This window comes from Podarcis liolepis (genome assembly GCF_965112155.1).
Source record: "Podarcis liolepis genome assembly, chromosome: 11".
Taxonomy (NCBI): Eukaryota; Metazoa; Chordata; class Lepidosauria; order Squamata; family Lacertidae; genus Podarcis; species Podarcis liolepis.
Genome location: NC_139565.1, coordinates 5,572,644 through 5,716,822, shown reverse-complemented (window position 1 = coordinate 5,716,822; position 144,179 = coordinate 5,572,644). Strand labels below are relative to the sequence as shown.

General features: G+C 43.2%; 1 protein-coding gene across 2 annotated transcripts; it reads left to right on the top strand.

Annotated features, from left to right (window-relative positions):
• Nucleotides 1-46,538: 46,538 nt before the first annotated feature.
• LOC310688418 (transducin-like enhancer protein 1) lies at nt 46,539-122,019 on the top strand. Of its 2 annotated transcripts, none has more exons than XM_083464888.1 (20): nt 46,539-47,634; nt 48,593-48,693; nt 50,657-50,720; nt 51,111-51,155; nt 69,935-69,997; nt 71,409-71,483; nt 80,713-80,917; nt 81,685-81,701; nt 95,992-96,108; nt 98,504-98,557; nt 99,050-99,202; nt 100,177-100,321; nt 101,347-101,537; nt 104,543-104,619; nt 109,227-109,476; nt 111,723-111,970; nt 118,578-118,725; nt 119,376-119,526; nt 121,023-121,099; nt 121,382-122,019. In XM_083464888.1, exons 1-20 carry the CDS (start codon nt 47,611-47,613, stop codon nt 121,487-121,489), a joined length of 2,313 nt encoding a protein of 770 aa, XP_083321014.1. In that variant the 5' UTR covers nt 46,539-47,610; the 3' UTR covers nt 121,490-122,019. The 2 variants fall into 2 exon arrangements, with proteins under 2 accessions (XP_083321014.1, XP_083321013.1); XM_083464887.1 differs by having other exon boundaries at nt 71,409-71,513.
• Nucleotides 122,020-144,179: the final 22,160 nt, after the last annotated feature.

Genomic DNA, 144,179 nt, shown 5'->3' with positions numbered 1-144,179 from the left:
CGAACCCGGTTCACCAGATTACGAGACTACCGCTCTTAACCACTACACCACAAGAGGAGGCTGAGGGAACACTCCACAAGGGAGGGTGTTTGAAAAGGGGTGAGGGGCTGCCAGCTCTGCAGATAAGGGGGGACGGGACATAACCCGGCTTCTGAGGCTCCAAGTGCATTTCCCCACAGGAGAGCCACAGAAAGAATGTAGTTGGTCAAGGGAGCCATGGGCTCAAAAAGGTTGGAAACTTCTGCCCTAAGGCAAGTGTTACAAGGTAAGCATGCACTGAGACCACAAAGGTTTGAGTGTGTGACTTCAACAAGTGGAACAGAAAAGTGGGACGTTTTGCTCCTGAGGAAAGAGATTTGCTGAAACAAGTTGAGCAACTATATTTTTCAATGAACTTCTCCACTGCCGGCATCTGTTGAGGTTTTGCCTCTGTTTTCTTTGGCTTCAACTTTCATTGGTGTCCCATTTTTGATTTCTTATTTCCTGTTCACAGATTAAGGAAAGGACACATGCAGGGCAATTAGGGACTTAATGGCCAATCTGATCATCACAGTTAGTTGCTAGATCAAAAAAAGCAACATGTTTAGAGTTCCTAGTAAATCACAATCAAAGGAAAGAGATGGGGGAGAATTTGGCTGAAAGATAAACCAGGCAGGATGAGGAGAGCAATGGGTGAGAATCAATGGTTTGTCGGGGGAAGATCTAAGTCTTGGGGAAAATATGGAAGTATGCCCAAGGAGGACATCACTAACAGATAAAAATTCCTTCCTGGTAACTTTTTATATCTGGGTTCCAATAAAAGCAAGACCAATGTGGATAGGATGTCATAAATCTTCTGGTTTCAGATAAGAGTCTGGGAATTCTAAATGAGAGAAGATCCTGTTGTTTTTCTCCGCAGTGTCATAAAAGTGGCAGATTCTAAACAGCAGAGGCCCCTTGGACATGTGAATTTTAGGGAGTCATAATGTGATTTTCATGCAGTACTCTAGGATATATCTTAAACTGAGGTCCCAACTTTTTTATTTACATCTTATCACAGCTAACAAAAAAGAATGGAAATGATGTAGTAGAGAATATACATGGCAGGTTATGTTCATGACATAATTAGATGTAAAGGTTAACAATTTGTTTAATCTTGCTTCTGGAGTAACCTCATAAAACTGACCTAACACTTAATATTTAAATTTGCCCTATATGGGTTCTAAAGAAATGCTGTCCCAAAATGTATGGGGACTTTGGGAGAATGTTGGAGGGAATTATGAGATCAGCACAAATCATAAGCTTGTATTCAGTATTTATTAGTCATCCTCAAAACAGACTCATTGAAAAAATTGGAAATGACTAACTTAAGTCCATTAATTTCAGTGCTTCTACTATGAGTGTGATTAACATTGGATACAACTCTTAGATTCTTGTACTTTCATGTTTGTTATTTATAGCCTTAAACTGGTAGGACATTGTTTTTAATATTCAGGATCTTGTAAGCATTCCACTGTGTTATTGGAAGGAAAGTCCATGATTTGATTAGTCTTCTGCCAAATGGCAAGGTGCCTGGTGAGAATATGGCACTGCAAAAGGATTCTGATTCAGTGTGCAGTGCTAGGGTTCAATTTTGGTCGATTTTTAAAAGATTAATTGCCTAAAGGATGGGAGTCTTATATAATGATCATCATTAGCTACAACTCTAAAAATGATATAATTCCAAGATTAAGATATGTTAGGCCTTTCTCTTTAATTTCTATGCAAATCATACTATTGAACAATTTCTAAATACAAATTGTTTTTTTACCTTCTTTTTAGAATTGTAAAATTCTAGCTTACATGAGCACTCCTCTGTGTTATACAAGATAGACTGTGAAGGCTTTTGAGAAAATTTAAAGACCAACAGAAACATTTTGTGATTAATTATGCTAAAATTAAAGGAGGTCCATTTTGGAAAAAATCCAAAATGCATGTAGTCTTTGAATATTTTGAAGCTGAATACGTAGAAAACTTTGATTAGCTTAAAGTGCAGTTTAATCAGACACACCTTTGAAATTGGCGATATATAGATAAATTATATAGATTGATAGCCTCTACTTCTACTCAAGAGATCTTAAACTTTATCTGCAGTGAAAAATATGAATTTGGCAGTGCCATTTCTAAAAGTATTTAATGCTAAATCCATGGTGGCCCCAATGCTATATTGAACTGAACTGGAGCCATCCATTTTAGAGACCATTCAAAGTCTGTATTTAAGAAACATACATACATCATTTTATTTGTATGTCATATCCCCCTAGTTAAAACCATGCTCAAGTCAGCTTACAACATAAAAAAATGTACATGGTTACAATACATAAAAACATAATAAAATGTCAAACATTAAATACTTTCCTATACAGGGTTGCCTTCAGATGTATTTTAAAAGTTGTGTAGTTGTTTATTTCCTTGACATCTGATGGGAAGGCATTCCACAGAGAGGGCACCACTATCGAGAAGGCCCTCTGCTTGGTTCCCTGTAACTTCACTTCTCTCAGGGAGGGAACCGCCAGAAGGCCCTTGGAGCTGGACCTCAGTGTCCAGGCTGAACGATGGGGGTGGAGATGCTCCTTCAGGTATACTGGACTGAGGCCATTTAGGGCTTTAAAGGTCAGCACCAACACTTTAGATTGTGTTTGGAAATGTACTGGGCTTCCAGATCAGGCCTGGCTCATTTTGTCTGGGTCAAGAGAAATTCTAGCTTTGGTTGTGTGACTCCACAGTTTTTCTCTTTAGGTGCTGGTCAGCTTGCCCATCTGTCTTTGTTCTTCCTCACAACATGTCTGCCTGCTTTCCTCCTAATCTTCCAGCTTTCATTTCCTTGCTCAACATTCTGCTTGCTGCCACCTTACATTACTGTTCCAGCATCTTCTGACTCCTCATCCTGACTCTGACCCTGTAATTGACTTCCCTTTCCTCGGTGTATACAGCCTGCTTCTCAAGTTTCACCTGTACACTCCTATAGGATCTGACCTAGTTCTCCATTCTGACTCCAGTCCCAGTCCTGCTGGGATTTGTCATTTTAGTCCCCACCCTGCTCCCAGTATCCAGTTGCCTAACAGTAGGGCCTGGTGCAAAATTAGTTAACAGACTGGCTGAAAGAGAAGAGAATGCCTGTGCTCAGTGTAATCCTCTTCAAAAGGCTGTTTGTTGCTGCTGTAATCAATGTCAGAATGTCAGTTCAGATTTTTGATTATCCATGGCTTTATGTTTCATCTCATGCCTAATAATAACTTGATGGATTATAAATCAAGATTACTGCTGTATCAAATGAGCTGGCATTCACATATAAAGCACACTATTGCTGCTTTGCCTGGAAATTGTCATATACACTTGATACAAATGGGGTGGGGTTGGGGAAGGAACCAGAGGACACAATCCCATCAAGCTTAAATACTCGAAGCTCCGATTGATTTTGTGTTTAAACCTCTGTCATTTAAGTCAATGGGACTTAATTAAAAGTGCTCCACTTTTCTCTGGATCATTCAGAATAGCTTCTGCAGAACAGTATGGATATTATGATACAATTCTTTATCATTTTGATAAGTCCAGGGTCTGATTCATTTGTTCCTACCACTTCTACAACTGAACAGCTGCCTTTCTTGTGATTTATGGTGCATTGCAACAGTACAGTCGTACCTTGGATCCCAAATGCCGTGGAACTCGGACATGTTGGCTCCCAGACGCCGCAATCCCTGAAGTGATTGTTCTGGTTTACGAATGCTCCTTTGGAACCCAAACATCTGACGGGGCTTCCACAGCTTCTGATTGGCTGCAGGAGCTTCCTGCAGCCAATCAGAAGCTGCAATTTGGTTTTTGAATGTTTTGGAAGTCGAATGGACTTCCGGAACGGATTCCGTTCAACTTCCAAGGTACGACTGTAATGCATTGACATAAGATTACATGGCTCACTGGAAGGACAGATCGTGAAGCTGAAGTTCCAATACTTTGGCCACCTCATGAGAAGAAAAGACTCCCTGGAAAAGACCCTGATGTTGGGAAAGATGGAGGGCACAAGGAGAAGGGGACAACAGAGGACGAGATGGTTGGACAGTGTTCTCAAAGCTACGAACATGAGTTTGACCAAACTGCGGGAGGCAGTGGAAGACAGGAGTGCCTGGTGTGCTCTGATCCATGGGGTCACGAAGAGTCGGACACGACTAAACGACTAAACAACAACAAGAAGATGATTACATGGGTTGCACCATTACTACTCACACTAGTGGTGCATTTTTGCTGGTGATCATGTTGGTATAGGAAGTAACTGTGAGATCTAGGTGATTTGTGTACGGGGAACTAGGAGAATTGCTTTGTCAGTGGTAATATAGTGTTATGGGCCACCCCAGTTTCTGCTAGGTTGTATAAGATTCTAGGGCTCTTTGCACTTAACCAGGGTTTGTGTTACCTTTGGGGGGGGGGGGAATGAAGCACAACAGAGAGCAGAATCCAGCCATGTTCTCTGGTCTTTGGATGCAGCTTCCCCCAGTCAGCCTACATGGAACCCCCCTTCCTTCTCTCTTTATTCATAAACTTTATTTAAAAGGACACTTTTTCCTGTGGTGACATCGCACACCCTCTCCCTCCTAATCCTTCTGTCTCTGCCCACTACTCAGAGCAGGGCAGGGCAAAGGACATCACCAACTGCTCTTAATGGACTGGTCCTCTGCTCTCTTTGTGTCTTAATGGTGCCTCTATCAGCCAATCTCCTGAATAGGAAAATCAACATAGCCTGTATTTTTACACTGCACCTGGCATTTTCCCTTAATTCTCCAAATATTAGTTGAGTTATAACATTTACTAAATTTAAAAATTTAGAGAGATCTGCTCCCTGCAAACGCATAGCAATATGAGTTTACTTTGTTGGTAAGTATAAGATACAGATGAATGAAATTAACTACACACACAAGCATGTAAACTCCAGTACAGTAATACTGATAATATTCTCAGAGGTCCCATACTGTGCACCGAAGGCACCCCATTTAAAACAGGGGTTGGGAACCATTGGCCCTCCAGTTGCTCCAAGATTGCAACTCCCATCATTCTAAACCAGTGCTGGGCCAATTACAAGAGTTGCTAGTCTCATGTGTATTAAAGCTTCTTTCAGTGACTTGTTCCAATTCTACATTCAGAACCATCAAATATGATGTTTTTCTTTGTTTCAGAACAATTCCGCGTACTAGAAAATTAATACTACTGACTTGAGGATGTCTCTTATTTTTGAAATGATGATTTGGCAACTGTTGATAACATATGGCAGTTTGCCTAGGGCACGATGAACAAGAAAGGACTTTTGACGGGACAGCTCCCTATAAATTTAACTTCCTTCTACAGGGCTTGTAAGACAGAGCTATTCTACCTGGCTTTCAATTTGAACTCAGCCTGATCTTTTATTCCCCTTCCTTACCTCCCCCTCCCCTTTTTATGACGATTACCCGCTCTGGGATCCCACAGCTAATTCTCCCCTGGTCTCCTCACTGGCCCAAATAGGACTAATTTAGCCAGCTAGCCCTGGTGATCATCTAATGATTATTGGATGGATTTCCCCCCCAAATTGATTTTTGAATTCTGAATTTATTGTTTTTCACGTTTTATACTGTATTTTATGCTGTTTTTTGTTGCATCAATTAAGCGTTTTAAATTTGTTGTTAGCCACCCTGAGCCCGGTTTTCTGAACCAGGAAGGGTGGGGTATAAATAAATTATTAATATTATTATTATTATTATTATTATTATTATGGAGCAACAATAAATAACCATGTTAGGAGAAGCCCACAAACCGGATGCCAAAGTTTCTGCCACTGCAGTTTTCTATTGAGTGGTATTCAGAAACATTCTACCTGTGATCCTGGAAGCAAGTACTGTATATAGCAATCATGACTAATAGCCAATGAAAGCCTTATTCTACTTCCCCTTTCAAGTCAGATGACTTAGATGATGCCCATCACTGTATCTTACAGTAGCAAATCTCTGGGGCTTTTTAGAAGTCGAAGTACGCATCTGGATCAGCCCTATCAACATTCTTAGAATTTTGTAAACATCAAGCATGCCTCCCACTTTAATCAACTTTTTCACTCTAAAAAGGTTTTAACTCTAAAAGGTAAGAAAGAGCCAGTGTGGTGTAGTGGTTAAGAGCGGTAGACTCGTAATCTGGTGAACCGGGTTCACTTCCCCGCTCCTCCACATGCAGCTGCTGGGTGACCTTGGGCTGGTCACATTCTCTGAAGTCTCTCAGCCCCACTCACCTCACAGAGTGTTTGTTGTGGGGGAGGAAGGGAAAGGAGAATGGTAGCCGCTTTGAGACTCCTTAGGGTAGTGATAAAGCGGGATATCAAATCCAAACTTTTTCTTCTTCACTTTTATATCCTTTTGTGACCCCACACTGTGTAGCCTGTTCTAACCCATTCTACCTTACCCAGGATACCATGTTGCCATACTTCAATGCTCCAGCAGCATCATTGGTACCTCCATTCTAAGCCCCAGTGGTTTCTACCATGCTCTACTGCAACATGCTTGTGTTATTAGTCTTGGAGGGAGAAGAACTAAAAATGTTCATGCTTCCAGTACACTATTACAAGGGGAAGAAATGCAAGAGGAAGAGATTATGTTTCCCTATCACCCACTTAGCCTTATCCAAAAGAGAAAAGGTGTCTTATGGGAAGTGAGTATGGCAACAACTACATGCTGAGCAGAGTGATGGCCTTGAAACAGTGAAATATCTGAAGATGGAAAAGATAAAACAAGCCTCCCTCATAGGGGATTCAGTTAAAATGATGTAGGATTATGGTAAAAGTATCTGAACTATATTATGTGCAATTATTTATGGTGAAATTGGAAAGTATCTGTATCCATAGTATCTGTATCAGACCAGGAAATCTCTCTCTCTCTCTCTCTCTCTCTCTCTCTCTCTCTCTCTCACACACACACACACACACACACACACACACACACACCTAGAAGCTTGTGTTACTTTTCAGGATGTGTCATTAACTTTTGGTTACATAGCACCCTGTACATCTATTGGGAGTGGAAATGTTGTGCCCTCCAGTTGTCATTGGACTACAACTCCCCTTCAGTCATGCTGGCTGGAGCTGGTGGAGTCCAACAACATATGGAGCTTCTCCAGCCCCAATCTATGTTATAATTCCCACAAAATCACCTGTTTTAGAGACATAAACCTGTCTCACTGAAAATACTGTACAGATTACTTGCTTAAGATTAGATTTGTGCTTGTCTACCTAGCTTTACTAGGGATCTTATGGATGGATACCGTAACTGTTCCCAACAATTGCAATATTTAAATGCTAATTGTCATTTCATTATCCCAATGTGATAACTTTCTGCTTGAAATCCCACTGTTATACTTAAGCACTGCAAATAATTTCAGTTCCACAATGGTAATTGAAAATGCATGTTTTCTAATTAACATTGCATGAATAAATATAGCCTAATTGAAATTACAACATAATAAGATGGGCAACTACTATCCTTGTAGAAGCAAAATGTATGATAAGTTACCATTGCATTAAATCATGAAGGTGTAAGCAAGAAAAGCGTGTGTGTATCATTCTTACGTATATACACACACAGCACCATCAATTTACACTAATAGTCCTTCACAAAATAACTTAGGGTGGAGGCAGTGTCCCTGTCCCGAGGAATTCACAATACAATTTTGACAGCTTTGCTGCAGGTCCTTCAGATCATCAAACTGGACACCGTGTGTTTTTTGCACATCACATGGATTCTAGAAATGAAGTTCTTGTCCATGAATTTATAGATTTACAATGTTCAGCAGCATCATAAAACACCAGACTGTCCCTTCCAGAGTCCCTGCTAGGTATTCACTATTCCTTTGTATTTAAAAGCAGTGCATTGTGCAATTAATCTTATACCAATTCTATACCTTAAACTAGAAAATGTTCAGTAATCAGAAATCTCTAGAATGTGATCATAGCACAACATTGCTATACACAGTGTTTTTCTTCTAGAAAAAAAGGATGCTGGTACTGCATACCTCTGAGTACCCCCAGGAAAAAAGCACTGGTAGAGGTTCTTTAATTCCTCCTTACTTTCTGCCATCAAAATTATGCAGATGACACAACTTTGATGGCAGAAAGTGAGGAGGAATTAAAGAACCTCTTAATGAGGGTGAAAGAGAAGAACGCAAAATATGGTCTGAAGCTCAACATCAAAAAAAACTAAGATCATGGCCACTGGTCCCATCACCTCCTGGCAAATAGAAGGGGAAGAAATGGAGGCAGTGAGAGGTTTTACTTTCTTGGGCTCCATGATCACTGCAGATGGTGACAGCAGTCACGAAATTAAAAGACGCCTCCTTCTTGGGAGAAAAGCAGTGACAAACCTAGACAGCATCTTTAAAAAGCAGAGACATCACCTTGCCAACAAAGGTCCATATAGTTAAAGCCATGGTTTTCCCAGTAGTGATGTATGGAAGTGAGAGCTGGACCATCAAGAAGGCTGATCGCCGAAGAATTGATGCTTTTGCATTATGGTGCTGGAGGAGACTTTTGAGGGTCCCATGGACTGCAAGAAGATCAAACCTCTCCATTCTTAAGGAAATCAGCCCTGAGTGCTCACTGGAAGGACAGATCCTGAAGCTGGCCACCGCATGAGAAGAGAAGACTCCCTAGAAAAAACCCTGATGTTGGGAAAGATCAGCACAAGGAGAAGGGGACGACAGAGGACGAGATGGCTGGACAGTGTTCTTGAAGCTACCAGCATGAGTTTGACCAAACTGCGGGAGGTAGTGGAAGACAGGAGTGCCTGGTGTAATCTGATCCATGGGGTCATGAAGAGTCGGACACGACTAAACGACTAAACAATAACAAGAAGAAGATTACATGGGTTGCACCATTTCTACTCACACTAGTGGTGCATTTTTGCTGGTGATCATGTTGGTATAGGAAGTAACTGTGAGATCTAGGTGATTTGTGTACGGGGAACTAGGAGAATTGCTTTGTCAGTGGTAATATAGTGTTATGGGCCACCCCAGTTTCTGCTAGGTGGTATAAGATTTAAGTTTCTGCTAGGTGGTATAAGATTAACCTTGCCCCCTCAGTGAAGACTTTTCGCTGTGCAGTGAGGACCATCTATTTTCGGAAGGCTTTTCTGCCTTAAGTGCTTTGATCTAAAATGGAAAAATCTTGTCACTATTCCAGAAATTACTTTTAGTAGGTGCTTTTATTTTTATTTCTGCTTTGTTCTTGTTTTCTCTATTTTCTCTTGTGCCATTAATGAAGTTCACTGAATTAGTTAAAAAATCTCTGAACCACACCTGAAAGTAGTTCCCATAATTGCTGGGTGAACTAATGTGAATTAAGTGAAGCTGAGGCTCCAATACTTTGGCCACCTCATGGGAAGAGAAGACTCCCTGGAAAAGACCCTGATGTTGGGAAAGATTGGGGCACAAGAAGAAGGGGATGGCAGAGGACGAGATGGTGGGACTGTGTTCTCGAAGCTAAAAACATGAGTCTGACCAAACTGCGGGAGGCAGTGGAAGACAGGAGTGCCTGGTGTGCTCTGGTCCAGGGGGTCACGAAGAGTCGGACACGACTAAACGACTAAACAAACAAAAAACCCCCATACAAATTAAAAGTGATGATGATGATGAAGAAGCAGCACCCCATAGCATAATTGCCAGAGGGCCAAAAAACACTCTTGCAGTGCTACTCTCTGGACTCAGTCCCACCATAGCACAGTCCCCTCATTTCCATTCCACAGAGCCCCCTAAAAGAGGAACCCTTCTCCAAACAGTCCATTGTAGCTCTGGAATGCTGAGTGCCACTTTGAATCGAAAGCTAGAAAACCAGGATGGGGTGAGGTGGAATGGAATATCCTGGGGGAAGGCTTGGTTGACTGGCTGACACCCCGACCAGAAGCACTCCTCTTAGGAAGTGAGGAAGCATTGCAACATTTGTCGCTGATCTCATTTGCTCCTTTTAGCTCTGAATTAGCAGAGTTTATGTTGCATAATTTTTTCTAAGCATCAGCTTTAAAATATTCCATTTTAAAGTCAACAACCTTTCAAGTTGTTTGTACATTAGATACAAGAACAAGAAAAGAACTCTTACTGGGTCAAACCTTCCATTTATCTCTGCATTTTTATCACCAACTGTGGTCGGTCAAATTGTATTCTTCCTTGCCAGCACCTCCTACACTCCAGTTCAAAGTACAGGGGATGCGCAGAGCATGAAGATCCGCTGCCTAAATCTGACTGAATGCCAATTGCATTCATATCTTCTATGAGCCTGTCTAGTCCCTTCCCCTCAGCTCATTTATAGTGTTGGCTTTTGATGCTGTTAGTGAGGAAGAAAACCTTCAGCCAAGCATGCGCTGTGTTAACCATTAGTCTCATTGTTGTACATTCCTTCTGTAGTTTGTTCATCACACAACAGCACAAAGGTGCAGATCACAGCCACCTGGACTCTATTCTGTCTGCATGGTAGTAAGATACCATTGGACGTGAAATGAAAAGCTCTGTGAAAAAAAGCATTTAAAAGCACACATTTGAGGACTGACTGTGGCTTTTGTTCTCCCAATGAGTCACAGAAGCACATTCTTGTGGCTGGGACTGCTGGTCCATCCAGCCCTGTAATGCTTGCTCTGGCTGACAGCAGCTCTCCAAGATCTCAGGCAAAGGTCTGACCCAGACCTTTGTTTTACCCAGAGCTGCTTGAGGTGTTGAAATGTGTGCAAGGATGCCCCAGGGAAATTTATGCTTTGCATATTTTTTGCATGTCCCTTCAGGATTCCTGCAGAGTCCTGCTGGCTCAGTCCAGAACAGCAGTTAAATTGGTTGAAAGTAAGCTAAACAAAGCCACCTTTTGTTAAGAAAACAGTTGCAGCATTCCTCTATTCACAATATTACAAATGGCAATGAGGAAGAACAAAATTCACATGATTATCCACTGAACCTGAGCATGTAATCTACCACTGATATTAGTGGGGCCATGTATTCTACTTTACAGGCGACAGTCCTCTCTTTGAAGGGCAGCCTGTTCTGATTCCTGTTTAAGATTTTCATAGTTACACCTTGACAGCAGACTGAGGGAAAACACAGGGCACCTGGCTAATAATAATATATAAAAATAAATTTTTATTTATACCCCGCCCTCCCCAGCCAAGACCGGGCTCAGGGCGGCTAACAACCAATAATAAAAACAAGTTGATTAAAATACAATTTAAAAGATTAAGATACAACATTAAAACAATTAGGGAACAATCTCTTCATAGGAAGAAAAAGGAAAAAGAAAGAGGGGGAGGGAATCAAACTGATTCTGAGCCAAAGGCCAGGTGGAACAACTCTGTCTTACAGGCCCTGCGGAAAGAGATCAGATCCCGCAGGGCCCTGGTCTCAAGAGACAGCATTCCACCAGGCCGGGGCCAGTGCTGAGAAGGCCCTGGCTCTGGTTGAGGCTAATCTAACTTCCTTAGGGCCCGGGACCACTAGGGTGTTGCCATATGTGGACGTTAAGGTCCTCCGTGGGGCATACCAGGAGAGGTGGTCCCGTAGGTACGAGGGTCCTAGGCCGTGAAGGGCTTTAAAAGTCAAAACCAGCACCTTAAATCTTAAGGCTACAGTCTTCCTTGCAAGGAAATGTACCCCTTTTTAGTGATACGTTTCCTCTTTTTTGGCGGTGAGTATATGCTCCTGCCAACCTAGCCCTAGCAGTTCGAAAGCACGTCCAAGTGCAAGTAGATAAATAGGTACCGCTCTGGCGGGAAGGTAAACGGCGTTTCCGTGCGCTACTCTGGTTTCGCCAGAATCGGCTTAGTCATGCTGGCCACATGACCCGGAAGCTGTCTGTGAACAAACGCTGGCTCCCTCGGGCTATAGAGCGAGATGAGACCGCAACCCCAGAGTCGTTCGTGACCAGAATTAATGGTCAGGGGTCCCTTTACCTTTTTATATGGTCACTTTTGTTGACTTCTGGCGCATTTGTTATAGCATGCGTACAACCTTTGGGGCTTTTTTAGTTCAGAAAAAAGGCAAGTAAGGGAGAACATGATTTATTTATTTTACTCATTTAGTAAATTTGTATGCCACCCTTCATCTGTAGTTCTCAGGACAGTTCACAAGATAAAATTACAAGGGGGGGGGGGCACAAAATGCATAATAATAAAAAAGAACAAACCAATAACCTCTCCCCACACAGGCAGAGGCAGTTTTCCATGGTGTGGAGGGTTAAGTGAGGTATGTTTTTTCACCTTCTCTTATAATCTTAGAAATCAGGGCCAAATGTGGAGCTAAGCATAGCACAGTGCAGCTTCAGTCACCAGCCAGTGTGGTGTAGTGGTTAAGAGCGGTGGACTCGTAATCTGGTGAACCGGGTTTGATTCCCCGCTCCTCCACATGCAGCTGCTGGGTGACCTTGGGCTAGTCACACTTCTCTGAAGTCTCTCAGCCCCACTCACCTCACAGAGTGTTTGTTGTGGGGGAGGAAGGGAAAGGAGAATGTGAGCCGCTTTGAGACTCCTTAAAGGGAGTGAAAGGCGGGATATCAAATCCAAACTCTTCTTCTTATCCAATGAAGCTGCACGTTGAGAGAATCAAGATGAAGGGAAGCATTTCTTCATACATCACATACTTAAATGATCAGATTTGCTTTCCCGAGCTGCTATGATGGCTACCAAATTAGGCAGCTTCAAAAGGAGGATGAGGCTCTCAGTGGCTTCTGGTCATGATGGCTGTGTACTTTCTCCAGTATCAGAGCCAGTATGTCTCTGAAGATGAGTTGGCGGGGACCACCAGTGGAGAGAGCCCCTGTGAGAACAGGATGCTGGACTCAGTTGATCTTTGGTGTGATCCAGCAGGGCTCCTCTTCTCCTGAGCTTCTTCTGTCCATCAGGGGTTTTTGTCCCTTCACTGCTCAGCTATGAAGCTAACTGGGTGGCCTTCAGTAAGCTACTGTATCTCCAGGTAACTTTCTTCTCAGATATTTTGAGGGTGGTGAATAGGACAAGACTTGTAAAACATGTTATATTCTGGAAGAATGCTAAGGAAGTTCTACAAAATACACTTCTGTAAAGTTACTGTCTTTTTGGCAATAGTTTACCAGATTGCCATATGTTGCCAGTAAATAAAACTTCAGTGGATAACCACTGTCCCATACAATGCATACAAACACTTATTAATTGCATCCTAATTAAGTCCCTAACACACATATTGGGAAACATACTGGCCAATTAGTTAAACAAAGTTGCCTTGGCCAAGTTGTCAGTATTTGGCAGGTTGTTGACATTTCAATCAACACATACATCAAAAAAGGAGCAGGATAATAAAAATATCTCTTGCTTTTCATAGAATAACTCTGATTCACTCAGGCCTGAGGGTGCGCAGAGCCAGGCCCCAATTTTAGATTTCCCCTTTCCTCCAACACGGAGTTCGCTACTTCTAACTTGCTAATTCAAAACGTGTACAATAGGAGGGATGTGAAGGTAGATTTGGAAGTTGCAACTCCTATTTGGCTATTTTCCCCCTTTTAATGTCATGCATAGAGTATGTAGGAGTATGAGTGGAAACTACCCAGCATGGATACATTAAGAAAAAACATACATCATAAATTATCCCTGATACATATGCCCCTTTACCCCATTTCCACTATGGCTCAAAGGAAGAGATCAAGCAAGGGACCTTTTTCAGGTAGTCAATACATGAGCAACATTTTTCTTGGGCAGGGTGTATTTTCTGTATCATTTGATTGTTGATTGTATTGAATTATGCTTTTATTATGGGCTAATCCCACAGTGCTAACCATGTCCATGCTGAACTAATTGCTATTAGGTTCAGTGGACTTTAGTCCCAGTTAAGTGAGGGTTAGGATTTTATTTATTTACAGTATTTTAAAAATATTATATACTGTACCACAATCCCCTCCCTCTTTAACTATCTGCATAAACCTGGTGGCATAAAAAGGTTTTCTGCAAATGTTTAAGAATTAATACTGAAGACACCTGCTGAATCTCTATTAAAAGAACATTCCACAAGACCAGACTGATAACAGAGAAGGGTCGGTTTTGTGTTGACATCAGATTAGCCTTACCAACTTGGGGGACAACCTAAGATGCTTCTACAGAAGCCTTTCTCAACTGTGGGTACTCAGAGGCTGTTGGACTACAACTCCCATCATCCCAGCTAGCAGGACCAGTTGTCAGGGATGATGGGATTTGTAGTCCAACAATATCCAGGAACCCAAGATTGAAAAAGGCTTTTCTACAGAATATCTCAGTGATTAAGCAGCTGGGGAGGGTGGGATATAAATAAAATTTTATTATTATTATAAGAGAAGGGCCCAGATTCTCCATAAGGTTTTTGATGCAATAACTTTGAAATTGGTTTGGTAACAGAGGGGCAGCCAGTACAGATTGCAGCCAAAGTGTAGTTTCTAATTACTTCAAATTTTTGAAGTTGATTGTAGTAGAGTTTTTTAAAAAAATAAATAAAATAAAATCTGTTTTTACGCCTTACACTGTTAAATTTTTACTCTGCACGCCACCTTGAAATGGTTATTAACCAGAAAGCCAGGCGTCATTGCTGAATTGCTGCTTTCAACACCTGCCCACTTGAGTGGGTGGATGAGTAAATGTAGCAACAATGTGAGAAGCAGCATAAACAAGTCAGGAGTTAGGAGTGAGCCTTCTGGGGCTTTTTCAGCTGGTTGAGAATGTGACCCTCTAATGCTGGCCCTGACTGGGCAGGGAGCCACATAGTGAAGACATCTGCACCATATATTTCAATGACTCTTATACCATTTTAACAGTCATGACTCCCCCCACCCCTAAGTATCCTGCGAACTGTAGTTTGTTCAGGGTGCCAGCCCCACACAGCTACAATTTTCAACAGCCACCATTGTTGCAAATACAGGACTTTTTTGGGGGGGGATGGTCCAGTAGGAAAATGCCATAGGAATTGTCAACCTCCTTTTCCTGTATATGCCAGTTCCAATCTGGATTGGTGGGTAGGCACCGCTGCTGCTTCTAAACAAGCATGGGAAAGTAACTGTATATCAGGGATGAGGTGCTTCAGGTCTGGGGGCTCCATGCAGCCCTTTGAGCATCTCTGTGTGGCCCCCGAGACTCTGCATGGGGCCTTGTACCCTCCTTGCTTGGGTGGACTGTCTCCTTGAGCCCTGATAATGCTCCTGAATTTCTCAGGTGAAGCACAGAGATGGCCATGGGAGTATGAAGAAACTATCCTACTGTACAAAAGTAAAATTTGCATTTACTTCTCTGCCCATTTTTGCTCCTGGTCCTGCCTGCCATTTGCCCACAAGGCTGGAAGAGAATCCTGCGCCCCGTTGTAATAAATTCCGCAATCGAGCCACATCTAAAAGTGAAAATGTGATCACTTCTTCAACGTTAGCCGTCGACACAATATTTTGGACGATTGATTCTTGTTCTATTCACAAGGGCAGTGCAATGTGTCAACCTGCAAGCCTTATTATGGCAACGCGATATCAGTGGCAACCAAGAAATACACACCACCCATTTAAACATTCACATTTAAATGCCCTCGGAACCACCATTCTCCATGTGTTACAATTCACCATGCGGGGTCACTGAAATTTTGAAATAGAATGATGAATGACAAGCGGATAATAATGAATATCAGGCTGCTGGTCTGCGTGTGTGTGAATAATCCGTTAACAGCATCTTCAGGATATGTCAACCTTTTCATAAATAAATCAGCAGTCACACAAGTGGTCGCAAATGATTAAACATATGTTGCTACAATGACAAAGAACATCTTAATGAGGGCATTTGTGGCCTGGTCTTCAAGTAATACGGGTAATATAATGAGGTGACTGCGAGCCAGAAAAGAAAGGAGTAGAGGACCTTTTCACTGACTCAGAAATGTGTCATGTTAAACTGGAAGTTGCTATAGTACAAATATATGATTCATAATTTAGAACCAGTGTGCTCTGACACTAGGCATGTCACACTCTGCTAAAGATCTATTCAAATATCCTTTCCAACAGCTGGCAAAAATCCTCTTTCCCCTTAAGATATTGGCACTGTTTTGAGAGCATGATAAGCCATGGTGGGGCTTCAGGTTTGTGTACTGCCCCTACCATCCCATAAGGAAGTGTTTTGGATAGTTTTGCTTCTGCTTTTGATTAAGTAAGCTTGTTGTGTTATCAAAACCTGGCAAACTGTGGTTTCCAAACACAATTCAAAGTGTTGGTGCTGTCCTTTAAAGCCCTAAACAGCCTCGGTCCAGTATATCTGAAGGAGCGTCTCCACCTCCATCGTTCTGCCTGGACACTGAGATCCAGTGCCAAGGGCCTTCTGGTGGTTCCCTCACTGCAAGAAGTGAGGTGACAGGGAACCAGACAGAGGGCCTTCTCTGTAGTGGCGCCCGCCCAGCAGATGTCAAGGAAATAAACAACTACCTGACTTTTAGAAAACATCTGAAGGCAGCCCTGTTTGGGGAAGTTTTAAATGTTTGATGTTTTATTGCTTTTTATTATTATTAATATTCTGTTAGGAGCCAATAAGAGTGGCTGGGAAAATATGGTAGTAGTAGTAATAATAATAATAATAATAATAATAATAATAATAATAATAATAATAATAATAATTAGATGTTGCAGTTCAGATCACAGTGTACAATGCCGTGGAACTTTCCTAGAAACAGCAAGCAGTGCAGAATGCGGCCCTGCCAGCATATTACAGCCCTGCTCCAAGATCTGTGCCGGCTGCTACTTTTACTATTTCACTGTTGGTATCCCTTGACATCTTAGGACCACTTTACTTGAGGGATTGTGTTGCCCCATAAATGGCTGCTTGACCACTTCAATCTGTGGACCTTGCATTTCAGCAAGTGTCATACAATGTTCATTCCATATCTGTGAAGAGTTTCTATTGTAGTGTAGCAGCGTTTTTGCTTTGGAATTCCCAGCACGTGGACATTCAGCAGACACCTTCATTATACAGTCATACCTTGGGTTACAGGTGCTTCAGGTTGCGTGTTTTCGGGTTGCGCACCACACCGAACCCGGAAGTACCGGAATGGGTTACTTCCAGGTTTCGGCACTCACGCATGTGCAGAAGCACTGAATCGTGACCCACGCGTGTGCAGACGCAGCGCTGCGGGATGCGAACATGCCTCCAACACAGATCACATTTGCAACCCGAGCATCCACTGTACTGTTTTAGATCCCCACCAAAACCTTTTTTTAATTACAAGAAGTTCATCCAGATATAAAGTTTCATTGTGTATACTCATCAGGAAACTCTGCTAATTTTATTGGTATATTATTATACCATTTTATGTACCTTAAGAGGGTTTTTTTTAATCAAATAGTGTATAAAAATTATTAAATAGATGAGGCATTTCCATTTACATGTTTCAAAAAGTAAAGGCATTGAATGTACATGCCTCACAGTGAAGGGGGGGGGGAGAATCAGCTTGTCAGAGCTCACACCTGGCTCTCATTATGACTGATAAATATACATGGTTTGATGGGGCAGGGTGGATGGCACAAGTCAGAAATTTGTGGATCTGACCTGATTCTGAGAAGTTTTCTTAGTGTTGTGGAGACTCTTTTGTCTACTCTCAGTATTTCACATATATTTTGCTTGGTGGGGAGCCTCAACTTTTGCATGTGGCAAACTAGCAACAGATGAGTACAGTGGTACCTCGGGTTATATACGCTTCAGGTTACATACGCTTCAGGTTACAGACTCCGCTAACCCAGAAATAGTACCTCGTGTTAACAACTTTGCTTCAGGATGAGAATAGAAATCGTGCTCCGGCGGCACGGCAGCAGCAGGAGGCCCCATTAGCTAAAGTGGTGCTTCAGGTTAAGAACAGTTTCAGGTTAAGAACGGACCTCCGGAATGAATTAAGTACTTAACCCGAGGTACTACTGAAATTCCTCCTCTGATAAATAACGCCAGTTTTACTGGGACTCCTTTTTTGGAGAAGTTAAATGGCTGAAAATATGCCCACAAAAAGTTCCACAAAAGTTCCACTGGACTACAGACAAAAACATTTGCTTCACGTTTTGCTTTTAAGCGAAATTTCAGCGGCAACTCCTGTGTAGCAAACGGTTTAGCCAGACACTGCAAGTGAAAAAGATTATCACTGTCTAGGATGGTTGGTATTGGTCTGTAACAGATTGGCTAGGTCCTTCAGTGCTTCTGTACTTGAAGTGAATCCACAGGTGCAGACACACCAATTTAAAGTGCATTTTCAGCACATTTCCCCGTGAAAGAAAACCGAGAACTGTAGTTTGTCAAGGGTACTGGGATTTCTAGCTCTGTGAGGACTTTACTACAGTTCCCAGGGTTCTTGGGGTGTGCTTGCAATATATTGTATGTAGTATGTAGGCAGCCCATATCTCTATATACCGTATTTTTCGCTCTATAGGACGCACTTTTTCCCCTCCAAAAATTAAGGGGAAATGTGTGTGCGTCCTATGGAGCGAATGCAGGCTCCTTGGCTTCAGCGATAGCAATGTGAAGCCTCCGAAGCGCAGAGGGAGCGCTCCCTCCACGCTCCGGAGGCTACGCGTTGCTTTCGCTGAAGCCTGGAGAACGAGAGGGGTCGGTGCGCACCGATCCCTCTCACTCTCCAGGCTTCACGGATAGCTGCCTGAAGCCTTTGAAGCGCAGTGCGAGTTCCTGCTGCGCTCCAAAGGCTTCAGCTGGCTATCCCTGAAGCCTTTGAAGCGCAGCGGGACCTCGTGCTGCGCTCCAAAGGCTTTGGGTTCCTTTTGCTGAAGCCAGGAGAGCAAGACTCTCCCGGCTTCAGCAGAGAGGGAGAGCTGCACAGCGCCCCTTCAGCGAAGCGGGAGGAGAAATGGAAGGGGCTCCGTTTCTCCTGCCGCTTCACTGAAGGGGCGCTGCGCAGAGAGTGGGAGTATTTCCCCCCCCCCATGTTCTCCCCCTCTAAAACAAGTTGCGTCCTATGGTCGGGTGCGTCCTATAGAGTGGGAAATACGGTAAGCACAGTTTTGCTTTGATGATCAGGCTGCCTTTTAAAATGCAAAGGCCAGGGCTCACATTCATGGCAGCCTTTTTTCAAGGACCTCTTCCCCTCTGCCTCCCTACATATTGTTTTCTTCCTCATTTTTTGCTTTAGAAAGGAATGAAATATTTGAAAATACAATCACACACATGGAAGGAAGAAACAACAACACCTGAAGGTCAGGGCAAATAGCTGCCATCTGGCAATCTCGGTGCAGCATAGCAGTGCAAGACGTTTTAAAAGAAAACAGCTCATTTCACTTACTAATGATTTCCCTCATGTGTATAATTATGGCATTTAAAATGTCCTTAATATTTGCCAGTTTTCAGTGACTTACTGGTAATTTTACTCAAGGAAGCTATCAAAAGACCCAGTAAAGGGCAGGGAGCCATGAATAAACTATGAAAATTCCTTTGAGCATTCCTTTAAATTTTTTTTTAAAAAACCCCCACACACATGAATCTGTCAGCCTATATAATTTTGTTTAAAGAAAAGCATAAAGCTATGAGCAGTTCAGTGCAGATGTCAGCATGTTGTCTCAGAGCTGCTCATTGTATAGAAGAAATGGATGTGTGCATATTAAATATATATTAAAAAATTAAAAAATTGTCCAGTAGCACCTTAGAGACCAACTAAGTTTGTTCTTGGTATGAGTTTTCACGTGCATGCACACTTCTTCAGATGCATATGACACTGATGCCCTCACAAATACATAATAGAACAGTAATTGGGGGCCTTAAAGGGTAAAGGTAAAGGGACCCCGACCATTAGATCCAGTCGTGACCAACTCTGGGGTTGCGGCGCTCATCTCGCTTTATTGGCCGAGGGAGCCGGCGTACAGCTTCCGGGTCATGTGGCCAGCATGACTAAGCCACTTCTGGCGAACCAGAGCAGCGCATGGAAACGCCGTTTACCTTCCCGCTGGAGTGGTACCTATTTATCTACTTGCACTTTGATGTGCTTTCGAACTGCTAGGTTGGCAGGAGCAAGGACTGAGCAACGCGCGCTCACCCCGTCGCGGGAATTCGAACCGCCAACCTTCTGATCAGCAAGCCCTAGGCTCTGTGGTTTAACCCACAGCGCCACCCGCGTCCCAATTGGGGGCCTTAACTTCATTGAAATTGGGCTGAAAGCTTATGGCCCTGGGCTAAAGGATACACTGGATCTCCCCCTCCAAGGTCAGAGAGGGAGATCTGAACTGGGATTTCCCTCCCTGCTGCCGTGGCAACTTCCAGACCTGTGCAACTCTCATGTTGATAGGGCTGAAGAGAGAGCATGTCAGGGGCAGTTTGGGGGGGGGGGCGTGTTTCTCAGAGGAGGATCCTTCAGATCAGAATCTTCCTGGTTCCCTGACACGCCTCAGTCCCATGGGAAATTTATGCTGCCAGGCTTGGAGCCAGCATCCAGCCCTTATATTTCCCTCCCATTGTTCCCAATGCGAGGGAAAGAACAACAACAACCAAAGATTACAAACTTAGAAAAAAGGGCCCCACCCCTCACTTCCGTGCTTTGGCAAGTGAGCAGCACAACTTTGGATCAGGTTGTTAAGCTGCCTGCAGATTTCTCACTCCCCACTTTTTAGGATTGCACTGTTAAGAGTGAAATTTTCAGTATGCTTATTCAGAAGGAAGTGCCCAATGGACACAAGAAGACTTCCCTCCAGGGACAAGAAGTGGGAAGGGCACCTGATTTCGGGCAGCAGCCCAGCAGTTTGCTGAGAACAGATTTAGGAAACTTACTTGAAATATATTCGGAGTCAAGTGTGGATTTCATGCTCTTTATTCAGCTCATAGTAGTGAGGAATGGAAGTTCCCCCGAAATGTCTGCTTTATATACATTATTTACACAACGGACCCCACGTGATTGGCTAGTTCCAGGATTCTCCTGTAGGCCAATCAGGTTGCGGATTCACTTCCACCTGGAGTTGGATTGGGTGGCTCCTGCGGACCAATCAGACTGCTGCATTCTGAATCCTATTGTTCTAGGACCAATCAGACTGCTGCAATTTGGATCCTATTCAACACAGTACATAACATTACTCATACATGTATCAGCCAGGCAGGATGGACTATGTTATAGGTACACTGAGCCAAACAATGTTGTGTGTCATCATAGTTACACATTGGGTCAGATCCAGACCAAGTTAGCTGCAATTAGTTCCCATTAAAATCAACGATGCTTAAGGCATGAAAATGTATTTCAGTGTGCGCCAAGCTCAGCTAAGGTCCCATCTGCAATATAGAGTAACTTTAAAGTAGTAAGTATCACACCACTTTAAACAATCATTGCTTCCCTGGGAACTCTACTTTACAGTCATACCTCGGGTTGAAGTAGCTTCGGGATGAATATGTTCAGGTTGTGCTCCGTGGCGACCCGGAATGCGTTACTTCCGGGTTTCGCCACTCGTGCATGCGCAGATGCTCAAAATGGTGCCACGCACATGCGCGGAAGCAGTGAAACAAAGCACGCACAGACACGCAGTCGCATCTTACGTTAGCTTCAGGATGCGAATGGGGCTCCGGAATGGATCCCGTTCACATCCAGAGGTACCACTGTATTATGCATTGAAGATTTGCCAGGAGACGCTTATTCTCCTTACAGAGCTACAATTACCATTGTGGTTTAATAGTCAACCCCTCTTCCCAGGGAACTCTGGGAATTGAAGCTCTGTGAGGGGAATAGGGAATCTATTACAAACTACAGCTCCCAGGATGCTTTGGGGAAAGCTGTGCCTCTTTAAAGGTGTACTGCCTTAAATTTATGGTGCAGATATAGCCTAACTTACAGCATGAGCCACCTAACCATGACTACTCAAAAGTAAGTCTTACTGAATTCAGTAGGACTTACTCCCAGCCAAGAATTGCATCCTTAGTCTGGATCGAATTCATTTCAGAAATATATTCAATTAATTAATTTAGTAGATTTATAAACTGCTTCACAGCCAGAAACCACTGGTGGTTTATTATTAATTAGATTTGTTAGCTGCTTTATTTTGCATAGGGCAACCCAAAGCTATTTACAAAGAGACAGACAATAAACTCGACATAAATACATTAAAACCAAGAGAAGAGAGAAATACATTTAAAAAAACAACCAATCCACTTTTAAAAGGCCACAGATAGTTAAAGACCAAAGGCCTGGTAATAGCAGAAAGTTTTTCCTGGCACCTAAATATACCTAGTGATGGCAGCAGGCAAGCCTCTCTGGGGAGAGCATTCCACAAATGGGGAGGGAAAGGCCCATTCTTGTGTTGCCACCCTCCAGATCTCTCAAGTGAATAGTGCAAGGTCTGGGTCAGTTCAAATGGAGAAAGGTGGTCTTTGAAGTATTGCGGTCCTGAGCCATCTAAGGCTTTATAGGTCAAAACCGGCACTTGGAATTGGTCCCAGGAACTAAATGACAGCCCCACATATAATGTGTTGCAGAGAAAACAGGCAACTGAAGAACCGAGGTACTAAATGTGCTTAGCAAGAAGCTGCAATTCTCCATCAATGCCACTGACAGGCTGGAGCCAGAATTCATATTAACAGCAGGTTGATTGACCAGGAGCCAATCAAAAAGAAAAGAGCCATCACCAAGGGCGGGGGACAACCTGTGGATTCTCCCCACCTTCTTCCGTGGGCAGGAAAATAATATCTATATTTCAGGAGCTAATGCACTATACACAGTCCAGTATACCTGAAGGAGCGTCTCCACCCCCATCGTTCTACCCGGACACTGAGGTGCAGCGCTGAGGGCCTTCTGGTGGTTCCCTTGCTGCTAGAAGCAAAGCTACAGGAAACCAGGCAGAGGGCCTTCTCGGTAGTGGCGCCCGCCTTGTGGAACACCCTTCCAGCAGCTGTCAAAGAGCTAAACCTGATAGTTAGAAGACATCTGAAGGCAGCCCTGTTCAGGGAAGTTTTTAATGTGTGACATTTTAATGTATTTTTAATCTTTGTTGGAAGCTGCCCAGAATGGCTGGGGAAGCCCAGCCAGATGGGCGGGGTACAAATAATAAATTATTATTATTATTATTATTACAACAGATGTGATGGTTTCATTGTTTATTTTTAAAAGTTGACTTATAACATGCTGCAGTAATCTAACCTAGAGGTTACCAGAGCATAGGCAACAGAAATTAGGCTACCTAAACAACAAGACAATATATATGTTTGTGTGTATATATTGGATCAGTGGAAATAGCTTGGGGGGGGTGCAGCGAAATACAGTAAATATGTGAAATCTGGAAGGCCAAGAAACCTTCTTTTCCCCTAACTCACCCTATTTTCTTTCGCTTCTAAATTGGTTCTCTAAATGGCTGAGAGGACGGAGAAGACCAATTCCAATGGGAACAGCAGGAACCATGATAGTGGAAATAAGAATTCACCAGCATAGCATTTCTTTCTTTCTCATGGAACAATTCCTTTTGTAGTTATTGTACCAAAGAGAGAGAGAAACTTTCTATGTTATACTGCAGACTAAGCAGGTATGCTTGTGTTGAGTCAACATAATTTTGTTTGGGCAACACTGGTTTATAGCCCCAACAGCCAGACCTTAGGAAAGCATTGCCAGGTCTCGCACTGCATCCTTAGAGGTCAAATATACCTTTGTAGAACCAAAACATATCAAAAGAAATACAATTCAGAATTCCCCTGACGGGGACAGGATTTGGGGCGTTTCCTTGCATCAGACATGTTTTTATACAATAATGTTTGCCCATAAAATGGGTTGCTGAAAAGTTACAGATGAGCAATTGTTTTCAGGGCGGGTAGGCATGAATTACCACTCTGTTGCCAAATGAGTGTACATTTCACACAAACTGTAAAAACCGAATGACATGTAGGGTGAAGTCCAAGGCTGAAAGATAAAGAGCATCACACTGTTGGTTTTACAGCTTGTGACAAAAGAACTGTGTGTTGGTTTAAGACCAATAAAGCACAATAATATTCATCATCTATAAAAAGAAAATAAGGAAGAGTTATGCCAGGACTGTCATCACAGGATTCTAGAAATAAAATGCGGTTGTTGTTTTTAAAAAAGCTGTAGCTGAGCCAAAAAGAAAGGGGGAGGGGAAAGATTCCAAACGTATACAGAAGATAACTCTATCGAAGAATACAACACGGGTACATCCATACCAAACATTTAAATCACTATTAACAGTCACAGAGAATCCTGGGAACTGAAGTTTATCGAGGGTGCTGGCCTCACAGGATTCTCCGTGACTATTAAAGTGGTATGATAGTGCTTTGAATGTAGGTATGGATGGGACCAGGCATGATCGCAACATGTACCTATGGGACCGCCTCTCCTGGCATGCCCCGCGGAGGACCTCAAGGTCCACAAATGACAACATTTTGGAGGTCCCAAGTCCAAGGTGGTTAGATTGGTCTCAACTAGGGCCAGAGCCTTTTCAGTACTGGCCCCAACTTGGTGGAAAGCTCTGTCACAAGAGACTAGGGCCCTGTGGGACTTGACATCTTTCCGCAGGGCCTGCAAGACAGAGCTGTTCCGCCTGGCCTTTGGTTTGGACTCAATCTGACCCTTATGTTTCCCTCCTCTTATGGTTTTGATCTATGGGCTACTTTTAAAATGAGACTTTATCAGGGGCAAGACAGCCACTGGCTGGAATTAAAGATGTTACTTTCCCCCTCTTCCCTCCCATTCATTTTTCCTCGTGTGTTATGTCTTTTTAGATTGTGGGCTGAAGGCAGTGATCACCACTGAACATCTTTTTTTGTAATCCACTCTGAGAGCTTTTTTGGCTAATGGGTGAGGTATAAATATTGTAAAAAGAATGAATAATAGCAGATGGGGGAGGAATCTGAACCCCCCCTGCCTGCTACTCCACCTCTTTAAATGATCCCAGCCACACATTAGGATTATGAAGGAAACACAGTTTCCACCATTATGTCTATTTCCTCAGATGAAGGGTGTTAGTAGTATTAAAGCACAAATGGATGACCACTTGAAAGAGTAATTTTATTTTATTGGTTTTTTATTGTCTGTAAGCTACCTTCAGTTTTTTCCCCATACGAAAAGGTGCATATAGCATCTAATATAAATAAATATGCATGCATAAATTTGGTTTGTTTCATTCGAGGCACAATTAAATCAGTGAGCATGCAGTGGGGTTGACTAGTATCATGCTGGGAAAATAGAAGGCAGGAATTAACAGTGCCCCAATACTTTTTCTAGCGCCGGTCCCACCAGGGCTGGGGATGTATTTGGGTTCTCCTTCATGCAGAAAAATGTCATGGGCCGGCACTGATTAAATCACTAAAAAATGGAAGTCAATGAGTCAGGAGGTATTAAAAACGCCTAGACTGCCAAGACTTTACATCAGCCGTGCAGATGCCAAGCGGGCTCCACACTGAGGAACTTAGGAAAGGGCTGTTTTTGAAGCTGCTGCTTTCCCTCCCTCCCTCACAACTTGGGGTATGTGGAGAAAGGTTGTTTCCAGCACCTCACCCCTCCAAATTTCTGAAATTCTTGCCCATCGCTATTTCTTGGTACAATTGGGCATTATTTCTTTGTGTCCGTTAGCCTGCTTGAATATATGCAATAATGATTGGTTTTGCTTCTTAGAATTAAGGTCTGGGTCTAGTCGCCAAGTTAATTTTGCCCAGTACAGTCATACCTCGGGTTACAGCCACTTCAGGTTGTGTCTTTTCGGGTTGCGGACTGCCGAAACCCGGAACTACCGGAACGGGTTACTTCCAGGTTTCGGCGGTCGTGCTTGTGCAGAAGCGCCAAATTGCAAGCCACGTGTGCGCAGATGCGCAGACACGGGTTGCAAATGCTGCGGGTTGCAAATGTGCATCCTGCACGGATCACGTTCACAACCCGAGTGTCCACTGTATAGCATTGCTCCAGGGCACTGTACGAAATTAAAATGGTGCTGACACCTGCTCAGCACCATTGGAAGCATTCAGGATGAGAAGGAAACTGCTGACCTGGGCACCAGCTCCTGGAAGCCCAACCCTTTCAGGCCACCACAGTATTTGGGGGGGTGGACCCCTCAATTTTCCCCCAAAATCAGGGCCAAACGTGGAGCTAAGCATAGCACAGTGCAACTTCAGTGGCCAGCCAGTGTGGTGTAGTGGTTAAGAGCGGTGGACTCGTAATCTGGTGAACCGGGTTCGCCTCCCCGCTCCTCCACATGCAGCTGCTGGGTGACCCTGGGCCAGTCACACTTCTCTGAAGTCTCTCAGCCCCACTCACCTCACAGAGTGTTTGTTGTGGGGGAGGAAGGGAAAGGAGAATGTTAGCCGCTTTGAGACTCCTTAGGGTATGATAAAGCGGGATATCAAATCCAAACTCCTCCTCCTCCTCCTCTTCTTTCCTTCTTCTCCCGCCATGGAGGAAAAGGAGGAGATAGCCCCTGGGGGGTGGCGGCAGCAGCAGAAGCAGCAGCAGGAGGAGGAGGAGGACGACAACGACGACCTGCTGGCCATTGAAGCCATGCTGCCACCATGTTCCTAGCCCTGTTCAGGGAAGTTTTTAATATTTAATGCTGTACTGTTTTTAACACTTGATTGGGAGCCGCCCAGAGTGGCTGGGGAAACCCAGCCAGATGGGCGGGGTATACATAATAAATTGTTGTTGTTGTTGTTGTTGTTGTTGTTGTTGTTGTTGTTGTTGTTGTTGTTATCTTCTGAAATCCTGATGTGACCCCCCCCCATCTCCCTCACAAGCTGGGGCCTCTGGTGCTGACCTTCTGGGCACTAGCCTGTTGATCCCTTCAAACCTGGCCATCCTTGGTCATGCACCTGAAAAATGGTTAGCTTGGGGAAAACTGACCAAACACTTGTAGTGTTGCCTAGAAGCCCAGGCAGTGTCATTGTCACATGTTTTCCCCACCAAATCCCCAGTGCGGATTGTAAACACCCCCCCCCCAGTGATTATACACAGCAGTATAGCTTGCCCCACTAGGGACTGGGGGGGACACACACACATGTTGCATCATGGGGGCAGGACAAGCCATGGGGGCAGGGGGTGCCACCAGAGCAACTGCATTCTTCTCAGCTAGTGGGGGGCTGAGGGGGCGCAGAAGGTGTGTGGTGGCCTGCGTTGCTTTTTCGGGCAGGGCTGGGCATGCAGGGTGACCAAGCCCCCGTTCCTCCTGGGCCCCCTCCAGCTGGGAGGGACTCAGTCACTCGGGCACCCTGTGAGCCCAGCACCACTTGCGGGGCTGGTGCATGCCTTTTGCATCCTTCTCAGCCGCCAGAGGATGGCTGTAGGGGGGTGCAGCAGCTAGGGTGTGCCGCAAGCCCAGTCCCATGCTGCTTTTGTCAGCAGCGCGCTGCGCTCTTGGGGTGTCTGTGTTTGTGTGCCACCTTGAGCACCGTGCCCAGCAGGCTGCCCCCAAATGTAAGTGCCGTCTGTGGCAATCTACCCGGTCCACACACCCTGAGCTACGCCACTGGTTGTACAATGACAAGTGTCATTATAATGGCATAGGAAGAGGCTACAAGGAAGTAATTCTTCTACTTGGAGGCTCTGGCGGTTCCCTCACTGCGAGAAGCCAAGTTACAGGGAACCAGGCAGAGGGCCTTCTCGGTAGTGGCGCCCTCCCTGTGGAACGCCCTCCCACCAGATGTCAAAGAGAACAACAACTATCAGACTTTTAGAAGACATCTGAAGGCAGCCCTGTTTAGGGAAGCTTTTAATGTTTGATGTATCATAGTATTTTAATATTCTTTTGGAAGCCGCCCAGAGTGGCTGGGGAAACCCAGCCAGATGGGCGGGGTATAAATAATAAATTATTATTATTATTATTATTATTTAAGCAGAGGTTGGGTGGCCATCTGTCATGGATGCTTTAGCTGAGATTCCTTCTAACTCGATGATTCTATGCTATGTCACAACAGAGGACATCTGGTTTATCTAAGTCAGGGGTGAACTTGTGACCTCCAGATGCTGTGAGAGAGCCAGTGTGGTGTAGTGGTTAAGAGCTGTAGTCTCGTAATCTGGGGAACTGGGTTCGCATCTCCGCTCCTCCACCTGCAGCTGCTGGGTGACCTTGGGCCAGTCACACTTCTTTGAAGTCTCTCAGCCCCACTCACCTCACAGAGTGTTTGTTGTGGGGGAGGAAGGGAAAGGAGAATGTTAGCCGCTTTGAGACTCCTGAAGGGGAGTGAAAGGCGGGATATCAAATCCAAACTCTTCTTCTGTTGGACTCCAGCTCCCATCTGCCCCAACAATCATGTCCATTGTGTGCAGTCCAGCAACAACTGGAGCGCCAGCAGCCAGTGGCATCACAACAGGGGGTGGGGCGCTCCCGGTTCCACGTCTGCGGGGGTGACAAGAAGGCCCCCCACTGTGGCGGTGCGAGCAGCCATCACGTCGCTGCAGCCGCATGTGGAGGATCCTCTGTTCGCTGCTGTAGCCGCGAGCAGAGGATCCCGGGACCGTCTGTACAGCACTGGAGCGGCGCCACCGGCAAACCGCTATGTTCAGAGCATGTGTGGCATCGCTACATATGGCGCATGCATCATACATAGCAATGCCGCACATGCGCACTACGTAGCGACGCCCCACCCCGGCTGTCGCCCCTGCCAGCAGCTCCCCATTCTGGCTCAAGCTGGTGCTTCGAAAGATGTGGCCCTTGTCCACACTACTCCATGTTTCTCATGTACCAGTGACTTTGTGCTGCCATTCCTACCTATCCTGCAACAGGGGGAGCCAACTTGGCACACGCCAGATATGGTGGACTATAGCTTCATCCCCCCCCCCAATTTTTAATTGAATTTATATGCTGCCCTATACGGCACTGTGGGTTAAACCACAGAGCCTAGGACTTGCCGATCAAAAGGTCGGTGGTTCGAATCCCCACCACGGGGTAAGCTCCCGTTGCTCGGTCCCTGCTCCTGCCAACCTAGCAGTTCGAAAGCACGTCAAAGTGCAAGTAGATAAATAGGTACCACTCCGGCGGGAAGGTAAACAGTGTTTCCGTGCGCTGCTCTGGTTTGCCAGAAGTGGCTTAGTCATGCTGGCCACATGACCTGGAAGCTGTACACTGGCTCCCTCGGCCAATAAAGCGAGATGAGCGCCGCAACCCCAGAGTCAGCCACGACTGGACCTAATGGTCAGGGTTCCCTTTCCCTTTACCTATACCCTTCAGCCCCAGCCTTGAATGGGAATGGGATTCCAGCAACATCCGGAGGGCACCCTGTTGGTTAACCTTGGTCGTCTACAACATAGGCTGTGGGAATCAGTGATGGTTGGGCCTTTCACATAGCTGGTGTAGCTCTGGAATAGTGGGGTGGGGTGGGTTTTTTAGTTTTTTACAAGATACTTGAATTTCACACATTGATGGCTTTCTACGCTTCTGGTTTACCACTAAGCTGCTGAACTGAGAGGACAGGAAGTTGTCTGGACGTGCCTTAACTTTGTGGTAAAGGCTCAGCGTGCAAGACCTGGGAGAAGCGGGGAGGGGGCGAGCTGCAGAAAAAATGAGCCTGACAGCATGAATTCATTCTGTGCAGTTTGTGGTCTAAAGCCAGACGTACTTGTTTCAACCCCATTTGTTTCACAGAAACCACAAACAGTCCATTTATGGCCACTGCAAATCATATGCATTTTCTCTCCGCACAAAGCACGTTTTTGTGCTTTTCCGCATATGTGAAATTCTACACGCAGTTTGCAGATTCCCCCCCCCCCCAGGAATGTGTTTTGCCAGTAGAAAATGCATCACACTTTAAGTGTCACTTACACACACACAGTGCTTACTCTCATTTTCCTACTCATATTGAAATAGTGCCCTTCAATGAGGCCAAACTTAGATTCGCAAAATATTTAGGGTATGTGTCCCCCTGCGTCCCCCCATAAAAAGCACTGTATACATACACCGTATCATTATTGCAGTATGCATATTTCTATATGCGTTCCATTAAAAAACAATCTGTACCTCCCTTCATCATTGGTTCTAGAGTGGTGTACAGCATATTAAAATATATATAAGACAATCAGCAATAACAACAAATCAAACAGCATAAAAACAAAGGTAGCAACAGCAGGAGGCAAACATCACAAAGGACTTTAAATATTTTAAAGGCCTGGGAGCAAAAAAGAGTCTTTGCCAGATGCCTAAAAGTTAAGATAGATGCCAGGCACACTTCCCTGAGGAGGAAGTTCCACAGATGGCAAGCCACAGCCCTCTCCCTGGTCTCCACCTGCCTTGCCTCTGATGGTGCCAACAGAACGCATCAGCAGTATGCACAGCCAGGTTGATGTGGGAGCAGGTGATCCCCTAAAGGCAAGGGAGGGCAAGAGGTAGATCAGGATCTACTGGCAGATCTCCAGGTGATTTGCAGTAGATCAGTCAGGATTCAGACAACAAAAAGGCACCGTCTCACCTCCCAGGTGTGTTGTTTCTTGTCTGATTATTCTTAATTGCTGTAGAGCACGATCTCCCAGAGAACAGAGCATATTTGGCAATCCAATGGACCAAGATGTACTTATTCCACATAAATATTTGCTTGGTGAGTGTGGTTGTTTGGCCTCTTCTTATGTATAATTTAATTAACATTCTTCAATGGCAGCATAATAGAGGATGATTCAGCTGGTTGGTAGTTAATAGATGGTGTTTGGATTACTGGAATAAAACTAGAAAACCTCCCAATGTAATTTTCTGCAGTTGCTTTTCTTTAGTGTGTTTGAATGGAATGAAAATAAGTAGCATAGCACTTGACTAAACCTCATGAAATTCCATAGCTACTACCCCTAAGGGGGTCAGTTATCGGTACCTATATTATCACCATATAAATTTGGTCTCAAGGGCTGACCGTGTCAGCAGCAATAGGTTGAAGTGACCTGCTTCAGGCAACACAAGGGGACACAGAGGACAAACAAAAGCAGACATTGGTGTCTGAACAGTGCAGCAAGGCTTTTATGGTGTTGTTGGCCTTGACTTGCTTTGTATTACATTTTTTGAGCAAAATACAGTGGTACCTCTGGTTAAGAACTTAATTCATTCTGGAGGTCCGTTCTTAACCTGAAACTGTTCTTAACCTGAGGTACCCCTTTAGCTAATGGGGCCTTCCGCTACCACCGCACCGTCACAATGCAATTTCTGTTCTCATCCTGAAGCAAAGTTCTTAACCCGAGGTACTAATTCTGAGTTAGCGGAGTCTGTAACCTGAAGCGTCTTAACCTGAAGTGTCTGTAACCCAAGGTACCACTTTACATAAATTAAGGTTGCAATCCTAACCATATCTACTCAGAAGTCCTATTGAATTCAGTGGGGTTTATAAGAGGGGTTGCAGCCTAAATGCTTTGCAAATTAAGGCTCTCTGCCACGCACCCACCAAAGCATTTCTTTCAAGCCAAAGCTTTTAAAAAGAGCTAAAGGCAAGCAGCTAACAAGACATCTGCTTGAGACTGGGAGAGTTTATGCTGGTCAGAGTAAGCAATAAAGGCCTAAATGGATAATGAATCTGAACTGCTATAAGACAGTTTCTTATGTCCCAAAATTGAAACAACACTGAGAAAGATAATCTTGTAATTCTTAAATATATAACTGCACAGCCTCCCCCCTCCAATTTATGCAATTTGACCTTTAATATCAGTTTAGCCCCTTTGATCTATGACCTACCTGGTGGTTCAGCTGGTGTATTTGAAACATGTACATGATTCACTTCCCAAATTTGCTTCATAAAAGATGTGTATTGACATTTGCAAAGGGAGGCAGTAAATGCAAATGTAATTTCATCTTCCTTTGATCTCCCTGCTATTCAGACTCCTGCACTCCACCCACGATAATTATACCAGGAGCGCTCGCCAGCAATGCCTTAAAACAAGATATCTCTTTCCCCACATAGTGAAAACAATATGCAGGTATTTAAAAACATTGTTGTTTGGGTTTGTGTACAAGACCAATAAACCAACAGAGAAAACACCAAAGAGTTCTCCTACTTGTGCTCCAGTGCTGTGTCCATGGATTGGTGAGGGAGTGGGTTGCTGCTAAATTCTTGGGGGTCTTAGAGGCCCTTTTCTTTAGAAAAAAAAAATTAAAAATAAAACCCTATGGTTAAAAAACTAAATTTTGATGCAAAGCGGCAGCAGAGTGGAGAAATAGGGGAGCTGTTGATTCTCTTAGGCAGGTGTAGGCCAACTCGGCCCTCCAGATGTTTTGGGACTACAACTCCCATGATCCCTAGTTAACAGGACCAGTGGTCAGGAATGATGGGAATTGTAGTCCCAAAACATCTGTAGGACTGAGTTTGCCTATGCCTGCTCTTAGGCCACAGTGTTCTCCTAAGCCGCAGGGCCATTGATCTCACCTTTGTGGGTTTGTTCGAACCCAATACAGAAAGCTGGAATTCTCTGGAGATTTTGTAGTACTCATGATGTCTTCCATACCATGGATAGCTATAATACAGCTGCATCTTAATCCCAGAATTGTGTCCTTGGTTTATACAACTGAGGGAGAGAAAAAATGAGAACGACACAGAGAACTTAACACTTTTGGACAATCTCATTTTGCCCCAAATGTTGCATGTTCTATATACATAGGCTCTTGAAAACAGGAAAAATAAAAGCAGATGTTTTCTTGGATTGAGACCTTGTAGTTGTCTAATATCTGCAATTAGATAGTGACAAATATGGGAAACATTGTGGGTTCCCCCCCTGAAAAACTCAGACGTGAGCTGTGATGGAAAAGTTTATTACTAAGTATTATTGTCACCAGTTAGGAAGTTCTGGCTTTCACATGTGATGAAGTGGTTCTGCTGGAAGAAACTAGAGAAAAGGAGCATTTGCAAAAAAGGAGCATTTGCAAAAGTTTCTTCTGCCAAACTAAACAGCTAGACTATTTAAAAGAATCCTAAAGTCAATTGTGGTGGAATGCCAGATTTTTTAAGAATAGATGCTTTCCTCATTATCATACGCAGCTGCTACTTATATATCCATAACTTAAAAGTCTGTGTATGATAATGTAGCCAGCCCCCCACCCCCCGCAAGGACAGACCAGCAAAACATCTTTATACAGGGTATAAAATAAATGTGTGATCTCATTTTTATGTTAATAAAATTTTATGTTAATGTCTGCACCTGTTGAGAATATTAAGATCCTAATGACTAATATCAGTAATATACGCACCCACACGGCCATTGCTGAACTAACCATACACTTTCAGGGGTCAGTAAACTTTTCAACAGGGGGCCGGTCCACTGTCCCTCAGACTTTGTGGGGGGCGGGACTATATATATTTTTTGGGGGGGGAATGAACGAATTCCTGTGCACCACAACCCAGAGATGCATTTTAAATAAAAGTACACATTCTACTCATGTAAAAATACTCTGATTCCTGGACTGTCCGCAGGCCGGAATGAGAAGGCGTTTGGGCTGGATCCGGCCCCCGGGCCTTAGTTTGCTTACCCATGCTTTAAACATTAAAACTTGTATGCATAACACAACACAATGTGTATCACACAACAACTTTATTGTATTCGCACAGTGTTCACTTATGAAACTGCACAAGTGTGACTGTGCGTAATAAGACAAGGCTCCGTCATACTGTCAGATGCTCATATAAAGTCAGCAATTCTCAGTTCACAGGACAAGTTCGCAAGCTGATATTCAGAAGGGTGCATGCCTTGAACATAAAATATATACGTGGTTAAGAATTACATTAAATGTATGCAAGATGGTTGGAACTGATATCATGAATCTGAACCCCCAGAAAACATTTGTGACTATAATTGGTAGGAATTGTATATGTACATACAGTTCCTCAGTGAACTGTAATACTCCATTCACCAATGAAGGGAAGAATGGGACCAGTGCTAGCTTCAAGTTCCTTTTTTGTGGGAAGGGCTTGAGCAAGATGATTTCAGTGGTCCCACCTCCTTACCAGCATCCCATTTGTTTGTCCCCACTGTCCCATCTCTGGGCCAGTCTGCACAACCATCTGGAAAGATTGTGCAAGGCCAGTGGAAGAGAACTGCTGCTCAGCCACTTACGTACATGGTCATGCTCTGAAGCTTCTCGGTAATGGAGTCAACTAGATACCATCCCATGCCCTGCCCCTCCTCACCTGTAACAAAGTCCTCCATTCCCATCCAAGGCAGTGAGTGGCAACAAATGGTGCAAGTGGGCAATCTTTGTCATCCTGATACCTTCAGGGTGCTTGAAGGGGGGTGTTCGCCTTTGCTACCCCCCCCCATTCCTCCACCCAAGACTTCTTTGAGCTCAGAGAAACTGCTTCCATGTTTGTGACATGACCTGGAAGTCCTCTTATACATGCATTCCATGATGATACAGAAAACAATCCAGGCATCTCAGGGCTTCCATTAATTGAGGAGGGCAGGGAAGAAGTGGGCTCCTGTTTTACAGCCATTGCTCTAAGGCAAGGTTTCCCAAAGTTGGATCTCCAGCTGTTTTTGGACTACAGTTCCCATTATCCCTGACCACTGGTCCTGCCAGCTAGGGATGATGAGAGTTGTAGACTGGAGACCCAAGTTTGGGAAACCCTGCTCTAAGGTAAATTCACACAATTATTGTCGCCTCTACAAAAGTTTTAGTATCAACTTCTGCGAACAGACTGCTTCAGACTTTTGTTATCAGACTTGTTCAGATATATCCTGGCCAACAATGGAATCCATTTATGCCAAGCACCATAATGTGTAAGTACAAATTTCTATTATTCTATTTTCAGTCCAATTATTAAGCCAACCAAATTTGTGTGTACAATACTTCTTTTATTTTCTATAGTGTGGAAGGTTGTGATTCTACAGCTTTAGGTATAGATTTATAAAAAATGAATGTATAAACTGATACCATTTTAGGTTCAATCCTAATCCCAGTTGCCTGGAAGTAAGCCCCATTGAATTAAATGGAGCCTACTCCTAAACAGACATGGTTAGGAGTCCTGCCGTAGTTGTTAGGTAAAGGATACTGGGATGTCATTTAGTTTCATGGCCTCCTTACTCATTTGATACTATACATATTTGCTGTCATATTTTGAGACCAAGCCTTTGTTATATTTGTATATTAAATATGCAATTATATTAAAATTATGATGCACTTTATTTTTGGTAGTGAATTAGGGTGTGTGATACAGCTCATCTAGTGTCCATGGCCTCTATACATATATATAAATGGCAAGTAGCACTGTTAGTCCATTGCAGGGGACTCAAAAGTAACAGTAATAATGTCTTTATTAATCCCTTTATTAAAGGTAAAGGACCCCTGACAGTCGCAAACGACTCTGGGGTTGCGGCGCTCATCTCGCATTACAGGCCGAGGGAGCTGGAGTACAGCTTCTGGGTCATGTGGCCAGCATGACTAAGCTGCTTCTGGTGAACCAGAGCAGTGCACGGAAACACTGTTTACTTTCCCACCAGAGTGGTACCTATTTATCTACTTGCACTTTGACATGCTTTTGAACTGCTAGGTTGGCAGGAGCTGGGACCGAACAACAGGAGCTTACACCGTCACGGGGATTCAAACTGCTGACCTTCTGATTGGCAAGCCCAAGAGGATCAGTGGTTTAGACCACAGTGCCACCTGCATCCCTAATCCCTTTATTAGGACCACTTAAAATATCCACATATATCTGTAAGAGGTCATTTGAGCTCCCATGTGTAGTTTTTCAGACCAGATGCAAAACAAAACAAACTGGTAAGTGAAGAGAAAGGTGGCAAGGGTGGAAATAAGTAAATGTTGCAAGATGTTACTAAAAATTGCTTTACTAGAGGCAGAAGTTGCACATTTCACCACCGGCATGCGCCAGCAAGAGAAAGTGATGGACTGGCAGGTGGTCTTCATTATGCAGCTCATTCACAATGTCAAGAATCTTAGAAAGGTGATACTGCACCTAAAAGGTTATCAGGTTGGAGCCAAGGAGTCTAAAACAATTTCTTTGACAATACTGTAATGGGTAATATCTCTGACACCTTTCCAAGATCTTACCTGGCATAATACATTAAAAATGGGAAAGCACAGTACTTTCCAGAGCCTTTCTCTGTTCCCTTATCTTTTTTTACCCCTTCTATCTATAAAGTCTCTTTCAAAAAGCTTTTTCATTCTTTCTTTGCTTCTAAGCACCCTGCAAAGGTATTGAAGTTGTAAGGGAGCTATTTTAATTATAAGCATTACAGTAATGAATTCAAGTACACTAATTTATCATAAATGACTTCCCCATCTGTCTCTAAAGTATGCTCCAAAAATTATGTGAATGTGATAATATTATGGTTCAAAGTTTACCACATTTTCCTTGTCAATAATACAGCACATGTTAACTTTTAACGTTACATTACAGAAGTGTGTGTGTATGTATGTATGTGTGTGTGGTCTCTTCCCTAATTTATTTGCACTTCAACCTATTGGGATCAAACATCAATCCCTGTAGGCAAAGGGAGATTGGGGAAAGAGACAAGACATATGCCCCCAGACACAGAGAGCAAAGCAACATCTGAAGTGCTGCAACTATTCCCCCCCCCCCATCCAGCCCACTGTACAAATTGTTCACGAGCATGGAGTGCTTCCAAAAGACCTAATTAGCAACTCACTGCAAACATTTTTTGCATTAGCTAATGATCCAGCTACACTTGTAAGTAAACAGCACCAACATATCTAATCAGTGCAAAAAAGACAGAGAGAAGGAGAAGGCAACAGAATGCCTATTAAACATCTGGATGCAATTTTCCAGTTTGGCTTAGAACAAAATGAAAACACATGACGGTTCTTTTGATCTATGCCTCAACAAAGAAATTGTTGGTCTAAAAAAAACCTATAGCATACTGGCCCAGTCAATGTGTCATTTTCATAAAACCTGGTCATTTTTCTTCCAGCGTTCCCAAATTAATTCTGTTGGTTTCCTGCAATCTCTAATTTTACCATATTGCATGAAACCAGAAGAGATTCTTGGGGGCTGATCTTATTTTTGTTTTAAGCGCTCGTGATCTCTGCTACTGCTCCCCCCTCCCTTTGCACGTGAAGATTCCCCCTCCCTCCCTTTTTGAGATCAAACACAAGGGCTTCATTGAGACAGCAGTGACTGTCTTAACTCTGTAACGTTGCTAAAATGGAAAGATGAAGGAATCTGCTTGAATGAATTGTTACCAAGTAGCATGTGGCTTCCCACAACCCTTACTCTGTGTCACATGCTCGAATCCTGCTAGGCCTTGGGCTGCCATATGGCCTGACTGAAATCATTGTAGAACCTGGCAGTTTGATGCGATCGGTGCAAATACAACAGCACCAAACAAGAAGGCAAGGAAGAAATACATGAAGCAAATGTACAGCAAAGGATAGGTGTACCACTTCTGCGAAGAGGGCCACAACAAGTCATGAGCCAGTGAGGAATAGCAGTTAGTGTCCAAACTAGGGAAAATTGATTCAAATCCCCATCATTCCACCATGAAGCTCACTGGGTGATATCAGGCTAGTCTAGGGGTCGGCAAGGTTTATCTTGCCTGGGCCGGATCGGTCCCGCGAAGATCCCTCCCTGGGCTGAATCGCATGCCTGCCCATGATTTTCGGTGTTTGCGTCTGTGCAGGCGCGATTTCCGGTGCCACAGAGGCAAGTCCCAGTGTCACGCTGCGCTGGTTTAGCACAGCACACAGGTGGGTAGCTTGGTTTGGGGGCAGCTCAAGAGCCAGTCAAACGACCTCCGTGGGCTGCTTCTGGCCCATGGGCCTTCCGTTGCTGACCCCTGGGCTAGTCGCTGTATCACAATAAGCTTAATAATTGCTGCCGTCACAAGGATGTTACTGTCAGCACCAGGCGGGCCTTGCTGGAGAGAGCATTCCATAAATATGGGGGGGGGGGCACCACTGAAAATATCTTCTCCCTTGTCACCACCCTCCAAACCTCACTTGGAGGTGGCGTCCTGAGAAGAGATTATGCGTTCATCCCTTTGCTTCCAAAATTGCCTGAGTACTCTCACTATGTACTTTACTGTGCAATTAATCTATTAGGTTTCCACACCCCTCCCCTGTAAATTAGATGGCAGTAACATTCTTAGGATAGAAAAGTAGGCATGAAAGGAGAAAACAGAAGTAATGGGAAGCCACTCAGTGCTGGACGTTGTTTCCACATGCTGTTCATTTATTGCCCAGAGAAGACTGAAGCTGCTGGTGTCTCTGTGCCTTTTGAAGTTTTGCGTGAGGAAGTGTACTATAATTATCATAGTATGGGAATCAAGGGGAAGCTATGACCTTAAACCCTATTAAGTTTCAAATTATGTTCTTCATTAGTGTTCTCCATTAGGCACCACAGAATCAGTCCAGGCAAGGCATGATCTTGCTACTTCAGGAGGTATTTGTATCCTTATAAAAATGGAGTAACCTTTTTATTTGGGCTTAAGCAGTCCCTTTGCTAGAATGCAGAACAATTGACCATGGCTATTTAATGTGGCCTGGTGGAAACATGTTTTTCTGTTACTTGAATGGATAATGTACTAAGAGAATCTGAAAGGGATTCAGAGCTGGGATCAGCAATATATTATCCTGTAACAATGATTTATTTACACATACACTATTTGAAAGCAAAAGAATATTAATTCTTATAACTTCTCAACCATATTTTATCATTGGTCTTCATCAGTAACTTTTATGTAATAATGCATATCCTGTTATGAATTACATTGAGGAGTCTTGCCTGGCACAATATTAAGTAAAAGTGTTTTTAAAAAGCAGAATAAATCTTCTATTCTTAACATAGCCTCTTTCACCAGTAATGTAGTTGTTAAAATGGATAGGGGAGCATTATGTCATCACCTGGGAGTGATATTTGAGTGTCATATAGAATTGTTTTTGTAAGTTGTAGTCTACTGAGAGTAAGGTGTTGTTGTTTTTTAAACTTTTTGAATAATAGTTACAACATGGTAAAATGTGTCTTTAGCAAGAATATAGGAGAAGTGTCTAAAGAAAAAGACAATAGTTAATTATACTGCTTGAAACTAGTATCTATAAAAAGGCTGAGAATGTTAGGATATATCTGGGAGTAAGAATTGGCTGCAATTGTTAGGCTTTTTCAAACAGGTTCTTAGACAGACTATTGCAAAACAGATTGTAAAGGGTTGCACCAAGCAATTTGAATGGAGTAGGTAAAGATCACATGACAGTGCTCCTTCCCATACAGCAGCTCAGTTATTTTCCCCCTGAAGGTAATGAGAAGTCATTAGTCTGGTATGACAGAGGGTGTATGCATGTATTCATGTATTCCACTTTGTGGGTGCAAGTTACTCTATTTGCAGTATGAACTTCTGATGGTGCTTTTAATTTGCAAGGCAAAGTTTAGTGACTATAATTAGTTTATAGGCTGAATTGGCAATTGCCTCTAGTGACTGTAAGATTTCAACTTACGGAAACTAGAAAGAAATAGGATTGTTATGTAATGATTTGGTTAACATAATATTTTAGCATAGGCTGATTATTAGAATTAATGGCACTATTAAGTTTCTTTGGGCACACACTCTTTGAGTTAGGCTGCAATTGGAGCCCCATTTACCAGGGAGTCTTCTTCTTCTTCTTTGACAATCACTCGTAGCCGAGTAAGATTGTCTTCCATGTCCTTCCACAGTGGTGACATAGGTTTCCGGGTGGAAGTTGATCACGGTGTGGATTTGCCAAGTGTGCCTTCCTCCTAGCGTGTTTCTCCCTTGCGTCCTGAGTTCGAGTGTCTTCAAAGCCCATGACACCTTTGGTAAAGGCTGTTCTCCAACTGGAGCGCTCGCAGGCCAGTGTTTATACTACATTTTTTTAGATTTGCCTTGAGACAGTCTTTAAACCTCTTTTGTTGACCACCAGCATTACGCTTTCCATTTTTAAGTTTGGAAGCCCCATTTACCAGGGAGTAACCCTCACTGAATTCAATTGGACTTACTTCTGAGTAGGCATGGTTAGCATTGCATTTTTAGGTAATGATAATGCTACTGTACCTTTCTTTATTGTGGAGGAAAAGGCTGACCTTCCAGGGCACAGAGTCTTTTTCACAAGATCACAAAATGGTGTTAATAATGTGAATTGGGGCCACATTATTGGGCATGTGCATGGTATTTATTTAGAAAAGTATTTATACACTGCCCACAACATAAAATAATTTCAAGAGTGACGGCCTCATTTAAAAAAAAGGAAACCAAAGATCTGAATAGACCTGTGTGCATTAATTTCAACAAGAGATGTCTGAAGGTTAACACTGAGGATAGCTGCTAAATATCTGCTAGGAGAATATTTCCACATGAAATGTTCAACTCCCAGTTGAGGACAGTTGAGCCTCTGCAACACAGGGGAATCACTAAAAATGTTCCTTCAGATGATATCAGTGATCAAGCTGGGATACGAAGGTTCAACTTGGACCCAAATTGTCAGGGCTTTGTATATTAATAACAGATACTTGAAATGGTCCGGTAAAATGCAGGTAGATGTTTTAGTATAGGTATCACATCTTGAGCACCATAAACTACGCGCTGCAGTCTACCTGCTGCATTCTGCACCATATATTTATTTATTTTAGTTACATCCCACCTTCGCTCCAAGGAACTCTCAAGGTGGCTGACATGGTTCTTTCCCCTTTCTCCATGTTATCCTCACAACAACCCTCTGATGTACGTTAGGCAGCCACTGGGCCAAAGTCACCCAATGAACTCTGTGGCTCCTAGTACAACACTCCAAACTGCTATTCCATGGGACTGGGATATATGGAAATCATGGCTGGCCAGTCTAGTACATGCTGAATTATATGCATGAACTAGCTCCACAGGAAATATCCATGCGTAGGAACTGAACATATTTCTCAGCAATGGTAAATATATACAGTGGTGCCCCGCAAGACGAATGCCTCGCAAGACGGAAAACTCGCTAGACGAAAGAGTTTTCCGTTTTGGAGGTGCTTCGCAAAACGAATTTCCTATGGGCTTGCTTCGCAAGACGACAATGTCTTGCGAGTTCCTGCTGGTTTTTTTTCCTTTCCCCCTCTTTTTCTAAGCCGCTAAGCCGCTTATCAGCTGATCTGATCAGCAGATAAGCCGCTAAAAGCCGCTAATAGTGCTAATAGTGCTAATCCGCTAATCCTTCAATGGGCTTGCTTCGCAAGACGAAAAAACCGCTAGACGAAGAGAATCACAGAACGGATTCTTTTCGTCTTGCGAGGCACCACTGTACATATTGTCTGAATTCATTAATAGATAGCTTCAAATGCCCCTGACGGGTGTGTGTGTGTGTGTGTGTGTGTGCCTTAAGCAACTCAATAGGCCACGGTGCAGCTCTCTACAATTTAATTTGTGAATCAGCATAATAAAGAGCAGATTTTTATGAGCCCACCCTCAAATGAATAAGAAAAATAGTTAAATATGCAAATGAACCAGCATTTATTGCATTAAATATCCCACTGATCTCCCGCTGTCATTTCAATAGCAGAGACTGAAGAAATGTTCTCTGGTATCAAAGTCAAAATCTCAGGTGGCTGAAAAACACTTGTTCAGAGCAACATGAACAACGTGTACTTTCAGTATGTGTTAAAACATGCCCTGCAAAAATTAACTTCGATCAATAAGATTACATAAAGCTATTCAGCATCTTTGCCGCAAGTCTGAGAAGGGGAAAGACTCTTGTTCGTATTGCAAAATACATTATTTGAATTATCTCTTTAGGTCATATCATATTAACAAACTTGTACCAGCAGGTTAAACATAAAGCCAGTCTTAAACTTAGCTATCATAACTCCACACTAACTTTGTTTCTTGGTGTGTGGCTCCTACATACAAATATCACAGTGCAAACCTATACAGATCTACCTGGAAGTGGACACCATTAATCTCATGGGTACCTACTCCCAGGTAAGTGTGTACAGATTGTGGTCTGAAGAACATCCTTATGTGTGCCTACTCCCTTTTCTAAAGGGGACTCAGCCCATAGCTGAGCATCAGTTAAGATACCAGAATCAATGTAATTATATTATTTAATTGCCACTGTGCTAATAATTATTTATTTAATCTGTTACATTTATTTGCCATTCAATAACAAAAGTACTCATTGCTATAATATATACGACTTCCCTCTTTCATTCCCAGGAATCTGAATGTGACTTCTTTTGGTAAAGCACGAGATTGCTACTCTCAGGGTTATGGGTTCAAGCAAAAGATTCCAGCATTGCAGGGGGTTAGACTAGATGACCCTCATGGTCCCTTCAAACTCACAATTCTGTGATTCTGTGATATCTGTGTAGTAGAAAATCCTAGCACCTGTTCCAGTCAATTCATAACGTGTGCTAATCATTGACCCTACTGGGACTCAACCTTGTCATCATCATTATTATTATTGTTGTTGTTGTTGTTGTTGTTTTATACCCCGCCCATCTGGCTGAGTTTCCCCAGCCACTCTGGGCAGCTCCCAATCGAGTGTTAAAAACAATACAGCATTAAATATTAGAAACTTCCCTAAACAGGGCTGCCTTCAGATGTCTTTTAAAAATAAGATAGCTGCTTATTTCCTTGACATCGGATGGGAGGGCATTCCACAGGACAGGTGCCACTACCGAGAAGGCCCTCTGTCTGGTTTCCTGAAACCTCACTTCTCACAATGAGGGAACTGCCAGAAGGCCCTTGGAGCTGGACCTCAGTGTCCAGGCTGAACGATGGGGGTGGAGACGCTCCTTCAGGTATACTGGACCGAGGCTGTTTTGGGCTTTAAAGGTCAGCACCAACACTGCTAGTGTGCCATGGAACAAACCCAACAGTTTCCCCGAAGAGAAAAAGCTGTAGTGGTAGGCAAGCTTTCAGAGAAGCTTGTCTATTGTCCTGTTGTAATCTCTCTTGATCAGCTTCTGAAGAATCCACATTGCAACTTGGAAATCACAGTTGCAAGCTGTGACAGGTATGGAAATTGATTAAGCTTTGTATTATGTGTGCAATATAGTAAGCCTGGTTGTTGTAAATATACAGGCCAGGATCCAAAGCTCCGCACCTGGTGTTTCACCTGCAGGCCAAGCCTTTTCACTGACAGTTGTGCCACCTCAAAAGGCACAAAGGGCTGAAGAAAAAATGGCCGTGTCCTTTATCTCCAAAGGGGATAAAATTTGGCTGGCATAACAGCGAGCCATTAACAATTTAGAATGGCCCAAGATATTCTGCTGCCTGAGATAAAGGACAAGATACAGCACCCTTCTCTCAACTGGATTCACACCTGAATCTTCAGCAGTGGTGAGGAGACAGCAACCTCCACCATAAGACCAGCAGGCTAGCTTAGTGGACACAGGGCAAGCTGCAGGGCACACGGCTTTGTCCTTTAGCAGAAGGGAAGGCCAGAGGGGGTTCATAAGAAATGTGGTCAGGACAGTGGCATCAATGCACCACCCCAGCATCTGGCGCCTGAGGCAGCTGCCTCACTCTGCCTAATGATAGGGCTGGCTGCATGGACAATCCAGAATTCAGACTGCTATGAACTTCAGCCCATGTACTGTACTGACAGTCACGGTAACCTTTTATAGGACTCAAAAACATGTTCATGCTAACAGCCTGGTTAGGAACATTGAAGTTGGTCTTAAAGTGTTCAGTTATTTGCAGGATCCAGCCCACAGGTGGGTGGGTCTTTACTGGCAATGATGCCACACACGGAAAGATTCTCTCCACATTTCTTTTTGTTTTGTTTTGTTAATAGGATTCTCTTTTCGTACCCTCTGTTGAGAACTTAGCTAGTTAAAAATAATAAGAAAGGCTTCTCTTGCATTGCATCCTCATTGGCAGTGCCTGAAAGGAACCGCTCCGCAGTGCCCAATATAACATGGGCATCATTAAGTCAGTGTAGACTTTAATCATACCACATTTCCCCTGTTTAGATAAGATCTCAGAATTATTAATTGTGGAAGTGAGCTGAATGCAAGAGCAAATACTGCTTTAGCAGAGGCTTAGAAACATAAGTGTTGGGCATTGCAGCAGACACAAAAATCAGCAAGTGGGCATAATTAGATTATAAGCCTCCAGATCAGAAACGGTGTCATTTTTGCTAAGTATGAGGAGTGAGGCACTCTCATCAACTTCCAAGACTGCAGTTCAGTGCACAATTACGCGGAATGCCATGTATTTTACTCCTGAGTAAACATGCATAGCATTGACTTGCAAAATTGGTATATGAAGAAATCCTGACACAGGAGCGCACTGTGAATTGAGCCACTTACGCTTATGAAGAATTTGATCTACAAACTGATATATTTATTATTAGGCGTTTGAGGCAACCTATCACCTGTGACTTCTGGACTTTGGGCCTTTTTGGGACTGGGCCTATTGAGCTATAAAACACCCAGCTGACATGGTGCCTCTCAGGCTAGGAAACTGACACTTGCTGGCTGTATGGTGAAGAGATTTGTTACTGAGAACACCCCACCACCCAGTAACCTTTCTTGCTTAGCTGAGAAACACCTGCAGCAAAGCCCAGCTCCTTGGCAAGGCCACGGGGGTTGCTATGACTCTTTTCAGGACTGGACATTGAGCTATAAAACATCCCGCTGGCATGATGATATGGTGAAGCAACCTTCAAAGGGTGGTGTGCCCTTTTTTGAGTTTAGATTTGTTGATTTTTTTAAAAAAAAAATAGGCCAATATGTAAAAGTGTGAAGTTGCATGAAAAGTTAATTTTTTGTTGATGGAGATGCTAAAGAAATGTTTCACATTCAAGTATGTGAGCTTGTTCTTGTGGATCCTGTCCCCTGCACCCACAGGGGAGAAAGGAGAGGGCTGGGTGTTGCATGCTAGGCTTGTAGGTCTGTGTTTATTCCTCCCCGCCCCCCAGGCTCTGGTTTTTGTAATGTGGAGTTAATGAGTGTTTTGTTGGCTAGCTGGCTGGCTGCAGTGCGACAGAGAAGTGGTTGTGGTTTCTGCTTTAGGGCGAGAACATGTTAGTGGAACCTGCTCTCTGTGTGAGAGAGGGAGGAGGAGTGTGTGCACCCTAGGGGTGTGTGTTTGTGTTTCTGTGTGTGTGTGTATGAGAGAGAGAGATAGGGGTGCCTTAATTGATGCTTTTTCTGTTTCTTGCTGCAGGGTTTGCTGGAATTCCTAACACATATCCAGTGTGATTGATGGGTATTTTGTATGGTTTTGATTGATTTATTGTAGATTTCTTTTATATTAATGTGTTTTTCACCGCTTTGGGCACCTTTTGCCCCAAAAGCGGTATATAAATAAGCCCGGGCATACCATTCTCCTTCCACAAAGGGCACCTTATATGTCTATCTGAAGTTGAGAGTAATTTATTGCTAGGTTTAGTCATAAGAAAGGAGTTGTTACTGTGGCCAAATTAACAGTGGTAGGACTGGACTCTCGGGCTGTATTTTTAAATGTACACACGGAACTGTCTTGCTGAAAGTGATTGGGCTTTTAAAAAAAGCTGGGCAAGGGGAGAAGAGGGGCGTACCTAGGTTCTTACGCCTCCGTTCTATGGAACGCTGTGGACAAAATACCACTATGTTGCATTTAGTAACTTAAATCCACAGCTCTTTTGCTTGCACTGCGGTTTTTTTTAACCCAAACAGGGATTTCGAGCCTATCCTATCAACAACAGTCTCTTTAAACTCATTACTGGTGGGTTAGCCGCTGCCTAAATTCCTCTTTATCCCGCGAACAAAACTTCCAATATGCCTGCAGAGATAGCGGGGACATCAGAGGTCAAACATGCCTTTGGTGTTCTCAAAAGTAGGGCAACGCTGGGCTCTACAGGGAGCTGGCAAAGAATGGTGTGGCCTTGCGTTGAGTGCTTTTATTTTTTTATTATCACCTAAACAGATAGGCCTTAAATTCAAAGGCCGTTGATCAGGTAAGAAAATAAATAAAATAAACGTTTGACCCACTGTTAAGTCCCGATATTGGCTAAATACACTTAAAGAGCTCAAAAAGTGACTCGTTACTCTTTCTGGCTGCGTAGGTACTTCAGTAAACACGCGCGGAGAGCCTTCTGACAAATTAAAGATAAAACCGTTGTGAGAGGAGGCTACGTTTTTCTGAAGCCCTGGAGAGGAGGAAACTTTGATACAGATCGCTCTGAACACGCCGCCCTCCAAGGCAACATCATGGTCCTCGTTCCTCCATTAGCTTAAACAGGGCAGCATCCATCTGACTCCAGCGCCTGCCTGTCCTGTAGCAGGGATGCATTATTTATCTCTCTGTGTTATTTTCACAGATTTCTGGAGAGAGCGGGGCAAGGGAAAGGAATAATAATAATAAAAGAGAGAGAGAGAGAGAGAGAGCGCCTAGCCTATCCTTCCCCCCCCCCCCGCGTCTCTCTCAAAAGCCCACGTTACTTTGATTGACAGCTCAGCCTCTCCACTCTCCTTCTCCCCGACCTTCCCATTTTCCCTGCCTGTCTGCCTGCTCCGCCGCCTCCCATTGGCTCGCTCGGAGGGGTCCCGCAGCTCCGCGAGGAAGCCTTCCTAGCAAAGGCGGGGGGGGGAGGAGAGTGAGAAGGGGGGAGGCGAGGCCTGCCAGCGCCGGCTTCCCATTGGCCTGATGTCACGGCCCCACGTTGGTTCCCCAGCCGGCGATTGGGCGCCCGCCCCTCCTCCCCCTCTCCCGGGGCGGGGCCACGGGGCTGGTTAGCCCGAGGAGTGTGAAACCGCGTGTTAATGTAACCAGCGCGGGCGGATACTTTGTGTGTCCCGTTTATTGCGATCCCGCCGCCGAGCTGGGCTGCGCGTCCCGCGGAGTTTCCTCCTTGCGCGCCGAGCTGGTCTCCATGGAAGAGGAGAAAGCCTTGTGATTATTTGCGGCGGGACGAGGAAGGCGATCGCCTGCTCCGCCTGGATGTTTCTTATTCGACGGATCCTGGGGAGAACTTTGGCCCGGGATTGAGCGAGGCGGGCGGCCGACGGGAGAGAAGCAGAGGCCGCGCGGGAAGGCGAGCGGGGATGCTGCTGCCGCCGCCGCCGCCGCTCCGTCCTTTCCTGGCGGGGCTCTAGTGCGGAGGCCGCTCGGCGCCGTCCGATGCGCAGCGGGCCTACCGAGGAGGCAGCCCATCCCTTCCTTTGGGTCCCGTTCGCGGCGCCTGGCTGCGGGGAGAGGAAGCGAGGCTGAAGCGGGGCTGGTGGGGGCGGGCGGGGGGCGCTTTTCCCTTTGCCCCTCTCCGGGCGCGGCTGGATCCGCCGCTTTGCTTGGCGCGCCCCATCCAGCACCGCAACCCCCCTTTCCTTCCCCGTGTCCCGTGCGCGCCCCGGCAGCCGCGTGGCCTTTTGTAGCGGGACTCCCCGGCTGGGGCGAGCCAGCCCTTCCGTCGGACTTGACTCCCTTGGATTTTCGAGTTGCAGAGAGATCGCAGGAGCTGCTGCCGCCGGGGAGTTTGGGGTCTTGCAAGTGCACCGCGCAAGTTTGAAGAGGAGATTTCTTGGCTGGGGGGCGAGGAAGGAGCTCCGTCGGAGGAGGAGCACCGCGACGAGAAGCGACCCCCTTGCCCGGCCAGGGCTCCCCTTCCCCGGTGACATTTCTCTCCCCCCCCCCCCCAAAGCTCACAACAAAGGAAGCGGCTGGAGCGAGGCGGCGGCGGCGGGAGGATGGTGCCGTTGAGCCGCGAAGCCGAGTAGGGCCTCCCGGTCCCGCTCCTCTCCCTCCGGCCGCCTTTGGTGCGCTTCTTCCCTCGGGATTTAAACTTCGTCCATTCAGCTGCGAAGGAGCAAAGCAGCAGCCCGAGTCATGTTTCCGCAGAGCCGGCATCCCGTAAGTGGCCCCCCCTCTCCCCGATTGCGTGTCTCCCCCCCCCCGGGGTCGCCCCCCGTCCGGGCAAAGTGCGTGCAAGGTCGCTTCCCAGGGCCGGGCCCCTCTCGGCCGCCTGCGAACTCTGCCCGTCCCGCCGGAGGAACTTGGCGGGCCCGCGCCTGGCTCGCTCGCTCCCTCGGCCCGCCGAGCAGCGCCGACTCCTTTGTTTATTCTGGGACTTGTTTGTCTACCAGCCGACAATGGCGAGGAGTGAGGGGGGGGGCGGCTGCTGCTCTGGTCGATCTCCGCTTTCCAGCCCAACTGCGGGGCTAGATAAGAGAGACGGGCAGCCGGCGCTTCTCCCCCCTACCGCTCCAAAGAAAAGCCTTGCCGGTGAAACCTAGACGCCCCCCAAGCGTCTCCTGAGATGATGCTTCCCGGAGACAGCATCTTGCCTCTGAGGATCTCCCAGAGCGTTTTGCAAAACTGTGTTGAAAAGAAGGAGCAGATGGGTCTGCAGTCCCCCAGTAAAACATTTGAGCCCCCAAGTTGTTGGACATTGCCATTCAAATGGTGTGTCATGGACCCCCAATATAGTATTCAAGTCGGCACCCTTGACCAGCAGGTTTTTACAAGGTAGGGAAGAAGCACCAGGCAGGTGGCCATGGAGAAATACTTGTGAATCTCCAAAATGACATTTCTGTGCCAGGTAACTAACCTGTGGCCTTCCAGAGATTGCTGGACGCCTGCTTGCCTCATCCCTAGGCTGATGGTGGGGCTTGGAGTCCAACAACATCTGCAAGGCCCAGTTTCCCCAGTGCTGCTTGAAGCCCCCTCTCCCACTTTTTAAAGTGTCATGTGCCCCTGGCCACTGTCTTCTTGGGTTGTGCTCTGTAGTTGGACTTCAGCTGTAGAGATGACTTTGCCTCTTATCTACACAGATTCCTCCTAACTCTTTGCTTTCTTGCTCTTCCTCCAGACGCCACACCAGGCTGCAGGACAGCCTTTTAAGTTCACCATCCCAGAATCTCTAGACCGAATCAAAGAGGAGTTCCAGTTCCTTCAAGCTCAGTATCACAGGTGGGTGCGGCCTGGTCCCTTCCTGTGCTCTGTAGGCCACGTCTGTTTCGGGGATTTCAAGCTGCTCCACAGCGTGCTTGTTCAGTGGGGTGTGTTTTGCTTGTTCAAAATGTACTTTGTAGTTGTGCCCAGGTGGTGGCGTGTGGAGTCAGTTTAAGGCTGTCACTCACTTAAAAACAATGGTCAGAACTGCCCCCCCCAATATTTTTTTTGCATAGGCTCTTCAGTTCAGGTGAACGTAACCCACCCTCCCCCAGAATGTGCTTTCAGAACTACACAGGAACTGTCAATATTTGCTCTGGAAAGTTTTGAAAGAGACTGAGTTGACATTTGGTCAGCCAGTGTATTCTTGTCGTCATATTCCTGCATTCCACTACTAAATGGTTGAAACATCGATTTAAACTTCTGTTGTTTAGGAAACAGAGGCATTTGGATACTAGGAACTTGTCAGCGCTGCTAGTAAAGGGTTCAGTTTTTCCTGCCTTGACAAAATGGTGTTTGAACACTTACCCAGGCCGCTAATAATTTCATCATGTGCAAGTTTACTTAGAAGTAACTCCCACTAAGTGCAATGAGACTCACTTCTTAGTAAATACGCAAAGCCAAAACAGCAGATATGGTATTGAAAGTGATATGGTATAAAAGTGAGGTAAGTCTACTGTATGCAAGTCCTAATGAAATCAGTAGGGCTTTTCCAAGCAAACATGTCCTAGACTTGGTTTGTTAGCATACTATCTTAGTCTGTAACAAAACAAACACACACATACTGAGATCATGTTATTTAGCTTGAGGTTCATGTGTACACAGTTTTAACTCTTCTAACTCAAAAGATCAAGCCAATTCAGATAAGTAGTATTCTGAGACAGCAAAGTTTTAAGATAGTAGGAGCTGATCAGGTATTCTAGCACGCCACTGCAATTACCCTTTGAGAGAGAGAAGCAGCAAAACAGTTTGAGTTTCTAAACGATTTATCTTGATGGCCTATAGACTTACATTTTGAATTAACACACTTTCATTGTAATCCCAAACATGGGAGAAGTAAATTTCCATTTGGGGTTCATTGCATGTTAGAGTTTTGATCCTGTGTACGCTTACTTCAGAGGAAATTCAGTGGTGTTCGCTGGGACTTGCTTACAAATAAGATTGCAGCTGGGTAGCCCAACCTCTCCACAGTAAATGTGCACAGAATCCTATTGTGGCTTTACTTTCAGCTGAAAGGCATCAACTACTGGTGTAGTTAAGCATACATGTGATGCTGTAATCTCTTAATGGCATCACTTAAATCACACTATGGTCCACTTTATAGGAGAAAAGCATGCATGGATTTTAACTGATGCTAATTTTGAGAAGGGTCGGTATCTAGCTATCATTTAGGTGCTATTCGATTATGCAAATTCATACGGATTCATTTCTTGCTTAGTTTTTTAAACAGGTAACTTTATAGTGCAATACTAAGTGGAAATGTACTAATATTGAAGTAGTGTAGTATAAATAGTATATAATTTCAGGTAGTTTTTCTGTTTTAAAGTGATTGCTTAGAAAGAACATGTAAAGATGTAAACTGCTATAATTGTTCTGAACTCTAGTGCTTTATCTTTGGGATAGATGTACTATCTTTCTGAATATTAACACTGGCAAGAAATCAGGAATTGTACTTCACTGCAGCCTCTAACAATCATAGATCCCTATTGGAACCATGGCTTCTATACATCATCTGAGTAAATGTGTGTTTAATTTGTTCTGAGTTGATATTATGTACTCTGCATATTTGAGCTTGATCTTCCATATTAAAGCAGTATGCTACAGTTTCTCTGTATTTACACTGTGATATATTATGACAGCTCTCCAAACAACTTTCTTTTCAGAATGCAAGCAATGGCAAATACTTGAATTGACATACTTAAAAATACCTGTGTCGTGGCTGGTTTGTTTTTATTTCAAATATATATTATTCTCTTCCTAGCCTTAAGTTGGAATGTGAGAAGCTGGCAAGTGAAAAGACAGAAATGCAAAGGCACTACGTGATGGTAAATACAATACAATCTTGTCTCCTTATTTGTTTTGATAAAACACAGAAATGATAGCATTGGAATGCCCCTAGGAGGTCACCCAGCCTAGCCCTAGCCCCATGCTCAGTGAAGGATCTGCAGTGCAGGATGGAACTATTCCAAGCAGTGTCCTCTCTTTAAACAGCCCCAGCCAAAGAGAGAGCCCATGATCTAGACAGTCCCACGGTTGAGCAGCTGTTCCTGTTTGGAAGTTTCTCCTAATGTTAAGTCAAAGCCAGCTTGCTTACAATTTTATCTATCGCCTTTTGGAGTAGTAGATTGAACAAGCCTGCCTGCACCATCAGCTTTGTAAGTGCCTTGCTGCCTTTTGCATGATTCTAACACATTTTTCCCCTCCCTTTTTTCTAGTACTATGAAATGTCATATGGGTTAAATATTGAAATGCACAAACAGGTAAGAAATTGATATGATACACAATTGCAAAACTGCTAGAATGCTGTGGTGCAAAATGTTTGTAGTTTTAAAAAAGCCATAGTGTATGTAGATGAACTCAAAGATGGGAGAAGGGGAATGGTGTAAGTATAATGCATAGTTTTTCTATAAACTACCAGTTGGCCAGGTGAGGGTTGGCATAAATACAAATGAGTTATGATTGCTACTCTGTTCTAAAAAAGTCTTCAAAAATATTTCAAGTTAAGTGCTTTCAAGGAAACCAATTTCTAGGAGAAAACTCCACGTTATAATCTTGGGTCTGCCTAACCAGTCTCTTATGTCCAAGCGCATATGTTGATGGTTGCTCAAATCCTAGCAATTTAAAAGCATGAAAAGATTAGTGACTTGGAAAGCTCTTGGTTATGACTGAGTTTGCAAGTTCCCATAAAATTCACACTTATGGCCACTATAATGGTGAATAAAAAGAGTACTGAAGTGGAACAAGGCACTAAGAACCTCATAAGAGAAGAAAAGCTAAATGATTGCTCAGCCCAAAGGACCTTCAATTGAGTAGTTATTGTCTGCCAAAGAAAGCATTAATGGCGGGGTGTAAGTATTCTGTAGATATGCTGACATCCACTTTTTCATCAAGATGCTGGTACAATAAGTCTTTTAGAAATCGATGGCCTCTTAAAAAAATTATCATTAGATGAAGTTGCACAGTTGGACACATTTCAAAGTGCAACAATACGATTCTTTCTTGATGTATATGTGCTATTTCATCTAAAACTCTTGTTTCATTAAATTAAAGAGCATGGCTGACCGGCTAGGGCACAGCAAAGAAATTGATTAGTTCAGGCTTCACATCTTCAGTATATTCAAAGGCTTCCATTAAGCAAGTGTGTTTCAGTGCTGAATTCTGCTTTTGTAACTCTGAACTCTTTGATTTTTTTTTGTCTGTAAAATCCATTGGATGTAAGAACATTGTATTTGGTAATGCGAAGTTATCACTGTGTCAAAGGTAGATGCTTTTTAGCTATAGAAAGTGCATTTGGTAATACATGTTTGCATTCAAAGTATTCATTCACATAAATACTCTGGCAGCTTTCAGTATTTGGATGTATTGCTGAATTTTAGGAAAAAGCAACAACACGCCTTTCCTGGATTCTCGCTCTTTATTTTGTTGCCTGCATTTCTTTTGAAACTACTCGTCTTGTGTTGATACAGATACTAAAGTTTCTCTTGGAAAAACAAAAATGTCTAAGCTGCTATTTGCTGACACCTTTTATTTAACAGAGGTCTAAATGCAGACAGCTTGTTACAAATCATAGGCTTTGTGAGCTTAATTGGTAGTACTTTAACATTGTGACTGACATTAAATTATCTTCTGGTATAGCAGAAGAAAATGTGCAATTTGGAGCAATGGATTGAAAACTGACTTCACTTTTTAAAGATTAAACCCCCTAAATTAAAGAGCCCTGGAGCTGAGGCCTCTGCTTTCGCCTTAATGTGTGTATTTACTATAATAGCTTTGTTTTCTTTTATTTTAGCATGCATCTTATAGGCAGGGTGGTATTACCTGTGGCAGAGACTATATTTTAGGCTACAGTATAAATTGCCAACAAATCGCTTGCAAATTGGCAAGAAAATGTTTTAAGCCTTTTGTAGAAGTTTGCGTACTCTTTACATTGTATACAGTGGTAGATAAACCAATAAAGAAACCCATGTTTCAGTTTCACAGACTGAAACCAATCCATGCCCCAGCTAAGCAATCGCTTCTGAAAAATGAGAAGTTCTACTTCTCAAGTCTGTCCAAATCATCATCTTAAAAATTTGAAAAGTGGGGAGGAAACTCCCTGATCTTGAAACATGGACAGTATGTTCTTGGGCATTTGGTGGAGAGTAATCATAATTCTTATTAAAACTGGTGATGTGTAGCCCCTGGGGTGTAGGAAAGCTCAAATTGATGCTTTTTGCTGGCTGATCACCAGCATGGCCTAAGTGCTCATTATGTTGTAGAGAAGGCCTTCAGAGCTCTCATTACGTTTGACAGGAATTCTCTCTAGGGGGAAACTGGGCATTAGCTAGACTCCTGACAGGCTGAAATTATTCCTGCTTTATGGCTTATAACCAAATGCTTAGCAAGGCATCATCAGGGGACACAAAAGTTGTCACTTCTGACAACATCTTTTTTTATACATATATACTGAAAAATGCAATGATGGGGAAAGTTTTTCACTAAGCTCTAATGTTAATGGGGCCTGCATCTAGTGTGTTTTCATATGGTCCAGGTATATTTTTCTCCATGCCTTCCTGTGTTAACAAAGCCTGAATATAGTAAAACACTGCCGTTATCCAGACTGTCAATTCAAAGAGAAAAGTTATTTATTGCATACATTTGTAGTTGCTTTTCAGTGTTGTCAGTGTTCTCCCAGGATGGATTTCAATGTCGTCATTCTGCTTGAGGAATAGTTTTGTTCCAATGTATGCCTCTGTAAATGGAAGAAGAGGGGAAGCAATATTCTGTGATTCTCCCTAAACCCCTTCCGTGCTGTACCAGAGCGTTCCTCAGCCACCTAGAACACAATTTATGAGGAGCAGCAGGAGGAAGGAGGAATATGTGTAAATTCTCTCCCCTCCTCTTTAGCAGAGATTTCTGCAGGACCAGAAGCTGCAGGCGGTAGCAGAAAAGATTCCACCTGTATAATTGATGGATTTTATAAACTCAGTCTTGACAATAAAACTTATCCAGCTTCTGCCATGTCCCCTCTTAGAAGTCATGGGGAGCTGATATGGACAGCCACTATTACATCCTCGCTGTGTGATTCTTTCATGGTCCTTCCATGCTGCCCATTTCAAGGGGCAGTGCTGGGGTTTCTGTATACGCATGGTATATAGCTAGCTCCTGTTCTTACAAGCGTCGTAAACTGCTTTAGATAGGTTAGAGAAGTAAACCCTCTACCTGTTACTCAGAAATACCCCCCTCCTCTTGATTTCAGTGGGACTTGTTTCTCAGTCAGTGTGTATAGGAATGCAGTCTCAATCTATTTTTAAGAGGTCTTAGAAAGATACTTCATTCAGGCATATTTTGCCTAGTAAAGCTAAACTGACTTCACTTTAGCCTATAATGGTAAAGGGACCCCTGACTATTAGGTCCAGTCGTGGACGACTCTGGGGTTGCGGTGCTCATCTCGCTTTATTGGCTGAGGGAGCCAGCGTACAGCTTCCGGGCCATGTGGCCAGCATGACTGAGCCACTTCTGGCGAACCAGAGCAGCGCCTATACAACCAACTTAATACCATGAAACATCTTCCATCCCCACATTGGCTTGGACCCTGAGCTCTTCTTCCATGAATCAGAATCTTTAGCTGGTACAAAGATAGCGAAAAGGGTGTTTCCCTGGAAGATGGCATGTTTTGGCTAAGTGGGATATTAGGACTAACCACCTGGCTGACTTTGAGTGTTTTGCGGTTAACTTTTTCATATTCAGCAACTAGGTTTTCCCCTAGCTTGCATTTGGAAATACTAAGCCTGTACTCCATTGAAACCTGATGTAGATCCTTCTAGGAAGCAAGCTGTAAAATGTACGAGTTTCATGCCAATAATTCATTTTTAAAAGAGTTGCTCATTATAGCAGTCAGGGTTAGCAGTGGTTACTGTGGTAAAGCTGGTGCCAAGTCGCAGAGTTTTCTTGAATATTATCAGCCACACAGGAAGCATTCTCTGTGTGTCATTCTCGCCAATCATGTCTGTTGGCCTTCAGAGTAAACCAGAAGGTAAACCTTCTCGTGTGTTAAAACCCAAATTGTTTAGGTGTAAGATTAGCCTTTGTTCAGTGGCAGTCGGCCAAAGAAAGATTGATCACTGCTGAACCCACTGACAGACTATATAAACTACTACAGTGTTTGAGTTCCAGCCATCCTAAAACTGACAGGTGGGCTTTTGTCTGCTTTGGGTAGATTGCTATGATCTTTCTGACCTGCCTTCAGGCAAGCTTGTCACTCTGCCCTTCTATGTTTTCTCCCCCTTTTCTGTCTGGCTTGTTGCCTTCTCACTTCCAAATAATTGCAACTTCAAAAACCGTGCATACTGCTAACAGCACTATTCTTCTCCTTCGTTTAAGGAAGCACTCATAAAACTCTCTGTATTCAAGACTCTTCCTGCAAAAAATCTCTTCCTGATTGCTCATTAAATCATCGGTAGTGGATGTTGACAATAGTGGGTTAAACAGAGTGACAATTTAAGCAGTGGCGGACCTTGATTTCTCAAACTTCAGTGGCACTTTCTGCGATGCCAAAATCTGCCCCCCACTTCTCGCCTTCATTGGATATCTTAGTTGCAGCACCCCAGAAAATCTGCACCCAGTGTGGCTGCACAGTTTTCAGTTCGCTAGATCTACCTTTCATTCAAGAGACTTCCTTGGTTCTCTATGCCTTTCTTAAGAGGTGTAGTAGTGTTCACCTAGTTCTCGCTGAGATAAGGGAGGAAGGCTCACCTTCCTAGTAAACTAGATATCAGTAAATATATCTAGTTTTCTACATGCAGGAAATTTGTTCTGTAGGGAAGAGGATCAATCATGAGGATCCAGGCTCAGGCTATAATTAGAACATATTTAAATATAATTTCTCCTTCCTTTGGCTGCTGCATTTTAATTGCTGTCATAAAATGTTTTCTGAATTTCTGCTGAATGCATTGATTCTCTATCTTTGTGGAATTAAACTGAACATATTTTTTTAACACTGGTGTGCTGAAGAGCGCATCCCAGTCTAGTTTGGCTTAGGGATTTAGACAGGCATTTGGCCACAGAGCCAAGGTTTCAGGGGGGGGGGGGAAATGCACATCTGGAAACTCCAGTGGCGGGAAAAGGAGGAATATTGAAAAAAGAGCAAGGGTTAAAATCTTGCCCCTCAACTGTTATTTCTCTGCAAACTAAAATTCCCAGTGCCACCACTCTTCAGCTGCTCAGTCCTTAACAGGACTTTTCACACGCCAGAAGATCTTGAAAAGTGAATCTCTTCTATTAAGCAACCCACTGCATAAATTCGGGGGGGGGGGGCAGCCACAGGAGAGGACAGCACCGCATTCCCCTTCCAAATGTTTGAGTTGGCTCTTGGAGCAACCTTCTCTTGAAATGTGTGACAGTTAGATGTGCCTTTTGTAACCTCAGCAATAGGTTTGGCTGGCAGTGTGTAAAGAGTTCTTACCTGCAGTCTTACTGTGGTTAATTGGGGCAATCTAGACAATTAAGACTGATTGGAAATGATGAAAAGTAGGACATGGCTGATCTGTCATGGGCCATGCTTCTGGAGCAGTGACACAAACCTCTGGCTAAGTGGCAGCTCTTATGTCGTAAGGCTTTCAAAAATGATTGGACAGAAAATCAAGCCACACTGGATTGTTTTTTGTTCCGTTTTCAGCCTTTTGATATCTTGGGTAAACAGTCGGTCAAAGCAGCTTATGGAATAAGGTGACCAGTCAGTGTATTGACAAGAACAGACACAATAGAAAACTGCATTAGGAGGCAAGCCATTGGGATTTGCAGTAAATATATTACTGAACACAAGTGAATTGCCAATACTGCTTGTTTAGCAGTTTGCAAGGGCAATGGCAGTATGGATTTTTGAATTAGAAGGGAAGGACTGTTCTTTCTCTGTGCTGGAACATCTAGTGGATGGCTGAGAAGAAAATTGATTTAGGGAACAAAATGCTGCAACCTCTGTTTTGTGCCATGTGAAAGGCTTCTATGGATTAGTGAGTGGAAACACAAAGGTAGCTTTCAGTTTAGTAGAAAGAGAGCAAAGCACAAGGGGTCTTTGTTTGCTGCCTGGTCAAGATGGCATTCAGTTAAGCCGAGGAGATGTGGGGGTAAGACATATACCCCTCCCAGCTATTACAAGGACTTCTTTAGCTTATTTGGCTTTCTTTGAAATTGCCTGAAATAAGCTGGTTGTGTGAATGAGCTTCAGTGAGCACTGTCACCAATCTGTTTGTGGTGACAAGTTCAGTTTCACATTGACAAGAGCAAAATTCCACACTTTTTTTTTTTTAAAAAAAAGAAAATAATAACCCACAGTGGTTCTGTGAATAGGCTCCCAGAGTTACCCATGTATTGACATTGCTTCCCTTAGCCACCATGCACCTGTAACTTGCAGCCCAGTCAAATACATGTTTACTCAAAAGTAAACCTCACTGATTTTAGCACCGTTTTCATGCGAGCAGCTATATGCATATGGTAGCAGACTTAGGGTAACTTCATAGATGTTTGTTCTTTCAACAAGAAGTGATCTTTGCAGATCAGACATAAGGCAGTGCCTTCATAATACTTATATTACTCCAGTTACAGAATTGTTAAGTGCAAGCACTTCACACTTTCAGTAGAGTGTCATAACTGACCGAGTCACTATGTATTGGCACTTAGATTACCATTTTAAGCAAACTATCTTATCAATGGAATAATGTATTTTCGAGCTATAGCCGATAAACTATTATTTCTTGTGCCACCCAACTAACATTATGTCATAAGGTTTTAATGGGCATCAGTTCTCTTCCGTCAGGTGAATCAAATATGACTGGGGATGTGAACAGGGTCAGAAAGGAATAAAACCTTCAATTAATTTTTTTATATAATATTGTAGCATAGCGGATAGGCTGAAGGGCAGAGCACAGTTTAATGGCCCACCAATACCTTTAACCAGTGGCGTAGCGTGGGGGGTGCAGGGGGGGCCGGCCGCACCGGGCGCAACATCTGGGGGTTAGGGTTAGGGGGCACAAATCCATGGGTTAGGGGGTGCAAATTACTTGCCTTGCCCCGGGTGCTGACAACCCACGCTACGCCACTGCCTTTAACAAATGTTACAAACATTGCTGAGCCAAGGTTTTGGGGTGCTTTATGGCAAGTGACCTATCCCCTTTATTACTGTGTTTTGGCAGAGTATGGGGTGTGTGATGCTGTGCTAGCGTAAGAGCATGTGACCCTTTAAAAAGGGGCTGACTGATTATCACTTCTCTGTAGGAGCTGCAAATTGTTATTTGACAACTAGGGTGAGAATTTAGTTCCTCTGCCTTCAGCACTAAACCCAGTGTGAATGGGTGACCATGTTAGACTTTCATTGATGTTGGTGGAGTCCCAGATTAAATTTGGTTTCAATCTCAAGAAGCATCCAGGCTGTTAATGTTGTGCTGTGGTCTTTTGTATATGTACCTAGGGAATTCTTGGGATCAGTAACTGTTGAGAGTGTTTTGTAGGGGCTGGTGTAGGTTGATGGCAGTAATAGATGTGGAATTCATGTGGGTATTGAGTGAGTGGAAACCAGCTTTATGGATGTTGTTTTTTATGTGCTGTATTTAATTTTGTTTTTCTTTGTAAACTGCTTTGCAGTCTTATGTGAAAAGTAGTATATTAATGAATGAAATGGGGGGGATAGTACTATTGTACATCAGTACCAGTCATGAATATATAGTAAATTACACTTAGACGCTTACTTGGGAGAAAGGGAGAAGGGGTACCATGTGTGAAGATAAGTGAACTTAGACTTGATTCATATGCCTGCACAGGTATTGTGTAAGTCATGTGACAACTTCAGAAATGTGTATAGAGGGAGAGAAAAACACACACAAATGTTGGGGATCCCCGGCTGGCCTGTTGAGGTGACAAAAGAGGCATGTGCATGTCTGCATTTGATACATGTGACTTTACCCATAGTTTCCTGTATGGAAGTGAAACTTATTTTTGGAAACTAATCTGGTGTAATTTAGCCCTCACAAAGAGTCGAACGCTCATGGCTTGAAAATAAATGAAAAGGTGAACAATTAACAGTACCACCCACAAGCCAGTTAGGAAAATTAAATCCACTGATTCAAATTGCTCTGGTTTTAACTGGATCAGAATAATGAACAAGGACAAGAGGAGCATAATACAATGGGTATCCCTTTTTGAGTTTGGCATCCACTCACATTAATGCTATCCAGACAAACACAAAGGCACATGCTAGTCAAAACGGTGGTGATCTGAATTTCTATGCTGGGCGGGGGCTGATAATGCTATTTTGCCATCCTGTTATGTGAATGCAGTCATTACATTGGCTGTAAGGAGGCTGGGGAAGTTTGAAGTGATGTGTTGCTGTTGCAAATGTATCTAGACAGCACCTGATCAAAGCTCATTTGAAATGGATATGTATTCCTGTTTATCGGTTGAGTTTAATCTGTTTGGAGTAAGTTTTCCCACCCCTTTCTGTTGATGATAATATTAATGGTGACAGCACTGATAACTTGAAATGTAGCTGAAGGCCACCTTCTATGGCTTGTGTGTGTGTAATGGTTAATATGGCTGTAAATAGGAGATGAATGTGGCTACTTTTCTAAGTCTATTACTCAGGAGGCCTGTAAACTTGATTGGCTGTTACAATTCTAGCAGAATCATTCGATTTGAGAGCAATAGAGAGATAAGATATCCAATTACCCAAATGATTTGCAGGGCTAGCCAATGTTGTCATGGCGACGTGAGTTGGAACAAATTAAATTTTAAGCAATAAAAATAATCTTAAAGCACGTCTGGGAACAAGAACATTTGGCAGTGGCACTTACCTGAATTGAATCTTAGTTTGACATGCTGTTGTTTGACATTGATATACTGTGGGGGCTTAAACTTCTTGAAATGGCACATTGCCTCTTAATGTGTTGCTGTCACTGCCAAAATAAGAGACTAGCATATTTTAGCAGGATTTTTTCCCTTAAAGGAGGCTAATAATGCATGTGTATTGGAGGGAGGGGGAATTAAGTAATGGTTACATATGGCAGGATATTTAGGGAACTAGCAAGTTCAAATGTCTGAATACTTAATTTCTAACTATGAAGCAACTTTGCCTACAGGTCCTGAAAAGTAAATGGGCTATAGATACTACCAGCATGTTCAGCATTTCACTGTGACTATATCTCTTTGGCTGTGCACATGTTGACTGCTTTTGTTTGACTTGAAGATACTTCTGAACATAGGAAACCTATAAAACAAACTGGCTTGGCTCAAGTGAGCGCAGTGCATGCGAGTAAGGCATGCCCATTGGGAGGTTGCTACTGCTTCCTGTCTTACCTTAAAGCCTCTCCCTTGCCTTCTGGAGCCAGTCTTAGTGGGAACTTGCATATACAGGAATTGGCTATTTATTCCTCTCCCAACCCAGCAACTGGAAGCACTCCTCACTTGGTATCTTTTGCTCCAAATCATTGTGTCTCAACATTTTTTTTTAAGTTAAGAAAAGAGACTTTGAAAAATGGGAGTATTTCAGATAATAAAGAACAGCAATCGAAGTGTGTTCCAATTGCACAAAAGGCTCCTGTTTCCTTATTAATGTTCTATCAGGCTGAATCCTGGCTTGCAATGCTTTTTTAAAAAGAAAAAAAAATCTAAGAACACCCTATAAAGAGCTTTTATCCTCATGTCTGTTAGACAGATGGAGACTAAAATTGGTCTGAGGTCAAGCCATTTGCTTCATACTCGCAGCCTTCGATTTTCCTCACCACAGATCATCTCAAATGATTCAGTAATGACCAAAAGTGCAGCCTTGACCTTTATTCCCTGGTGGATTACTGTTACACAGTGTAAATGGCAAGAAGAACATTTTGTTCATTCAGATGGAGTTTTCATGTCTATTTTGCCAGGTCTTCTATAGCACAAGCAGAGCATTAAGTCCAGTAGGTTGCTGGTTCTGCGGCAAGCCTAAATGTATCATTTCAATTAGGTGATAATAGTGTCCTTTTTAATGATGATTTCTGTTTCCAATACCCTAGAGGGTCATACTGTATTTTTAAAATGATTGCTTTTATATGTACTTCTAGTAAAGAATTAACTCTTACGTTGGTGAACATTGGGGTTCTAATTGTCATTATTAGGTGTTGCTAAAATGTTTTTGAATGTGCTCTATTTCCTTTTTCCCTCAGTTTTTCTTCTAAGTGTTTTCTAAGATGTAATTCCAGCTATACATTACTTGCATGCAAGGCACAATCAAGTACAGGTGGGGTGGCATTTTTAAAGGTAAAGGGACCCCTGACCATTAGGTCCAGTCGTGACCGACTTCCGGGTCATGTGGCCGGTACAGCTTCCGGGTCATGTGGCCAGCATGACTAAGCCGCTTCTGGCGAGCCAGAGCAGCGCACGGAAACGCCGTTTGCCTTCCCACCGGAGCGGTACCTATTTATCTACTTGCACTTGGACATGCTTTCGAACTGCTAGGTTGGCAGGAGCAGGGACTGAGCAACAGGAGCTCACCCCATCGCAGGGATTCGAACCGCCGACCTTCTGATCAGCAAGTCCTAGGCTCTGTGGTTTAACCCACAGCGCCACCCTGCCCTTATGCCAGGAGATCTTTAACAACTGTGCATTGCATGGTTGCAACCAAGTGATACAGTCGCACAGAGCCTCTGAATGCCAGTGGGAGCTACCACATTGGGCTCTCTATGTAGGCCATTGCATACCATACATGGTTGATTGTAGGACTACTCCATTCTGTACCCTTGTTATGTCTTCACACGAGTAAGATATACATAGAGCTCCTGTTTTCAGCAGCTGCACTATTTAGCAACTGGATTTGTTTGGAGATTATAAAGATTCTTATAGGAGTTAAAAGACTGCTTCCTGGATAAACAGATAAGGTTTAGCCTTGTGGCAAGCGCTAGATTGTGGGTATTTTGTTTTTGTTTGTTCAAGAATGGTCAGAAGTCTTACCGCATGTTGTGGTGAGTCAGATAAAATGTTCACTGGAGCAGGAGAAACTAGTTGATATCCCCATGAGTAAGACCTAATAAATGGCTGCCGCTGATTAATCTTATAAAATTAAGTAAGGCACAATAGTTGTGGAGCAGAAGTAAAATAATGATAATAATAGGACTTGGTTGTTGGTTTGCATCTGTCTTTCTTGGGAGACAATGGAGGAGCGTCAAGTTGTTGGAAGGCTGCAGCACCTGTTGTAGACACCAGTATGGGAGAGACATGTTTTGTTGCAGCTGGGGAAGATGGTGTCCGGTTGTGCTGGTGTACCATGGCAATTCTTCTCTCTGCATTCCTCCTCTGGCCACTGCTATGGCTGCATGACCTGACTGTCTCCAGGCATTGCGGTCGTCTGCCAGGGATTCCCACATGGCAGTGTTGATGTTACCAACCTTCACATCATGTTTGCAGGCATCTTTGTAATACAGAGCTGGTCTGCCAATGGGCCTAGTACTTGAAGCCAGCTCCCTGTAGTGCATGTCCTTGGGGAGCCTGCCATCTTCTATTCTGTATACATGACCAAGCCTGCAGAGATGTTGGCTTGGCAATTAGACTAGATGTTATTAAATTCTCCCTCTCTCTCTGCATTTGGTGCTTTTGCTGATGTGCCAGAATATGGAAGGAAAAGGTTATGAAGTTTTGAGGCAGCCTTGAACTTGAAAGACGCAGAGGTAACAGGAAGTGTGACTTGCCCACTTCTTCAGTGGTTGCTTCCCCTCAGATGATATGCAAAACTTACTCCCACGTACTTTCAGTACATTGCTTAGTTGTGTGCCACCCCCACAATGCTGCCTGCTTCAGTTCCTCCCCTCCCTACTTTCGTGTGTAAATGTAAATTGGTCCCAAATGAGCAATTTGATATGTAATCACCACAGGCCAGCACTGCTTCTAATCCAAGGCAAACTCCAGTTTGGGTTTTGCAGCTAAAAGATTGCGCAACAGATCCCACAGCTAGATTGACCTCTTGGAAATTGCTTCCTAAGTTCCCAAGTTTAGGTTTGTTTTCAAATGATTTCAGCATACAGAGGTGCCGAGTTGTGCCCCAGATTTATTTATTGGGGGGGGGGTAATTATGTTACCCGTGTGTGTGTGTGTGATGCTGATGCCTGTGCCTTCCAAGGCTACAATTCTATGATTCTGTGACTTTTGCACACGCTTGCCAGTAGGTGTGAAAAACAACCCAAAGGGATGTGTGGGGAAATACTTGCAAAATGTGCCATGCACACTGTTGTTTATAAATAGCTAACAGCCATGCTGATCTGAAGTTCTCTCCAAGGTAGCTGAGCAATTACAAGCAAAGTGTTGTGTTCAAGGAGGAGAAAGTGCATGAAGGAAATGTTTTTTAGCTTCATGAGAAGTGGCTGTCAGATGTTGCATTGTAATTATGCAACAAATATTTTATTAAGATGTTTTAGAAAAAAAATGATTCCCCAACCCACATGCTTGCTGAATCTAGTTAAAAACAAGCTAGATCCCACAAACTTGAAATCTGCACACGACTCATTTAAGTTTGAACTTCAAGATAGCTTTTATCACCTTGAGAAGAGAGGAAAACATAAATTCATGAGTTGGGTGAATGGGACTAGAATTTGTCACCCACATGCCTGTTGTGGCCGAGAGAATAAGTTTTATTGTGTCCCTACCCCCTCTCGTCTTCTAAAAACATATTTCGCTGCTTACATCAGGATAACCAGCTGGAGGTAAAAGAGCTTTTAATGGTGAGCTGCTTAATCACCATAATTGAGTTGCATTTTATGACAGTGAGAAAATCCAGTTCTCTCTGCATCCCTCCATTTCCTGTCCAGGCAGAATGTCTCCCACGTTTCAGGAAGTGCAGCCTGTTTCCTTTGGACTTCTTTTTATCACTTTAGGGCTTGGCTGTCTAGGCAAATAGTCCTCCTTCGTTGAGAGTTTACAATGATAAAATTATGGAGATTGGCGCGTATGTTGATGAGAAGCTGTTTGGATATGAAAACATCCTGATTTTGGCGTTCAAACCCCCCAGAATGGAGGGTGAGACTTCTCAGCTGTTTGTCTTGGATTTCTTGTTTGTTGCTGCTAATGTACTACAGGGATCATTGGTTACGAAGAACATCTGTGATTCATTTTTCAAGATTTAAGAATCTGTTGTCAAACGGGAATCAAATTTTGCCAATCTTCTTCACACGCAAGATCGTGCTTGGTCTGTGCATGTAGCAGAATGAAGTACCACTGTTGAATGTGTCTTGAGCTCCCTGCTAGCACAGCAGGCAGAGGGTTGGTCTGGTGTTCAAACATGGCCCTCCAAACTTTTATGCTGGGTCCTTGAGACTCTCTCGCGGGCCATGACCTGGCTGGAGTATATCCTTGAACTGTGATAATGATTCTTCCTTTGCCTGGTAGGAGTCTGGAGGTATGTTCATAGAAAGCTCTTGCATTTTTTGCATGACTGGAGTGTAACGGACTGTACATAACTAAATGTTATATCCAATGCTCTACCAACTTTTGCATTTGGTTCCACTTACCACTGCTGTGGGCTGAAAGGGGTTCCTCACCTAGGTTTAGAAGGTCATTCTCTTTAACATGGGCTATTTGTGTGTGTGCTGGGACGCGGGTGGCGTTGTGGGTTAAACCACAGAAGGTCGGCAGTTCGAATCCGTGCAACGGGGTGAGCTCCCGTTGCTCGGTCCCTGCTCCTGCCAACCTAGCAGTTTGAAAGCATGTCAAAGTGCAAGTAGATAAATAGGTGGGAAGGTAAACGGCGTTTCCGTGCGCTGCTCTGGCTCGCCAGAAGCGGCTTAGTCATGCTGGCCCCATGACCCGGAAGCTGTACGCCGGCTCCCTCGGCCAATAAAGCGAGATGAGCGCCACAACCCCAGAGTCGGCCACGACTGGACCTAATGGTCAGCGGTCCCTTTACCTTTACCTTTATTTTGTGTGTGTGGGGGGGGGAATATTTTAAACTGGGGTTCATTAAAAAGAAGGCTCCTTGGCCTGTTTGGGCAGTGCTACCTCAGGACTCTGCTACCTCATTCTGCTGATGGCAAGCTTCATTGTTAAACAAAATAATGGATTTGTGTGTGTATGCTACCCAACAGCAGTTGTAGGAAGCCAGCCAAGAGAGCGCATGCACCCTCCCCTCTCTTCTGAGCTCTTAACTCCTCCACTTGTCAGGCAAGGAGCAATGGTGGTCCAGTGCCAGCACTGGGCTTTGAGGGTAAAATAAAATAAAATATGAATAGCACCAGGTGCCAAGTGACACCTCCCTCTCTAGCACTCTTGGACAAGTGTCTTCTTGCATTCATGGTAGTTTCACACTTAAGACGGCAACACACACAAAAAGCCCAGGCAAAGGTTTGCTTCTCAGAGGGCATAAATATAATTCCCAAGTACTGCAAATACTCTGAGAAAGTGTTACAAGTTTCTCTATGGGATCTTACATTGTGCAGACATACTATAGATTATTAACCTAAGTTTCCAGTTTGAACTTGGAAACACGTTAACTTTACACAATTTTTAAATATCCACTAACGAAAAACCAGTGACCTATAGAAACTTAGAAATTTAAGGAAGGGTATCACACATTTTATCACACATTAGTAATCTGGTTAAATGCATTTGTTTCCTGCTGCAGAGCGTGTAGGAAAAATTGGGTGCAAATTCAATAATGGCCATTTTTGAGCTTATTTAAAAGCTGTGTGGGTAGGTGGCGGGGAGAGGCACTCAAGAACTAACATTTGACATAAGACAAGTACTGTTACTCGCAGCTAGCTACATTTTAGGTCAAAACACTTCATTTAATAAGAAGAACTTGCAGACACAGACTCACAAGTGACAAAACGACTGCAGTCTTAACTGCACATTGCACAATGCAGCTGAATTCCTTCATGTTGATTTTCCTGATGCTTCAAAAAGGAGGGCAGCCCTTGAGTCTGGGGGCCTGGCAAACCTGTCATTTGCAAATAAATCAAAAGGCCATCATTGCTGATAGCAAGGTCTAATGACTGCAGTTTCTGTGTACTCTTTGATAGGCCCCACACTCAAGCCTGCTATTAAAAATGAATGCATTCAAGAGGCCTTGCATTAAGAACATAAACAATTAAGGGCACTTGAGCTGCTCCACAGAAAGCTGCTGCCATACAAATGCGAGCGAGGGCTTTCATGTGCAGCACCGACCTCTGCAATCTGCTCTGCTAGGGAGCCAGAGAGAACGTGGGCAATTAGTGTTGATGTAACTGCAAGGCTTTCCTTCTTTAATCCCTCATTGTTTTAACTGTCCTCTATATTTGCAGATCAGAAATCAAACGATAAGCTGCGTCAAACTGGTGACAGCTCAGAAGTCATGAATACTACATGAACTTTAGAGTCTGTGACAGGCCTTCCAGAGATTTAATACCATATATATTTTATAGCCCATCTCTGAATTATGGCTTATATTTTGATTGGCTGACTGGTTTTGGTTTCTCCATCCTTTTTATTGTTCTTTTTTGGAACATGGTTGTTGTTTTTTAATTAATGTGAGCTTGTGGGTCGTGTGTTGAAGTAGTTTGGCTTTCTGGTGAAGTTAACCGAACAAGCACCCTTCAGATGGTAGGCAGAGGATAGGATGCTTAAAAGTTTCCTTTTAAGTACAGTGGTACCTCTGGTTACAGACTCCATCCATTCGGGGGTGCTGTTCGCGCCCTGAAAAGTCTGTAACTAGAGTGCCACTCCTGCGCACGTGCAGAGTGCGATAGAGTGCTTCTGCGCACGCAGCAAGACCTGGAAGTACACACCTCCGGGGTTTGCCGTGTTCACAAACCGAAAAGATGCAACATGAACCTAACACAACATGAGGTATGACTGTATGCTAATTGAACACTGCCGATGAAGACAGTAGCATAGGAATGAGAAGAGTATTTAGTCGTTTCCACTAAACAGGAGCACAATACAAGAATACACTCCTACTTGAATCTAGGCAGAACTGTGGCTTCCAGTTGGTGGCAGGAGCACGTCTGAGCACATAATCTCCTTCTTCTGGTGGCTTTGTGGAAGTGAAGGCGGTCCCTGGGTGTCTACCAGTCATACCCAGCTAATTTCTCACCTCCTGGAGGCCTTCAGTAAACTGAGGAGCATCAATGCCACTGGTTCCTCAGAATAAAAGGTAAAGGTACCCCAGACCATTAGGTCCAGTCGCAGACGACTCTGGGGCTGTGAGCTCTATAGGCCAAGGGAGCCGGCGTTTGTCTGCAGACAGCTTCTGGGTCGTCTGGCCAGCATGACTAAGCCGCTTCTGGTGAACCAGAGCAGCGCACGGAAATGCCGTTTACCTTCCTGCCGTAGCGGTACCTATTTATCTACTTGCACTTTGACGTGCTTTCAAATTGCTAGGTATGCAGGAGCTGGGACGAAAAACAGAGCTCACCCCTTCGTGGGGTTTCGAACCGCCAACCTTCTGATCGGGAAGCCCAAGAGGCTCAGTGGTTTAGACCACAGCACCACCCGTTTCACTTAGCAGCATCTTCAAAAGCTGGCAGAACACAACCGCATTATCTGGGCCATCCCTCATTACTCAAAAGTCATAATTGCGAAGACAGGATTGTTAGCAGCCTTGAATGGTATATTAAATAGGGAAGGGTCTAATTTTTCAAAATAAATAAAATGAAGTGCAGAAATTATGCAAAGGGGGTCACAGAGAGGCATTTGTGTGTGTGTAAAATCTCTTCCCTCCAATAAAGTTTAGCATGGTAACATAAGAATGTACATCAGAGTTCTATACTTAACTTGGAATAAACAGTAATATTCTTTATTAGCCCTGTTGGTACCTTTGTGCACGTCCAAATGTTGTGGGGAAAGTATTACTGTTCCTTGGTGTGTTCACTCAAGGTTTTCCGTCTCTTAAGTTTAAATTGTGGTAAGCTCTGATACATACGTGTCAGGGCTGCCGCCCAGTCCCAGCTCACATAGGACCAAGTCAGCCAGCGTTCAGTTTCAAAGAGTCTTTATTGGATTACAGGTTCCATTTCCAAACTGCAACGTGCAGCCCTACTTCTTCTAGGTCAGAACGACGAAGACCCGTCTGAGTCTCCGCCTCTAGCGCACCAGCTTAATACCCTAGCCTTGCTCCACCTCCTGCGCCTTTCCTTCCGTCTCTGGGTCCTCCTGCCCCCCTGGGTCTCTCCCTTCCTACTCTCTTCTGACGCGGACCCCCCTGACCCTTCCGCCTCCTTGCGGCGGGCTTTGGGACCCGGTTCACTCTCTGGGCTGCTGACTGCGCCAGCTTCCGTTACATTTGAACTTGGCGCGCGCGCCCAACTCTCCACTTTCCTCTTGATCGTTTCCTCGCTCCCCGAGGTGGGCGTGACTACTCCTGACTCATGCCCTCCCTCCTTCTGAAAGTCTCCGGAGCCCGATATCTGGTCCCCTTTCTCCCCGCTGCTCCCGGCTGGGAACGTGGGTCCCGATCTCCAACTGCTGCTTTCTGATCCCTCTCTGGACCCTTCTTCCTGGGGTGTCCCCCTGCTCTCCCCCCTTGCTCTGGCTGCTGGCGCTCCCTTCTGGGAATCCTCGGACTCGCTAGACAGGCTCGGTGATCTCGGGTCGTCATCCCCACTCATCCTTCCTTCGTATTCCTCCCCCTCGCTCTCTGTCTCCTCCCTTCTCTGCGTCTCTGCTCCTGAACCCCTGACAATACGGATGGCATCTATGTTAAATATTTAGAACTGATTCAGACATAGAGGTGTGAAGGCCCAGGAGATATGTGCAGTTATCCAACCTAGATAATTTTTAATCCAGGTGAATATTATGTATCTTTGAATTCCAGGTGAGCTAGGTTTCTGTTTCTCCCAAGAGACCCTCTGCATTGTTGTCATCCACTCTTCCCCATTCTCAAGGAATCATCCTTATCCTGCACCACTCTGCTTTATCTTAACCAGAGTTGAGGTGCTGAAACTGAACTAGCAATTTCCCTGATTTGAGAATTTGAGTACAACCTAGCTTCAAACTAAGCCAAAAACAATTCCCATACACTTCAGCCATAATTTCATAGGAGCACAGGAATCTGCCTTTGTACTAAATCATACTTTTGCTCCATCTAGGTCAGAAATCAGCCCTGTCTGGCTGTGGTTTTCCAGGATGTAGGGGGCAAGGGACGTTCTCAGCACTCTCTGGACATGCTGCGGATTGTACTCAGAACTTTCTGTGTACAAAGCAGATGCTCTTTATCAGGGTGGCCAACTCCCAAGAGACTGTGATCTACTCAAAGAGTTAAAAACTGGCAGTAATCTATCCCCTTTTTGGGGGTTTGGGTCAAAGTTGTTGAGTTTTTTCAGGGAGGAGGTAAAATGTTGAGCTTTTTTTTCAGAGAGCTACAGTTGTTCAGCTTCTTTGGGGGGAGCCAGTGATCTACCAGTGATCCACTGCAGACGTCCAGTGATCTACTGGTAGATCACGATCTATCTGTTGGACATGCCTACTCTATATAACTGAGTTATAGAACTGACCATTCCACTTAGACTGGCTTCTTTCCATGTTAATCTAATCTAGTACCTTCTAGGTCATGATGGTGCTTGACTTCAGATAAGGAAACCCCTCCTATGGATAAGAGTTTATTGGAAAATAGTGCTTAGTTGATAAAGATACTTGCTACTAAAATCTTGTTCTTTCCTTAAGTTATCTAGACTTTGATCAGATGGTTGCCTCAACCACCACCCTAGTATTTTGAAGATGCTATTGTGGCAAATGTTTTCATATCCTATTCTGTGTGGCCAATAACATGGAAGAACAATGGATTTGTCCGTCTAAAGGGATTTAGCTCATGCTGGATTTTAACCAATGCTTTACTTGCTAATGAGCTACTTATGAAGAACAGATTTGTGCTCTAATATATGTAGATATGAGGTACTGGAGGCATTAACAGATGTCCTTCAACAGACTGAAACCTGCTCTGATTAATCACATACACTCTAGACTCCACCTAATGCTGGCCTACTTTAAATGTTCCTAATATTTGTACTTAATATGATTTTTGTAAATGAACTAATATATAATGGCATGTTTTAATCTAAATATTTACTTTTCTCTATAGACAGAAATTGCCAAGAGATTGAATACAATCTGTGCACAAGTCATACCATTTTTGTCTCAAGAAGTAAGTAAAATTGTTCAGCTGTTAAAAAGTGAAATTATGTTGCATCTTTGTTTTTAAATTAGCTAGTTTTTAAGATGTTAATTTTATCAAAATTCACAAGAGTGAGGAACATCTGTTGTAGCTGAAGAACGCAAGCCCCCTGTTAATTTGGAATAGCAGATGAGGGAAGAGACGCACCAACTATATAACTGGTGAAATAGCTCAGTCACAAAATTATTATTTCTAAGGCAGCTAACCATTTGTTAATTTTTGTGTAAATAAAAATGTCGGCGTTTAATGATAGCACGCTATACAATTTGAGTGGCATTTGCGAAATACAGTTCCTAGAAAAGTCTAATTATTATTATTATAGAAAGAGAATTCTGATACTATATTCATGCATAATTATAATGGAGACACAAAAGAGGTATGACCATGTTTCTGGAAAGTTTGCTGAATTGTTGAATTGGAAAACCCCTTTTTACTTTGCATGTAGGATTGTGCCATCTGCCATAGTGGAGACCATAGAGGCTGGAATTGTTCAATCCTATTCTCTTTACATACTTGATTGGTGGGGAGGAATGTAATGGTTATGCTGGGGCACTGGACACTAGTCTAGTGCTGCAGGCTATGTTGTTGAGCAAGCAGTTGCTGCTGCTGTTCCTGAATACAGCTTGTAGATTGCAACCATATTGTCACCAAATATTTCTGAAACCACACAATTATAATGTTTGTGTGATTAAAGATGTAGCATCCTGGAAGAGTTTATCAAAGTTGGTCGTAAGGTTCTTCCTCTCCTTGGCTGAGTCTGCATGTCACAATAAGCCTGGGTTGCTAGCTTATTGTGGTGTATTTGGGAATGAGCATTATGCTGCTTGCTTACTCCCACTTTACTCCTTCTCTGGCATGAATGGGAGAAAACTAACCAGGAAGCTGCAATTAAGTGTGCCTCTCTGTGACATCTGGATGTAGGATGCTGGCTTGTTGCGCCCTGACAAGCCAGGATTGCTTGCCAACCGTAAACGTGGTTTTTGTTGCCTTATGAGGCCAAGCAGTTTCCTGGCTTGTGAAGCAAGAGTATGGATTAAGGCACCACTTGTTCCTGAAAAACCAGGAACCTAGGCTGATTGTGACATGTGAATTTGGCTTCTTGACCATTTATTTATTTATGGTGAACAGAGGGTATATGAAAACTGTCGGTCTCACTTATTGAAGAGTTGTAATAAGAAACCCCCTGATTTTAAGAAAAATCAAAAGACATGTGCTTGCCTTTTCAAGTCTCATCCTTTCCTCTTTCTGCTCAGACTGCCCATATATACTAGCTTGCAGGGTGGCTTGGAAATACTCTGCCCCTTGATAAAATGCCACTTTGTTCCAGCTTAGTTCAGTTAGGTTGGTTCTAACAATGGGAATGATATGTTTGTCTTTCCAGCATCAGCAACAAGTTGCTCAAGCAGTAGAACGTGCCAAACAAGTGACCATGGCTGAGCTGAATGCCATCATCGGGGTACGTGGCCTGCCAGGTCTACCTCCTACAGTGTGTATAACCAGCTTTCCTTTCTTATTGCATTGGTAGTTTTTGATATGTTGAATGTTTGAATTGTAATAGTTTTGATACTTAACGCTAGTTCTTCAGCATTATTTGTCTTGGCACCTTTATCTCTTCAAAATCTGGCAGAATTACTGAAAGCATAATATTGCCTGCCTGGGCCTATGTATTTTGCCCCATATTTCTAGATTTCTGCTATTGCTCTGTCTAGTTTGGAGTATGGGAATTAATGGGCTGCAAAAGCTTTCTCTTCTGAGTCTGCATCCAATATACTGAGGTTTATTCATAGTGTATGCGTCTGAGTTTTAGTTGCAAGTAACTTAACTGGGCAGTCAGAGTGGGGAGTGTCATGGTCTACCATTTTCTACGCACTGCATACTGGACTGGTTGAGGCAAAAGATGAAGAGTGGGTAACACTTTTCCCCTTTTTTTAAGTCTGAAAGACAAACTTTTGTAAAATTCCCTCTATTGAAATCAACCGAAGGGGGAATTAATTAAACCAGGTATGTCCAACCAAGTAGGGTGTGATCTACAATCCAGTATCAAAAACTGGCAGTGATCTACCACCTTAGTTAGTTAGTTAAATCTATCTATCATCTATCTATCTTTATTTCACAGAAACAGTAGTTATGTTTGGACATTATCACGACAGATCCCAATAGTTTTGTTAGATGGACAAGGAGCTAAACAAGTGAGAAAAGTCAAACTCCGCCAGTCAGAGTGCGCCGGGCTTCTCCATCTTTCCCCTACTGTTGCTTTAAATCACAGCTGACTTCCTGTCAGCATCCCCACGCACTTCCTCCACCTTGTCTTTCCCCTACTGTTGCGCTAAACCCTTCCCCTCACTTAAACTCATCGAGTGCTAAGGGGGCTTTCCCCCATGTGTTTTCTTCTTCGCCTTCCTTGCTGGTGAGCAAGCGGGTGAGCAGGCATGGAGCTTTTTGTTTCCTGCCTCCACCATGTCCCCCTCACCCTACTGCCAGAGCTCTAATGCCCAAGAGCGCAGCACAGAGCGGGCGGCGGGGAAGACTCAGGCTTGCATGAGATTGGTGGCAGCAGTGGCTGCTGTGTCTGAGACTGCAGAGAAAGGCTTTTCTTTCTCAGCCTGTGATCGACCAATATCTCTCCCAGAATCTCCAAGTCAATCGACATCTTGGACATGCCTGAACTAAACCATCTCCAAGCTTGTGTAGGTGATGAGCCTGCTCCTTCATGTGGCTGTCCCACATCCACACACCCCATGAAATACCACATTTTTGGGGATACAGCAATGATACTACCAATGGTAGGTCCAAAGCTGTGGCGCTTTCTGTGGGAGTGGTCCATAGCAGACATGTCCACTGACCAGCAACTCTGAGGATTAGGATTGCTCTGTAACCTATTTTGCATTATTGAAGTTCATGAGCCATGGCTTCATTTCCTAAGCCCTGCTGCCATACTCTAGAAATATCACTAATCTTTACTGCCCTTCTACAGTAAGCAAAAGGAGCAGGAACAAGAAGTGGTCCTCATTCTTCTTCTGATTTTATTCATACGCGAGTGCCTGAGCAGATTCAAATTATTCATTTATCAATTTATGTTAATTGCTTGTGAGAAGATGCCCTGCTGGTCTTTAGAGTTCCCTCAGACACTTTGTAATGATAATTAGACATGCTGCTGTATGGATTAACAGTGCCATAGTCCAGTGACGTCTACAGACAATGGAACCAGTTAATCCATCTGTGCTTAAAATTACATCCCAACTGGAGATGGAAAAAAACATAAGAGGGAGGGAGGATTAAAAGAATGAGTCTCAGCTTGAAAACTCTCCTTTTATCAGTTTCTCAATTGTAGATCTGCTGTCGCTTTGCCTGTGGTAAGCTATTGGCAGTCAATTAGGTGAAATAAACGGGGAGGGTGACCTTCATTTCCTTTTAATAGCTATTCCTCCCTGCAATGGGGAGTGTCAGTGGATTTTCAGCTTAAATTTTATTCAAGCTGCTTTATTACACTTGACAGATTAGCTTTGCATAAACATACCCCCCCTTTTGAACCGAATCCTTGTTTCTCCCCCCCTCCCATCCAATCAACTACTTAAAAAAATAATTAAGTCTCTATTTGTCTGATGTCTTAACAGCCCCTGCTTGTCTAATAAATTCTTAATTTGAAAGTTCAGCTCAAAAGTTCATCTACCTAGTGTCTCAGTCTCTGTGTTTGTGTGTGTGTGTACATTGATTTAACAAACACCTCTGGTTAATGGGCATAATTTAAATAGTGGTTTCAAGTATACTTTCTGAGCTTTGTAGCAGACACAGAACAGTGCAAATACATTTCTTTCTTCTTCTTCATCATCATCGAAACCTTTTGACATTGGACCATGAAGCTTTTGTGGCATGTCTGGCTGGGTTTGTCTTTTTGCTACAAAGTGCCTGTCTACCTTGAGAAGGGCGTACAGCTCTGACCCAAGCTCATTCTTTTGCAAACTCCATTCAATTGACTACAAGTCGCACACTGCACTGAGTCCCTGCTTTCCAGCTCCAGCATAACATTTATTGACAGTGTGTTGTTAAAGGACTCAGACTACCATTCTTTAGCTTAATATGCTAACATAGTTTTAATCTAGGAACATTTGCTCTTTTTCTAAGTCCTCCAGCAGCTGTAATTTTGCTGGATGTGCAGTGCAATTCTGTGCATGTTTATTTGGAAATAAGCTCTGCTGATTTCTGTGTCGCTTACTCCCTAGTAAGTGTGTATAGGATTGCAGCCTTGAGGTATTAACATGTCACTGCCAGCAGAAATAAACTTCAGTTCTTAGTGAGTATTCATAAATACTACATTCATCCCTATCTAGCACAGTCAAACTCCCACATTCCACCCTTTCCCCCAATCTCAGCTTCTTGCATAGCTGATCTGACAATTCTATTATAGCCTGAAGAACAGTTGTGTGTGTGTGTGTATGCGCGCACGAACACACACACACACACACTGGAAACCTCACTATTTTCCCCCCTTTACGTTTCCACCAAGTTGGTCCAAGAAGAGATCATCTCTCCCTTTGCCACATTTGTATACATCAATAATTATCCTATGCTGCACAATAAGTTTCATGCTCTGACATATGCTTGATTTGTTTGAAAGGGATTGTGTGCACTCTGGAAAATTGGAGTAGCATAAAATTGGGATGACAATTCAGTGGACCTTTGCTCCTCTTCATTGAACATGCACTGTGTCAGCCTGTCTCCCCAGAGGGGAGGAGGCATCAGGAGCCTGTCTGTTCCTACAAGCAGCAGCTGCACTGAAAGTAAACGTGGCCCAGTTTGATAGCAGCTGTCAGTATTGTTCAGAGACCCAACTTAGTGTAAAAAACAATAGCGGCGGGGGGGGGGGCAGGGAGGGGCGCATGCTCTTAAACTGCAGCGTCTTTCAAGCTAATAAAAGAAATAGTAATTTAACGGTTTAGACGTCTATTGTGAGCGTGAAAGATCATGAAAGACTTCTTTTTAAAATGCAAATAAGGCTGGTGCATTCTCCTACATTTAGAAGCACAATCAAGTAGCCAGTGGCTTAAGGGTGTTAAAGAGATTTCTGTTCCGTGAAAGTAGAAGCAGCAGAGGGGAAGGAGGAAGAGGAGCTTGGGTGGAAAGTTACCTATATTCCTAATAGGTGTTCTGTAAAGAGTTTACTGTGCATAGAGTCTGCAAACTTTATGCTTCTTGACTTAAGAAATAGGCTGCGCTCCTTCACAGGAGATAATGGTGCCAAATCATTGCACATTAATGGAGCAGTAGAAGTGAGGGGAGGGGGGCGTTTAGTGGGAAACAAACTTTTGAAATGAAAAAGCAGGCCGGGTCAGAGAGGCAGGCACATATAATGTGTGTTGTGGGGAGGAGAGATACTGGGGGGAAGGAACAAAAGGAGCCCTCTACAAAAGAGAACCTGTAAACCAGACATCTGTCTCTGCGTATTGGTGCCGTCCGAATAGTACAATGTAATAGTCCTCTTCAGGCATTTATTTTCAAACTCCCTCCAATTGAAGAAAGTGCAGTGGCCACTCCCCCCCCCCCCGCCCCCAGCCAAGGCACAGTCAGCATTAGCCTGAAGGGGGATGCCTTACTCATGTGTAGGGTTTTAAAAATAGAGATGGGAACCATTATGACATCCTTATTTTCAGTATTTAAGCATGGTGTAGTTTTGTTTCATTTGGGGGTTTTTTTTGCCTTGTAGTGAAGAGAATCTAGATTATGGCATGAAGGGCTTAAATGGATTATCTTGGTATAATTTGAAGGGATTGGAAGAAGATAGTTAAGCAACAGGCTGGAAAATTAAAAGTTGTGCACGCCAGGAAATCTGAGTGACACTGGTAGCAAATAAAATCACTTTACAAGATTGGTTCAGATTGGGAAAAAACGTGTTTAAAAAATACTGCCACCTTGATGAATTATGGAAACATACCTAAGAGTGCAGCATGCAACACTCACAAGAAACAGGCAGCCTATGGGAGTGTTTTTAGTTTAGCTTGTTCAGAAAGAATTTAATACTTGCGAGGTGTTGGGTTTCCTCCCTCCTCCTCCTCCTCTCTGAGGTGTGCTGCTAATGGTTCTGTGAAATGTATCCCTTGGACTGACAGCACTTGTGAGACAGATTGAGTTGTCAGCCTCCAAAGGGCTTTCCATCATTGCATGAGGTGATTGACTAAAGGATTAGCAAGATGCTGGATTATTTTTCCTCTGCTTGGCTGTGGTTGCCAGCTATCTCTGAGATTGTAGTGTGTGAAGCTTAAGGGGATGAGGTTAACCTCTTGAGGGTTTATTATGAGCATGTAGTTAATCTTTAGAAAGCCTATAAATAACTAGGATGCATGTTTTTGTTGTAAAATAGAAATGTGGGCGCAAAGAGAAGTGAATTCAAAAGTGTAATTCTAGAACAGCTTAGCCTTGCATGATTTTTTGAATTGTCTGTGCTGTGTGTTTAGTGTTGAGTGCTGTACTAGGGTTTAGGTGGGGTTGGTTGAGGGTATGGGAAGATAACAAGCTTCTGTTAGGGGATAGATGGAACAAGAGATTAAATCTTTAGTGTATATAGTGAGGCTTCCATTGGCTGAGACTCAGAACAAAATATATGATGTCTTTTGGGGGAACTACATTTCTGAAGTATGCAAAAAACCTGAATTTAGTGTGTTACTGGGGGGGGGAATACTCAGCTGTTACCCCTTATCCCCCTTTAAATGTGGACCTATGTTTATCACATCACAGATAAAGCTGTACCTCATGATGGATGACGTGAGTGTGAGTTTTTTTAAAAGAAAAAGTTGTGAAGTACTTTACCAGGCAGATTTTTGGACTGGAGAACAGACACATGAGAAATTCATCCAGGCAGCTAAAAAGCCTGCCACGCATTTTGCACCAGAGTTTCCATTCCACCCTCGTTCCCAAGTATTTCCTAATTTGTTTTCAAACATATGGTGCTGTGTTCCTATTCCCTGTTCCAGCCCTTTTTCCAAGAAATGAAAGTTTCAGATGCATTTGTTGTAAATTTTGTAAATCTGGTTTGCTAAACATACTTGACAACATATACAGTGAAGTGTGGGTTTCCTTCCTTGGTTTTTCTATCCTTTTCCCACAGAAGAGAACTTTTTTTTTGGGGGGGGGAGATCCCCTGAAGACTTAAGCCCTGCCCGACTCTAAGAGTCATTCTGGTTCCAACGCAGTAAAAAGCAAACATTTAGTTATGAATGTTTAACTACGTTACTGTTTCTTAATTCTAGCCAAATGAACTGGTATACTGAGACCCTTTAGGCTGTCTGTTGTCTGTCAATAGTGACAGCCACAGAGAGAGACCTGTTAGCAGTCTAGGTTACGTGATCCCTCTTTGGTTTTGCTGGTTGGAAGAAGCCTGTCATGGCTAAAATTGTGTTTCACTTTAGTAGTTGTAGCTGGTGATCTCTGAAATGTAACTTAAAGGTAACTTGACTAAATTACTGTTAAGCTTGAAAATTTAAAGGAAGGCATTATTCACACACACACTATCTTTGCTCCTTGCCTGAAATTGGGCTTTGTTTGGAAAAGCAAATCTGCACCCCACCTGTTGCTTTACCTGCAGCAATGACTCTAGAAGAGGGACCACGAGACTGAAATGTGTGTGAGAATTTTGCAGTTCCACTTCCTTGCCCATCCCACTTACCACGCCCTAACTCAAACCTGACAAGTCTGTAGTTGCATATAAACTAAGTGTGTGGCCCAATTTTATTTTATTTTTAAAATGTCACTTAATCACGTGAATCTTAATTGACTGACTTTTGGCTCTGTCAAAAAATAAATAATGGCTATGAAAAAGAAGTACATTTTGCCTTTTAGATTTATCCATGCTTCATCATCACAGAGGCAGTCTCTCCTTTGTTTGAAAAAAAGAGGCATGCCTCGTAGGGAAGATGCCATCTGCAACCAACATTTTTACAAGAGCCTCTCATGTTTGTAGACCAGCCAGTTAATCAAATTAGTTCCATTTAAACGTTTCAACCCCAGTGTAAAAGTGTAGATCAGGCATGGCCAAACTTGGCCCTCCAGATGTTTTGGGACTACAATTCCCATTATTCCTGACCACCGGTCCTGTTCGCTAGGGAAGATGGGAGTTGTAGTCCCAAAACATCTGGAGGGCCGAGTTTGGCCATGCCTGGTGTACATAAGAGTAGCACTGCCAAAAAGATATATATGAGGAAGTAATGCAGTCCTTAGCCATGGTTGTGCGTTGCTTCTTGACAAGTGTGCACCTCATTTAAGGCATCATTCCACTCCCCCTTTCATTACTGGCATCTTTCTATTTAATGATGAACTTGCAGCATTGCAGTTGCTGTAGGCACAATGTTAAATTTGAAGACTAAATGGGAGAAGAGCACTACCTATTAACATCCTTGATAATGAGGAAAAAATGGACCCAGTTTTTAAGATGGAATGCTGGAGGGGTGGGGAGCGGGGAGAAGAGAGACGGAGCTCATTGTTAGAGAACACGTTTTGCATTCAGAAGGTTTCTTGTTCCGCCTCTGGAATCTCCAGTGGAAAAGGATCAAATGATAGGTGATGGCAAAGAGTTCGCGAAGCCTGAGACTCTGGAGAGCTGTTGCCAGCCAGAATGGGCAATACTAAGCTAAATGCAGTCCTGTTCAGGGAAGTTTTTAACATTTAACGCTGTATTGTTTTTAATACTTGATTGGGAGCCGCCCAGAGTGGCTGGGGAAACTCAGCCAGATGGGCGGGGTATAAATAATTTATTATTATTATTATTATTATTATTATTATTATTATTATTATTATTATTAATGGGCTAATCCAACTCCAGCAAAAGGCAGTTTCCTATGTTCTTATACATATTTTCTCTTAATGAAAAGAGAAATCTATTGTGTGTGTTTTTTAGAAAGGCTAAACGAACGTTGCCATTGGTGAGACATTAGTTCACTTACACGTAATGATAAACTACGGATTAGAGTGTGTGAGCGCAGGGGCAGACTTGGTAATGGCTTTCTGAGCGAGGCGAGGACAAAATTTGGTGCCCCCCCCTAAATATTTTCACAATAATTCCTTATTTATTATTTTGCATCCCTTTGGCTTGGTGCCCATATCAGCAGGCTTGCCATATTTCTAGAAGTCAAATTCAAAGGTTGTTGAGCTTTTTTTTTAGGCAGTCAACCTAAAAGTCCCGGACATTTTGCTACTGGCGCTATTTTGAGCTGGGCAAAGGCTCTTGCTTCTGCATGCGGTTATGGTTTGTCACAAACCCTGGCCAGTTTCAATTGCAGCCAGCTATAAACTATGGGTTATGAAATGGGCTTGTTAAAACATATATGCTAGTATATCTAGTGTTTAGCATGCTGTGCCTTGTTAGAATGCATTTAGGATTCTCATTGAGAAATATTGTTGTAAATATCCTTTTTACAGCAGTTGTAATATGAAATGCTTGTCCTTGCAATAACTCTTGCCTAGCTTTTTAATGATGGGGGGGGGGGGCACTGTAGCTGAGCTCAGGACTTGTCCATAGCCACCTATTGAGTCTTTGATTGCTCAGTGTTTTTATAAACCGAGCTCTCTTAAGTCCTAAATTTCATTAGCTGTCCAAATGCCCCAGCTTCTAATTTTAAATGATAAATAAAATGGAAAATTAGGCCTGTTCATCTGAAATTCTTGATCTAAGGTACATAGAAGAAGGGGGGGGGATTTCTTCTATATTCTCCAGGTTCAAGTTCCTCTTAAACTTGATACTGTACTCCTGTTTAGACTTCTCACTGTTGCAACCATTTTGCTTTTTAAATCAAATTGTAACTACTAACCTGAAATGAAGGGGGCAGGTGGAAATTGGTATGTTGGTGCCACAGGATGTGTCCAGCACAGGACCTGGCAGTGCTCTCAGCTTTGGGGAATTTCTGTTTGCATTAGAGAACTTACAAACATAAGTAATTTTATCACATTTTTGAAATGAGAGGATTTGGATCGGCCTTCAAGTAGACTAAGCTGCAAGGTTTAGAATATTTCCAAGTAAATCTCAGATGTAACGTGCTGAGGATAACAGTAATCAAAGTGAACTTTTCATTCAGACCAGCCATCTGTCCTGTCAAGTATTTAATGCAGGAGTTAGTTTCTAAGTGTGGGTGGGAGGAAGAGGAGCAATAGGGAACATCTATAAATGCTGGGTGCCGAAATGCATTTGGAAGGTAACACTTCCAGCTGATCTGTTTTGCACAAGAAATACTCCTAGTGGAAGCTGCGGGGGAGTCTTATTTTAGACCAGACCTTCCAAGTCACCACTTTTAAAAAAGCAATCACGCAGCACAAGTAGTAGTGGAAATTAGTTTTTTGGGTTGAGTAGGAGGAATGTGTGCAAACTGTATAGTTTTGCCTGCACTAATTTTGTTAATACGGGGGTGGATTTGGAGAGGTGCCAGATGTCTTCAAGAGTCTAGACTGCACAAATCTCCTGTTAGTCAGGCTGTAGATTAAATTACAGGGCTCAGTTCTGTAATACAAAGGAGGATCGATATCTGAGGAAATATTCTAGCAGTTGTGAAACCTGGTATGGGGCGATTATTTGGAGCAGGTTGAAGTAGTGTAGGCTTTGAAAACTGGAAGTAGCAATGAGTTCAGTTGGCTAACCAGTTCTCCTTTTCTTTCATCCCCAACCTACGTGCCGCTGCTTCTGCCTGGAAATACCCCACAAATAACAGCAACAGCAGTTGCAGGCTCAACACCTCTCACACGGCCATGGACCCCCAGTGCCTCTAACCCCTCACCCTTCAGGACTTCAGCCTCCTGGGATTCCTCCGCTTGGGAGCAGCGCTGGCCTCCTTGCCCTCTCCAGTGCTCTAGGTGGGCAGTCTCACTTGGCAATAAAAGATGACAAGAAACACCATGACGCAGACCACCACAGAGGTGAGAGGCATGGAAAGCCTGATTAGGACATTGCCAGGGGCATCTTTGCACCTTGCTGCAAATGGCAGGCATCTCTAAAGAAATTGCGCTTATGTTGAGCGAAAGCCGAGAGCAAATTGGTTGCCAAACGCTTAAGAATGGCACTTTGCATTCATACCACTGAAGCAAAATTCAGCTTGAAGTTTTCAGTCTTTGAAGCTGGGAGATCGCTAAGGATCCCTTGCTTTTATGAAGTGCAGGACATTTTGACATCCTGACAGATGCTTAGTTGTAACCTCAGTGGTCCGCACAATATTGTGGAAAATTGTTAAAACAGAATAAATGGGTCATTTTATCTTTTTTGATTAAAGAAAGTGATCTTTAATGGGAAGAGTTCTGGGGAGGGTGGGCAAATGACAGAGTCAAATTTTGAGGTGAATGTGTTGAAATGAAAGTTTTAGAGCATTAAAACTGTTTTGTAGGTTTGTTTAGGACACCTTTAAATATTGGGCAAAATTGCACTTGAATAATTTTTGAAAAAGAAAAAAGTAATTTATTCTGTCATGGAAAGAACTAGGCTTTGTGTATGGTTAAACTGTAAATCATGTTTACAAAATGTAATTTTCAGGAAATCACTGTATTAGGAATGTGCAATGACTTATATAAATAAAAGCCATTTTAAAACTGTTCGCGGCTTGTGTTCTAATTTTCCCCCCTTTTTTATTTCTGTTCTTGCCTCTGTGTCTGAACGGGCATGTCTGTGCATTTCTTGGTTACTACGGGAACAGACAGAGATGCGGGCACAGTAAGTACCAATATTCCTGCTAACATTAACATTTTTCAGTTACTACAGTAGTTGATAGCCAGATATTCACATTTTCTTCCCTGTAGGGCTTACTTGCTACGTCTCTCCTAGTTTAGATAATGGGCATAGTGGCTGTGGTATGAATACTGCAGTGCTTTGTTGGAATAATAAAAATAAAAATAATATTTCTATTGAACAACTTTTGTAGCTGCTCTGATAATATCCCTACAAACTAATCTGGTTTTGGATAGCAACTGCTCAAGACTGCATTAATTGCATTACATATGTGTGTACTTGTGAAAACAGGTGAGATTAAAAACTTGCACATTAGCCATACCAGGGATTTGTAGTTTTTCTAACTTTGTCTTCATATACATATGTGTTAAGTATCTGATTAGCATATCAGATGTTTCATATCTAATCTGCCTTTCCTTTTGTGATTAGTATATCAGACATTTCCCATCTAATCTGTCTTGTACTTGGAATATATTGCTAGTGTCACTCTTAAGCTTTTCAAAAAAGTGTTCTGTTGATTTTAAAAACCACTTACTCACCCTCACATCGTTCATTAGAGAACTTTTTTGTTGCTATCAGGGGCCACCATGATTCTTTGGCCATGTATACGCCTAATTTAGACAATATGTCTGTCGTGTAGCATATCTGTACTACAATCAATGCCATTAGATAGCTTTTTAAAAAAATAAAATTTTATTTGATTTTGGGATGTCCCTTGAAACTGGATTTTCCAGGGTTTTCACACATTCAAAACTGTTTTGTAAGATGTGGAAGGAATGTCTTTCTCATCCCCTCTCATATTTTTCCAGCTTATTCCACACTAGAGTGCAGGAACTTCAAAAGTCCATTAGTGTATTAGAAGTACAAATTCTGTTGGGGTTGCTTATGACTTTCCTCCGGACACTTGGAAGTCTTGAGAAGTCATTTGGGATATCTGCCAAAGTTGTGAGGTCATCTTTAGTTCGTTACATTCCCCAAGAAATAAAACTTGGGTTGCTTTAACCTTCCCATGTGTGTCATTGAGCCATCTAAAGATTCATGAAATTTGCTTCAAAGCCTTGGGCAAAGGTGGAAGAGCAAATATGTTGCCTACAATAGTAGGGCTAGATCAAGAGTGCAAGAGGCGAGGGAGCATTGTCACATGGTCAGAATGCATCCCAGAAGCACGTCCATCCCTGTGAAGTTGTAGAGGGTCCTGTGTTTCATTTGCAGTTGAAATAAACTGCTGCTCGTTTTTGGTTGAAAATATTTAATTTATCCTTTGCAGTACAGTGGACGCTCGGGACGTGCGGGATGCATGTTCACAACCCACAGTGGCACGCCTGCACATGCACAGGTTCTGATTCGGCGCTTCTGCGCACGTGCGACCGCCGAAACCCGGAAGTAAGCCGTTCCGGTACTTCCGGATTTTGGCAGTCCATAACGCGGGTGGCGCTGTGGGTTAAACCACAGAGCCTAGGACTTGCCAATCAGAAGGTCAGCGGTTCGAATCCCCGCGACTGGGTGAGCTCCCATTGCTCGGCCCCTGCTCCTGCCAAGCTAGCAGTTCGAAAGCACATCAAAGTGCAAGTAGATAAATAGGTACCACTCCGGCGGGAAGGTAAACGGCGTTTCCGTGCGCTGCTCTGGTTCGCCAGAAGCGGCTTAGTCCTGCTGGCCACATGACCCGGAAGCTGTACGCCGGCTCCCTCGACCAATAGAGATGAGTGCCGCAACCTCAGAGTTGGTCACAACTGGACTGAACGGTCAGGGGTCCCTATACCTTTACCTAACCCGAAAAAACACAACTTGAAGCGTCTGTAACCCGAGGTACGACTGTACATTCTTATTTTACTTATTACCCTCAGTGTATGTTGCACTGTCCTCTAGTCTACTTGTATGTTTCAGCTGCTCAGACACAACACTGATGTAAGAACTCTTCTCCAACTTCCACTCCTAGCTATGAGATGCTTACCTTCATTTGTGGGCAGTGCATGTCATAGAGCAGGGGTCAGCAAACTAAGGCCCGATGTCTCCACCGCCCAGGCCAGCAGCATGGACTCTGTGCCCCGCCGATACAGAGGATGACGCCATGGCTGCCAAAGATGAGGCGGCGGTGGCGTGAGTGGTGGCAGGGGCGGGGTTGGGGTTCCTTTGGGAGAGGGTGGGTCCGGCCCCCCACAAGGTCTGAGGGACAGTGGACCAGACCCCTCCTGAAAAAGTTTGCTGACCCCTGTCATGGAGGTTTAGGATGTAATTTCAGTCCTTTTACTTTTTCTTCTTCCACTTACACTAGCTTCTTCAAAGCTTAATACCTCTTCACTGTATATTAAAGGGGTCACTTTTGAATCTTTCATAAGTGTGTCCTATGAAACATAGCCTGGATTTTGAGTCCCACCAGCAGGCAGGGTGAATGATTGGTCCAGTTTCTCTATTCCCCCTGCTGTTTCTTCCCCTCCAAAAGCTATTCCAAAGGACTGTTCTTTCCCAGAACAGTCTGGGAGAGAAGTCCGTGAAATATTTGCTAGCACCATTAGCAACTACTGAACTAAGCTCTAGCGGAAGAGCTTGCGCTGACCTATATAAGTTGGTTACTTAGAAGTTCTATGCTTCTATGAGTGTTTGCACAGGCAGAAAAAAACTAAATCTTGGATTTAGTTTCTTCTCTTCTACAGAACTCTAGCACAGGGTGTAGCACAGTTCCTCCACCCACACGTGGAAGGACACTTTGAATTCAACCAAATACATTATTTCTTGCCATTTTAAAAAGTATATTGGAATGGGAATCAGATTGCTTCAGCAGTAAATAAGGGTTATGCTCACAAGTGTGAGCAAAAAACAAATAAACTCTGCTTAATTGGAGAATGTAAAGCAAATGTACTCTGTATTCTCTAATAATACCTCAAATATTACCTTGGTGTTCATCTCTGCATGACAGACATTTTATTCCACTGTAAGTACGCTGCTTTTACCCTTCCTGCCATCACACTTTTGGAGCTGTTCCTGAAAAAGAGAGGAGGTGGGTTTTCCTGATTTAGTTGCAAGTATATATTATAGTGGACAGTAAGAACCATTGCAGTACCTGGACTGTTGGAGTACTTTTTCCTATCTGGCTAGGAACTACATTTCTGGGTGCATTGAAGGGAATCCTAATAGACACCTCCTACAACAGGATCAGCTACTGTACATCATACCAAGACATAAGTTAGCACAATGAGAATGAGCTGCAGTGAATCCTGGGCTCACACAGCCTCTCACTTCCCCTGGAGCAGCTGCAAGGAGGAGTTGGGAACTTTCACCTAAACAGCCTCGGCCCAGTATACCTGAAGGAGCATCTCCAGCTCCATCGTTCTGCCTGACACTGAGGTCTATCTCCAAGGGCCTTCTGGTGATTCCCTCACTGCGAGATGTGAGGTTACAGGGAACAAGGCAGAGGGCCTTCTTGGTAGTGGAGCCCGCCCTGTGGAATGCCCTCCTATCAGATGTCAAGGAAATAAACAACTATCTGACTTTTAGAAGACACCTGAAGGCAGCCCTGTTTAGGGAAGTTTTTCATGTTTGGTGTTTTATCATGTTTTTGATATTCTGTTGGGAGCCACCCAGAGTAGCTGGGGAAACCCAGCCAGATGGGCAGGCTATAAATATTCATTCATTCAGTTTTCTATTAACCACAGTTTAGCTTCGCATCCAAATCTGAAACCATGGTTGCCATTAACCACGATTTGTTTAAGCAAACCACTTTGGTGACTCATCTTTTAAAGTTGGTTTGGGCAACAGAAAAATAAATGATTAAAAATGGTTGTGTCTAAACTCCTTGCAGCTGCATTGGAAGAAAAGATTGGAGGGAGAAGCATGTAAACCTGAGACTTCCTGCAGCTCATTTCTGTTTTGCTGACTTTGGTTTAGTGTGGCATCTGAATGCCTACAAGCCATGAACTCTGCCAAAGATGAAATATGGAACCTTCTTAATTGCTTCCCTTAACAGTCTCAGATTCCATGCAAGCTTGGCTCCCAATCTGTTCAGGATAATATGCTCCAGTTGTACCAGCATCAAATGATGACTGACACCCTTCCCTTCATCATCAACTACTGTCCCTCATTAGTTTGATAATTTGGGGGCTGGGGGTTTACAGTACCAACATTCCTGTCCTTTATTATCTGCTTCTGAAGCCCAACAGACATGCCTGCCTATAAAGGAAATAAGATTTCCCTCTTCCATGTGCTTGCCATTTCAGCTGTGGCCCTACAATTGTGGGTTGCAATTGCATGCAGTGTCAGACAAACGCCAAACTTTGCATGTCTGAAACAGGCCTTAAGATCCAACTGCCTTCAGCCACAAGGTCACTCTGAGTTGCAGAACTGCCCAATTTTATTTCCTGATTTTGATAATTGCATATTCTGTTGGTTATATGTTGGTCTTTAGGCTTTTCATAATAGTTTTTAATACCTTTTGAGATTTTTTATGGTATTTTGTGGTTTTAAATTGTTTTTTTTAAATGTTTAAGTGGCTTGTAAACCACTTTGGCAAGAATTTTTTTGCTTTAAAAGCAGCATACAAACTCATTAAATAAATGTGGACTTTAGCCTTAGGCTTCTTCAACCTTGGCCCTCCAGTTGTTTTGAGACTGCAATTCCCATCATCCCTGACCACTGGTCCTGCTAGCTAGAGATCATGGGAGTTGTAGGCCAAAAACATCTGGAGGACTGAGGTTGAGATAGCCTGGCCTAGAGGGTTCATTTTATGCTGGGGCCTCGGAGGTGAAAATGGGGGTTCTACTATTGCCCTCCATCCTTGTAAGAGTATACTTTCTAGCATGGCCTTCTCCAGCCTTTAGTCTACAGATGTTTGGACTTTACGTCATCTCTGACCATTAGCTGTGCTGAATGGGAAGAGAAGAGAGATGGTTGGGGAAGGCTGCTCTGAATGATATATCATTCTCCTGGCCTAAACCTGCACCCCTTCCATTGGCTGAGGCAGCACTAGACTTTTGACTCCTCTACAGAGAGTTGCCATGTGTCTTCTTTTTCCAGGACACGTCCTCTTTCTCATGGGTAGAGTCGTCATAGTGATCCATAGTTGAAAGCAGAAGTTGGCAAATGTGTCCTCTTTTTCGCTCTTCAAAATATGGCAGCCCTAGCAGGCCTGACTATTTCCTCTTTCCACTTCAAAACAGGGTTGACTACAATAGCACCTGATCCTACATCAAGTCTACTTTATGCCAAGAATCTGCTGGTGCTGCCACAAGCTGTCTTTGAACACACACTCAAAAATGAGTGGCAGGAGCCAATTATGTCTCTTAATGTAAACAGAATCTCTCTTAAGCTTCAACCCCTTTTCTAATGAGAGAGAAGACTTGTTTTCTTCTCCCAGGGAAGATACTGTGGTTGTGGCTTTGTCTAATGCTGCAGCCTGCCTTACTGCTGCAGATAATAAAAACCACATTGACTGCAAGTTAGAAAACACATTGAAGAGAGATGTTGATGCTACAGCCCTTAAGGCTTCAGGCGTAAGCTCCTACTCTGCCAGGACTGGATGAGCTTAGAGATCAAATTCAGGGGGATAAAAAGATTAACCCTATTCGTAATCTCTCTTATGGCTGCCTATATGGCAGACTCTCAGCCTGTGTCATGTCAAGCGATGTACTAGCCAAGGCTGCTTTGGCTCAGATGTTGGAACATTAGACCCCCTCATCCAGTGCCCACCTGTTTAGGGCCTCCTTGATAAGCTGCTAATGGAACTAGCAGAAAAGAGTGTCTCTTCTCAGGAACTCCTAAACCCTCAATCCCAGGGGCAGCACATCCTTTTTTAAAACCAAAATATCTTACAATGACTATGTCCAAAGGCAGACACAATCGGGCAATAAACAACCCTACTTTAGCAACTACTCTTAATTGCCAGCCCAACACCAAAAAGAGACCAACTTGTCTTCCACCCTCTCCGGGATCCATTGTGAAGAAGGCTGTCAAACCTCTCTCTGGAATGAAACCTAAAGATGGTTGTATGTTAGGCACTGTCTCTAATACCAAAACTGCCACTGAGATACGGCCTTACTGCAAATGCCCCCTTTCTAAGGAAGGTGATTGCAAGTATTCTTAGATCAGTACACTGATGATGTCCATCTGAACTGGGAGGGGTTGTGCAAGCCCTGGACCACTGTTTGGACTTGGTGGTGGGCTGGATGAGGGCCAACAAACTGACTGAATCCTCAAATCCAGATAACTGGTGAGTTGCCTGCTTTGGATGGGGTCACATTCCCCCTGGGAGTGTAGTCTGGAAGTGATCCTGGATGCCTCCTGGTCACTAGAGGCCTAGTATTCAGTTCTCTGTGCGTGCAACACAGTAGCACTCCCCTCCCCAGCACAATTGCTGTGCTTAAAACTGTTAAGGCAAAGAACTTGCAAGTAAGCTGAAGAATGACTTGCTGAAGCAACAGTGTCCACCTTTATTAACACCCATTCATCTGTCATTCATAAATAATCAAATACTAGCAGCTATTGAAAGACTGTAACTCTTACAGAAGCATTCATGGGGCAAGTCTGAGCTCCTCTTTGAGAAAAGAGAGGAGCTAGAATTTCATGATGAGTAAATATTGGTTATTCTGGGGGCAAACATTTTGCCATCCCTGCATTCATCAGCATACATTTTCATCTACTTAATATTTAGCATAATTATAGTCAAGCGTGGGTGTGCACACATGCACATTCTTATAAATTTATTTACAGTTTGACTCCCTTCCATACTTCAGAGGCCTTCATTTGTCTCCCCAGGCCAGAAAGGGTCTCAAGTGGAGAAGTATAGCTAAGCAAATCCATCTGAACAAAGTACAGTGTTGTGGGACCTGCATTCCCTTGTGTAGATTTCCCTTTTAGTTTTCCCCACTGCTTTAACTATTTAAATTTAATGACAGAAGAGCTACAGCGGCCTTTGCATCCTTGAGTGCCAGTATAATATAGCAATTACAAGAGTGCTGGGTTAGGGTGTGGAAATCCCATATTCAAACCCATGAAGCTCAGGTGGGAAGTTTGGGGCAAGTTCTTTTTACCCTAAAACACCTCACAGTTAGAATGAGGTCAAAGGCCACCCCCCCCCCGGGCTCCTTGAAAGAATAAGAGTTGTGATGTAATTAAATTATTCATCTTGTTTGCAATAGGACTAACTTAATGCATAAGACCCCTTGAAACTAATGGTAATTCCCATTCAACAGATTAGGCCCAAACAAATGAGAAGCTACACTTTGAATTTATAGTAGAAGGGAATCTTTGAGTAACAGCACCCAAAAAATGGAGTGGTGGTGGAATTACTCATAAAATTGATTTAATCACTTAGGCCAATCTGGATAAATAATGTAGACTTCATGTTCTTAATCCCTGATAAATTGGGTTCTGACCATGAAAGCTGGGATTATCCTCAATTAAAATGTCTAGTCTACTGAAATTAAGGTGAAACAAACTGGTTTCATGTTTCTCTTAGCAAGGTGGTAACAATTATTTGACAGAAATGCAATCAATTTAGATTGCATAACTCAATGAAACGATCATACTGCTTTGTCTACCCCAGAATTGTTAAACTTTGGACACTTCTGCAAAAAGTGGCAGCATTTGTGAGCAAAGGGATGAAGCTCTCAAACAGGGGATTTTCCACTATAGGGGGAAATAAGTGTTTCAGAAACACTTCAGAAAACAACTCCTACTGGAATTGAAACCCTCCCCATTTTGTTTTATTTCATTGTGTTTTTACTACAAAATAGTTGTAACTATAACAGGTATAATTCCGCAGTTAGTATATGACACATTGTGCTTTCACTTAGCAGATATGTGGAATTTGAAGTATGGAGGTTAGGCCTAAGTCACATATAAAGACATCAGTGGTGCAAGTATCACACCTTGCGTTGCAGGCAGCTGTAATGGGATGGTGAAGATAATATCAATCAATTTTATCGTCATACCTTTCTACCAAAGTGCACAAGACTCCTTAAAGCAGGATTGCAACAAAATAAACTGTTGAAAATAGTAAAGATCAGGATGCTTGCTTTGGAAGCATAGGCAATTGACAGTTGCGTAATTTCATTTAATGGTTTGTACAGTGCTCCTTCTTTAGAATTCTAAAGTGGTCAAAATAAATAATATTAAACCTCAACCAAGCCACATTAATAATTACTGCTGTAGTTTAGCTGCTGATTTAACAAAAAACACTCAAATGTGGTCAAGATTCCACAACCTGTCAACAAAAATATGGGTTGTATGTATGCAAAGTTATTTCCTGTGGAAGTACAGCGCTATTGCCAGAAGTTTGAACTGTTAGCTCATTTCTACCTGACCACTGCTTCAGTAGTTATACCACAGTGGATGGAGGATAACTTTGGACAAACTTATTGGTGAGTCTGCAAGTACTTCTGGCAGAAAATGCATAAAGTTCCTAAGTGAAACAGTCCCCCCCCCATCCCATTTTTTTCTGTTATTTATTCTCATTACTCACTTCAGTGTGTTGCAAACCACTAGCAACTTGAGTGGAACTGAAGATCTTTGCCACTCTTCCTCCAAGATAAGATTCGTACCACAATAAAAAAGATAGCAAAATTAGCAAACACATTTCCTTTCTTCTGAATGAACATTATCACTGAGCCTGTCAGAAGTGATATTTAGGTATGCCCTCCCCCTTTCCCCCCTCTCCACCCCCATTGCTAGCTCTGTTGCTCCACTCTATATTTTGCTCAGGATGTGTACAAATCACTGCTGTGTGAGTTGATTTATTGTCTGTTTTTCATAAACATTTCTGTATTCTTTTGCTTTGGTAAACTCCAGAGAATAATCTCACATCCTACTGAGTCACGATCCATTGTGTATCCACAACACTGGCAAGATTACGTGAAAGCACACAACCTAATCTCAAAAGATAGAATTGGGTGATGCTGCTGAAATAGGTCTGGATTTTAACTTCTTGGTACCTCAGGTTTCCGTACAAAAGCAGCTTCTCTCATAGACTCTTACAAAAATTGTTCTATTTTATCCACCATCTCTCTTCCCATTTGCTGCCTGTGACCAAAACCTTTATTTTAAAAAGAATTACTATCTTCGTAACATTATCAGTCTTTAAAATTGAAAGTCTTGGGGGGGGGGGGCTTGCTTCCCCTCCAGGTATAGGGCAGTATATAAATTCAAATAACAAACAAACTTGAGGTGGAGTTTCAAGAACAGCATGGCAGCTGCTCAGAACACCTACATGTCTACTGCCTGCTCATAGCCAGCTGATTGTCTGCAGCTGCCACCATGCGTAGGATTGAGAACCTTGAAAATTGCCTCTGGAGGGGGCTACACAAGATCAGCAGGCATAAAAGGTAAAGGGACCCCTGGCCATTAGGTCCAGTCATGGCCGACTCTGGGGTTGCGGCGCTCATCTCGCTTTATTGGCCGAGGGAGCCGGCGTACAGCTTCCGGGTCATGTGGCCGGCATGATTAAGCCGCTTCTGGTGAACCAGAGCAGCGCACGGACACGCCGTTTACCTTCCCGCCGGAGCGGTACCTATTTATCTAGTTGCACTTTGACGTGCTTTTGAACTGCTAGGTTGGCAGGAGCAGGGACCGAGCAACGGGAGCTCACCCCATCGCGGGGATTCAAACCGCCAACCTTCTGATCGACAAGTCCTAGGCTCTGTGGTTTAACCCACAGCAGCAGGCATGCAAATCCAGTAGTCATCTAGATGTTGCTGCCAGTCTTACTTAAAGCCTTCTTATCCTGCTTTTCCTATTGCTCACCCAAGGCAGTTTCCAAATAGTAAAACTACTTGAGAATGAGTGAATTGCTCGCTACTGTCTGCACGGAATGGCAGCAAATCTCAATGGTTCTCTCTGAGTCTATCTATCTGGAGATGCTGGGGAATTCAACTGGGACCTTCTGCATGCAAAGCATCTGTTCTGCCACTGAGCTATGGCCCTTCCTCACTAAACATTAGAAATCTCAATACACACTCCCAACATAAAGTGTAAAATGCAGATTAAAAGGGAAGCAGTGACAATAAGTAGGCATCAAATACTCAGGGAAAATAAAACACTTGGCATCAGTCAGTGAAACAGGTGGCAAGCAAATAGTTCTAGGCAGAATATTCCATACGTGAAGCAGCACCTCAGAAAAAGCTTTATCCTTGGTCACACCTGTCAGTACATTTCTATAACACTTGATTTGAAGAGAAACTTCTGGTCTCTTCCTCTCGCTTTTTCAATCACAGTATTGTACTACTTATGGAATTATAGCAGCATTGCTATGATAGCATTACAACAGAGAGTGCTGGTGCAAACGCTGATTATGAGAATGGTCTTGTAACCAATGCCAAATTGATTTCAAACCATACTTAGTATTACAAATTGCAGTGCATTATATTAAAAATTAATGTGCTTTCAAAATTTCATAAGGTAAGCCCTGTAGATCAATAGAAAGTGCCAGCCATTTTGAGAGTGTTTGTTTTCTATGAAGCAGTGAAAAAATCAGAGCTGTATCAGTGGACAAGTCGTTGGGGTCCTGTTGTAAGGTAAATAGGAATCTGCCTTAGACTGAGTCAGACCACTGACCATCTAGCTCAGTATGGTTAGCACTGTCATTGGAGCTTCAATCTATGGACTGAGCCTTAGGCCCTGCCAATATAAAACTTCCCAATGAGGTACAGCCTTTTTCTCTGGAAAGTCGTTTTTTCAGAGTCTTTGTCGGATCAAATTCCATATTTCCCAAGGCAAAATTCTGGCATGAATGTTGTAATGCCATACAACCCCTGATGAAGATTCCTGTATTGCAGCGGGTTGTCCCCCCCCCTTTTTTTAAAAAAATAATGATATTTATTAAGAATTTTCAAAGAATTTTCAAATTACAAGAAAAACAAAGAGAAAAAGAAGGAAAAGCAAAGCAAAAGAAAAACCAACCACAATCAAACAATACAAATTAATAAAAGTCAAAATCGAAAAACAACAACAAAACACATAACACATCACAATCAAAAAACAAAAGTAAACCACAAAAATTTAAAAACAAATCCAATATTCCCAAATCCTTAACTGTCATTGCCTTATTTCATCAACCTCCTCACACCTCCCTTTTTTGTATTCCAGTTATTAATTATCACAGCAAATCCTTCCCATTTTTCATAATATTCTGTCATTAAATTACAGGGGGTTGTCCCCTTTGTCCCCTTTCAGCTCTATTGTCCTGTGATAATGGTGAGCTGCTTCATTCTTTTATAATGCAAGATGTTTTGCTAGATTAGGAGGCCTGTCAAGGGTTTTCCATCCACCAGATGCTTGCAAATGTCTCAAATGACCCAGGCCTCCCAAGAGGATTTTGGGCCGCTCATGTGCCCCCAGGACCCTTCCCAGTGTAGACTCTTTCAACACTCCACATGCCTCTGAGGTCACCACAAATGACCCCCAACGACAGTGGGATCTTGGCTTTCTAGGCTCAACATGAATTTAGTGTCATCTCTTGGGCTTAGGGTGGTAGTTTACACATTGCCCCCAAAGAAGGGACCACTTATTTCCAGTTTTAGCCAGGGCAGAGGTGGGCAAATGCGCCTCAACATACTTGGTATTGGTTTCAAGTCTTTGTGATATGAATGCCCATTTCAGCCACGTGCTTCATGGAAGACTTGGGAAAAGATCTGAGGTTTAAAGAAACCAGTGGTGGCAGCACAAAAAACATTTTGGGGAAGATGTTCAAAGCATAAGCACCTGCAAATAAGAATTGATATTTTAACAGAGAAGGAAATTTTAGGGGGGCAGGAACTGAGTTGTAATGGTGAAGGCTGGGTGGAATATATTGAGATGCTGTCTTGGGGCAGTGAATATTGATGAAATATGGATCTCTACACACTTGGTGGTTCTTATATCCTCTCTCTCTCTCTCTTATACACAGACAAACATACCTGTCTGCTAGCAATGTTCTGTAAAGTATATGTGTGGATGCTTGTGTTTTGGTATTAAAAGATCTTTCAAAATGGGAACTTGATATTTGCTCCCAGTTTCTCCCTTGACTCACCCAGGGGGTAGAAAACAAAAAACCAACCTTGTATATTTCAAGCTAATGAGTTCAGTGATCCTACAAACCTGCCTTTTCAGCCACAGAACACTGCGGTAAAGACATGACTGTGAGCTGCTTTTTACTTGATTTCATTAGACCCTCCCAGATGCTTTGTGTAAGATCCCTAGTGTGTGTTGAGCTTGAATAGTCAGAAATAAAAGGGGTTTCAAGCTTGCTTTTAAAGTGTGATTCTTGGAGTGCTGAAGAAAGTTCAGATTGCTTTAGGTGCCCTTGTTTGTCTTGTTTTCTTTTCTCCTTGCTGTTAAGAATTGGTGTATGAGGACTACAAAGCTCCTAGGGTGGTTGTCTTCAGGGGGGGTTGGTGGGGGGGGAGAAGCGCTTAGTAATATTACCTTTTTTTGCTTTCAGGTGTAATTATTAATATGTGAATAACAGTTTTCTTTGAAGTAGTGGTGCGGGTAGATTTTTTTTTTTGTATACCTTTTGTTAAAGTATGTTAGCATTATGCTTCCTTGTAAAGATGACTTTCAGAAATGAGGCTTGTCAGGTCTTTGTGAAAAGAGCCCTCTTCTCTCTCCCCCTCCACCAACCATTCATTCAGCATTGTTCATGGCATTAACACACCATTGAACAAATTGCCCTTCTTGCATATGCTAATCCTGAACTTAAAAGAACCCATTGTGACATGTTTAATGCTTTTGCTGGAGGGAAGATGAGAATTGGAGGCATGTCAAATTATCATGTGACCCAGAAATATCTCAAATGCCTCTCTTCCCCTTTGGGTCAACAGTTTGTACTTAGCATTATCTAAAAGAAAGTAGCCTGTAGATTGTGGACACAATTAGTTATTGCTCTTGTGTTTTGGCCTTCCTTTCACATTCTGAGTTTTATGTTGGAAGTGGGTTGTTGTTGTTGTTGTTTTATTGTTATTTTAAAGAAGTGCTAAGCATTAAATTGGCTGAGACCAACCATTTGTGTGTTTTATCAGTTAGGCAGTAAGGTCATTTCGCTTCGTACTGCTTTGTGTTTCTTCAGTTTATGATTCTTATGGGTGATATCCAACATTAGTCATACTCCGAGCAGACTCACTGAAATAATTGGACTCAAGTCCATTAATTTCTCTGTGTCTGCTCTGAGTAGGATGACACACAAGCAGATTAAAGCTTACATTTGTTTATTTACTTACGATAATTTATAAGCTGCAAATACAAAACATTCCTGATCGGTGTACAGCATATTTAAAACAAAGCAATATAGGAGTAAAGTATAAAACAGGAAAGATTCATGAATCTGAAGGAGGTATTATATTCTTCTTGTGTATGGCTTGATAGTTGAAAGGTGGAAACCTGTTGTGAACTGCCCTGTGGTCTTCAGATGAAGGGTGGTACACAAATTTAATAATAACCACCGCCTCCTGTGGACCTCCAGGTCCTGGTGGACTATATCTCCTAGCATCCTTGACTATTGGCCATACTAGCTAGGGGTGTTGGGAGCTGAAGGTCTTCTGGAGGTTCACATGTTCCCCACCTTTGTTATACCAGTTTCTTGCGTAAATCTTTTTGTTGAGTACAGAGAGATGCAGGCATATCAAATTTCTATTTATCTAGAACAACATGGCAGCCACAGGTATCTACAAATTCCTCTTCCATCTGCCCTGCCCAAAATAGGCTTGAAAGAAGTATTCTGTTGTAGTCAACAAAATATATTTTGATGTCGTGTGATTTTCTTCAGTTTCTAAATGTGCACCAAAAAGGTTGGTGACCCTCAAACTGGAGCCACTCTTAATTGTTCGGACAGAGTTGGCACTCCTGCTGTCTGCTCCTTTCCACAGGCTTTCACTTAAAGGAGGAGTAATATATTAACCATTAGCAATGCAAATTTTAAGGCAGACTGTAAATTAAGAGGAGATTAAGGCAAACTCCTTTTCAGAAGCACAAATGCTTTATGCTTGGCTGAAATATTTTTCATGAGTAAATAGCCCCTGAATTTCTCCCCATAAAAAGCATTCGAATAAGACTATATATAATAACAAGCTCTTTGATTCAGGTGACTTGCACAAACCTATTTCCTAAAACAGCTGCTTTGTGGGTATCTGAATCTGCTTTTAAGGTTTTTATGTTTGTAAAGTACTGTCTGGAAATGTAATTAATGTACTTGAATAGTAAAAAGCTATCTGGAAATGAATGCAAGGGTATCGGGTGCCTATTTCAAGCTTAGGAAATGTGTGCAAGGAGATCTTTAAGGTAAATGTCTCTGACCTTGTGTTTGTGTTTACAGAGTAACTCACTCTTGGTTCCGGATAGCCTGCGGAGCACAGATAAACGAAGGAATGGACCTGATTATTCCAATGACATGAAAAAAAGAAAGGTGGATGATAAGGACTCGAGCCACTATGTGAGTAAATCTGTCAACGATGATTAACTTACTTTCAGATACTGTGCATGTATGGAGGAACTCATAGCTGGGCTTCATATGGTCATGTATGTGAAGGAGCGAACACTGGCAGCCTAACTTTTGCTTCACATAAAGGGATGTCAAGAATTTGATCTTATTAGTTAGGAACTGTGGTTCTTTCCCTTCCTTTCCTCACCACCTTCTGGGTCTCTCAGCGCCTTTTCTCTGAATTCTGTCAGGTTGCCAGGATACCTGCAGCTCTCATCATTCCAAGAGTGCTGTCATTAAGGCTGCCATTATGTCTGAACTGGGCTTTTTCTTGTTAATGAATGACCTTGCTTCTGTGATCCTTGATAACCATACTAACAATAGGATATCTTTAGCCCAGATAATGCCTGAAGTGTAGTTCTGCTGCCAAACCTAAGCCTGTCTGGCAGTGTGCGCTCTATGGATGGGAGACCATTTGAGAGATCTCCAGAGTAGAAACAGCAGAATGGTATAACCTACAGGTGAAGAGCAAAAGCAAGAGACTCATGGGAGAGTGGGGATCAGGTGCCACCTTGTATATCAGATTATCTAGTACAGGCACATCCAACAGGTAGATTGTGATCTACCGGTAGATCACTGACCTGAACCCCCCAAAAGGGGGTAGATCACTGCCAGTTTTTAACTCTGTGAGTAGATCGCAGTCTCTTGGGATTTGGCCACCCCTGATCTAGCACATTTGTCAGGTATGTTTTTATTTTTGTACAGAAATTGATGTTCTCTTTTTATCTGGTTATGATTCATCCATCCATCCATCCATCCATTCATTTCTTACCTGTCATTCACCATAAGGTCCGAGGAAAGGTTGCAATCATGTACTCATACAACTAAAAACAAATAAAACAGTTTATACAGTTATAAAAGAAGTGAAATCATTCCACATAACAGCATCCCAGAACAATAATGATTACTAATAGTAATTCAGTTTATAATCTTCCCAAAGAAGCCAATGACAACAAACATTGATATCATAAAATATTGTAACAACAGATTAATACATTCTTTGCAAATGTTTTAAAAAACACATTTATCAGCCAATGATTTCAAGTTTGCCAGGAATAGTAGCATATGGTCATCAAGTGCTTGGGTAAACAGGAATATTTTAAAATTTCTTTTGGAAGTCAGTAATGAGGGAAACACTGTATGGTATCAAGAAATGTGGTCCAGTGTCCCAGTGGAAAAGTTAACATACAATATGAAAGCATTTGTAAAAGGAAATGAAACAGACAACTTTGGTGATATATGGTGCCTTTTAAAAAAATTGCATGCAATAAAGAAGACAATTTTATATCTTTTCAAATGCATATTAACTTATGGCTAACATTCACAGATCTTGGTTAACTGTATTGCTTTCTATATATTTCTTTGTATTACCTTATTATAATGACCATGTCCACACATCAGCGATATTGATTTATTATACTTTCTTTAAAAATGGTCCATTACATTTATGCCTACTGTTTGTATCTTTATCAAAATCAAATAAATACATTTTAAAAATAAGGTGGAAGACAGAGAATCTTCATCAGGTGAGGCTTTTCACAAATGGGGAACCACCAACGAGAAGGCTCTGTCATGGGTAGAGATGGGATGGCCTGGAAAAAAACCAGAAAAATTGGGGGAGGGAACCATGCCCCCCCTTTTCCCCCAAAAGCCATTTTTTTCTGGAAAATTTGAAAAAAGCAGTTTGATATAGTTTGAATATTCCACACATATTTTTGGGGGGGAAAAGGCTTTGGGGGAAAATGGAAAAAACCTGGCCCCTGGTCCCCTTTTTCTTGTCCCCCCCCCCAGGCCTTCCCATCTCTACCCATGACAGAGCCTTCTCTTGGTGGTTCCCCATTTGTGAAAAGCACCACCTGCTGAAGTCATGGGTCAGTGCCAACCAGGCAGCCCCCAGTAGCAGCACCACCAAGGACAGAAATTAGCAGAACAATAGAAGCTGGCTAAAGAGGGGCATCTTCAGCAAACAGCAGAAACTACAATGAAGATGCTAGATGCACTTCTTTTTCTCTATATCTATATCCAGTGCTTTTTTCTGGGGGGACACAGGGGTACGCATGCCCCTAAACATTTTGTGAATCTAAGTTTGGCCTCATTGAGGGACAGTATTTCAATATGAGTAGGAAAATGAGAGTACCCCTAAACATTTTGTGTGTGGAAAAAACTCACTCTCTATATCTATATAGTTATCTCTATCTCTGTATCTATTTTTCTATTTGTATTGTTTGAGCCATGGGCTTGCAATGTGTTTGATCTGTATTTATGTTTGGTCTTTACAGCTAAAGTGAATAGACATACTGTAGCAAAGTGTACTGACCAAAAACAAATACTTTGTTTTCAAATTTAGGACAGCGATGGGGACAAAAGCGATGACAACTTAGTCGTGGATGTGTCCAATGAGGTAAGTTGCTTTGCACTGGAATGTATGTAATTGGAAGTGGGGTTTTTTTTCCAAGGCACTGCACCATGTTTCTGAAAGTTGTGGATTATTTATCTCTGGTTGAATATCTCTACTTCTCTCTGGTTGAATATCTGAGCTACAGTAGTCCTCCCTGTGGTCACTGGTCTCATGGATAGGCACAGGGGAGTGAGGCACAATAGTAGTGATTTTCCATGCAGAGGCCAGGATACTTTCACCACAAGTCATGGATGCTTTGGAGTTCTTAATCTGAGGGCCTTCTGGCGGTTCCCTCACTGCGAGAAGTGAAGCAACAGGGTATTAGACAGAGGGCTTTCTCGGTAGGGGTGTCCTCTTTGTAGAGCACCCTCCCATCAGATGTCAAGGAACTAAATAACTATACAACTTTTAGAAGCCATCTGAAGGCAGCCCTGTATCAGGAACTTTTTAATTCAGTGCTTGCTACTGCCTTTGCCTTGCCCACAAACCATCCAGGACCCTTCATCTCCACGGGCAAGTCCTGCTCATTCACCACGTGAGAACGGTATAGACAAGAACCGCCTCATGAAGAAAGATGCCTCTAGCAGCCCAGCCTCCACTGCCTCATCTGGAAGTTCTACTTCCATGAAATCCAAAGAAATCGGTTTGGTGAGTGTTACCCCTCTGGCCTGACCACTGTTGTATATTTGGATGCCTAATAATTACCTATTTCAACTTCACGTGTAAATGGTACATGTCAGGGGGTAGTGTTAGATTGGGGGAGTCAGCCACCACCTAAGAAAACATAAGGTGGTTGTGCAACTAATAAATAAAATGCCTTCTAATTAAACCCAGCTCTCTCAAGATCAGTGAGAATTTTGCCCTTTCAGTTCACTGAGATATGGATTGCAATTCTGTCAAATTAATTTGTTGAAAGTCAAAACAGTTAAGTTTTCTAGGCTGCAGCTCTCAACAGATTGTCAAACACACACTTGTCTCTAGGACCTTTGGATTAATCTGAGAAAGTATTCAATATTTAGACACAAATTTTAGGCATTAGGATCTAAGCAGTGTGATCTTCTGTCATTAGTGTCATCCACTGACCCTTCTGTACATGGGTGATGTTGTAAACTAATTTAATTTCAATTATTTGATCTGAACAGATAACCAAATGTATGAATATTTTGACTCTCGACCAGACAAAGCAGCATTGATTTCTTTTTAGATTTTTTTGTGACTATTCTCCTAGATTTTCTAAATGTTATGTTATGTTTTATTTATATCTCTTATGTTTTATTTATATATCACTTTTCGGCCCCAACCTCTATTTAGTTGCAAACCATTACGTTTTTATTGTTATGGCAACCAGTTAGTATGCTATACAGGTAATGTGAATTTTCAAATTGGAATCTTGATTTATATCAATGATTTAAATTGGTCTTCTCTCTCTCTCTCTCTCTCTGATGTTTAAATCCTAATTTAAAAGCTCTCATTTTCACATACAGCAAAAATGCTGCTAATGTTCCTTGGAATTTAGGAAAATAAGTCTAGAGAATTAGGCAGTTAGCACCCAGCATCTCAGTTGCTGTTGTGATCAGTTGTGTAACATGGCCTGGATAAAAAGCAATGTTTCTTGATACCAGCATGAAAAGGGCAGCACACCGGTTCTGAAGTCCAGCACACCAACCCCACGAAGTGATGTGCCAACCCCAGGAACCAGTGCCACTCCAGGCCTTCGTCCAGGCCTTGGCAAACCTCCATCAATGGACCCTCTGGTCAACCAAGCAGGTAACACAAACCTCTTTTGATGTTGTTTCCTTCATGAATACTTATAATCATTATCAAGAAGAATGATGTGTTAATAGCTCCCCTAGCTTGTGTCTGTCTCTCTCTGTTTCTGATGTGTTTGCATGCTGCTGCCTTCTGAAATACTAACATAGTTTGAATTTCTGATCATTATTCCAAGTGCTAGTTCCTTTCTGAAACTATTATCCCATATTTGAGACTGAGACAGCTAATGTTTGTTGAAGTGCGCATAATGACAAACACAGAACGGCACCATGTGCATCTGCGTGCTAACTGCAGTCGGTTGCAGCACCAAATGTTATAAATTATGCCCAGTCTCGAAAGAAATATACCCAGCGACCTCTGGAAGTGTTTCTCATGGGGTGTGGGGAGTGTGAGAGAGAGTGCTGCAGGCATTCAGGATGTGATGAATATTATCTACATTTTCATGTGCCTCTTTACATCTGCTTCTTTAATGGGCAAATGTTAAAAGCTATCACATTCAGTATTGTTGAAATGGGTTTATCACAATCGTATGCACAGTTCTATAATAATTTTTTTTGAGAACTAGTAATTGATCAAAGTTAAAATTATAGAGCACTTAACGGAATTCAACTATGGAACACTCTAAAGCATATTATTTGCTTCAGAGAAGAAGGAGGCTGTACCCTCCCCTCACTTCTACCTGTCAGTCCCCTTTTACTATAGCAGCCATCTCCTCCGCCCCCCGATCATTGCTGGGGACACGGCTTAGGCACCACTACCCTGGCCAACCTTGGGGTGAGGGCTACAGCCCCTTGGCTCCCATGTTTCTGGAATCCATAAATATGCAGGTTCTGGTCTACACAGCTGCAATTTGGAGATGATGTTAAGCACAGTTTGGATTATAGCTAGTGCTGTGGACACAATAGTTTGGGTTTTGTGGAAGAAGCACCCATGTGGAATTCCAGGGTGCCTGTTGCTTTCTGTAAGAGGGACGACAAAGGAAACTGTCCTGAGCATCAATATGTCTTCTTATTGTACCACAGCTGCTGGCTTGAGGACACCTCTTGCTGTTCCCGGACCGTACCCTGCTCCGTTTGGAATGGTACCACATGCTGGCATGAATGGAGAGCTGACCAGCCCAGGAGCAGCCTATGCCAGCCTGCACAACATGTCCCCGCAAATGAGTGCTGCTGCAGCCGCAGCCGCTGTGGTTGCCTATGGGCGATCCCCTATGGTAGGCTTGCAAACTGAACTGGGTGGGGACAGGGCTCACCGAGAGAAACCTCTATGCAACATTTGGCATTGTCAAGTTCCTGGGATATAACAGCAGCAGAGACTTTACTGCTCTGCCGTGTGGCTCATGGCAGGAGTAGCTGAAACTACTTTCCCCCTTATTTAAAAAAGTGAAGGGTGTATCTGTCCTATTTATGCATGCTGTCTAGTTTTTGAAAGCAGCCTTCATTGCCTTGCTCCATTAAAAGGTAGCTTGAAACCATAAAATTGTTTCATTGGTTTGCTGAGCACTTGATTATTCCCTTGGGGAAGAAGATATATACACTTAGTGAGTATCTGACATTCATTTTGTTGCATACAGGATTTTATTTTTCTGTTTCTGTTTTCGTATCATTGAAATAGAGCAAAGATGGGAAACCTGTAGCTCTCCAGAAGTTGTTCAGCTCCCATTAGCTCCAGCCATCAGAGATGATGGGAGTTGTAGTCCAACAAATACATGGAAGGCAACAGCTTCCCCATCCCTGAAATAGAGGGTCCTCCTCCTTGTATATCATAGCATACCATATATAACATAGAAGCACACATCCATCACATATTGTCTCTGCTTTTTGAGACCCTAGTCTTCCAAATTCCTCAGTATGTGGATCAATTTCATCATGTGGTGAGATTTGTGTGAAATTGTGGCTACGTTCAGGTGTAGCATTAAACTGTAGTTTAGTTTTTATGAGAGTGTGCAAATCTTTGGCTCAAGAGCTCCTTCCTGGGCTCCTCCATCACAGCCATGACAGAGATGGAAAGATTCTGCTTCCTCAGCTATCATCCAAACCTTAAACTGTGGTTAGTCTTGATTGTGGTTAGTTGAAACAAGTGGACTTCATAAACCAGGAAATGCCAACTCTTTTGGACTAATGGATGCATTTTGAATTTTGAGAGTGTGCTGGAGGCAGCAGCCACAAAATTGCTACCATAGAGAGGGTGTGGCATAACACGAAATGGCTCCCATGTGGAGCATGGTATAACACAAAATTAGGTAAAGTAAAGGGACCCCTGACCATTAGGTCCAGTCATGACCGACTCTGGGGTTGCGGTGCTCATCTTGCTTTATTGGCCGAGGGTACAGCTTCCGGGTCATGTGGCCAGCATGACTAAGCCCCTTCTGGCGAACCAGAGCAGCACACAGAAACGCTGTTTACCTTCCCGGCGGAGCGGTACCTATTTATCTACTTGCACTTTGACGTGCTTTTGAACTGCTAGGTGGGCAGGAGCTGGGACCCAGCAAAGGGAGCTCACCCCGTCGTGGGGCTTCGAACCGCTGACCTTCTGATCGACAAGTCCTAGGCTCTGTGGTTTAACCCACAGCGCCATCCGCATTTAGAGAGACAATTATCCCCCCAGCAACCTTAGGTTTACCATGGTAAGTCAGCTGTGTGTAAGCTGATTTCTCACTTACATGCACACTGATTCTGTTGCCATCTGATAATAACAGAGAACACCCCTCAGTTCAAGGAAAAGTATACAATGCAGCTATACCACTCTCCTTTCATAGAAATCACTTAGAAGATACCTGCACATTTTGCCCCATAACCTGCTTTCTATGAGGGTTAGAGACTTATTTTTAGTAGTAGTAGTAGTAGTAGTAGTAGTAGTAGTAGTAGTAGTAAAAAGGTAAAGGTAAAGGACCCCTGACAGTTAAGTCCAGTCGCAAATGACTCTGGGGTTGTGGCGCCCATCTTGCTTTATTGGCCGAGGGAGCCGACGTTTGTCCGCAGACAATTTTTCCGGGTCATGTGGCCAGCATGACTAAACTGCTTCTGGTGAAACCAGAGCAGTGCATGGGAACGCCGTTTACCTTCCCGCCAGAGCAGTACCTATTTATCTACTTGCACTTTGATGTGCTTTCGAACTGCTAGGTTGGCAGGAGCTGGGACCGAACAACGGGAGCTCACTCCATCATGGGGATTCGAGCCACCGACCTTCTGACTGAGAAGCCATAGGCTCAGTGGTTTAGACCACAGTGTCACCCATGTCCCAGTATAATAATAATAATAATAATAATGATGGAGTCTGTGACACCTCTGGAAGTCGTCTTGAGCACAATGGCACCCACAGGCATTTGATTGGTGTCTTCTGTCATAAACTTTGACTAGACATTGGCTTGCTTCAACTGACTATCAACCACTGTTGGTCAAGGTTCGGATGACATAGCAAACTGCAGTTAAGTCTAGAAAAAGAGAAAGCTTCCAAACACCTCATGCCACGCCAGAGGAGGAAGGGGAAGCACAAATGTTCCAAACTCACTACAGATCTCCCATTATGTCCAAATGAAGCCAATATGTGGTCTTTCAAGGCCTTCAGAAACATGCTTTAGACTTATGTCTTGTCTATAACCTTTGAACACACACACTTACTTTTTGGGGGGCACAATATCATTCATTATTAAATTGTTTTGTTTATAACAAAAATCCACATTCTCACCATCACTACAAAGGAATTATAAATTCAAAAGTGTTGATATTTATTGCAGATAAAATCAATACAGTAAAGTTGATCAAGGCTACGATGTACTTTGTTGTATGCATGATTTGTCTACCACAAAATGAGGCATGCACGAATATAATTTGCCTTGCATGCACCTATTTGCATTGGCCAATAATAAACAGACCCACATATCTGGTTAACTTGGGTTTTGAACAAGCCATTTCATTGTTACATTCACATGAGGTATAAAATCAACGCCTGTCTGTCTTGAGCTTCATGCTGTGAGAGCCATTGCTTATGTAGCCAAAATGGCAGCAGCCATGCAGAAGGGAGAAGTATAAGCAAGTTTGCACAAAACAAAAACAAAAACAGAAGGAGGGGCGGGAGATTTGCAGAACAGCCCAGTGAAGTCTGAGCATGCTCAGTGGCTGTGGAATGCAAATGCTTTTTGTTCTGGTGCAGCCAATGGGGAAAGTGTGTTTTCTAAATGGTCAGCGAGTTCTGAGACATCTATTTGCTCATTATCAGGTTGGATTCGATCCTCCTTCTCATATGAGAGTCCCCGGCATCCCTCCAAATCTGACTGGAATCCCTGGAGGAAAACCGTAAGTAATGTCTGACAGCATAACTAAGTCTAAATCAGCCAGAGCTCATTCTGTTTACCTTTTGTCAACACAGGACAGTTCCACAGGGGAAGGTACGTGGAGTTTTCCAGAAAGGTTACAGCCAGCTGCTGATAAGGATTTTCAAAATACAATCACCAATAGCATTTTCATACTGTTTTTATTTCTAGTGCATGCCATTTCGTTGGCATGTTAGAAGCAATTGGCAAGACGTGCTTCTCTTTTCCTAGAACTTTGCCTCACCAGACTGCTGAGGAGGAATTTAGTACTTGGGTGGAATAAAGAAAATATGTCCTTGTTTTGATTTGTTTTTAATCTGAAAACCTCTCCTGTGAAGATAGGAATTCCTGTTTCTAATTTTAGTATGATCTGAAGATTTATTTAATTTTTAGGAAACATTAAAATGGGAATCTGTACTTCTCACTTGCATGGAAACATGGCTGTGCATTCCATGCCATTTGTGGCTTTTGCATGTAGATTTTGAGAGCTTCTACTTCTTTATTTTCTGGCCTGTGTGGTTATTCAGAGCAGTGGCAGCTGATGCCCACTAGACCTAGAGGAATAGCCAGGTTGTTGGGAGTTTCTCCCCATCCCCATCCCCATCCCCATCCCCATCCCCATCCCTTGCAATGCTACTGTGGACACTTTGGCATTACAGTCTTAGAAATAGTACTTCACTAAATTTTCAATTTCTTGTGTGGGTTCATGCCAAAGAAGTTATGCATTTCTTAGAAGTAAACCACACTGGATTCCATGACTTCGCTCCCTGCTAGGTATTCATAGGCTTGCAGCCTGAATTGGTTCATCTTAAAAGAGCCACACAGGATTGTTAACAGGGGAACAGATCTATGGGGAACTATTGTGAATTCCTCACCACCCCAAATGTGGAATGGAGAGATATAAAGTGGGCTGAGACCTGGGAGTCAAGGGTTAAAATCAGCCGTGAAACGAAAGACGACCCATGTATGCTACTTTCAGCTCCTTGGAGGAAAGGTGGAATGGATATAAGCATAATACTGATAAATAGGGGGGGGGGACAAAATAAGAAGTCTTATATCTGGCAATATCCTGATTTTGGATTGGATTGAATGGAACACAGGCTTGCAAAGACATGCATCTGACTGGGTGGGGAGGCTCCCGCTAGCTCTGGGGCACTTCCAGGGTGTTTCTGAGGGACTTGGATTGACGAGAGTTAATTCCCCAAGAAACAAAATCAACATGGAGGTTCAGAGGGGGTTCCCTGGTACTCCCGTTGAAATTTTCCACTCCTGGAGACAGAAATGGGGCATAGAGGTGATTGTGATTGGCTGTGCCGCCCAGAGATGTGATTGGGCAGCACAGGAGATGAAGCATTGTCCAGAGTGCCTTGTAATGTGAGGTACTGTATCAAATATGAATGTACAGAACAGAGAGGCTTTGAGGCTTTAGGGTGGGCAGTGCCCCTCTTGCCCTAATGGACCAGGATAATTTGTTGTGATTGTTTGAATTGCATGCTTGCAAAATGTCTGGTGCTGAAAAACTAAAATCAACAGCAATATGAAGCTAAGGACCTTTGGTGTCCTGAACAGTTCAATAACCCGGTGGCTGTTATTGTTTGGCCCATGTTTCTTAGAATTTATTTAAAAACAATACTCCATGATACCTAGTTCTACTTCCACCCCCTCTCTTTCTCTCTTTCTCTTTGCTGGACGCAGCTTCCATCTTAGCCTGTGCGTACTATATAAATAGACAAGATAAACTTTGAAAATCCTAGGTGCTGAGCTGATCTCCTTTCATTATTTGCCTTTGAAACGAGGCTGACGCTACGCCTGATCACCCCAAGGCAGCGGGATGCCTTCAGTTACCCATAGCAACTTTCTGATGGCATATCCTTATCTGTGATAGATAAGTCTATTGAAAATTTCTGGTGTAGGAGTACAGATAATGCACCGTCTGCCACAGATTCATATTGACAGCAGGAGAGTTTTCAGCTTCAGTCTGAAAAGCTTGCTTCTTTCAGGCACACAAATCGAGATGTCACATTGAATTTATTTTGTAAATGGGATGCAGCGTCCTTGCTGTGTATCCTCTTCTTAGTAGGGGGGAGATTTCCATTCCCCTCCCAAACAAATAACTGCAACTCCCTCCGTGTCTCAGCTGACTGATGCTCTATTATTTCATACCCAGAGCAAGTTGTGTGTTGCCTTATGTTTGGGTTTGTTTTAAAGCCTTGTGTGCTAGTTCTGTCTTTCCTGAAAATAGCATTTTTGTACAAGCTGATGACAATTAGAATAGAATTGGTTGCTGTTTTTTAAAAAGAAATCAGCCTCTTAGGAGCACACTCTTGTTTTCCATTCTGCTGCTATTGAAAGAACTCCCCCTGGACAGCCTGCTTCCTGTTTCTCCTCTACCACCTGACAACATGTTAACAGAATGTAAGGCCCACAACTTTTTTTAAAATAGCCTGGCCCTTGTTAAAGGCTACTTGTCTTTAATATCCTGAGGTTGACTTTGGGCATTAATGATGTATGCAAATGCTAGAAGCATGGGGATCATGCTTGCTGTGCTGATGTATAGCATTAGCATCCAAACATACTGTAAGCTTCTTTTCAAAAATATAGTCTCCTTTCTACTGCTTGCCATTTTATATAGTAATCCTTGTACACAGTGGAACTTCCAAGTCAGCATGTATAAAACGCTAAAGGTAAAAAGTCAACATGCATAGGATAAGAGTTGTAGTGGCTTTGGTCAATTGTAAACTGACCTAAAAAGTTAGGTGTCCTTCTGTACAGTGGTGTGGGTTTTCTGGAGAAAATTTGAACCGGAAAAATTTGCAGTGCAAATTAGGTTAATTTGCATAGTATTCTTTGCATGGAACATGTACAGTTCACATTAGAAAAGTTACTGATGCCCTAGAGAGTGCTCTAATTTAGCATGTTTATTTTACTTTTATTTAGTAAGCAAAGCTAAAAACTTTAAAACTGTTCAACTTGCCTAGCATTAAATTTTCAATATTTATCATTACTAATGAACATGGAAAATTAAAGCACTTACATTTTTTCCAGCTCATATATCACTGCTCTTTTGTTCTTTGAGGTACTGCTTCCCAAATTATTTTCCATGCAAGAGATCCCAGACTGCCTTTTAGACATCAAGGCTGTAGCCTATTTTCTTTCCAAAAGAGTTTCCTTCTAAACTTCTAGTTTATTTCCATCTTTCTGTCTAGTTGTAGTTGTGGTTTATTCTGGTGCATCCTTTTGTAATTTCACCGCCATACAAAGTAGTAATCCGTGTGATCCCACAGCTTCCTAACTTGTGCATATCTGGATAGTGGAAATGGTATGTGGTCATGTTGATCTTCCGATATAACAATATTGGTCTAATGATCCATAGTTTATTAGTGTGACCCCACACACCATAGACTGAGAATGAGATTTGTTCTCAGGCACTTATCTTCACTCCCTCTCTTCTCATCCTTTTATGTGCCCAGCTTCAGTGCCACTGTGGAGGAGGGAGTGCCTAGCCCACCACTCCTTCTGTCTAATAGGCCATGGATTAAACTGCAATTGTTAGGTCTGAATGGGGCCAATGTGCCTTACTTGACCAGGTAGTTCAAAAGTCTTCGGGCAGCGTGTTGAGAGAGGGAAACTAATTTTGGTTATATGTTGATGGTGATAGGTCCCTGGCTGAGTTTCTTCTGTTTTTTTTTTAAAAAAGGGAGCGCAGACTAACTAAATTGCATAATCAATATTTTAAGCCCTACAGAGAATCTAGCAAATGGGTAACTAGCAGTAAGTGAAAGTACGAGGTGGATGAGGAGAGCACTTTATTTCCTGTTTTACTTCCCTTGGCTCATGTGATGTGCTTCGGGCCTCTAAGCAAGTGAATGCATTGATTCCTCCCTCTCTCCCTTGAATAGCCATGCCTTACTATAAATCATCTAGTGTTGGCATCTGCTGTGAATCACTGAATGGCCAAGGACCTTTTTCAGGGGGCAGGGGAGATGTTGTAGGGCCACGATAAGTAATCTTTAAGCACTGAAGCCATTATTCAAGCTATCTGATCACAAGAGCATGGGAAGCTGCCTTCTACTGCCTCAAACCACTGGTCCATCTAGCTCAGTGTTGTTTACATGGACTGACAGAGCCTCTCCAGGCAAGGTACATTCCCAGCCCTACCTAGAGATGCCACAGGTTGAGCCCAGGGATCTTCTGCATGCCCGGCAGATGCCGTACCTTGGAAGGTCATGACAGCATTTCTCCAGATAAATTTAGGCATCTGTTCATGTTGATTTGTGTTTTGCACTCAGGAATTGATATGTGTGAATTGCTGGGGGAGGCAAGGAACTAAAAATAACATTTTCACTTTGCAAATACAACATTGCATCAAAACTGTGCCCACGTGGCTATTTCCCAAGCCAGGTGGCAGTTGTGTGGAAAGAAGGCACGTCACCGACATTGCACAAGTGGTGAGCTATCTTTGAGCTGCTCCACAACATCTACCCTGCTTGCAAGTGTGAACTGGTACACAGTTATGACTTAGTAACTGAAATAGGCCAGCTATGTGACCTGGGGCTTCCCCTCCCACCTTCTTTTTTTCATCCCAAACAGAGCATACTCATTTCACGTTACTGCAGATGGTCAGATGCAGCCAGTTCCTTTCCCCCCAGATGCTCTCATTGGACCAGGAATACCACGTCATGCTCGCCAGATCAACACCTTGAATCACGGGGAAGTGGTGTGTGCTGTCACCATCAGCAACCCCACAAGGCACGTGTACACTGGTGGGAAGGGATGTGTCAAAGTCTGGGATATCAGCCAGCCTGGCAACAAGAGTCCTGTTTCTCAGCTGGACTGTCTGGTAAGTTTATCCTATAGAAACTGGAGTCCAGTATTGAAATATAGGAACTTGGTGAATTTAACTAGGTCATTAGCTAACATCTGAACCCCCTAAAACAGCCTTTCTCAACCTGTGGGTCCTCAGATGTTGTTGAACTACAACTCCCATCACTCCTAGCTAGCAAGGCCAGAGCTCAGAGATGATGGGAGTTGTAGTCCAACAACATCTGGGGACCCACAGGTTGAGAACCACTGCCCTAAAGGGACCCCTAAGTAAAAAATGAAAGTTAAATGTTTTAAACAGTAAGTAATAAAAGCTAAACAATGGAGCTGTAGAGAAACCAAGCCAAGGATCAAATACCTGTTGGGCCCTGAACCTTGCTCTCTTAGATGGAACTCAGAGAGGTAGGGGTGGGTATATAAACAAGCCTACTGAACAAACATAAAAATTACATTTATTGTTTCACCCACTCTGGCCTTTGGCCCTGCCCAGGTAGCCCCCTGAAGTTTGCCCCGAAGAGCAAGAAGTTTCAGGCAAAGAAAGCTTCCCTATCTCTGCTTTGCTTCTACATGGCAATGGCAGATAGAACTGGTTTCTTGCTCTCAAGCCTTGCAAGAACCAGTGCCCATCTTCTACAGCTGCTTCGTTTCCCCTCGTTGATTTTGGCACCCATTTTGCAGCCTTTACAATTTTGTACCCCCAGAAAGCGGGCAGTGAAGAAGTGAAACCCTTATGGGCCAGCAAATCCGGAGTTTTACTCTGATTTTGTTAAGGATCGCTCAGGCTGATCTTGGGTGAACTGTTTGCCAGATGTAAAATGGTGATGGAGTGGCTTAACAAATGTGGCATTTGTACCAAATACTTGACTTTTATCGTTAATATTTTAGGAACCTTTCATACAGCTGATAAATATATTATAAAAAGGCCTTACTCTCAAGGTGCATTTTGGAACACTATTGTGTTGGAGGCTCCATGGTTGAAGACTGTTCTTCCTCTTTGCTTGCTCTTCTGGAGCTTCTCCTGATTATTTTTTTTTTTTTGGGGGGTGCACAGGGGAAGGGGGAAACAGCCCTAGTGGGAGTCTTTGCATGGGCTTCTGCTAACAGAACCAGAGAGTTGAACCTGACTCCATGAAGCTCTATGAAAACAGTAATGTTGATGGTAGTTTTTAATGGGGGCGTTCAAGCCAAGTCCTATACTTATTGTCCCCTTAATGTGTCTTTTTCTGCTGCCACAACGTTACCTGACACCAAAGGAGAACAGTCTCTTGCCATGACAGAATTTGGCTCTGTTGAATTAAGGGAAGTGTAGCACAAAGAAACACAAAAATAATTGCTTTCTCCTTGCTAGCACTGCACGATTTGTTACTAGTTTTATCCTTTTGGCTGCTTCAGAATTTTTGCCACTCTTAATGTGACTACTGAAAATGAGCATAATGACAACTGCTGCATTTATGGGCTAAAACCTGAAATAGTTGGAGCCTGGGGTTTTCCATTCCTTGATTCCCACACCCCAAGCTTTTTAGCAACAGGTATTTTTAGGAACTTGGGATATTAATCAAAGAGAGCCTCTGTAACCACTGGGGGCACACTGATTTTGTCCAAAGTGATTTCTTTAGCACTGCACCACACTTTTAGAAAACAAACAAACGCTTATCTTGGATCGGGTTCTTTTTCCTATACTTAATGTGCAATAAGATGCTAGAATTGCCATCGCTCATATTGAAAACACTATAAAGAGTTATGCTTTCAAGAGAGAAATCCACTGAATTTTCTTAACTGCTGTCTCTGCTTAGATGTGAACAGTAGAAGACAGGACTGGCAGCGACATGTGTGGGTTGGAAATTATATGTCCTGTTCAGATGATTGTGCAGAGCTACATAAACCATGGTTTATGAAGTGGGTGCTGAGTGCTCCCGAAAATCCTGCTTTGTATTAAGCTGGAGTTCTCCTTCTGAGCTGAAGGATGATATGATCCTGGCTTATTACCCTGGTTTGTGTTAGCTGACAACATTAACTCAGAGTTCCTTGGCTAGGACATAACAGGGAGCTCTGACTTAATACTTCATGCCAAAGCCAGTGCAGGGTGAAAGGAAGAATGCTCAGCCCTGAAGCTAATGCAACTTTGAATGATTGTCCATGCCAGGCCAGTGAGGTTCAGCTTCAGAGCTTACAGTGCTTAAAAGTCTGGCTATCAGATGAAAACATTATCATTGGCATTATTGCAGAGAATGTATATTGACGTCATTGAGATTTGTACCTCCACAGAACAGAGATAACTACATTCGATCATGTAAATTGCTCCCCGACGGATGCACCCTGATTGTTGGCGGGGAAGCCAGCACGTTGTCCATTTGGGACCTGGCAGCTCCAACTCCACGTATAAAAGCAGAGTTGACGTCCTCGGCTCCTGCCTGCTATGCTCTGGCAATCAGCCCTGATTCCAAGGTCTGCTTCTCCTGCTGTAGCGATGGGAACATTGCAGTCTGGGATCTGCACAATCAGACATTGGTCAGGTTAGTTGCTGCTTTTCAGCCAATTTCCTTCCATTCCCCCCCCCCCTTTGTATGTGCAGTTACCATGCAGCAGTATTACACTGTCATGACTGAAAGTGCTAAATTGCCTAAATTAGCAGTTCAGAGTGGGCTGGCCATTGGGGCAAATCAGCAAGATTTTCCTAAGAGATCTATGAAATTTGTCTGGGTTTGGAGACAAATCGGGTTTTCTTCTTCTTCTTCTTCTTCTTCTTCTTCTTCTTCTTCTTCTTCTTCTTCTTCTTCTTCCTGTTGCCCTAACCATTCCTTCTGTTGGATCCCACCGTCACTGCCACCGTCACCAACCACTTGTATTCTGTTCCATTTCAGTTGAACTGAGCTCATAAGATAGGGCAGTTGTAGCTTTTCAGGGAGGAACTAGTGCATTAGAGATGGCCTGAGGCCATCAAATGCCAAGAACTCTACCAAATACACCCATTGTGGCTACAGAAGCCTATCATAGCCAGAGAAGTGGTTTGGGGGAAAGGCCGGCAGCAGAGATGGAAGAAATGGCGCTGCCCCCTCAATGACTCCAGAGGTCAGCAGACATAAAATTCTAATTACTTCCAGCAATCAGAAGGCTGTGCTTCTGAATCTCCCTTTGTACGGCAACTAGCAAGCCAGGAAGGGTCCTGTCGCGATGCCCTCCTTTCTTGTTTCCTTTGCACCTAGCTCAGAAGTTCGTACACGTGCTTAGCCATTTTCCTTGCTGAATCAGTTCACCACTTTCCCCCCCATCTGCTGTCTCATCTGTAAACGTGTCTGAAACAAAATACAGGTATCTTCAAGCTGTCCTTTGCAGGGTTGTGTGTATTCTACAATTCAGTGAGAGCTCTGGAAAGCTGCACGATTTGGATATGGTTGGAGAATTCAGCCTCCAGGGAACCTTGGTTTTCTTTTGTTTGTTTACATAACCAGATTCTAGCGCTTGTGGTTGTGAGTGTATACTCAAAAGTGTGTGAATAATGCACACTGAAACCCAGAAGCCTGAAAAATGCCTGAACAAGATTCTCAGCAGCAGAGGAATGGGCTCAGTGCTCCCCATGCTTATCAAAATAATTATGCAAACTAGAAAAAATGGTATGCAGCATTTCTTCATTTGCATAATTTGTTGAGAATTGAGATTTTCTTGGTGCAAAATTTAGATTACCTTTGGCCTCAAATCCTTCTGTGTTTTAGTGCCAAGTGTGCAGTGCAGTACCTTCCCCCCTCCACTATACCTACATTCCACAAACCGCTCTTCCAGAGCATGGAAAAAGCCTAGTTATGTGTGCGGTGGCAGCATGACCAGTCACATTCAGGATACAAACTCATGGGAGATTTGGAAACATCTACCATGTTTCCAGCAGTCACTCACTTAGCTCGGATTTAGATAATGTTGTTTATTTACATGTAGTCACAAATCAACATCTCTAGCTTTCAAAAAAACAGACAAAACCCCCAAAACTGGCTGCTTGCCATCTTTGCTTCCTCAAAGCACAGCAGGTGTGCTCTGCAGACCCCTCTGAAAATGCTGAATGGCCAGAATATTAATAGCTCATTTTCAGGTTATCGGGTTGCCCTCAATTGCTTTTGGCATAGCGTGCATCAGGGGAAACGAAGAACAAAAAAGTCCTTTGGTATGTCTGCTAATAATGAGAGAGTGAATAATTTCCAATTGAATTTGCTTCCATCAGGGACAGTTGACAGTGTTATAGTGAAATTATGGCACTCCCTGTCAGGAATCTCGGCCGCAGTCAGAGGTAACTGGCCTCACACTCCATGCAATCGGCTGAGATCCTTGTTGACCTTCCCGTCTGCGTCTCCCGGCAGGGACAGGCAAGGCCATAAATCGGCGGTCCTCCTCAAACGTGAGAAGAACACACCCTCCTCCTCTCCCTCCCTGCATTCCCCCAGGGAGGGGAAAAGAGACAGACAGGAGTCCTATTTACATGTCTTTTATTCCTGTCATTCAGCAGTACAGAGAAACGTGTCTGTACCCTCCAGACTCCGGCAGTAGAGTCACAGCTCCACCCCTGTACTTCCAGTACAGGTCAGATGACACTCTGAGCTAACATCCGGTGCTCAGTACAGAGAATAGACTGCCCCTTTTTCCCAACAGTACAGTTCCACACATCAACATCCTGTTTTGCATTCCAGAGATCTGCAGCTGGCTTTTGCATTCCTGACACTCTCTGCCCCGCTATTTCTCCCCTATTTCTATTATATGCAAATTATGGGCTGCTCCTTTATCACTTTTGTTGTCTTCTAATGGGCTCTTTCAGATTGGGTTCCTCCCATCTGACCTTTTTTAAGTTACCTGCCTGGTGCACCTAAATACCTTTGCCTATTTCTACTTACTGCTCTACTACCCATATCCTTTCTTGGTTCCCCTCCTGGACATTATGCCACTTCCTGTTCCATATTCCTCAGGGCAACCCACAACACTCATCTGCTTCAGCCCTGCCAGCTAGCTACATTCCTGCTCTGCATCACTGAGACATCCCTGATGTTCTGTTTTGCTATTTGAAAAATAATAATCATAGAATATGTTGAGAATTTAAAACGACTCCTTTTAAAATCCAGTTACGTAAGGTAGGAAATACATACTAAAGTACTGACTTTGGCTATAGGAAATAACCCTTTTTTAGTCAATAAAATGATGCATTTTGAGAGCTCTGATCCCTTAAGAATGCACGTAGCTCCAGTTAGCTGTGTGCTGCTGGCATCTGCTAATAGCTGAGCTCAAGCCATCTTTCAACATGGTCATTTCTAATTCAGAACTCTTTCAGAAACTATTCCAGTTCCTCTGGTGTGAATTCAAGGATATAAGTCTTACACTGTCCAGCTGGATATCTTTGAAAAAGGCCTCAGCATTTCTGCTGTAGGTAGAAGCCAGCTAACTGAAACTTGGTGGTTTGCAGCTTCTGTCTCTTGGCATTAAGTACCCTTTGCCGCCAGTAACCAGTATTTTTTAAAACAACAACACCCGTTTAATGCTTATACTAATGTTGAGCTATCCCAAAGCTATTGGCAGTATAGGTACAAATGCACAAGGCAGCTCTTAAATCTTCTATTTAACTAAAAGATAAATAAAAATTAGAAATTATCTCACAAATCCTGTGTGTTCTTTTCCTAGTATATTTTTGGCAGCTAATCAGCCTTCTCTCACCAGCCCCTGGAGGCTAAGTGACTTTTCTTTCCTCAGTCTCTAACACTTCCAGGTTTGGAAGGTAGGGAGTGTGATTAACATAATGTCCACATAAGTAATTTCCTTTCAGGCCTTCAGGATTAAAGAATGAATGTGTACGCACACCTCAATGCAAATGTCTTGGCAAGGCAGTGACTTTTAACTGCTCAAAATAGCTTTATAATATGACAGTGTTTGGTGGACCACAAGACCAACTTTTCATACATCTCAGCTCAATTGGCAGCAGCCCACAATAAATCTCAGCAAGCACAGCCGACATTTGCACCTGTCTTGATACTAATGAGTGGCTATTTAAAGCATCAGAGTTTGGCTACTTAGCATTTCTGGACACTTACAGGCTGAATGAGTCATCTTAATTATGAACTGGGCTGTGTGAACATGGCACTTAAAGAAAATGTCAAAATTCCACAGCAAGGTAGTTCAAAATTCAAGTAAATCCAAAACTTGCCACCTCTGTCGCCTTTATACAAATCAAGCAGCTTTCCATGCCTCCACTTATTTCCTCCCCCCACCCCCCGCTTTTTGCTAGTAATGGAAAAGGGCAAAGATCTTTTCAGAGTACTGAAATCCTAAATCCTGACTCCTGGAAACTGTGATCAGCTGAATATCTTGCTTCTAAAACTACAACGAAGCACTCCCTTGGTAAGACATATACTCAGTGTTAGTTCATTTTCTTTATTTAAAAAACGCTTATATTATCTGGATGGCGATTATATGCCTAACTGCAGTTTCTGCTTGTGTGTGATCCATGAGGTGTCATGGAGTGGCCCATGAGAGGAATTCTGCCTTGTGTCTAAAGAGCAGCACATTTGCTCTTGATATCTGTGTTTGTCTTAGCTTTTCTCTCCGCAATCCATAATTGTGCACCAACTGGTTTTCAGTCTTTCTTTACTGTGCTAATTGCATAGTGGACCAGACCTTTTCAGTAAGTGAACGTTGTTGTCAGACAGTGAGGCTTGTTCGCTGGAAGGATAAATCACAGCATTGCACAATCACTTTATAAATGTTACTTTTGAGAACAGAGAAAAGAGGTGCGAAAAGCACACTGTTCAAGACTCCCATATATTTAACTTTTGAATGGTCAGACACACTTAAAATTGACTTTTAAGATGCATGGAGATAAAAGTAATGTCTGAAATGACTTCCAGGAGTGGCTTTGTAGTTCTTTCTGCTCACATCCCCTGTTGTTTGAACAGTCTTACACATACTTGCACTTTCTAGGAAGAGGTGTGCAAGTGCTGTGCCAAGTTAGTGGCACACATAGATCATGACCAACTTCCTTCATACTGACCTCTAATGCCACTATAGGACCACAATCTTATTGTATTAGTTGGCTGAGTTCATGCAAGAGAAGATAGATAGATGAGCAAGAGAAGATAGATAGATAGATAGATAGATAGATAGATAGATAGATAGATGGAGCTTTCTTGGACAATAACCCAAGGTAATTGTTGGATGGTGAGCTCTAGATAGAGAATAACTGGGCATTTTTATGTATGTATCAATGCATGTCTTTTGAAAATCTTCCCTGCCTTTCATTGGACCACATGTGTAAGTTATGTATCATAAAAACTAAACCTAAACCATCAGATCTAGTTCATAAATCATTGGGAGCAGCTAAAACACCACAGTTAAAATGTCCATCTTATAGCTGCAGAGCAGATCTGATCCTTCCAGCCTGAACCTACAGCCTAGCAACCAGCAAAAGCATGAGCACATAAAGGGACATTTATATCTTTAAAACACTTTCTGCCTACTCTTCATTGTAAATACAGTTCTAGAGAGAGGGCTGCAGTTTAAAATACAAGTTCATGAACACAGCACAGCAAAGATGGTGAAACTGTTGCCCTCTATAGCTTGTTGGACTCCAGTGCCCATCAGCCACATCCAGCATAGCCATTGGTTGAGAAAAATGGGAGTTATAGTTCACCAATCCCTGTAAGGCCACACATTCCACATCCCTATAATAAAATTATGATTTAAGAAAGGCAGGTCCATCCTGGCACTAAACCCCAACAAAGGTCTGGGCAAATAGCTTCAATTGTCATCAGAATCTCAGTAAGGACAGTGCCAGTTGTATCTCGAGGGTAGAGAGCTCCAAAGCTAAGGCATCACCATAAAAAAGGCTCTCTCTTGCATTGCCACACAGAAAGTCTCAGCTAGAAGTGGCACTGCCAAGAAAGGGAGCCGATCGCTTTCTTGAGAGGGTGCCCAACTACACCTCTGAAGGGAGGGCATTTCACAGAAGACACCGCAGTGTTCAAGCACTCTGCTTATTTAGGTCCTAGCTCACACAGGGCTTTCTAAGTAACCACATGTCTATACTAGACATGGAGAAAGCTTGGGGTAGACTGGCTCACCTGTCATTTACCTGAGCAAAGGAGGCAGCATAATTTCCTAATGTGGGCTTCTGGAATAAAGAGCTTCTGCTTCCTCTCTTGTTGTGACTGGAGCAGCTTGGTTCTTGCCAGGCTTCCTGAGCAATAAGTATCGGTTGCCAATTTGTTGTGGTCCACTTCTTGCCCTTGCTTGTGTTGCTAAAAGTCAGAGAAAATAAAAGGAGAGCACGAGCTGATAACTCCTTGAATTTTCAGACCAACGACTCCAGACATGCCATGTTGATTCATAGGGTGTCCCATGGCAGTCATTCTGCGCCTTCCTCTTTTGCTTTTAAAGCATGAAGCTGAAGCTAATTGCTGGTGGTAAAAGGCAGGCAGGCGCCTTAGAACATTCCAGTTTAGGGATTAAGGAAGGCTCGAGCTGACTCTTTGTTACCAAGAGCAGGGATTTCCAAATGCCGAGATTTAAAATGTAAAACATTGTTGAATAATGATGGCTGCTCATGACCTGTTTGCTACCAAGGGCATCATTTTGCAGGCTCAGCCAACACAAGTAAAAAGATTAGGTTTATTGGACCCCTTCCTGCATGTGTTTATGTAGCTGAAGTATTTATTTTTTTTATGCTCTTGATTCACAGCTTAAACAAAGCCTATAAATAACTGGCTGCCTCTGTTGAGGCAATTTGTCCTCTGTACTTTGAGTTTAGCCTAGGAGCCTGTTAAGTTTTTTTTTTTTTAATTTCCAGGTGTCGTCATCGTGAATTACATTACAGTTTTTCAAACTGTCAACTTACCTTTTCCAAAATCTCTGCTAATGTTCACTTAGTTCCTGTTTAGACGATTAGTGGCACATTCCATGCGCTTTGGCACCTGCAAAATAGTTTTTTGTACAGTGCGGTATTTTATGTCAGGTTGGGGTGGGCGAGCAGTGTTGCTGCTTGCCACACATCAGGTGATGTGGAGGAGATGACACACAGAGAGAGTCCAAAACTAACAACACAACAGTGTTTACCTTGAGTTCTGGCAGGAAATCATTATTCAATCTGGTTTGTTTTATCAGGCAATTCCAGGGCCACACAGATGGAGCCAGCTGTATTGACATTTCTAATGATGGTACCAAGCTCTGGACGGGAGGCCTGGACAACACTGTAAGATCCTGGGACTTGAGAGAAGGGCGGCAGCTACAGCAGCATGACTTCACATCCCAGGTGCCTAGTATTCCTTGCTGCAAATTTCAGGCACTGACTGGTGTACTGAACAACTTCCATCTTATCTTGGTTATTAACTTTAGAGTGAAGTCAGAGTATTAATGCTAGCAAAAGTATTAGCACCACATCTGCTTTTATTATTCACATAGGCTTCTGGTATAGTCTCAGGCTGCTTTCAGCCAAAGCATTTACTGTGGAGCAAAGCTTTTATTGTTAATGAAGCATCCATTGGCGTAATCCGACAGCTTGGGAATAAAACGGTATCTTAAAACACTGGACTCTGCTAAGAATGCAGTTTGGCATTTTTGCCTGGGATGGGGTGGTGAAAGCAAAGGAGGTGGAAATGCCCCAGAACACTGACAAAGCATGTGTGTCATTGCTTCACATAATGCAAAATTAGCATGCACCCTTCTTATTTAATAAACAGTCAGTGCTGCCATTTGGACTCAAATAATGATTTCTTGTTCTAAAAGAGATGCAAAATGACTTGTGATGGCACAGTCAGAAATAAGTCCTATTGAATTTAATGGGGCTTACTCCCAGGTAAGTGGTTTATGATTGCAGCCCTAGTGTATTGTCTCTTGTTTCCTTCCTTCATTGCTAATATTTCCAGAAAAATAAAGGGTTCTCTCTCTCTCTCTCTCTCTAAGATTTTTTCCCTTGGCTACTGCCCCACTGGTGAATGGCTGGCTGTGGGAATGGAGAGCAGTAATGTGGAAGTGCTTCATGTAAATAAGCCAGACAAATACCAGCTTCATCTGCATGAGAGCTGTGTGCTGTCACTCAAGTTTGCTTATTGCGGTAAGTTGGAAGAAGAGTGGCTGGAAGTCACCAGTATTTCTACAAGCCAATCACACCTGAGCTGAATGTCTCAGGGCAAGGCACCTGAATGCTTTCATTTATTTTGGTTTAACAGCTGGAAAATAAAGGTAACACCCTATTACCGGCTCCCCCAGGAGGTTAGTGAGAGGTAGCTCATGCCTATAAAGTCACAGTATCATCAAAGCAGCTTTCATACGCAGCTGGTGGCCCATAGTTTGCTTAGGTTGTGAGGCTATAGAATGTTGGAATATCAAGAGTTTTGAATGATGCCTCGGTTATGATATTCAATTGGAGAATTGGGAAAAATTGTGGAGAGTGAATATAAAATTTACAGCATGTGTACTGTTAAGGGAGAATATGTTAAAAATGTTATATAGGTGGTATATAACACCCGTTAAACTAGCCAAGATGTATAAAACAGATAACAAATGTTGGAAATGTAGACAAAAAGAAGGGACGTTCTATCACCAATGGTGGGAATGTGGGAAGGTTAAAAGCTTCTGGGACGAAGTCTATAATGAAATCAAAAAGATATTAAGCTACACATTTGTAAAGAAACCCGAAGCTTTTCTATTAGGTATGGTCGGAAAAGATATTAAAAGAAAGGATTGTAAAATCTTCCAATATGCGGTAACAGCAGCTAGAATCGTGGTGGCGCAGAAGTGGAAGCAGGAAGAAAGCCCAACGTTAACAGAGTGGAGATTAAAATTGACGGAATATGCGGAGTTAGATAAATTGACAGGGAAAATTAGATATATGAAGGATCAAAAATTTATAGATGACTGGGGAAAATTTGCGGATTATCTGGAGAACAAATGTTTAGTAAACACAACGCTAGTAGGATTTAAAGAGGCACTGTAAAACACTAAGAAGTATTGCTTATGGAAAACAATGTCTGAAAGATGGTACTAATGGCAGTACGAAAGATTGGAATGCGTTATAAAGAGATAAATACGAATGAATGTCAAGGACGTTGAAGGAAGTCCAAAAGAATGAGATGTATGAAACACGGATTTAATGTATATATATGGAAAGATTAATAAAAAATTTTAAAATGCAAAAAAAAAAAAGAGTTTTGAATGATGCCCGTTGCTTTACTGAGCTAGTTATGCCTTTTTAGTTAAATCATTTATAAAAACCCACAAAGGTGGATTTGTCCTGGATGAGGAGAGCCTAGGGATGCCCTGCGGCTGATTTCAGGCACTGTGTTGGTTAACCATGCATCAAATGCTTGTCAAAATGACAGGCCCCTGAATTTAGTAGGCTACTATACTGGTTTTCTGTAAAGTGGCTTTGTGCAATCTTTCACAGCCTACCTCCCGCCCCCACCTGCAAAGCTGTTAACATGGGGGAACATTTTAGGCATACGATAAAAGTGCTGTTAGATACAAGAGAATATATATATAAAAAAATACGCAAGTCTGTCTGTTAGTGTCAATTATTTGACTGTGTTTTCATTGATGGTCACATTACAGGCAAATGGTTTGTAAGTACTGGAAAAGACAACCTCCTAAATGCCTGGCGAACCCCATATGGTGCAAGCATATTCCAGGTAAGAAGAACAGCATATCAATGAAAGGGATTTGAACCTCGTGGTGGTGGGTGAGGTGTAGGAACAAAGATATTATTACCAGTCTTACACTTTTACCAAGGAGCTCAGGGAAGTGGACAAGGGGTTATCCTGTTCTGTGCATGTATCTTAACACAAGTGACTTTTTAAACCAGAACGTGGTATGTTCTAGAAAAGAATAAACAAGAGGGACACCTGAATGCTTTCATACTGCGTACTCATACTGCGTACATTTATACTATAACTCTGTTCTTTTTCTTCTAGTCCAAAGAGTCATCTTCTGTACTTAGTTGTGATATCTCCGTGGATGATAAATACATAGTTACCGGCTCTGGAGACAAGAAAGCTACTGTCTATGAAGTTATCTACTGAGAAATTGTGTTGGAGACATAACGAGTTGAACTGGGCCAAAACATTCTTAATGTGTAGACATAGAAAGATTTTACCTTTCTTAATTAAAAAAAAGGAAAAAAGAGGAAGAACTTGATTTCCACAATGTCACACAAAGCTATTCAACATGTATTAAACAGAAGGCAGCATTTCAGTATCCAGCTCCTGGATCGATGTGAAGCAAGAAGGCAAAATGGATTAATGTAGCATAGTTTTGATGGATTTTTAAAGCAGAGTCTGCTGAAGATTGTTGAAGCCTTTGGGTTGGTCCCCCCCCCCTTTATGACCTCATAAAAATCATGCTCATTGCTTGAATATGCGGGATTATGTTTCAGCACTTGCAATTCCACCTGCATTCTTGTCTTGTGTAGAGCAGTGATATCTTGGATAAACTTGTTTCCTGGTTTTGCCTCTTGGGATATGGGTTTTTGTATTTTTTGTTGAAGATCAAACATTTGTATAAATTGTAAATATATTTGGTTTAATACAGTAAAGGCTTTAGTATCAATAAATGGTCTCTTTTTTCTCTCTCTCTACCCCAATGCCCCTGAAATCATTTTTTTAAAAAATCATTTTATGGTCTAAATTTTGTAACAAGCTAGAGTTGAGTTTTTGCAATATTTGATAAGGTCTTTCTAGGGTGCATCAAATACTAGTCCTAACAAGAAAAGATCCAGCACATCACCTTTGAGTAAAACTTAGTTGGACACAACACTCTGTGCTGAGCTCTGAGGCTCATTTTACTAAAAGCAGTTTTCTTCAAACCGATTGTATTCAGAATTCACATTTGTACTGCAGAAAACAGAAAAGCAGTAACTTTTACATTCAGAAAATAATCTAATTTTAAATTTTGAGGAATTGTTTATTCAAAATGTTTGTAAGTGAATGTTTAAGGATTGAAATGCTATGGTAAACAAGGCTGTGGTTCGTATCCCATGGAAGTTTGCTACTTTGCAGCAAAAAAAAAACACCCCACACAAGAGCAGTCCTATACGTTTCAAAGAAGGAAAAGAGTCAAGGGCTTAGGGAAGAATTACATTGTTTTCCAAGTGCAGGTTATCTGCTTTTATGAAAGTGGTACAGGTTTGCAGTCTTAGAAAGTGAAGGAATTCTTTATGCTTTTGAAGGTTAGCTTTCTTGGGCATTTGCCTACTGTTTTGCTTGCTAGTTCGTTGGCCAGCTTCTCGACATTGATGCAAAAGTGTCACCTGGAAGCCAAATCAACACAACATTGGCTTAACTACAGACACAGCTTCCCATTTGGAAACAGATTTCTTTTCTTGCATCTAGTGCCTGAAGAGACATTAGTTTTCTTTTCAATTTATATGCTCATTCTACCGAATCCATTTTATAGCAGTATGGAATGGTAGTAGCCCTAATATATATAACTCTGATTTCAGAATGTAAAATGTTAACTATTCTCAATAGCCTCATTTGATGGCCTTTAAAATTAGTATTGTTTTCTACCTATCGGCACATATCAGATGTGCAGCTATATGAGCATGGGTGGATGAGCAGGTGTGGTTGTAGCATTTGGTTCTGGGGCACAAAGCTCCAACATTATGCTTTTTAACCATTCAAAGCCCTGTCATGTATTGTATCAAGAGTATTTCTAATGGCTTAATCCATTTGGGTCATCTTTCTCCCATCACCCTACTGTTCTTGGACTTCATGGTTTCTTCGCTTTTCAGAAAGTTTTGCAAACCAAGGTGCTTAAAGGCTTAGAAAAGAGTCAATGGCGTGTGTTTTGTAAGTGTGATGTCTCTGGCTCTCAGGATACATAAAAGCAGGAATGTGCATATACACAGAACCCTATTTTCCCCAGAAATTGGGAATGGATATGGCTGCTGGTAAATGAGTGCTTAGGGAGATTAAGTGAATATATAGAGTGCCCAATTTGCATAATTCATAATTGTTGCAGAATTTGGGTTTCTTGTGGCATTACAAATTGTCACAGAATTCCAGATGTTCTTACTCTGATCTTTCAGCAACACTTTATTTTGGTGGCTTGGTCCAGAAAGATACCGTTTGAGGCTTAGCATAATATGCAATGAATTGGCTATCCTTTTAAAAAAAAAATCTTCTGTCTATCACATTCTCAGATGAGTTTGTGTACATGCTGTCTGACCCTCCTGAAGTAGATTCACAGCATCCACTAATAGTTGACACCAGGAGGCTGATTCTCCTCTGTAATTTTCAGTTTAAGGCTAAAACTTTCCCCATTTTCCTTGTAGTGTATAGACTGCTGGTAGCGTTATGCTTTTTTTGCATCACGTAGATAAACACTAGTTACCTAGCTGTTTCCAGGTACAATTTACAGTACTGGTCTTGACCTATAAAACCCTCGGTGGCTTGAGACCAGAGTATACCAAGAATTTCCTTTACCTCTACAAAGATGCCCAGACACCATGATCCACTTTACACAGTTCTCCACTGTCTGATATTTGGCAGGTGACACAAGAGATTGGAATTTAGAGCAGTCTCCTTGGAGAGGTCTGCCTGGATTCTCACCTTTCAGAGGACAGGGAAGGCTGTTAGATTTCCGTGAGCTTTTAAAAGGTGCTGTTTTTAATCTGTGGCTGTTTCTGACTTGAGTAGATTTTGGTTTTTATTGCTGGGGTGTTTATTGCTTTATTTGTATCTTTTTATTGATTGTTAGCTGCCTTGATGAGGTGTCATAAAAACCTAGGGTAGAAATACTGTAAATAAATAAACTAATGGCCATGAAACAGAGATGCACACATAGCACAGTGACCTGTTACTTTACTCATGTTTTGTTAAATGTTGGTGTACCTGGTTGGCACCAGAATCTCCAATAGCACTAGCCACCTGTTAGGCAGGAATGGGGAAGCTCCAGTCGTGGGGCTGAAAGCATCCATACCCTGCCTGGGCCTGCTTTTCACCATCCTCTTGCCATTTTACCAGGCAGGAATGCATCTTTCAACTGTGATACCATACCTCTTACTAGCCTGGATGGAGAGGTGTATATTTCTGATCATCCCCATCATTGCTAAGTGGCCCCTGAAAGGTTACCATGAGTGAATGCAGCCTTTAGGCTGACAAATCGGGTCCTCCCTTAAAGAGGGCACATACTGCATTGAGACCTGGAAACCGACACCCTGTGTTGTGGGTGGGTACGATTGGTCAGCCACAACACCCGATTGGTAGGTCCCTCGTAGCTGGGTGCAATCTGGCCAATGGGACACAGTCCAAACGGTTCGAGGGATCTATTTATGCCCATGCACGTGACCCGGAGCTTCCTCTTTCGGCGCGTGCATTCGGAACACCCACCTACCTCTCCCTAATTTTAGAGCTTGTTGCACTTGACCTTTCTATGCAGTTGTGTGTCACCTGTCATTGGGACAGGGGCACGGCAGGAATTTTCCCCACTTGGCTGATTGGCTGTTGCCATTTGGGTTTCACCTACCACGTAGCAAATCGTCACAACTTGTAAGGTTGCGGATAGGCTTTGGTTCAGGTGATAGGGATGGGAGAACGCTCTTGCTATCCCTATGTGAAGGGTATTCCGTTAAAGGAATCCAGGGACTCGATGGTTTGGTCAACCCCTGAGAGGGGGTTGTGCCCTGTCCAGGGGGACATTTGGATGGCGGAGGTAGTCCGTTCCCGGCTTTCCGCTTATCCAGGTGTTCACCCTTGGCTGACCTATGCTGGTGCCCTGGGTCAGCGCTCCCTGTATGGCAGGGAGCTAGTTGAACCAGAGCCTATGCAACCAGTCACTTTCTGTAATCAATAAAGTTGTGGCCTAAATTCTGCCAAAAACCAAACCCAAAATTCGAGTCAAGTGTGAATTTATTTAAGGGGGAGGTTTCTGGGTCTGAACACACAAACGTTCCCTACCCCTGTACTAGGGCAACAGTTTTTAATATGTGTCCTCTCTTCCTATGATCGATGTGGGTTATCAAATGACAGTTATGCACACATGAAGTGAGTGCAGCTCTGGGTTATGCTTATGGTATTCCAACATGGAGAGGTATCCCATCCCAATTCCAAAGAAATTGGGGGGATAGAAATAGTAAGCTGTTATCAACCTTCCTAAGTAAGGGGTGTGATCAACTTTATCTCATTTAAAAAACAACAACTGAGAATATACTATGGCTGAAGATAATAGATTGTTTCACAACTTAATTACTGAATTGATTGTGTCTGAGCTTTCAATGTGCTCCCAAGGCCAGTTTACACGAGATGGATTGCCTACTTTGAACTCTTGTCTTGTATAGAAAACTCTGTGATGACAGGCGTGTTCATTTTGCTGTATGTGAGCTTGATCTTTTAGGAAGCAGGCCTTCTGGACACAGAGGCTGAAGATGGTAGCTTTGCAACGGAAAGTAGTAAGCCCTTGTACTCCTTCAAGGATTGTGCTTAATGACAAGAAAAAAAATTAGCAAGCAGTCTGAGAAGGTCACAGTGGGAAGTTAACCCATAACATGGAAAACTACAAAATCACTTGTTACATCCCAGGGAGTGGGCTTAATTTGTTTAAAATCAAATCCATCTGTTCATTTCACACGCTTTGTTCCACTTCCTTGCAGCAATCCACAGCGGAGTACTCTGTTACTTTAAAAATTGGCTGCAATTATGATAAGCTAATAACTCTTATTTTTTGCTTAACTGCATCAAGATATTTTGGATAACTTCCAAGCTTCCCCTTAATTTTTCTGAATTATCCAATTTATCTATTGGCCCAAGTATTCACTGCAAAGCTAGGTTTAAAATTAATGTACTATTTTAATATTTATAAATTCTATATTAGTGCTGTCATTCAATTACTTGCTCCTAATGAATCAGCCATGTATTTCTGCTTAATATGACAGTAACCTTAATGTCAAATTAGTATTTGCAAATGTACTGCATGTATTATTGAAGAAATTGCACATTAAGATTTTACTTGTCCATTTCAAATGCATATTTCTCTCTGTCACTTGCTTCAATTGAAGAAAAGTTAGGCACTGCCAATGCACTGTCTGTGTAATCAGTAGAGATGTTAATCAGTTGCCCTGATTCCAAACTTCCCCTGCTTCCCCAACTGAAAAGGCTTCCACTTGCAGACAGCTTCATGCCTATATATCAAGGAATAGATAATGATGGTTCCTCTCCCATTGAGATAAATGGAGAAGCCTGCTACACAGGGGGTCCATGTATACCAGGGGTGGCTAACCTGTGGCCCCACAAATGTAACTCCTGCACCACTGGCCATGCCATCATTAACTGATAGGACAACATCTGGAGGGCCATTGGTTGCCCATCTCTGATAGACACAGTGAAGAGCACTCAAGGCTCAGGGTCATAATGGTGTCTTGAGTCTACTCATGCATTGAAAGAATGTATTGGAGGATTGTACTGTTTAGTCCTGGACAACTGCTACCATGCGGGTCACCCACCCAACTGCGGATTCTGTTGCCATGTAAAAGGATGCAATGCACATAGAGATACAGGCACATAGAACTCCATGCAAGTGGGGAGCTTGATGGATCAGTTACTCATGATCTACATAGAAAGCTTACAATCTTTGGGAACTTCCAGTTTATTTTAAAAAAGATTAGCGTTGGCGGGACATCATAATGGTATATAAAAAATATGTATGGCAGGCACAGGCAAACTTGGCCCCCCAGATGTTTTGAGACTACAACTCCCATCATCCCTAGCTAACAGGACCAGTGGTCAGAGATGATGGGAGTTGTAGTCCCAAAATGTCTGGAGAGCCGAGTTTGCCTATACCTGATGTATGGTATGGAGAAAGTGGATAGAATAATATTAGAACCCAAAATTCTCCAAAGAAGCTATATGCTGGAAGGTTCAGGACAAACAAAAGGAATCATATAGTTAGACTATAGGATCCACTGCACAAGATGTAGTAATAGTGACAAACTAGGGGGACTTTAAAGGGGGTCTAGACAAATTCATAAAAGATAAGACTTTTATCTTATGGCTGCTACCAATGATAACCCTGTACTTTGCCCAGTTTCAGTCTGTTGGTCCTCATCCAGCCCACTACTGCATCTAGGCACTGGTTCAGCTTGGTTCACCTTTCCTGACTCAAATTTGATGGAGAAACAGAGCTGGGTATCCAGCGTACTAATAACACTGCGCCCCCAAGCCTCCTGATGGCGCTCCCAGTGGCTTCATATAGATGTGAAACAGCACTGGGTGTAAAATAGGGCCATGGTGTAGAGACACAGTACCCAGATGACAGCAGTGATGCAAGAAGAAGCTGAACTACCACAGAACAGCACCTCTAGCCCCCAATTCACAGACTGGCCAGGATTAAAAGCTGCTGAGAGATCTAGTAGGTTGTGGTCCACATCTCTCTTCCCAGAGAAGATCATTCCTCAGGAAAAAGAAGGCCACAATTTTGTGTCAATACCAGTCCTGAATCCTGATTGAAGATAGTAAGCTTCCTCCAAAAGCACCTCTGAGCAGCACCTTACCCCCCCCCCCATGGACTATTGGTGACACTGAAGTAGTTGTCAAGTGTCTCAGGGTCCAGGGAGAGGGTTTAGTTTTTTGCAGGAGTGGACACACTAGGACCACTTTCAAGACCATGGGAACTGTCTCCTCTCACAAGGATGCATTAATCACCTCTTGGATCCATGTGGCCAGCTCCTCCCAACCCACACAAATAGACCAGAATGCCCAAAGGGTAAATGGACTTCTGGCGTGTGGAATGGAGTAGCTGGCATGGCTCTGTTGTTGTTGTTTAGTCGTGTCCGACTCTTCATGACCCCATGGACACCAGGGCATGACCCCATGCACACCAGGGCATGGCTCTGTAGCTCCCTGAAATGTTGGGTGAACATGGGAGGGTGGTCATGTGTCCTGCTCTGTAGTCTTTCCTTCAAAGGATTCTTCTTAGAAACCACAACAATGATTACATTGATGCAGTATATATATATCTAGTTCAGTGTTTCCCAACCACTGTTCCGTGGCACACTAGTGTGCCGCGAGATGTTGCCTGGTGTGCCGTGGGAAAAATTAAAAAATTCGAAAGATTTTTTTTTTTTTAAAGTCAAATTTTCGATTGGGGCGCCGTCACTAGATGACCCCTGGGGTTCCCTCCCTCCCTCCCGCTCTGCGCCTCCCTCCTCCTCCTCCTCTGGGGAGGCCCTTCCTGGCTCTCGGCCAAGGCTTGGCGGCTGCCACTCACTCACTCACTCGCTTGCCCGTCCCTCCATCCCTGCACCCGGCCTCTCCCCCTCTGTCCCCGGCGCGGGGGCTGCCGGGATCCGTAGTCCCCTCACCCTTGGGCTCTGCAGCCGCGCGGGGTGCGCGAACTACGTTTCCCAGCGTGGCCTGGCGGGCCGGGCGTTTTGTTTGAAGCGCTCTTCTCCCGGCCATGGAATGAGCGCGGTGGCGGCGGCCGGGCGGGCAGGGGCTCTTCCGCGCAGACCCCGCGCAGCCTGCCTGCGCCCCCGCGGAGATCGGGCGGCAGGATGGAGCCCGGGGATCCCCGCGGAGGCGGAGCGGCGGAGGCGGAGGCTGCCCCCCAGGTAGGGCTGCGTCGGGGGGGGGGGTTATTTTTGCAATGCTGCATCCGCGCCAGAGGGGACGCATCAGACAGCGGGGAGACCCCTTGGCGGGCGTGCAAGGCAATGCATGCGTGCAGGCGTTGCATGGAGTGCAGTGCAATGCAATGGCAACGCGGCACCCTGCATGCATGCATGCAACTTCCACCGGCGCTCCGGACTTGGCAGGTGAGGGGGGTCCCCAGTGGGTGGCAGAGAGAGCCGGGAGGGCGAAGGGGAGCCGGGGGGAGCAGCGCTGCTCCCCGAGCCGAGCCCGGGGGGAAACTTCGGCGTCGTTGCGCCGGGTGTTGGAAGCAGAGGCTGGCGGGGGCCCCTCACCTGCAAAACCTGGTCGCCTCTCATATATTTCGTGCATTGCATTCATCGCCCGCTTTCTCCTCCAAGGAGCTCCCGGGGGCACGCGTGGTTCTCCCCGTGTTATCCTCGCAACAACAGCCCTGCGAGGTAGGTCAGGCGAGTGGCCCAAGGGAGCACCCAGGGATTGTCCTGGCCAGGTGGGGTGATTTGAACCCTGCTCTCTGCCCGGTCTTCGTCCTCATTTAGCCCCCACATGTGAATGACTGAGGTTTTTCCCCCTCGTCTTGGCTATGGTGTGAGTCTGTCCTGTTAATTAATGGGGTTCTGCCTTCGGAGAAGATGAGCCAGCCCTCAAGGAGGTGATTATGTAATTTGCTAGCAATTCATGTCCCTCCCGGCGTGACGCTGCGCGCTGACATCACGGGGCTGTAATGGTGGTGTGCCTCGAGATTTTTTTCATGAAACAAGTGTGCCTTTGCCCAAAAAAGGTTGGGAAACACTGATCTAGTTATTGGATGGCAAGTGCCAGAACCTGCTGATTCAAAGATTTTAAACTGCAGGTGAATCTAATTGAAAATGGGCCCAGGTGTGCATTTCCATTCTCCATGATCATTTCAATTCAAATCATTTTCCAAGTCAGGATTTTTAGAAGCTGTATTCCTGCTGCAGCTGTGCGCACTCTCTCTCTCCTCATGTTGTGTGTGAACAGTTACACTGAGAATGGTAATTACATACTGCGTCTTATTGGTGTTTGAGTGCAAGTAACTAACTTTCTTCCATCCTTTGAAAGAGCAGCACTTCATTAAAAATACTAAATATGAAACTGTATATTAAGTGCCGTGTGGTTTTAAATCCAAGAATTGGAATGAAAGGCTGTTTTGACACTTTCATGGTAACTTTACATTTTTCATTAGTGAAGTAATTAAGCTCTTTAAGATTGAATTTATGGCATGTTTTTATATTTTCTCCCCCACTGGGAAACATTTTACTTCATTGGAAATTCTCATTTTACCTTGTTTGCCCTTGTTTGAAGATGATAGAGAGGGGTCTTCATAGTTCTATTAACTTTTACCATACTTGTTTCGTTTTTGTGGGGTGGGGAGCAGGGGCGCCGACTTATAAAAAATATTGGGGGAGCCTGCGAAAGCTCATGAATAATAAATAAGCTCATGAATATGCAGATAAAGTGGCGCCGCCTCCTCGTGAGCGAATAGGGGAGAGCGTGCTGCGCCTATTAATCAGCTCCGAAGGAAATTGGGTGGAGCTTTTGCTCGGGAGGGAGGGCAGGAGGCATGCAGCCCGCCCCTGTGCATTTTGGGCTGGGGGAGGGGCGGCGGTGGCGCTCTGCTGGAGGGGCGCCGGAGATTATTGGGGAGGCGGAGCCCCCCCAAACGAATTTTTGAGGGGGCTCAGGCCCCCTCAGGCCCCATGGAGTCTGCGCCTATGGTGGGGAGGGAAGCTAACTTTAAAGTTAAAGGTTTTCTCATATTTAAAAGGTGCGTAGAGTTGCTATTTTAAATTCCTGTCATGAATTGCCCACTAATTCACCCCATAAGAACAGTTTGGTGATGCAGTTTCTTTATTTTGGCATTGCCAAGGTGGGCCCCCTGGGGAGAGAAGGAAGTCAAGGACAACTTCCCATTGTCTCCTTAGCATACGTGGACACGAAGGACCTCATAACTGACTTCAGTTTCTTACATTGAATTTAGGGTCTTTATTCCTTAGTCATAGTTTAGTCCAGAGCTTTCCAAACTTTTCACGTTGGTGACACACTGTTAAACCTGCATCATTTCACGACACAGTAAATCAGTTTTACTAGTAAACCAGAGATTAAACTACCCCCTTTCCAACCCTGGGAGGAGCGTTCGTGCGACACACTACACTGCAACCGACACACTAACGTGTCACGAAACACAGTTTGGAAAGCTCTGGTTTAGTCCTATGGTATATAGGTGGAGTTGCCAATGTGCCCCCATAGGGCTGCCATGGTACCTGCCAGATTTGCTCGCACTTGTAGCAGTATTTAAATGACCTCCCTGTACTTCTCCTCTGGCTGGCTGCAGTTCCTTGTTAGGCCCTTGGCACAGCCAGCCACTTCCTTTCCAGTTGGATGGCAGCAGGCCTGTGGGCTGGTTGGAAGGGGCAGGGAGAGGCACAGGCAGTGGTTTTGCTCTGTTTGGGTGTGTTTGGCTTGAAGGGGGGGAAATAGGGAATGTGAAATGAGGAAAGGCAGAAAACAGGGTGGATGGGCGGGCAGGCAGGCAGGGAGAACACAAGAGGTGCAAAGCAAGAAAAGAGGAAGGCAGGACCATGGGGAGAGAGCAGATAGAACAATGAGAGGGAGAAGGTTGTGGGAGAGAAAGGGGGGCAGAATGGTGCTTGCTGGTGAATACACAGTTGCAGTGTATGCAAGAGAGTCATGAAAGAGAGAGGGAGATGGGGGCAGCACGCTCATCTAAAGTTGATTTAGGGAAATTAATTCACTTGCCTTCTGGGTGTTCTGTTTGTCAGAAATGTGACTGTATATGAATGTTCTTGTCTTCCAGGGTTCATTTGTACATTATGTGGGGCACATTTTACCTTCTTTGAAATGGGTTCACAGAACTCTGCAGAAGAAAGCTTTGGAATCAAAGGTGTCTCTTTTTTGTATTCTGCTCTGTTCTTGTTGCTTGTGACTAACTTGCCCCCAACAGCCATTTTGTGACCAGCCACAGCCCTATGGCAACTGTGTTGTGTTGCTTTCCAAAATAGTTTTTTTGAATTTCCCACTAAAAAATGAAATAAAATGAGGTACTCAGAAAGTTAACTGCGTACTGTGCTCTCCCACAATCATGCATACCCAGACTTATTTAATGGGTATGTGTTTGTGCAGTGAGTCTTTCGGAATTATGGCATTTCCCATTAAACTTCAGGAAAATTAATTTCTCCTATGGTTGCAAATCCTCTGGGATGACATGGGCTGCCTCCTCCGAAAACAGATTCGAAAGGAAAACATGACTGTGATATCCAGATGCAAGTCTATGCATTTTCCTGTTTTGAATCTGAACGATGTCTAGAAAGCTATTTGAAAGGCAGTTAAACCACTAATCGTATACAATCTATTTTGTAACGGGGGGTGATATGTGGCGATAGCAAATTCAGATGGAAGAAGAATATGAAATTCAGATAGCAGCTTGAATGATTTGGTGTTAGCATGGGGCCCAATAACACTACAAAGCTATAAACTCTGTCGATCTAGATTGCCCAGTTAGGTGGCAGAGATGCAATTTGTCTTTTCTGAAGCCGCCTGCTGCTTGCTAGCTCCATCTCCTGTCACAGCCTATTAGCTCCCCGAGAAAATTGGTGGGAAATTGCCTGCAGATTGTAGGAAATTGCATCTCCAGGCCCTGGAAAAAATGTAGGATAGCACAACACTGACCCTCCCAGAGCAGCTATTAATACAGCAAAAGCTGACCTTTGGCTTGGTGTGAAACGGCTTTGCTATTTACTGAATAAAGGCTGTATTATGTGCGGTTGCAGGAAGGTACAAATTATTAGCTAGGCTGGTAGCCACCCTCCTTTGGAAAGCTTTTAAGTGTTAGAGATAGAGACTGCCTCACATCTTGGAAATGGCAGAGAACAGTTGTTTGGGGACTTGAGCATAAAACTTCTTGAAAGGATAGTCGGAAGTATCCTTGTGCTTTTATTACGTTTTTTTTTTAAAAAAGTTTGTAAACAGCTTGGCATCATCATAGCCAAGAGACTGCTGTCCCTTCTCTCTTCTTCTTTTCCTGTTGTGATCTGTACTGCCTGATGAAGTGAAAGCATCTGTTTCTGAATGATCAGGATGATGTTGGCTGATCAATAGAATGAGAAGAACCAAAACTGAATTCAAAGAGCCAATTTTAGGTTGGTTTCTTTTCTATTTTTTACATAGAAAGTAAAGATGGGCAGAATGAATGCTTATCTCAGCAGTTCCCCACTAGACACAAAAGTAGTGTGGTTAAACTGTATATTGGTCTCCGGCATTTAGTCTATAACCATCTTAACTTAGGTGAGTTATGAAGTATACTGCATCATCTCTGAATAAGAGGTCAACATTTTCAGGGGGACATAGTGAACACAAGACCATCTTAAGAAAGAAGTGAAAATAAACTAGTAAAAGTAACCCACATTTTTTTTGCCAAGAACCATGCATAAACCAGTGTTCTGATAAGTAGACTGCCTTAGCACAGCCTCAAATGCCTAAATGGGAGGGTTACAAGAGTCATTTAAAATGGTGTGCGCCATGGAACTGAGCGATTCCAAAATCACCTGTCTATTTGAAATCTTACTTTTCAGAGAGAGAACTGTTATCAGTGTGCTGTCACAATTTCACATGAGACATAACTAATCACTAGCTTATTTGTCCTATTAACAATGGTACAGTACATCACGCAGATTAATGGCACATGTGACTGTGGGAAGGGAAGAGAATAGTTGAAATGGGTATATCTTCAATAATATTTGTAGCGCTACTGAGCAGAGAAGGACATCCGCATAGAAGCATCAACTGCTTTAAAACAGAAATTCCAAAGCAAAGATTAACAGAAGCCCTCTCTGGTCAGTGGTTTGGTACCCAAGGGTATTGGACACATGACTTGGCTTTCAAAAATGCCCCACACCTACCTCCTAGATGCTGACATATGATTGGTGTGAGTCTGAAGGGTTGGGTTTGTGTGTACAGGCTCCCTTCAGACAACTGATGATCATACATGGCCTGGGAGGGCTTGGCCAGCATGTGTGTCTGTGTCTAGGAGGCCAGCAGGACACCTTCTTGGAAGCCCAATTGTTCCTACATTCAATACCTATGAGTTTCAAACAATTGAACCAGGGGTAGTCTCACAGGGGAATTTTATACATTTCTACTCAGCAGTAAGTCCCATTTAGTTTCAGTGGGTTTTATTTCCTGAAAGTGGGTGCACGATTGCAGGGTAAAAAACAGGTTTGTTGTCTGTTTACCATTGTTTCTTAACCCAAAGCTGTGTAGATAGTGTGAAGGAATGAAACTGCTCCAGCTGTTTTGTGTTTTGCTTTGAAGATGTAAAATGGTAGCTTTCTGTCTTAAAGGCTCTTCTGAGGAGGGTTAAATGTTCAACCTAGGAAACTGACACCTAATGGGGGGAAATGAACCTTAAAACACAAAATGGGTTAAGGGAGAGAAAGAAATTATGGGAAAGAGTGAACCCAGACATAGCTGTATTGTCCTTCTGGGTGGCCAAGAGTTGGGGAACAGAAATAGAAATAATTACCTAAGTAAAGCTGGGCAATAGAGTTGGTTAGAATTGAAATTTTTGCTCTTAAGGAACGAAGAATGAGCTGAAATCAGAAGAGAAGCCATGATGGAGAGAGCTGCAGTGGTCCCAGAATACAGAAGCTAAACCAAAAGGTTTGGAAACTGCTTTATTGGTAAATATTTGCTTGGGTGGGGAAACTGTGTAGACTAGCTTTAGATAGAAGTGCTTCCCTGTGTTATTTTCATTTGCACTTAAGGTCAACTGTTACAACTGTTTTACAATGAGATCACCCCTTTCTTAGAAATATATTCACAATAATTTAGGGCCTTTCAAAAAACTGGATAGATTTTTGCTTTGCTTTACATGAAGCCCCTTAGTCTAGCTGCTCTTCTACAGGACTCCAGTACAAAGAGTGAGCTGGATCAGAAAGCAAAACCCAGAAAGGGCTGCTTTGAGTAGAAGCAGCCAGAAAATAAAGATGGTGGCTGCAGGTAAGACCAGAGAAAGGTGGAGAAGGCTTTGTTAGTTTGTTTACTCACCTTTCCCCACTTTCATGGTGCAGGTTACAGCCCTGGCTGTCTCTAATGGGCTGAGAATCTGTGGGGCAAGAGCTTGGGAAGGAGTCTACTTAACCCTTTTCCTCTGGTCTTTTTCCAGCTGAATATAATCCCCTCCCCAAATAGCTTTTTCACATTTGCTATGGAAATAAAACAGCTGTGCTGTTCTTCCACACAAGACTTCCACCCCACCCAGGCTCTCTCTCTCTGTGTGTTTTAAACAAATCATGGAAAAATCTAGCATATGTTTGAGCCTTAGAAGTTCTGCTCGGAATAGACCCACTGAAATTAATGGACTCGTGTTAGTCATTTCTGTTTATTTCAATGGGTCCACTCAGACTATGCATCATGCTGCATATAATACTTTGTCTGTAAATCATAATCTTTTGAACTGATGCAGAGTAGATACCACTTGATCTGGAAATGACTGAGTCACTACTGTATATTACAGGAATACTACTAGGCTAGTTTTAATTTTTTTTCAGCACAGAATATTTTATTAAACTATATACCTGCAGTATGGAAATGATCAGTGGGACAACGAAAATGGATTTTACGTGCCCTAATGGTGGCCAAGAGACTAATATTGATGAACTGGAAAAATAAAGATATGATACCCTTTAATCAATGGCTTGGCGATATGACGTCACTCGCAACCTGTGAACAGACTGCTTACAGGCGCAGACTCTGTATGGATAAATACGATAATATTGGGAAGGGCTTAATACAAAATGTCGAAGACTATTAACATTTACATAAGTATTAGGATAATAACACTATACCAATTTATATATGATTGTATGGGAATATCATATATTGCATTTTTGCATATTCTTTTTTATATTTATCTTTGTTGTTCTTTTTTCTTCCTTACTTTTCCTTCTTTTTTCTGTATTGCTTTATTTCTTTTAGTTGACATCACTTCAATAAAATATAAATAACATAAAAGGAATACTTCTAGGCTGCTATGATAGTTACCATGTGGGCCAATTAACAACCATGAGTCAAAATTCAAATATGTGATATTAGCCACCCTAGTAGGATTAATCATATTTCCCTCCCTAGAAATGTGTCAGATTCCTCATTTCCATTTCGGAATGGAAATGTGAACATTCCCTTGGTTTTCCTCCCAAGAAATTCTCCCCAGCCCCAAATGGCTAATTATGAGGAGATGGTTGTTATGGCTATGACTGCCGAGCATGGTCAGTGTTCACTGTCAATAGGCCCTTCTCTGTTTGACTTTACAAAACACGTGGTCAGGATGTTTTTGTGTTCTGTACACCGTTTTTGAATGCTTGCTCTATCTCAGTGGGTTTCCAGATGAGGAAACCAGATGTCTCTGTTTCTCCTAGCTTTTCGGATTATTCCACTGCTGGTGGTGAGCAATCTATAGAACAGAATATCATTTCTTCCCCTCACATGAAACCATACACTGTAATGAGAGAACAACATTGCTGCTTCAAGAAAACAAATGCATTATCTAGGCCTTCCTCAAATCCACTATTACTGTAACACACTGACAAATATTTGAAGTTGTCTCTCCTCTAGAGTAGTACCATTTGCTCCTTAGTGCCGTTTTTATAAATAGCCAAGGAACTGAAGGCAGCTTACTGTCAGCTGCTACCAGCTATAGCCATGATGTTTGGCTGAGTAGGGACACTTCGGCATAGTGATTTTGAGAGATGCTGGCAAAATTCTCCTGAACCAGACTCAGAAACTGACTTTGGAAGCTCTGTGTCAAGGCTGGGGTACCTTTTTCAGCTTGAGGGCTACATTCCACCCCAGACCACCTTTTGTGGGGCTGCATCCCAGTGGTGGGTGAGGCCAGACACCTCTCCCTTCCACAAGGCAAGCAAGAGTATTATCACAGTTGGAGGCATTGCAGCCAGATGGGCAGAGTCCTGTGGACCAGATAGCGATGTTCACAGGGCTGCATTCTTGGACTTGAGGTTCCTTATCTCTGCTCTGAGACAAAAAGTCTAAAAGCCTGCCCTGAACAAGAGCCAAGCTTTTATGTCCCCCAAGTTCTCCACTTGGGATGAAAATCTTCACTGGGGAATTTCCTATTTTCCCTTGCTGGTTACTGCATCTTTGCCTTCTCCCCTCAGATAGCAGCTCATAGAAAACATGCCCACCAAAAAGAGAGAGAAAAATGCTGTAAGCGTAAAAAGGTAAAGGTAAAGGGGCCCATGACAATTAAGTCCAGTCACGAATGACTCTGGGGTTGGGGCGCTCATCTTGCTTTAAAGGCCAAGGGAACCGGCGTTTGTCTGCTTCCGCAAACAGTTTGTTCCAGGTCATGTGGCCAGCATGACTAAGCCGCTTCTGGTGAAACCAGAGCAGCGCACAGAAACGCTGTTTACCTTCCCGCTGGAGGGGTATCTATTTATCTACTTGCTCTGTGTGCTTTCGAACTGCTAGGTTGGCAGGAGCAGGGACCGAGCAACGGGAGCTCACCCTGTTGCGGGGATTCGAACCGCCTACCTTCCAATCGGCAAGCCCTAGGCTTTGTGGTTTGGACCACAGTGCCACCTGTGTCCTACTGTAAGCGTACAGAACCCAAAAAAGGAAAAAAAGGAAACATGCCCACCTTTCCTTTCACTTTGAATTACTCCCAGGCCTCCATCTTTTAATGCATTTTCCCCCTTTCAATGCTTTGTGCAGTTCCGTGGCTGTATCCCAAAATACTTGAAGCAATATGCTGAGGAGAAGAAATGGAAATGGATTAATACTAAAATCCACATTCTAGGATTGTGAAAAAACACAAGTTTTAACTTCTGCAAACTGCATGTGTACACACCCATACAGACACCTGTGGATGAGGAAAGGGAAAGAGGTTATAGGGGAAGGTTTAAGTGAGTTCCCAGCTAAAAAGCAAAGTAAGTCTTTGCAAAGAGGGCGTGAACCCATTTGGCCTTTGTGGCCATAGCTTGCATTGGTTGTCACAGATGCATTATTGCGATGGGGATTTGGGGCCCTATCTTTGCATTGTGAATATTTGAATGTTAGAAAAGGGCATGTGTCCACCTCCCTCTCCTGTGAAGAAAATAGTGACCCGCTATTTTATTTCTGCAGTGTGCTACAGTCTGTGTTTATAACAAGTGTTTCACACTGTGCTACTACTTTAAAGTCCTGAGCTTGATCCATAGCAATTTCCCACATTTTTGGTGCAAAGCCTTGAAAAGATGCCTCAAGCAAGACATTCAATCAAAAATAAAACATGCCAGTTATTGACTGTGTCTCCAGCTCCTTGGGGTGGGGGGGTGGGGGGTGGGGAGCTTACTGCTACACTAGTCTGAAGAAACCCATGTTATCAAAACCAAAATGAAAGAAAGCAGAAATTAAAGATAGGAGCTTTGTCTGGGTGTCCCACAGCGAGAGAGAAAGAGATAGAACCTTTCACTCTTCCTACAGAGATTTTTTTTCTTATGCCATAAACACTCAGGCAATGATCTAGAGACTCTTCCGACTGTGGAAACAGGGTGCTATGGATGACGCAGTGCTTTGCCTCCTATGACCACATCCAAACAATCTAGTCCACCTGTAGAAGGCATGGATCTGCATGGAGTGCTTTTCTTCTACTTCACAGCCTGGGACCCTTCAACAATGGAAATATAATCTTATAGCCATTCTCTTACCTCTGAGTGTATTGGGTGAAAATGTCATGTCCCCGCCTATACAAAATGTTGTGGGCTGTGTTTATTTGTGTCACACCTTGGCCAGTGACCTTGGAACTATTGTAGATCCAAAAAAAGTTTTTTCCTCATGGCCAGACAAGATGGGATAGGACACCTACATGTATTTTGTGCACATTATCTGTTCTATTTGCAAACAAATCAGGGAAGGACATATATTCTTTACCCACCCCAGAAAAGGAGCATGCAGGGAGGAGAGTTAAAACGCTTCCTCTTGCCCGTTGAGCTTGCCTTGCTCTCCTCCATTGCTTTGGGAGTTCCACACTCTCACCTGGTTCTGAGACTGGAAAAGCTGGGTAGAGGTAAATTTGCTAAAAGCAATGAGTGCTGTAAGGTCAGTAGGAGTACAATTGATTGTTCTTGTCAAGCTCTTGGTGAAGTAGACAAGGGTAACCATTGTGGTGCCTTCCAGATCTTGCTGGATTACAGCCCATGTCAGCCCTGGCCATGTTGACTGGGGCAAATGGTGTTCAACAACACCTGGAGGGCACCATGTTGGCTACTCCTGGAGCAGATACAAGAATAAAATGCACCAGCCTGCCATGTTGTATCTGTCCCTGCATAATGCTAAACCATGATTTATTAAACTGTGGCTTAGTGTTTATTAACGGTTGCTCATTAACCAAGGTTCCTAGCCATTTTTTAAAACTTTATTTAATGTTAACCACAGTTCAGCATTACAGGTGGACCTGGGCCTTCTCTTTAACTATGGTTAAGGAGCTGCCACCATCCAAAAGCTCTAGACCTGTGAAAGAAGAGTGGCTGAAAAGTCAAGCCACGAGCAAGACTCAGTCACTTACTAGTCGTTTTAACTATTCTGTAATATCACAAACCAAGGTTTAAGTGATCATCTGCCAAACACATCTTCTTTAACTATGATTAACTGTAGTTAATGTTAACCCTGGTTTAGCATTATGAGTGAAGCAGACCCTGGTTTGGACCTATGAGCTGTGAATGCCATATGCTAGAGCAAATGTTCCTGCTATTCTTTTCCTAATCACTGAGGTACATTTTGCACACCTTAAATGTTTTAAGTGTTACAACTGTGTCATATTCATCAAACAGCGAAAAAGAGAAACAAATCCAAGCTGAAGTTCAGTAACCCTAAAAGATATGTCAGGGTTCACTTTCTTTCCTGAAAGGCTGCTTTCACATATTATGACTGATTCACCCTGCTTTCATTTGTAGTTAGATTTATACTTTGCTCCTTTTCGTGGTGCTCAGTGAAGTGTCTTTAATCTCTGTTGGCTATATTTGTATTCAGCTCTTCTGTCAAGTAGCTCAAAGAAGCATTTTAGCCTCACAACTCCTTTTTTGAAGTCAGTTCAGGCATTATATTTGATTGCATATATTGGGTGGCAGTCAACTAAATTTTACTCAGAGTAGACCTATTAAAATTAATGGACCCAGTTTAGTCATGATCGTTAATTTCTATGAGTCTGCTCTGAATGAAACTTAGCTGAATACCACCATGTTGTACACCACCATGCTATGTTGTATGAATTGGCACATATAAATACAACTAAAATGCATAGTGATGTCTGGCTATTGAACCTTGTAGTAACCATTGCCTTTAAGAAGTCTGGCTTTAGTAAAGCTAAAGAGTAACCACTGAGAGGGCCTCTCTGTTCATTCAGTGTGCCTCTTACATGCAAGGAAGAATCTCTTCAGTCTTAGCTGGTTGTAGATTCTGGGATGGGACATCAAAGCTAAGGTGTTTAGGGCCCAATTTAAGAACATAAGAAGAGCCTTGCTGGATCATACGCATCTCGTCCATCCAGCATCTTGTTTCTGTCCGTGGCCAACCGGATGCCTATGTGAAACCCACACAGAGGGCGCAAGGGCAATGATCCTCTTCCACTGGTGTTCCTGGACTCAGAGGTATGCTGTCTTTGATTCTGTAGGAAGTATACATCTATCAGGAGTAGCAGACATTGATAGCTTTATCTTCCATTAATGCGTCTAATTCCAGGTGACAGCAGCCACGAAATTAAAAGACGCCTGCTTCTTGGGAGAAAAACAATGACAAACCTAGACAGCATCTTAAAAAGCAGAGACATCACCTTGCCAACAAAGGTCCTTATAGTTAAAGCTATGGTTTTCCCAGTAGTGATGTATGGAAGTGAGAGCTGGACCATAAAGAAGGCTGATCGCCAAAGAATTGATGCTTTTGAATTATGGTGCTGGAGGAGACTCTTGAGAGTCCCATGGATTGCAAGAAGATCAAACCTATCCATTCTCAAGGAAATCAGCCCTGAGTGCTCACTGGAAGGACAGATCCTGAAGCTGAGGCTCCAGTACTTTGGCCACCTCATGAGAAGAGAAGACTCCCTGGAAAAGACCCTGATGTTGGGAAAGATGGAGGGCACAAAGAGAAGGGGACGACAGAGGACGAGATGGTGGGACAGTTCTCGAAGCTACCAGCATGAGTTTGACCAAACTGCAGGAGGCAGTGGAAGACAGGAGTGCCTGGCGTGCTCTGGTTCATGGGGTCACAAAGAGTCGGACACGACTAAACGACTAAACAACAACAACAAAGTTGAGGGCCACCACAACATCTCCCACCCTTTCATTTCATTGGGCCATGGGTTCTAGTACTGTATTAGGAGAGATTTAATACTTTATAAATTGTGCATTCCTATATGAATGCTGAGCCCTGTGTCCTGACTTTGCTACTTAGATGACTTAAAGATACAGTGTTTTACCTAAGGGGGTTGAACCACAGGAAAAATCAGCCACCCACCCCTGGATTACCTAGAATGTATAGAAAAGTGTGACTGGGCCCAGAAAGTTTAAAATATGCTTTAAGAGGAAATACGGCACATCATTTTGTGTTGTAGACACAGCTGAATAAACTGCTCTAGGAGTGTTAAGGGCCACTACAATGTAAACAGAAAACAGCAGTGACCTGCACTGTATGCTTGAGACACAATAAATACATTCTTTCATCCTGTTGTTTGCCTTTCTGCTGAATCAGGTCACCATAAAGCACCGTGGGTATTCTTGGCATACCAAAAAAGTCAACCTAATTTTCCATATTTACACTTTCCAGAATTGTGTTTGAAATGTTTCAACTGGAGTTGTCAAAAGTGTATCTGTTGTAAGTTATGCTGTTGGCAGAACATCCATGAAATATAGCAGTTTGAGCAAGTGCAGCCGAACTCTAAGTAGATGGTAATTGCCCAAACTGGCATAGATCACTGTTGAGTCTCATTGAATTCTTATGAAAAACTTTGCAAAGATTCATTACATATTTTATGTTGTTGCACTTTGCTCTTTCTTCTAACAATGCCACATATGCATAAGATATTCTTATGAGTACATTTCTGTACCTACAGTGCTGTTGTCAGTTTGCAGTCTTGGTATATGCCATAAACCAGTTTGGAATCTCCACTGGTGGTATTGAGAAGTTCACCTAGAGATCATGCTCTGGAACATCAATGTGATGTGATGGTGACATTATTTGGGACCTGGTTGGACAGTTCTGGAACAAACCACCTTTCTCTTCCATGAAGTGACCTTCAGCCAACTACTCTGGGCTGCCACAAACATTCATGCAAAGGTGATTATATAACCAAGCAGTTCTCCATGCATGTTTACAAAAAAGATTGTGAACACATTCCTGGCCTTGAAGCTTTTGGCAAGTAGGGCTACAGTCTCCTTGATTGTGTAAACTGCTGTTTTCCCCTGGGGCAGGAGAAGGTAGAAACAGCAGTGAGCAGGCCCTGGGAGAGTATCTGTTCTTGCCAGAGGTTGGAATGAACAGTTCCAGAATTTCTGGGCAGGAAGCTGATGTTATGCATACCATTTTCCCTAAAGAGAAGGACTTCAGCCAGGGATTCTGGGACTTGTAATTCTAGTATCAATTTATTCTATTCTTCTGGGACTTGAGGCTCTCAGTGGAGGTGGTAACAAGCTTGTTTAATTAATGTCATACCAGATAATAAAAACTTTTCTGGTATGATCGTGTCAAGTAAAGTCTCAATGAGCAGATTTGAATCATGTAGAGACAGATTCAGGGGCATGTGGCTTGATTGGACAAGATTGTGATGACCCTTATCAGGACCAAGAAAAGCTCCCAGTGAACTCTTCTTGCTGTGGCTTTCTTCTTGTTACAGGTTATGAAGAAATGTTGCCTCCGCAAAGAACTGAGTCTTATGAAGGCTGCTATTCTGCACCTGGCCCCACCTCCCCACAGAACCTGGCTCTGCTAAAGGACTCTTGTTTAATTCTATCACTGATGGTTTCTGTAAGGCTAGGGATATATAGACACTACTGGGGACTGATCCCTGAAGTAAGAGGACAGAGGAAAGGTCACATCCTCAGGTTAGGAGAGTAAAGAAGGAGGTGCTGGATGTTCCCCTGGAGTGCAGCAGCCTGTATCTCTTCCTCACCCAAATCTAAGGCAGTGCAAGGGCTTTGTTTTGGTGGTCATAACACAGCCCAGGCTGATAACTGACAACTGACAACCACTCTCTTGTTCCCCAGAGTAAGTTTTTGGGCCACACTCAAACCCTGTAAGCCCAAGGGCAGCCAACATGGTGACCTGACCTCCTTATGTTATTGGATCCCAACTCCCATCAGCCTCAGCCCCAGCATGGCCTATGATGAGAGCTGGGGTCCAAGACCGTGTGTGTGTGTGTGTGTGTGTGTGTGTGTGTGTGTGCGACATTGGCTAACCCTGCTCTAAGCAGTGAAGACTGTAAATATAGCCTGACTGTCTGTTAGGTCTAACATCTATAGTTTGCCTTCTCCAGGCTAAGCATTAGTAAGATGGAGCCCATCCTAGATTGCTGCTGTGTTAAATGCAACAGTACTAAGATATATATGGAAGTTCTGGATGACTGACAGCAGCAAAATACCTAGCAGTTTGCCAAAACCTAACACACATGGTCGCATTTTATGTGTGCTTCAAAATGCAAATGGTCTCTAGTGAATTCATTAGAGCCCCATTACTGCTTTCCCCCCTAGCATAACGTTAGTGTGTAGGTTAAATTTTTGAGTGTCAAGCCATATCCTTTATAACAAAAATCAGATGTTTTAGATTAAGCAGTTCAAAGTCAGCAACTCCTTTACCCAAATTTAGTTTATCTTTTCTAAATTAAGCCCAGGCCTGGGCACTTAAATTATGGGATACACTGTGCCAGGTCTTCGTGCACTTTTTTGTGCATATAATAATGTGTAATGAGTGCAATAAGGCTATTGACAGGGATAATTATGGCCATGACTGGTATGAGAATAGCATGGCCATTTCCAGACTGAGTCGTACCTTCCATAGGAATAAAATAAGATACATATGGATTTATTAACTGTGGAAAGAAAGAGGG

Excerpts from the sequence above, each read along its gene's own strand:
- LOC310688418 (XM_083464887.1), top strand. The coding sequence starts at position 47,611 with ATGTTTCCGCAGAGCCGGCATCCC. Across the intron at positions 48,694-50,656 it reads CTTCAAGCTCAGTATCACAG|CCTTAAGTTGGAATGTGAGA; the intron begins GTGGGTGCGGCC and ends TTCTCTTCCTAG. Across the intron at positions 111,971-118,577 it reads CACAATCAGACATTGGTCAG|GCAATTCCAGGGCCACACAG; the intron begins GTTAGTTGCTGC and ends TTGTTTTATCAG.